General features: G+C 41.5%; 1 protein-coding gene across 2 annotated transcripts; it reads right to left on the reverse strand.

Annotated features, from left to right (window-relative positions):
- Positions 1–43,752: 43,752 nt before the first annotated feature.
- Positions 43,753–119,694, reverse strand: LOC128659709 (gastrula zinc finger protein XlCGF8.2DB). 2 transcript variants are annotated; one of them, XM_053713280.1, is made up of 3 exons: positions 119,600–119,694; positions 62,920–63,011; positions 43,753–45,795 (listed from the first exon to the last, which is right to left on the reverse strand). In XM_053713280.1, exons 2-3 carry the CDS (start codon positions 62,936–62,938, stop codon positions 44,786–44,788), a joined length of 1,029 nt encoding a protein of 342 aa, XP_053569255.1. In that variant the 5' UTR covers positions 62,939–63,011; positions 119,600–119,694; the 3' UTR covers positions 43,753–44,785. The 2 variants fall into 2 exon arrangements, with proteins under 2 accessions (XP_053569255.1, XP_053569254.1); XM_053713279.1 differs by lacking the exon at positions 119,600–119,694 and adding an exon at positions 71,521–71,697.
- Between the last annotated feature and the right edge of the window lie 16,353 nt (positions 119,695–136,047).

The following is a 136,047-nucleotide window of genomic DNA, read 5'->3' on the forward strand; positions in this document are numbered from 1 at the left end:
ATAAGCTAAGCAGCAGTGCCAGTAAAGCATTATTTAATACATATAATATTAAATAATATAAATAAAAAATAAAATTAAAATTTTTCATAATTTTTTTTTTCTCATTTTTTTTTTTTTAAATGCTCATTTTTTTTCCCCCTCCTCTGCCCCCTGGGGGTTCACGTGCGACAGTGCACATATGGAGGAGCCTCCACTGGTATTATGGGTTCACTGTCATGTAGAGATAGATTTAATGTATCTATATATTCATTTGACAATTCTTCTATGGCTGAGTTTGAGCTGATTTCAGTTGTAAACTCAACATTTTCAAGATCCTTAAGGATCTTAAGTGTACCTAAATCACCTGACTCCAGATAATGTTTATTCAAACTACCTCTATTTTCTGGATTTTTTAGGAAATATCTCTTTAACTTGAGCTTCCTGACATATTTATGTACGTCTACAAACATTTCGAATTTGCTCTGTTTAGATTTAGGCGCAAAATTCAGGCCTTTTTGGAGAAGATTAATATCATTGTGGTCTAGATCAATTTCTGCTAGATTAAAAACATCATTTTTGACTTAATTTATTCTTTCCTTGTTCTTCCTGTTTGCCTGTATACGTTTTCCTGTTCTATTTCCTCTACTTCTCTTTCTAGGGATCTTTTTCCTTGCCTTGTTCTGTCTTGTTGTAAAGGATTGTGATTTCTTATGTGTTCCACCCCTAAAAAATGCTGTATCTCGTGTGTTTCTTTTGGTCTTGCCCCATTTTTTTCCCAATTAGGAGTGTTGTGATGATTAATATTATGTGATAACGTTTCAGATTTGTTATAATTTTGAAATTGTTGGGGATCATGGTGTTTTAAAATCTCGTTCTCTCTATAACTATTCCTATATGTCCATTGTAATGGTTGACTTGTATGATTTTGTTTATATGTATTGTGGTCACCGTTATATTTAATGGTTGTATTTTGATTCTTGTATGTATGATAGTTGTTATTACTAGAATTATAGTTTTTGTATTTGTACTTTTCAAAATTTCCTGTTTGTTTATTTTGATTCCTATTGTAATTTGGATTGTAATGGTTTTGATGAAGATTTGTTGGATTTACTCTATATTGATACATATGTTCTCTTCTATAGGGGGCTATAGGCATAGAAGGTCTATGATTTACTTTCTGAGCATTACTAGTGGCTGTTACATTTTCTGTATTAATAGAGGAGAGCTCTGTGGCTAGTAAGGGAGCTGAGATTGAGAAGTTTGAGCTCCCTTTACGTTCTGTCACTTCCTGCACCTGCCACCTCTGAGATGTCACCACAAATCATCATGTAGCCTTGGGAGTGCAGTCCACTATACTACCTTAGATCATGGCTTGCAGTGAGGGGGGTCATCAACAATAGCTCTGTGATCCCCTTCATAACAAGAACAGGTTGTTATGCACTTACAGGTCTAAATGACGACCTGTTGTCATTTTGCTCATGGAAGTGGTTAAAAGCAAACCACTTCCCACACTTGGGGCATCAGTACGGTTTCTCATCTGTGTGGATCTTGTCATGAAATGTGAGATCCAAACAAAAAATGCAAAAAACCAGGCGAGTCTCCAGGCACTATAGAATAAAAGTTCAATGTTTATTGGAAACCAGATTAAAAAGTTTAAGACATAATAAACATAAAATAAGAAAGCTGAGCTGTCTTACGCGTTTCGGCTACAATTAGCCTTACTCATAGACACACTTTGTGAGCACAGACACCAGGCTTAAATAGCCTAGTGGCCGGGAAAACAAAGCCCCAGCTGAACGTAATTAGCATAAGGTGCATTCATATGTTACACTAAGAAACTATTACAAAAGTGACAGGTATGGAAAGGGAAATAAACTGGATTGAAATAATACAATGTCAAAAAAAGGGGGCACCAATGCAAGCATATAGATAGTGGAGTTTAACCAAAGGTAATCGCTTACTAAAATCAGTATTATGAATGTAAATATATATAGAAATAGAGCAGGCAAGGTGATCTACAATTTAAAGGAACATACCCATATATTAAAGTGTGGAAAACAATGGCTAAAGTTAAAAAAGACAAAACCAGGGAATCTCACATAAGTATAAATAAATATATACACTCATATAGGCTAGCCAGTCCCTCATTACAAAGAAGATATTAAACCAAAATATTTTGTTTGTTTTTTGAACTTTTGAAATATTTAAAGGGACATACGCTTAAGTAGAGGTACTTGAATCCATACCAAGCATGAATTATGCCCAAATGTAAAAGTAGTTTAACAGGACATATAGTAACGTTTGGAAAGTGGCTGTAGGTTTGGGAGTGTACTCCTCATTATTTGACAAATCGATGTAAGATTCATATTCTAATGATAAAACCCTTAATTGCTGGGACTTAAATGTTTGGTATAATAGAAAGGAGACTGTGATTATAAGATGACAGATATCAGGCACATGATTAGAATGTTAAATTCTCTATACGCTTATTGTTATAAATACAAAAGTGGCATGTACTCATTGAATTTATAAATGCTTGACCATTAGAATCAAGTAAGTTCCAATAATCAGCTTCGTTTCCAGAGGTTAATAACATCTCCTTCTATATTGAAACCTTCCGGTCTCCTAGTTCTAAGTTGGAATATCCAGTATGCCTCTTGGTATAGTAATCTAGTATTCATGTCACCTCCTCTATCTGGTGTCCTGATTTGCTCTATGACCTGCCATTGAAAGCTTTTAACATTTTTACCGTGTTTGTGGATAAAATGTCGTGCTAGATCTGAACACTCAATACCATTATCAATATTGTTGAGATGTTCACGGATTCTAGTACGTGCTTCTCTAGTCGAGCAACCTACATACTGTTTTCTGCAAGATGTGCAATCTACCAAATAAATGACATTGTGTGTCCTGCAATTGGTGCAATTCTTAAGGGAATAGACCCTTTGGGTAGCCATAGATTGAAAATTTTTTGTAATACGTGTGTAGCTACAGGCTATACATTTGTTAAAATGGCATTTATAATGCCCCTTAACATGTAACCAACTGCTAGTACCAGATTTTTTCTTTAACATACTCGGTGAAAGCATGTTCCCTATGGTGCAGCCTCTTTTGGCTACAAAGTTACACCCAGATTGAACATAGTCTTTTAGACTATCTTCTGCCGTGAGTATAGGGAGATGTTTGGTGATGATTGCACAGATGTCCCTATATTGGGAGCTATAAGTGGTTGTGAAAAGGGGTTTAGACTTATCAAACTTATCACCCCTAGAAGAATTGTAATTGGTTGACAACATGGTTGACCTGTCAATGCGTTTTACCTCCAATAAAGCCCTATTGACAACCTTCTTTGAATACCCTCTTTCTAAGAGTTGAGTGGCTAGTATCTCACTATTTGTTTCAAAGTCAGTATCTGTTGTACAGTTGCGCTTCAAGCGTGTAAATTGTCCCTTTGCTATCCCAAAACCCGTGTGTCTGGGATGATTGCTTTTTGCATGCAGAATATTATTGCATGAAATGGGTTTGCGGTACAAGTTCGTGATCACCTGGCCCTTTTCAACATCACCTGTTAGGGTGAGATCTAGATATGTTGTCGTATGGGTATCAGATTGGTAGGTGAATTCTAATCCTGCTTCGTTCTGGTTAATAAAGGACACAAAATCAGATTTCTGATCTTCTGTGCCAGTCCAGATGATCAAAAGATCATCAATATATCTTTTATAGGTGTTGATGCAGTCTCGATATGGGTTTCCCTCACCATAGACGTGGGACCGCTCCCACCATGCCATGTAAATGTTCGCGTAAGATGGTGCAAATTTAGCACCCATGGCGGTCCCACGTCTCTGGAGGAAATACTCATTCTCAAACTTAAAGTAGTTATGGTGCAGGAGAAAGTCTAAAGATTTGACTATAAATTCCTTAAGTGTGTCATCATAATTACTTAATTGATCTAAAAGACATCTAACTGCTATCAGCCCTTGATCGTGCGGAATGGCAGAGTACAGACCAACCACGTCAATTGTCAACCAAGAACAATCTTTATTCCAAACCACTTGTTTCAGACAGTTAAGAAGGTGCTTAGTGTCACGTAGGTATGATGGAATCTGCAGGACAATGGGCTGCAGCAGGGAGTCAATCCAGCTAGATAGCTGCTCAAATAGTGATCCAATACCCGAGACAATAGGTCTCCCTTTCACCACCTCCAAGGATTTATGTACCTTAGGGAGGTGGTGAAATATTGGTACAACAGGGTTAGAAACATATAAAAAATCCAAAGTATCCTGATCTATGACTCCATCCTCCAGGCCATCGTCCAGCAGACTCCATAACTTTGTCTTAAATAATTCTGTCGGATCAGAATTCAAAATTCGATAGACATCTCTGTCATATAATTGTCTGTGAGCCTCCTCTATGTATTTGGATCTATCCAAGACCACAATACTACCTCCCTTGTCTGAATCTTTTATGGTGATGTCTTGTCTAGATTTTAATTTATCCAAAGATTCTTTTTGTAATGCTGTTAAGTTAGGGTAGGTGTGTCTACTTAAGCGTATGTCCCTTTAAATATTTCAAAAGTTCAAAAAACAAACAAAATATTTTGGTTTAATATCTTCTTTGTAATGAGGGACTGGCTAGCCTATATGAGTGTATATATTTATTTATACTTATGTGAGATTCCCTGGTTTTGTCTTTTTTAACTTTAGCCATTGTTTTCCACACTTTAATATATGGGTATGTTCCTTTAAATTGTAGATCACCTTGCCTGCTCTATTTCTATATATATTTACATTCATAATACTGATTTTAGTAAGCGATTACCTTTGGTTAAACTCCACTATCTATATGCTTGCATTGGTGCCCCCTTTTTTTGACATTGTATTATTTCAATCCAGTTTATTTCCCTTTCCATACCTGTCACTTTTGTAATAGTTTCTTAGTGTAACATATGAATGCACCTTATGCTAATTACGTTCAGCTGGGGCTTTGTTTTCCCGGCCACTAGGCTATTTAAGCCTGGTGTCTGTGCTCACAAAGTGTGTCTATGAGTAAGGCTAATTGTAGCCGAAACGCGTAAGACAGCTCAGCTTTCTTATTTTATGTTTATTATGTCTTAAACTTTTTAATCTGGTTTCCAATAAACATTGAACTTTTATTCTATAGTGCCTGGAGACTCGCCTGGTTTTTTGCATTTTTTGTTTGGATATACACTGTTACCAGGCTCGAATCTCGGCACTCAGGTGGATAGTTGGTGTATGGGGCTACGATCGTGTAGCAGGGAATCCCATTGGCGTATGCAGACTATTACGTCATGAACCAGGAAATGCCGGATCACGCTCAGCCATAGCGTGCTTACAACAAAACACTACGGATGCTGTGAAGCGGTATGCCCTTTTGGACGGATATCGGAGCACAGGCTACAAGATCTCCAGGAGTGAGGAGCAAGTGAAAGCCAGCGGGGCAGGATATTATAAAGGCTCGCGGAGTAAGGCTAAAGCAGCAAGTTTGGTGAGTTATACACCACTCCGGTGTTTAGCCTTATTTAAACCTGCCACACCGCAGACAGAGCTCTTTTCATATTTCCACATACTGCATGATTTGCACGCATCAACAGCGTCTTGACAAGATTCATTTATTTCCCTCCCCATACACCAAACACCTTGAGCAACACTGGGAAGAGTTTCTTGCTTATATGAAATGTGAGATGTAAAGCTCTCCCACCCACAGTGCATGTGAATGGCTTTTTACCTATGTGGATCGTTTCATAATATAATCTGCTTATACCTTAAATGTAAAAAAACTTACCCACCCACTTTGCGGGTGAGTAGATTATCCTCTGTATAAAGAGTTTGGTGCTGTACAAGAGATAACTTATCTGTAAAGGTTTTATCACATCCATTATATGTAAAAGGCTTTTCGTCTGCTTCAGTTATTTGCTTGGATTGAAGAGTTTCCTGTTCTATAAAACATTTTGGACTCAGAGAACACGGAAGGTTTATTTGTGGGAACTATTTGGTGAGATATGGGGAGATCTATTTCTTCCTGTTTGATCTCGTGTGTTGCCCACAGTCCTTCAGTTGATCATTATATTGTATTGTCTGCTGGGACGTATCTACAGTGGTGCTCAGACAAAAGGTAGATGGACATTTGTACGTCAGACATATGTCCAAGATACTGTGTTCCGACTTAGGCCGAGGGCAGATACGCTCTAGAGTGCTCTGTTCTAATCAGAGCCTCGGGCGCTGCAACCGCCTCTGGGAACCTAGCCATGGTTCCCATCTCCCAGTGACGTGCTTTTAACTATCAGTCTGTTTATTTTTCGATCTTTATTTATCTGTCTATCTTTCAATCTGTATCTATCTCTACATCTCTTGGCCAGACTGTTATCCGACGGCCATTTGTCTGTCGGAATATTATCCGTCACACAAATGTCCGTCGGATAACATTCCGGCCATGATCTAGTTTGGTGATCACCATTAACTCTCAGTGTATCTGGTATTAAGCTAATGTTTACTGTTGCCTGGGGTGGATGTGCTGTATCAAAGACATTATCTAAAAATGCATAAAAAAGAAAAAACAAATGAAATTAGGAAAATATAAAGTATTCTTGATGTGTTTTTTTCACTGCTGTATATGTTTAGATGAAGGAGTTGAACAATAAAAAATAATAAATACACATTATTTCTACATTGAAAAAAGCTTATAGACCAATGCCTTGAAAAATCAGTTAGTTAAATATATTTCATTGGAATTACAATTCTTGGGAGTTTTTCCTTAGTTGTAGCTAAAATGATAAAATAAAACAATATCACAATCATTTTCTTTCCAAGTACTTTAAAAATAATTATCATCATTAAAAGGGAAAGTGTAGTGTTTAAAAATTTTGAGCTGCTCCTCTCTGCAGGATCTTTTTCCAAAAATCCTTGATATTTGGAATTATTATCTGTCCAAACCTTCACATCCTAGTTTGGGAAGGAATTCTGCATAAATTGAGATATATATTACACTACTCTGCAGCCCTAATATTCCGGAGACTATCTTGAGGCTACGGCCTCCATATCAACCCCCCAGCCGGTATGAAGGAGTTTTTCATTTCTCTTAAGCTACTACTGGAGGAGTAATGAAGAGAAAAACAGAATTTATGCTTACCTGATAAATTACTTTCTCTTACAGGTGTATTCAGTCCACGGATTCATCCTTACTTGTGGGATATTCTCAATCCCTACAGGAAGTGGCAAAGAGAGCACACAGCAAAGCTGTCCATATAGCTCCCCTCAGGCTCCGCCCCCCCCAGTCATTCGACCGACGGTTAGGAGAAAAAGGAGAACCATAGGGTGCAGTGGTGACTGTAGTTATTGAAAATTAAATTTGAACCTGACTTAAATATCAGGGCGGGCCGTGGACTGAATACACCTGTAAGAGAAAGTAATTTATCAGGTAAGTATAAATTCTGTTTTCTCTTACTTGGTGTATTCAGTCCACGGATTCATCCTTACTTGTGGGATACCAATACCAAAGCAATAGGACACGGGTGAAGGGAGGGAACAAGTCAGGTAACCTAAACGGAAGGCACCACTGCTTGCAAAACCTTTCTCCCAAAAATAGCCTCAGAAGAAGCAAAATTATCGAATTTTTAAAATTTGGCGAATGTATGCAGTGAAGACCAAGTCGCTGCCTTACAAATCTGTTCAACAGAAGCCTCATTCTTGAAAGCCCATGTGGAAGCCACCGCTCTGGTGGAATGAGCTGTAAGTCGTTCAGGAGGCTGCTTACCAGCAGTCTCATAAGCCAATCGGATGATGCTTTTCAGCCAGAATGAAAGAGAGGTAGCAGTCGCTTTCTGACCTCTCCTCTTACCAGAATACACAACAAACAAGGATGATGTTTGTCTGAAATCTTTAGTTGCTTTTAAATAGAACTTTAAAGCACGAACCACATCACGATTGTGTAACAGTCGTTCCGTCTTAGAAACTGGATTAGGGCACAGAGAAGGAACAATGATTTCCTGGTTAATATTCTTATTAGAAACCACCTTTGGAAGGAAACCAGGTTTAGTACGCAAAACAACCTTATCTGCATGGAACACCAGATAGGGTGAATCACACTGTAAAGCAGATAATTCTGAAACTCTTCGAGCAGAAGAAATAGCTACGAAAAACAAAACTTTCCAAGATAATAACTTGATATCTATGGAATGCAAAGGTTCAAACGGAACCCCTTGAAGAACTGAAAGAACTAAATTTAGACTCCATGGAGGAGCCACAGGTCTGTAGACAGGCTTGATTCTAACTAAGGCCTGTGCAAACGCCTGAACGTCTGGTACAGCTGCCAGACGCTTGTGTAACAGAATAGACAGAGCAGATATCTGTCCCTTTAAGGAACTAACTGACAGACCTTTCTCCAAACCTTCTTGGAGAAAAGACAATATCCTTGGAATCCTAACTTTACTCCACGAGTAACCCTTGGATTCACACCAACAAAGATATTTCCGCCATATCTTATGGTAAATTTTCCTGGTGACAGGCTTTCTGGCCTGTATCAGAGTATCTATAACTGATTCAGAGAACCCCCGCTTAGCTAGGATTAAGCGTTCAATCTCCAAGCAGTCAGTTGCAGAGAAACTAGATTTGGATGCTTGAAAGGACCTTGGATTAGAAGATCCTGTCTCGATGGCAGTTTCCATGGTGGGACCGATGACATGCCCACTAGGTCAGCATACCAAGTCCTGCATGGCCACGCAGGCGCTATAAGAATTACTGAAGCCTTCTCCTGTTTGATTCTGGCTATTAGCCGGGGGAGAAGAGGAAACGGTGGAAAGACATAAGCTAGACTGAATGACCAAGGCACTATTAATGCATCTATCAATGCCGCCTTGGGATCCCTGGATCTGGATCCGTAAAGGGGAAGTTTGGTGTTCTGACGGGACGCCATCAGATGCAACTCTGGAATGCCCCAAAGCTGAGTTAGCTGAGCAAAAACCTCCGGGTGAAGTTCCCACTCCCCCGGATGGAAAGTCTGACGACTTAGAAAATCCGCCTCCCAGTTGTCTACTCCTGGGATGTGAATTGCAGATAGATGGCAGGAGTGATCCTCCGCCCATTTGATAATATTGGATACTTCCTTCATCGCTAGGGAACTCTTTGTTCCCCCCTGATGATTGATGTACGCTACAGTCGTGATGTTGTCCGACTGAAATCTGATGAATTTGGCCTCTGCTAGTTGAGGCCACGCCTGGAGTGTGTTGAATATCGCTCTCAGCTCCAAAATGTTTATCGGGAGAAGAGATTCTTCCCGAGACCATAGTCCCTGAGCCTTCAGGGAGTTCCAGACCGCACCCCAGCCTACCAGACTGGCATCGGTTGTGACAATAATCCACTCCGATCTGCGGAAACTCATTCCCTGAGACAGGTGATCTTGAGACAACCACCAGAGAAGAGAGTCTCTGTTTTTTTGGTCCATTTGAATTTGAGGAGATAAATCTGCGTAATCTCCATTCCACTGTTTGAGCATGCACAGTTGCAGTGGTCTGAGATGGATTCGGGCGAAAGGGACTACGTCCATTGCCGCAACCATTAAACCAATTACTTCCATGCACTGAGCCACGGAAGGCCGAGGAATGGAATGAAGAACTCGGCAAGTATTCAACAGTTTTGACTTTCTGACCTCTGTCAGAAAGATTTTCATTTCTACCGAGTCTATTAATGTTCCCAGAAAGGGAACCCTTGTGAGCGGGGACAGAGAACTCTTTTCTACGTTCACCTTCCACCCGTGAGACCTTAGAAAGGCCAGAACGATGTCCGTATGAGCCTTGGCTCTGTGAAAGGACGACGCCTGTATTAATATGTTGTCTAGGTAAGGTGCTACTGCAATGCCCCGCGGTCTTAGTACCGCCAGAAGGGACCCTAGCACCTTTGTGAAAATTCTGGGAGAGGTGGCCAACCCGAAAGGAAGGGCCACGAACTGGTAATGTTTGTCCAGAAAGGGGAACCTTAGGAACTGATCGTGATCTTTGTGGATAGGTATATGTAGGTACGCATCCTTTAGATCCACGGTAGTCATATATTGACCTTCCTGGATCATCGGCAAGATTGTCCGAATGGTTTCCATCCTGAAAGACGGAACTCTGAGGAATTTGTTTAGAATTTTTAGATCCAGGATTGGCCTGAAAGTTCCTTCCTTTTTGGGAACTACGAACAGGTTTGAGTAAAAGCCCAGTCCTTGTTCTGCAATTGGAACTGGGTGTATCACTCCCATTTTTAGTAGATCTTCTACACAGCGTAAGAACGCCTGTTTCTTTGTTTGGTCTGAAGACAAACGAGAAATGTGGAACCTTCCCCTTGGGGGAGAGTCCTTGAATTCTAGAAGATACCCCTGAGCAACTATTTCTAATGCCCAGGGATCCGGAACATCTCTTGCCCAAGCCTGAGCAAAGAGAGAAAGTCTGCCCCCTACCAGATCCGATCCCGGATCGGGGGCTACCTCTTCATGCTGTCTTGGTAGCATTAGCAGGCTTCTTGGCCTGTTTACCCTTATTCCAGCCCTGCAAGGGTTTCCAGGTTGCCTTGGGCTGGGAAGCGTTATCTTGCTTTCCGGCAGCAGAGGTTGCAGCAGGTCCGCTCCTGAAGTTGCGAAAGGATCGAAAATTAGCCTTGTTTTTGGCCTTAAACGGCCTATCTTGTGGAAGGGCATGGCCCTTGCCTCCAGTGATATCTGAAATAATTTATTTCAGTTCTGGGCCGAAAAGGGTTTTCCCCTTGAAGGGAATATTTAACAGTTTTGTTTTGGACGACACATCCGCCGACCACGATTTTAGCCAAAGCGCTCGTCGCGCCATGATGGCAAAACCTGAGTTTTTCGCCGCTAGTTTAGCTAATTGGAAAGCGGCATCAGTGATAAAAGAATTAGCCAGCTTTAAAGCGTGAATTCTATCCATGACCTCATCGTATGAAGTCTCCCTCTGGAGCGACTCCTCCAGGGCCTCGAACCAAAAAGCTGCTGCAGTAGTTACCGGGATAATGCAGGCAATTGGTTGAAGCAGAAAACCTTGCTGAACAAAAATTTTCTTCAGCAATCCTTCCAATTTTTTATCCATAGGATCTTTGAAAGCACAACTGTCCTCTATTGGTATAGTTGTACGCTTAGCCAGTGTTGAAACAGCCCCCTCTACCTTAGGGACCGTCTGCCATGCGTCCCGCCTAGGGTCATTTATGGGGAACATTTTCTTAAAGATAGGTGGGGGAACAAAGGGTACACCTGGTCTCTCCCACTCCCTAGTCACAATATCCGCCACCCTCTTTGGGATCGGAAATGCCTCAGTGTATACAGGGACCTCTAAATATCTGTCCATTTTACACAATTTTTCAGGGACCACCATGGGGTCACAATCATCCAGCGTAGCTAAAACCTCCTTAAGCAGGACGTGGAGGTGTTCCAGCTTAAATTTAAACGCTAAGGAATCTGAATCTGCCTGCTGAGAAACTTTTCCTGTGTCAGAAATTTCTCCCTCAGACAGCCCTTCCCTCACTGCTACCTCTGAGTTCTGTGAGGGTACTACAGATAAATTATCCAAAGCTTCAGATTGCTCATCCTCTGTATTTAAAAATGAGCTATCGCGCTTTCTTGGAAAAACTGGCAGTTTGGATAAAAATGCTGCAAGGGAATTATCCATTACTGCTGCTAATTGCTGTAAAGTAATAGGGGCCAATGCGCTAGAGGTACTAGGCATTGCTTGCGCGGGCGTAACTGGTGTAGACACATGGGGGGAGGAAGAAGGACTATCCTCATTACCCTCCGTTAAGGAATCATCTTGGGCAGCATTTTTAATTGTCACTGGATGATCTTTAAAATGCTTAGATGTTTTTGCACACTTTAAACATAAATGCAATGGGGGTACTGCCATGGCTTTTGAACATAAAGAACAAGGTCTATCTGAAGGCTCAGACATGTTTGACAAACTCAGACAACACTAAAATATTGAATAAAATACTTTTTGAAAAAACGTTACTGTCTCTTTAAATAATAAAAAGGCACACACTTTTTTACCAAATCATCAAAAAACATCCGATCTTAATGAAATTTTCACCACATGATCCTAATGCCTTGAAATGATTGCACACAAGTTTTCAAATCGTTTAACCCCTTAATGCCCAAACCGGAGCAAAATGAAGTAAATACCCTGTTTAACCCACTACAGTACTATGCCACAGTCTTTGCTGTGGCTTTACCTTCCTTTAGGGTTATTTGCAGGTGTAAATTAAGCCTCCCTGAAGTCCTCCTGTACTCTAAAGGCTCTGCACATGAAGCTGCATGGAGCTGTGTTGCAAATCAACTGCGCAATTGAGGCGCGAAAATGAGGCCCCCGCCTTCTTACTCCAGAGATATGGGGCCTATCTGAGTCAGATTAGCTGTCTTATAAAATGCCAGGCATAAAAAAGTCCCCAAAAAGTGTTTTCAACGTTTAAAAGCGCTTAATAAATATAAGATTACCTTAATAAAGTAATCGATTTAGCCCATCACAGTGTCTGTCAGTATTAAAGCCCTTAACTGAAGCCATCATTCTATACTGTGTCTCAGAAAGTGGCTTACCTTCCCTCATGGGATATCTGTCAGTCTTCTAGCACTACCAGGTCTTGTTAGAAAAAATGACTGAACATACCTTAAGCAGTATAAGCCTGCAAACTGTTCCCCCCAACTGAAGTTCTCCTGTACTCAACATTTCTGTGTGGGAACAGCAATGGATTTTAGTTACAACATGCTAAAATCTTTTTCCTCTCAGCAGAAATCTTCATCACTTTCTGCCTCAGAGTAAATAGTACAAACCGGCACTATTTTAAAATAACAAACTCTTGATTGAAGAAATAAAAACTACAAATCTAACACCACATACTCTTTACCCTCCTGTGGAGATGCTACTTGTTAGAGCGGCAAAGAGAATGACTGGGGGGGGCGGAGCCTGAGGGGAGCTATATGGACAGCTTTGCTGTATGCTCTCTTTGCCACTTCCTGTAGGGACTGAGAATATCCCACAAGTAAGGATGAATCCGTGAACTGAATACACCAAGTAAGAGAAAACATAATTTATGTAAGAACTTACCAGATAAATTCCTTTCTTTCATATTAGCAAGAGTCCATGAGCTAGTGACGTATGGGATATACATTCCTACCAGGAGGGGCAAAGTTTCCCAAACCTTAAAATGCCTATAAATACACCCCTCACCACACCAATAATTCAGTTTAACGAATAGCCAAGAAGTGGGGTGAAAAAAGGTGTGAAAGCATCAAAAAAATAAGGAATTGGAATAATTGTGCTTTATACAAAAAAATAATAACCACCACAAAAAAAGGGTGGGACTCATGGACTTTTGCTAATATGAAAGAAAGGAATTTATCAGGTAAGTTCTTACATAAATTATGTTTTCTTTCATGTAATTAGCAAGAGTCCATGAGCCAGTGACGTATGGGATAGCAGATACCCAAGATGTGGAACTTCCACGCAAGAGTCACTAGAGAGGGAGGGATAAAATAAAGACAGCCAATTCCGCTGAAAAAAATAATCCACAACCCAAATCAAAAAGTTTTAATCTTATAATGAAAAAAACTGAAATTATAAGCAGACGAATCAAACAGAGACAGCTGCCTGAAGTACTTTTCTACCAAAAACTGCTTCAGAAGAAGAAAACACATCAAAATGGTAGAATTTAGTAAAAGTATGCAAAGAAGACCAAGTTGCTGCTTTGCAAATCTGATCAACAGAAGCTTCATTCCTAAAAGCCCAGGAAGTAGAGACTGACCTAGTAGAATGAGCCGTAATCCTTTGAGGCGGGGACTTGCTCGACTCCACATAAGCATGATGAATCAAAGACTTTAACCAAGACGCCAAAGAAATGGCAGAAGCCTTCTGACCTTTCCTGGAACCAGAAAAGATAACAAATAGACTAGATGTCTTTCTAAAATCTTTAGCAGCTTCAACATAATATTTTAAAGCTCTAACTACATCCAATGAATGTAACGACCTTTCCTTAGAATTCTTAGGATTAGGACATAATGAAGGGACAACAATTTCTCTACTAATGTTGTTAGAATTCACAACCTTAGGCAAAAATTGAAATGAAGTCCGCAACACCGCCTTATCCTGATGAAAAATCAGAAAAGGAGATTCACAAGAAAGAGCAGATAATTCAGAAACTCTTCTAGCAGAAGAGATAGCTAAAAGAAACAATACTTTCCAGGAAAGTAATTTAATGTCCAGAGAATGCATAGGCTCAAACGGAGGAGCCTGTAAGGCTGACAAAACCAAATTAAGACTCCAAGGATGAGAGATTGGCTTAATGACAGGTTTGATACGTACCAAAGCCTGTACAAAACAATGAATATCAGGAAGATGAGCAATCTTTCTGTGAAAAAGAACAGAAAGAGCAGATATTTGTCCTTTCAAGAAATTTGCAGACAAACCTTTATCCAAACCATCCTGAAGAAATTGTAAAATTCTAGGAATTCTGAAAGAATGCCAGGAAAATTTATGAGGAGAACACCAAGAGATGTAAGTCTTCCAAACCCGATAATAAATCTTTCTAGAGACAGATTTTCGAGCTTGTAACATAGTATTAATCACTGAGTCAGAAAAACCTCTATGACTAAGAATTAAGCGTTCAATTTCTATACCTTCAAATTTAATGATTTGAGATCCTGATGGAAAAAAGGACCTTGAGATAGAAGGTCTGGCCTTAACGGAAGTGTCCAAGGTTGGCAACTGGCCATCCGAACGAGATCCGCAAACCAAAACCTGTGGGGCCATGCTGGAGCCACCAGCAGTACACATGAGCGCTCCATTAGAATTTTGGAGATTACTTTCGGAAGAAGAACTAGAGGCGGAAAGATATAAGCAGGATGATAATTCCAAGGAATTGACAACGCATCCATTGCTTCCGCCTGAGGATCCCGGGATCTGGATAGATACCTGGGAAGTTTCTTGTTCAGATGAGAGGCCATCAGATCTATTTCTGGGAGACCCCAGATTTGCACAATCTGTAGAAAAACCTCTGGATGAAGAGACCATTCGCCCAGATGTAACGTCTGGCGACTGAGATAATCCGCTTCCCAATTGTCTACACCTGGGATGTGAACCGCAGAAATTAGACAGGAGCTGGATTCCGCCCATACAAGTATCCGAGATACTTCTCTCATAGCTTGAGGACTGTGAGTCCCACCTTGATGATTGACATATGCCACGGTCGTGACATTGTCTGTTTGAAAACAAATAAACAATCCTCTCGTTAGAAGAGGCCAGAACTGAAGAGCTCTGAAAATCGCACGGAGTTCCAAAATGTTGATTGGTAATCTCGCCTCCTGAGATTCCCAAACCCCCTGCGCCGTCAGAGATCCCCATACAGCTCCCCAACCTGAAAGACTCGCATCTGTTGAGATCACAGTCCAGGTTGGACAAACAAAAGAGGCCCCTTGAATTAAACGATGGTGATCCATCCACCAAGTTAGAGATGATCGAACATTGGGATTTAAGGATATTATTTGTGATATCCTTGTATAATCCCTGCACCACTGGTTCAGCATACAAAGCTGAAGTGGTCTCGTGTGAAAACGAGCAAAAGGGATCGCGTCCGAAGCAGCAGTCATGAGACCTAAAATCTCCATGCATAATGCTACCGAAGGGAACAATTGAGACTGAAGGTTTTGACAGGCTGAAACCAATTTCAGACGTCTCTTTTCTGTTAGAGACAAAGTCATGGACACTGAATCTATTTGGAAACCTAAAAATGTTACTCTTGTCTGAGGAATCAAAGAACTTTTTGGTAAATTGATCCTCCAACCATGTCTTTGAAGAAACAACACAAATTGATTCGTGTGAGATTCTGCAGAATGTAAAGACTGAGCAAGTTCCAAGATATCGTCCAAATAAGGAAATACCGCAATACCCTGTTCTCTGATTACAGAGAGAAGGGCACCTAGAACCTTCGAAAAGATGCTTGGCGCAGTTGCTAGACCAAATGGAAGGGCAATAAACTGGTAATGCTTGTCTAGAAAAGAGAATCTCAGAAACTGGTAGTGATCTGAGTGAATATGAATATGCAGATATGCATCCTGTAAGTCTATTGTAGACATATAATGCCCTTGCTGAACAAAAGGCAGAATAGTTCTTATAGTCACCATTTTGAATGTTGGTAGCCTTACATATCGATTCAATATTTTTAAATCCAGAACTGGTCTGAAAGAATTCTCTTTCTTTGGCACAATGAATAGATTTGAATAAAACCCCAGACCCTGTTCCAGAACTGGAACTGGCATAATTACCCCAGCTAACTCTAGGTCTGAAACACATTTCAGAAACGCCTGAGCCTTCACTGGATTTACTGGAATGCGTGTGAGAAAAAATCTTCTCACACGTGGCCTTACCTTGAAACCTATTCTGTACCCTAGTGAAACAATGTTCTGAATCCAAAGATTGTGAATCGAATTGATCCAAACATCTTTGAAAAATCGTAACCTGCCCCCTACCAGCTGCGTTGGAATGAGGGCCGCACCTTCATGCGGATTTAGGAGCAGGTTTTGACTTTCTGGAAGGCTTGGATTTATTCCAGACTGGATTAGGTTTCCAACTGGAAACCGTTCCTTTAAGAGAAGGGTCAGGCTTTTGCTCTCTATTTTGACGAAAGGAACGAAAACGATTAGCAGCCCTAAAATTACCTTTAGATTTTTTGCCCTGGGGCAGAAAAGCTCCCTTCCCTCCAGTAACAGTTGAAATTATAGAATCCAACTGAGAACCAAACAACTTATTACCTTGGAAAGAGAGAGAAAGCAAAGTTGACTTAGAAGTCATATCTACATTCCAAGATTTAAGCCATAAAGCTCTTCTGGCTAAAATAGCTAAAGACATATACCTGACATCAACTCTAATGATATCAAAAATGGCATCACAGACAAAGTTATTAGCACGTTGAAGAAGTTTAACAATGCTATATGCATTATGATCTTTTACTTGTTGCGCTAAAGCCTCCAACCAAAAAGTTGAAGCTGCAGCAACATCAGCCAAAGATATAGCAGGTCTAAGTAAATTGCCTGAACATAAATAAGCTTTTCTTAAAAAAGATTCAATCTTCCTATCCAAAGAATCTTTAAACAAAGTGCTATCTGCCGTAGGAATAGCAGTACGTTTAGCAAGGGTAGAGATAGCTCCATCGACCTTAGATTGGAGTTTTGGGATAAGATCCCTATCAGATGGCACAGGGTAAAATTTCTTAAACCTTGGAGAAGGAGTAAATGAAGTACCCAAACTATCCCATTCCCTACCAATCACATCTGAGATAGCATCAGGAACTGGAAAAACTTCCGGGATTAATACATGAGGCTTATAAACCGAATTTAAACGTTTAGTAGTTTTAGTATCAGGAGGACTGGATTCCTCCATATCTAATGCAATCAAAACTTCTTTTAGTAATGAACGAATAAACTCCATTTTAAATAAATATGAGGATTTATCAGAATCAATATCTCTAGTAGAATCTTCTGAACCAGAAAAAAACTCATCAGAATCAGATAAGTCAGAATGATGACGGTCACCTACAAATTCATCTGAAATGTGAGAAGTTTTGAAAGACCTTTTACGTTTATTGGAAGGAGGAATAACAGACAGAGCCTTCTGTTACAAACTGCTATTTGTAACTGGCCCTTAAAATGGAAAATTGCCCTGCTTCCCTGGATTTTGGAGAAGCCTATTTGCCAGCCTCCTTCCACATGACTATGGCCCCTGGAAGATTGTACCCCTGAAAACATATTAACTTTTATTGGGTGTGTATGGCCCTTTAAGAACCGTCTGGGGACATATTGTGACTTTGGTGAACAATGCCCCTTTAAGACTATGTCCCCAGACCTGTGAAATGACTTGTCCCTGGCTTTCTCCCACTTGGTTCAGTTTCATTGTGTGCCATTAAGTGCTATGTGAAAGACCCTTCGGTCAGAACTACAGAGATAACTTTGTTCAGCTTCAAGAAGCATTCTAAATACAAGTTTGCTGGGATCAGCTCTAATTAAGTTTAGTGATAAAACATTCCCATTGTCTAATCAGACTTCTAGTAGTGATAAGGTGGACTGCATTGTTTTATTGTGTGTAAAATGTTATCTGCTAAAGTAATGTTGTGGCCTGTCAAAGGGAGTGTCTCTCTATCTAATATCAAATGTGTGATGGGGGATTTTATGCCTCCCCCTGAGAGTGTCCTGTTTGCATGTAACCTCAATAAAAAGCAGGCTGTGTGCTCCAGCACTTCAGACCTATGTTGACCCTCTAACTTGAAGCTTTGACTCATGTTTGTAGGATACAGCTTATAATCACTACAGGGATTGCTATGTTTTTCATACTCCCTTAGCTACAGGGATTGCTACAGAAGGAAGAGGTTCGCCTACTGGAGCCTAGTCGTAGGTCCAGGGCGCAGAGCAGACGGCGAGATACCAGCCCAGCAGCGGTGGTTCATATAGTCTGCATTACTGATGGTGGCTACGCAGTAGTTATAGAGTCTACGGTGCTGCTGCTCCTTTGGTGAGCGCTAGGAGCATCCTTTTCTACGGTCCAACTTCCAACCAGCCTGGAGGCAACCGTAACATTTGGCGGCAGCGGTGGGATTGGCGTCCTAGCGCAAGGAGCAGCACCACAACAGCACTGGTATCGTAGGAGAGTAATTGAGGGCAACGCTAGCCACTGCGCAGCGTCCCTACCTACAGCAGCATGGAGCTAACAAGATACTGGTCAGAACCATGTGAAGAGCACCTCAACCTGATCCGTCGCTATGAGGGCGCTGATTTCGTTCCAGAGGTAAAGAGGCGGCTAGTCCGATATGGTGCAGACCCTGCACAGGAGGTAGTCAGTCGCCTCATCCGGGAATTGGCTACTGAGAACGAAGCAGCACGAGCCTTTGAGCACCAACTGTGGAGTTTGAGGGTATGGACACCTGGTCTCTCTCCCCAGCCGCAGCATGTTCCACAGGGAGAGGAGAGCAGAGACCTCCCTCCCCAGCGGCAGTATACTGTGCAGAGGGAAGAGACAACCGGTCTCCTTCCCCAACCCCAACCAGAGATACCAGAGGCAGCAGGCCTCATAGACTGGTCCTGGGAGGACCCCCAGCAGGCAGGTGGAGATGGGACCGCAGTCTCTCTACCGGCCCAACAGGGATGCTGGGCAGGCGGCCCAGATCCCCAGCGACAGACCCAGCTACAGGGAGGGGAGAGCATCGACCTCCCTACCCAGCCGGAGTGTGCCTTCCAGGGAGAGGAGACAACCGGTCTCTCTCCCCAGCCGCAGCATGTTCCACAGGAAGCGGAGAGCATCGACCTCCCTTCCCAACGGCTGCCGGAGTATCAGGAGGAGGAGGTAAGCCAATCTCCCCCTCCCCAGCTAACTCCTAACTTGGGCCCAGGTTTAACAGTGGAGATGTTAAACCCCACTGACCCCCACGTTCCCTTTGCCACCGGGCAGGACTATGCCCCAATTCCCCCAGCAGAAGAGCTGGCATCAGGACAGAGCGCTGCTGGCCTCTGCCCTACAGACCTTGTCCTTGTTACAGGACTGGCCTGCAAACCCCTCACCCCAGCAGAAGCGCTGGCACCAGGGCAGAGTGCCGCTGGCCTCTGCCCCCCAAGTACCATCAGCTATTTGCCCAGCTGCGCCAGGAAGGCCGAGGATGCTACACTTTCATCCTACAACCTGGAACTTACAGGCCAGTACTACGTATTGTGGGGGGGCTACTTTGCTGCTAATGATTATTTGTGGGTGGGTTGCGAGACTAACTTAGGCACTGACCGGCAGAAGGTCAGGTGCCTGGTTAGTCTCCCTCCAAAAGGGGAGATATGTTACAAACTGCTATTTGTAACTGGCCCTTTAAATGGAAAATTGCCCTGCTTCCCTGGATTTTGGAGAAGCCTATTTGCCAGCCTCCTTCCACATGACTATGGCCCCTGGAAGATTGTGCCCCTGAAAACATATTAACTTTTATTGGGTGTGTATGGCCCTTTAAGAACCGTCTGGGGACATATTGTGACTTTGGTGAACAATGCCCCTTTAAGACTATGTCCCCAGACCTGTGAAATGACTTGTCCCTGGCTTTCTCCCACTTGGTTCAGTTTCATTGTGTGCCATTAAGTGCTATGTGACAGACCCTTCGGTCAGAACTACAGAGATAACTTTGTTCAGCTTCAAGAAGCATTCTAAATACAAGTTTGCTGGGATCAGCTCTAATTAAGTTTAGTGATAAAACATTCCCATTTTCTAATCAGACTTCTAGTAGTGATAAGGTGGACTGCATTGTTTTATTGTGTGTAAAATGTTATCTGCTGAAGTAATGTTGTGGCCTGTCAAAGGGAGTGTCTCTCTATCTAATATCAAATGTGTGATGGGGGATTTTATGCCTCCCCCTGAGAGTGTCCTGTTTGCATGTAACCTCAATAAAAAGCAGGCTGTGTGCTCCAGCACTTCAGACCTATGTTGACCCTCTAACTTGAAGCTTTGACTCATGTTTGTAGGATACAGCTTATAATCACTACAGGTATTGCTATGTTTTTCATACTCCCTTAGCTACAGGGATTGCTACAGAAGGAAGAGGTTCGCCTACTGGAGCCTAGTCGTAGGTCCAGGGCGCAGAGCAGACAGCGAGATACCAGCCCAGCAGCGGTGGTTCATATAGTCTGCATTACTGATGGTGGCTACGCAGTAGTTATAGAGTCTACGGTGCTGCTGCTCCTTTGGTGAGCGCTAGGAGCATCCTTTTCTACGGTCCAACTTCCAGCCAGCCTGGAGGCAACCGTAACACCTTCCTAATAGAATTAGAAACAAATTATTTTACATTAACAGGAACATCCTGAACGTTAGATGTTGAAGGAACAACAACAGGTAAAGGATTATTACTAATGGAGACACAATCAGCATTGGAAAGTTTATCATGGCAGCTTTCACAAACTACAGCTGGAGGAACAGTTACCACAAGTTTACAACATATGCACTTAACTTTGGTAGAACCAGCATCAGGCAACGTCTGTTCATTAGTGGATTTTGATCCAGGGTCTGGATGAGACATCTTGCAATATGTAATAGAAAAAAACATAATTTATGTAAGAACTTACCTGATAAATTCATTTCTTTCATATTAGCAAGAGTCCATGAGCTAGTGACGTATGGGATATACATTCCTACCAGGAGGGGCAAAGTTTCCCAAACCTCAAAATGCCTATAAATACACCCCTCACCACACCCACAATTCAGTTTAACGAATAGCCAAGAAGTGGGGTGATAAAAAAGTGCGAAAGCATATAAAATAAGGAATTGGAATAATTGTGCTTTATACAAAATCATAACCACCACAAAAAAGGGCGGGCCTCATGGACTCTTGCTAATATGAAAGAAATGAATTTATCAGGTAAGTTCTTACATAAATTATGTTTTCTTTCATGTAATTAGCAAGAGTCCATGAGCTAGTGACGTATGGGATAATGACTACCCAAGATGTGGATCTTTCCACACAAGAGTCACTAGAGAGGGAGGGATAAAATAAAGACAGCCAATTCCTGCTGAAAATAATCCACACCCAAAATAAAGTTTAACGAAAAACATAAGCAGAAGATTCAAACTGAAACCGCTGCCTGAAGTACTTTTCTACCAAAAACTGCTTCAGAAGAAGAAAATACATCAAAATGGTAGAATTTAGTAAAAGTATGCAAAGAGGACCAAGTGCTGCTTTGCAGATCTGGTCAACCGAAGCTTCATTCCTAAACGCCCAGGAAGTAGAAACTGACCTAGTAGAATGAGCTGTAATTCTCTGAGGCGGAGTGTTACCCGACTCAACATAGGCAAGATGAATTAAAGATTTCAACCAAGATGCCAAAGAAATGGCAGAAGCTTTCTGGCCTTTTCTAGAACCGGAAAAGATAACAAATAGACTAGAAGTCTTACGAAAAGATTTCGTAGCTTCAACATAATATTTCAAAGCTCTAACAACATCCAAAGAATGCAACGATTTCTCCTTAGAATTCTTAGGATTAGGACATAATGAAGGAACCACAATTTCTCTACTAATGTTGTTGGAATTCACAACTTTAGGTAAAAATTCAAAAGAAGTTCGCAACACCGCCTTATCCTGATGAAAAATCAGAAAAGGAGACTCACAAGAAAGAGCAGATAATTCAGAAACTCTTCTGGCAGAAGAGATGGCCAAAAGGAACAAAACTTTCCAAGAAAGTAATTTAATGTCCAATGAATGCATAGGTTCAAACGGAGGAGCTTGAAGAGCTCCCAGAACCAAATTCAAACTCCAAGGAGGAGAAATTGACTTAATGACAGGTTTTATACGAACCAAAGCTTGTACAAAACAATGAATATCAGGAAGAATAGCAATCTTTCTGTGAAAAAGAACAGAAAGAGCAGAGATTTGTCCTTTCAAAGAACTTGCAGACAAACCCTTATCTAAACCATCCTGTAGAAACTGTAAAATTCTCGGTATTCGAAAAGAATGCCAGGAAAAATGATGAGAAAGACACCAAGAAATATAAGTCTTCCAGACTCTATAATATATCTCTCGAGATACAGATTTACGAGCCTGTAACATAGTATTAATCACAGAGTCAGAGAAACCTCTTTGACCAAGAATCAAGCGTTCAATCTCCATACCTTTAAATTTAAGGATTTCAGATCCTGATGGAAAAAAGGACCTTGTGACAGAAGGTCTGGTCTTAACGGAAGAGTCCACGGTTGGCAAGAGGCCATCCGGACAAGATCCGCATACCAAAACCTGTGAGGCCATGCCGGAGCTACCAGCAGAACAAACGAGCATTCCTTCAGAATCTTGGAGATTACTCTTGGAAGAAGAACTAGAGGCGGAAAGATATAGGCAGGATGATACTTCCAAGGAAGTGATAATGCATCCACTGCCTCCGCCTGAGGATCCCGGGATCTGGACAGATACCTGGGAAGTTTCTTGTTTAGATGGGACGCCATCAGATCTATTTCTGGAAGTTCCCACATTTGAACAATCTGAAGAAATACCTCTGGGTGAAGAGACCATTCGCCCGGATGCAACGTTTGGCGACTGAGATAATCCGCTTCCCAATTGTCTACACCTGGGATATGAACCGCAGAGATTAGACAGGAGCTGGATTCCGCCCAAACCAAAATTCGAGATACTTCTTTCATAGCCAGAGGACTGTGAGTCCCTCCTTGATGATTGATGTATGCCACAGTTGTGACATTGTCTGTCTGAAAACAAATAAACGATTCTCTCTTCAGAAGAGGCCAAAACTGAAGAGCTCTGAAAATTGCACGGAGTTCCAAAATATTGATCGGTAATCTCACCTCCTGAGATTCCCAAACTCCTTGTGCCGTCAGAGATCCCCACACAGCTCCCCAACCTGTGAGACTTGCATCTGTTGAAATTACAGTCCAAGTCGGAAGCACAAAAGAAGCCCCCTGAATTAAACGATGGTGATCTGTCCACCATGTTAGAGAGTGTCGAACAATCGGTTTTAAAGATATTAATTGAGATATCTTCGTGTAATCCTTGCACCATTGCTTCAGCATACAGAGCTGAAGAGGTCGCATGTGAAAACGAGCAAAGGGGATCGCGTCCGATGCAGCAGTCATAAGACCTAGAATTTCCATGCATAAGGCTACCGAAGGGAATGATTGTGACTGAAGGTTTCGACAAGCTGCAATCAACTTTAGACGTCTCTTGTCTGTTAAAGACAGAGTCATGGACACTGAATCCATCTGGAAACCCAGAAAGGTTACCCTTGTCTGAGGAATCAAAGAACTTTTTGGTAAATTGATCCTCCAACCATGATCTTGAAGAAACAACACAAGTCGATTCGTATGAGATTCTGCTAAATGTAAAAGACTGAGCAAGTACCAAGATATCGTCCAAATAAGGAAATACCACAATACCCTGTTCTCTGATTACAGACAGCAGGGCACCGAGAACCTTTGTAAAAATTCTTGGAGCTGTAGCTAGGCCAAACGGCAGAGCCACAAACTGGTAATGCTTGTCCAGAAACGAGAATCTCAGGAACTGATAATGATCTGGATGAATCGGAATATGCAGATATGCATCCTGTAAATCTATTGTGGACATATAATTCCCTTGCTGAACAAAAGGTAAGATAGTCCTTACAGTTACCATCTTGAATGTTGGTATCCTTACATAATGATTCAATATTTTTAGATCCAGAACTGGTCTGAAAGAATTCTCCTTCTTTGGTACAATGAAGAGATTTGAATAAAACCCCATCCCCTGTTCCGGAACTGGAACTGGCATAATTACTCCAGTCAACTCTAGATCTGAAACACATTTCAGAAATGCTTGAGCTTTTACTGGATTTACTGGGACACGGGAAAGAAAAAAATCTCTTTGCAGGAGGTCTCAACTTGAAACCAATTCTGTACCCTTCTGAAACAATGCTCTGAATCCAAAGATTGTGAACAGAATTGATCCAAATTTCCTTGAAAAAACGTAACCTGCCCCCTACCAGCTGAGCTGGAATGAGGGCCGCACCTTCATGTGGACTTAGAAGCAGGCTTTGCCTTTCTAGCTGGCTTGGATTTATTCCAGACTGGAGATGGTCTCCAAACTGAAACTGCTCCTGAGGATGAAGGATCAGGCTTTTGTTCTTTGTTGAAACGAAAGGAACGAAAACGATTATTAGCCCTGTTTTTACCTTTAGATTTTTTATCCTGTGGTAAAAAAGTTCCTTTCCCACCAGTAACAGTTGAAATAATGGAATCCAACTGAGAACCAAATAATTTGTTACCCTGGAAAGAAATGGAAAGTAAAGTTGATTTAGAAGCCATATCAGCATTCCAAGTTTTAAGCCATAAAGCTCTTCTAGCTAAAATAGCTAGAGACATAAACCTGACATCAGCTCTGATAATATCAAAAATGGCATCACAGATAAAATTATTAGCATGCTGAAGAAGAATAATAATATCATGAGAATCACGATGTGTTACTTGTTGCACTAAAGTTTCCAACCAAAAAGTTGAAGCTGCAGCAACATCAGCCAAAGATATAGCAGGTCTAAGAAGATTACCTGAACACAGATAAGCTTTTCTTAGAAAGGATTCAATTTTCCTATCTAGAGGATCCTTAAACGAAGTACCATCTGACGTAGGAATAGTAGTACGTTTAGCAAGGGTAGAAAACAGAATTTATGTTTACCTGATAAATTACTTTCTCCAACGGTGTGTCCGGTCCACGGCGTCATCCTTACTTGTGGGATATTCTCTTCCCCAACAGGAAATGGCAAAGAGCCCAGCAAAGCTGGTCACATGATCCCTCCTAGGCTCCGCCTTCCCCAGTCATTCGACCGACGTAAAGGAGGAATATTTGCATAGGAGAAATCATATGATACCGTGGTGACTGTAGTTAAAGAAAATAAATTATCAGACCTGATTAAAAAACCAGGGCGGGCCGTGGACCGGACACACCGTTGGAGAAAGTAATTTATCAGGTAAACATAAATTCTGTTTTCTCCAACATAGGTGTGTCCGGTCCACGGCGTCATCCTTACTTGTGGGAACCAATACCAAAGCTTTAGGACACGGATGAAGGGAGGGAGCAAATCAGGTCACCTAAATGGAAGGCACCACGGCTTGCAAAACCTTTCTCCCAAAAATAGCCTCAGAAGAAGCAAAAGTATCAAAATTGTAAAATTTGGTAAAAGTGTGCAGTGAAGACCAAGTCGCTGCCTTACATATCTGATCAACAGAAGCCTCGTTCTTGAAGGCCCATGTGGAAGCCACAGCCCTAGTGGAATGAGCTGTGATTCTTTCAGGAGGCTGCCGTCCGGCAGTCTCATAAGCCAATCTGATGATGCTTTTAATCCAAAAAGAGAGAGAGGTAGAAGTTGCTTTTTGACCTCTCCTTTTACCAGAATAAACAACAAACAAGGAAGATGTTTGTCTAAAATCCTTTGTAGCATCTAAATAGAATTTTAGAGCGCGAACAACATCCAAATTGTGCAACAAACGTTCCTTCTTTGAAACTGGATTCGGACACAAAGAAGGCACGACTATCTCCTGGTTAATGTTTTTGTTAGAAACAACTTTCGGAAGAAAACCAGGTTTAGTACGTAAAACCACCTTATCTGCATGGAACACCAGATAAGGAGGAGAACACTGCAGAGCAGATAATTCTGAAACTCTTCTAGCAGAAGAAATTGCAACCAAAAACAAAACTTTCCAAGATAATAACTTAATATCAACGGAATGTAAGGGTTCAAACGGAACCCCCTGAAGAACTGAAAGAACTAAATTGAGACTCCAAGGAGGAGTCAAAGGTTTGTAAACAGGCTTGATTCTAACCAGAGCCTGAACAAAGGCTTGAACATCTGGCACAGCTGCCAGCTTTTTGTGAAGTAACACAGACAAGGCAGAAATCTGTCCCTTCAAGGAACTTGCAGATAATCCTTTCTCCAATCCTTCTTGAAGAAAAGATAGAATCTTAGGAATTTTTACCTTGTCCCAAGGGAATCCTTTAGATTCACACCAACAGATATATTTTTTCCATATTTTGTGGTAAATTTTTCTAGTTACAGGCTTCCTGGCCTGAACAAGAGTATCAATAACAGAATCTGAGAACCCTCGCTTTGATAAGATCAAGCGTTCAATCTCCAAGCAGTCAGTTGGAGTGAGACCAGATTCGGATGTTCGAACGGACCTTGAACAAGAAGGTCTCGTCTCAAAGGTAGCTTCCATGGTGGAGCCGATGACATATTCACCAGGTCTGCATACCAAGTCCTGCGTGGCCACGCAGGAGCTATCAAGATCACCGATGCCCTCTCCTGATTGATCCTGGCTACCAGCCTGGGGATGAGAGGAAACGGCGGGAATACATAAGCTAGTTTGAAGGTCCAAGGTGCTACTAGTGCATCTACTAGAGTCGCCTTGGGATCCCTGGATCTGGACCCGTAGCAAGGAACCTTGAAGTTCTGACGAGAGGCCATCAGATCCATGTCTGGAATGCCCCACAGTTGAGTAATGTGGGCAAAGATTTCCGGATGGAGTTCCCACTCCCCCGGATGTAATGTCTGATTGAAACCGTATGAACTTGGCCTTTGCTAGCTGAGGCCAAGCCTTGAGAGCATTGAGTATCGCTCTCAGTTCCAGAATATTTATCGGTAGAAGAGATTCTTCCCGAGACCAAAGACCCTGAGCTTTCAGGGGTCCCCAGACCGCGCCCCAGCCCATCAGACTGGCGTCGGTCGTGACAATGACCCACTCTGGTCTGCGGAAGCTCATGCCCTGTGACAGGTTGTCCAGGGACAGCCACCAACGGAGTGAATCTCTGGTCTTCTGATTTACTTGTATCGTCGGAGACAAGTCTGTATAGTCCCCATTCCACTGACTGAGCATGCACAGTTGTAATGGTCTTAGATGAATGCGCGCAAAAGGAACTATGTCCATTGCCGCTACCATCAAACCTATTACTTCCATGCACTGCGCTATGGAAGGAAGAGGAACGGAATCAAGTATTTGACAAGAGTTTAGAAGTTTTGTTTTTCTGGCCTCTGTCAGAAAAATCCTCATTTCTAAGGAGTCTATTATTGTTCCCAAGAAGGGAACCCTCGTTGACGGAGATAGAGAACTCTTTTCTACGTTCACTTTCCATCCGTGAGATCTGAGAAAGGCCAGGACAATGTCCGTGTGAGCCTTTGCTAGAGGAAGGGACGACGCTTGAATCAGAATGTCGTCCAAGTAAGGTACTACTGCAATGCCCCTTGGTCGTAGCACCGCTAGAAGGGACCCTAGTACCTTTGTGAAAATCCTTGGAGCAGTGGCTAATCCGAACGGAAGTGCCACGAACTGGTAATGCTTGTCCAGGAATGCGAACCTTAGGAACCGATGATGTTCCTTGTGGATAGGAATATGTAGATACGCATCCTTTAAATACACCGTGGTCATGAATTGACCTTCCTGGATGGAAGGAAGAATTGTTCGAATGGTTTCCATTTTGAACGATGGAACCTTGAGAAACTTGTTTAGGATCTTGAGATCTAAGATTGGTCTGAACGTTCCCTCTTTTTTGGGAACTACGAACAGATTGGAGTAGAACCCCATCCCTTGTTCTCCTAATGGAACAGGATGAATCACTCCCATTTTTAACAGGTCTTCTACACAATGTAAGAATGCCTGTTTTTTTATGTGGTCTGAAGACAATTGAGACCTGTGGAACCTCCCCCTTGGGGGAAGCCCTTTGAATTCCAGAAGATAACCTTGGGAGACTATTTCTAGCGCCCAAGGATCCAGAACATCTCTTGCCCAAGCCTGAGCGAAGAGAGAGAGTCTGCCCCCCACCAGATCCGGTCCCGGATCGGGGGCCAACATCTCATGCTGTCTTGGTAGCAGTGGCAGGTTTCTTGGCCTGCTTTCCCTTGTTCCAGCCTTGCATTGGTCTCCAGGCTGGCTTGGCTTGAGAAGTATTACCCTCTTGCTTAGAGGACGTAGCACTTGGGGCTGGTCCGTTTCTACGAAAGGGACGAAAATTAGGTTTATTTTTGGCCTTGAAAGACCTATCCTGAGGAAGGGCGTGGCCCTTGCCCCCAGTGATATCAGAGATAATCTCTTTCAAGTCAGGGCCAAACAGCGTTTTCCCCTTGAAAGGAATGTTAAGCAATTTGTTCTTGGAAGACGCATCCGCTGACCAAGATTTTAACCAAAGCGCTCTGCGCGCCACAATAGCAAACCCAGAATTTTTCGCCGCTAACCTAGCCAATTGCAAAGTGGCGTCTAGGGTGAAAGAATTAGCCAATTTGAGAGCACGGATTCTGTCCATAATCTCCTCATAAGAAGGAGAATTACTAGTGATCGCCTTTTCTAGCTCATCGAACCAGAAACACGCGGCTGTAGTGACAGGGACAATGCATGAAATTGGTTGTAGAAGGTAACCTTGCTGAACAAACATCTTTTTAAGCAAACCTTCTAATTTTTTATCCATAGGATCTTTGAAAGCACAACTATCTTCTATGGGTATAGTGGTGCGTTTGTTTAGAGTAGAAACCGCCCCCTCGACCTTGGGGACTGTCTGCCATAAGTCCTTTCTGGGGTCGACCATAGGAAACAATTTTTTAAATATGGGGGGAGGGACGAAAGGTATACCGGGCCTTTCCCATTCTTTATTTACAATGTCCGCCACCCGCTTGGGTATAGGAAAAGCTTCGGGGGGCCCCGGGACCTCTAGGAACTTGTCCATTTTACATAGTTTCTCTGGGATGACCAAATTCTCACAATCATCCAGAGTGGATAACACCTCCTTAAGCAGAGCGCGGAGATGTTCCAACTTAAATTTAAATGTAATCACATCAGGTTCAGCTTGTTGAGAAATTTTCCCTGAATCTGAAATTTCTCCCTCAGACAAAACCTCCCTGGCCCCCTCAGACTGGTGTAGGGGCCCTTCAGAAACAATATCATCAGCGTCCTCATGCTCTTCAGTATTTTCTAAAACAGAGCAGTCGCGCTTTCGCTGATAAGTGGGCATTTTGGCTAAAATGTTTTTGATAGAATTATCCATTACAGCCGTTAATTGTTGCATAGTAAGGAGTATTGGCGCGCTAGATGTACTAGGGGCCTCTTGTGTGGGCAAGACTGGTGTAGACGAAGGAGGGGATGATGCAGTACCATGCTTACTCCCCTCACTTGAGGAATCATCTTGGGCATCATTTTCTCTAAATTTTGTGTCACATAAATCACATCTATTTAAATGAGAAGGGACCTTGGCTTCCCCACATTCAGAACACAGTCTATCTGGCAGTTCAGACATGTTAAACAGGCATAAACTTGATAACAAAGTACAAAAAACGTTTTAAAATAAAACCGTTACTGTCACTTTAAATTTTAAACTGAACACACTTTATTACTGCAATTGCGAAAAAGTATGAAGGAATTGTTCAAAATTCACCAAAATTTCACCACAGTGTCTTAAAGCCTTAAAAGTATTGCACACCAAATTTGGAAGCTTTAACCCTTAAAATAACGGAACCGGAGCCGTTTTTATATTTAACCCCTTTACAGTCCCTGGTATCTGCTTTGCTGAGACCCAACCAAGCCCAAAGGGGAATACGATACCAAATGACGCCTTCAGAAAGTCTTTTCTATGTATCAGAGCTCCTCACACATGCATCTGCATGTCATGCTTCTCAAAAACAAGTGCGCAATACAGGCGCGAAAATGAGACTCTGCCTATGATTAGGGAAAGCCCCTAGAGAATAAGGTGTCCAATACAGTGCCTGCCGGTTATTTTACAAAATTCCCAAGATTAAAATAATTCCTCAAGGCTATATAAAATATGTTTATATATAAATCGATTTAGCCCAGAAAATGTCTACAGTCTTAAAAAGCCCTTGTGAAGCCCTTATTTACTGTCTGTAATAAAATGGCTTACCGGATCCCATAGGGAAAATGACAGCTTCCAGCATTACATCGTCTTGTTAGAATGTGTCATACCTCAAGCAGCAAAAGTCTGCTCACTGTTCCCCCAACTGAAGTTAATTCCTCTCAACAGTCCTGTGTGGAACAGCCATCGATTTTAGTAACGGTTGCTAAAATCATTTTCCTCTTACAAACAGAAATCTTCATCTCTTTTCTGTTTCAGAGTAAATAGTACATACCAGCACTATTTTAAAATAACAAACTCTTGATTGAATAATAAAAACTACAGTTAAACACTAAAAAACTCTAAGCCATCTCCGTGGAGATGTTGCCTGTACAACGGCAAAGAGAATGACTGGGGAAGGCGGAGCCTAGGAGGGATCATGTGACCAGCTTTGCTGGGCTCTTTGCCATTTCCTGTTGGGGAAGAGAATATCCCACAAGTAAGGATGACGCCGTGGACCGGACACACCTATGTTGGAGAAATAGCCCCATCAACTTTAGGGATCTTGTCCCAAAATTCTAATCTGTCAGACGGCACAGGATATAATTGCTTAAAACGTTTAGAAGGAGTAAATGAATTACCCAAATTATCCCATTCTTTGGAAATTACTGCAGAAATAGCATTAGGAACAGGAAAAACTTCTGGAATAACCACAGGAGCTTTAAATACCTTATCTAAACGTTTAGAATTAGTATCAAGAGGACCAGAATCCTCTATTTCTAAAGCAATTAGTACTTCTTTAAGTAAAGAACGAATAAATTCCATTTTAAATAAATATGAAAATTTATCAGCATCAACCTCTGAGACAGAATCCTCTGAACCAGAGGAATCATCAGAATCAGAATGATGATGTTCATTTAAAAATTCATCTGTAGGGAGAGAAGTTTTAAAAGATTTTTTACGTTTACTAGAAGGAGAAATAACAGACATAGCCTTCTTTATGGATTCAGAAACAAAATCTCTTATATTATCAGGAACATTCTGCACCTTAGAAGTTGAAGGAACTGCAACAGGCAATGGTACTTTACTAAAGGAAATAATATCTGCTTTAACAAGTTTGTCATGACAATCAATACAAACAACAGCTGGAGGAATAGCTACCAAAAGTTTACAGCAGATACACTTAGCTTTGGTAGATTCAGCACTTGACAGCGATTTTCCTGTAGTATCTTCTGACTCAGATGCAACGTGAGACATCTTGCAATATGTAAGAGAAAAAACAACATATATATAAAGCAAAATTGATCAAATTCCTTAAATGACAGTTTCAGGAATGGGAAAAAAAATGCCAAAGAACAAGCTTCTAGCAACCAGAAGCAATAAAAAATGAGACTTAAATAATGTGGAGACAAAAGCGACGCCCACATCCGGAACGCCGACATTTTTGGCGCAAAATAACGTCAAAAAATGACGCAACTTCCGGCGACACGTATGACGCCGGAAACGGAAATAGAATTTTTGCGCCAAAAAAGTCCGCGCCAAGAATGACGCAATAAAATGAAGCATTTTCAGCCCCCGCGAGCCTAACAGCCCACAGGGAAAAAGTCAAATTTTAAGGTAAGAAAAAATGTTAAATTAAAATGCATTATCCCAAATATGAAACTGACTGTCTGAAAATAAGGAAAGTTGAACATTCTGAGTCAAGGCAAATAAATGTTTAAACACATATATTTAGAACTTATAAAAAAGTGCCCAACCATAGCTAGGAGTGTCACAGAAAATAAGACTTACTTACCCCAGGACACTCATCTACATGTAGCAGATAGCCACACCAGTACTGAAACGAGAATCAGTAGAGGTAATGGTATATATAAGAGTATATCGTCGATCTGAAAAGGGAGGTAAGAGATGAATCTCTACGACCGATAACAGAGAACCTATGAAATAGACCCCGTAGAAGGAGATCACTGCATTCAAATAGGCAATACTCTCCTCACATCCCTCTGACATTCACTGCACGCTGAGAGGAAAACCGGGCTCCAACCTGCTGCGGAGCGCATATCAACGTAGAATCTAGCACAAACTTACTTCACCACCTCCATCGGAGGCAAAGTTTGTAAAACTGAATTGTGGGTGTGGTGAGGGGTGTATTTATAGGCATTTTGAGGTTTGGGAAACTTTGCCCCTCCTGGTAGGAATGTATATCCCATACGTCACTAGCTCATGGACTCTTGCTAATTACATGAAAGAAACAACATATAAAGCAAAATTATCAAATTCCTTAAATGACAGTTTCAGGAATGGGAAAGAATGCAAAAAATAAGCTTCTAGCAACCAGAAGCAATGAAGAGAAATGTTTAAATAATTTGAGTAAAAGAGACGCCCCATTTTTTTGGCGCAAAAAAATGTCTGAATACGCATGCGTAATAGAATACAACTTCCGGTGCCGGAAGTGACGAAAATTTTTAGCGCCAAAAAAAGAACGCGCCAAAAATAACGAAATAAAAAGAAACATTTCCCGCCCCCGCGAGCTTAACAGCACGCAGGAAAAATGGCCAAATTAAAAATTTTCCAAGGTAAGAAAAAAATAATTAAATGCATTATCCCAATAATGAAACTGACAGTCTGAAAATAAGGAATACCGTTTATCCTGAATCAAGGCAAATATAAGTTTATAGACATATATTTAGAACTTTACATATAAAGTGCCCAACCATAGCTTAGAGTGTCACAGAAAATAAGACTTACTTACCCCAGGACACTCATCTACATGTAGTAGAAAGCCAAACCAGTACTGAAACGAGAATCAATAGAGGTAATGGTATATATAAGAGTATATCGTCGATCTGAAAAGGGAGGTAAGAGATGAATCTCTACGACCGATAACAGAGAACCTATGAAATAGACCCCGTAGAAGGAGATCACTGCATTCAAAATAGGCAATACTCTCCTCACATCCCTCTGACATTCACTGCACGCTGAGAGGAAAACCGGGCTCCAACTTGCTGCGGAGCGCATATCAACGTAGAATCTAGCACAAACTTACTTCACCACCTCCATCGGAGGCAAAGTTTGTAAAAAACTGAATTGTGGGTGTGGTGAGGGGTGTATTTATAGGCATTTTAAGGTTTGGGAAACTTTGCCCCTCCTGGTAAGAATGTATATCCCATACGTCACTAGCTCATGGACTCTTGCTAATTACATGAAAGAAATATGTCTTAGATTTGACCAAGCCCTCTCCACACGGACTGCGCCTAATTCACTGGGAAGCACAGCCACACAGCAAGAACCAGCACAGGAAAATCTGTGGCCCCCTAATCTCTCACAGAGACCGGATTGCACAGATTGCCTGACTGATGAAGAGGAGGGAAACCCGACGCAAGTCCTGCTTCAATCTGACCTCCCCTCCCTGGCTTTGTGGTGCTGGGACCCAGAAACCTCTGCTTTTACACAGAGAGAGCACAGTGTCACCAGGCAACGTCACCCGTATGGGATATACTAAACCCACTCCCAGATGGTCATCTGCTGTGGCATGTCCAATATCTGGCCCTGACTACCTCTAGGAACATGGTGGGAGAGGAGCGTAGCTCCAGCTATGACAACCTGAGAAGCATGAAAACGGGAGGGGGTTGAGACCTGAACGTTTAGATGGACACTTTTGTTCCAGACCTGCGAGCAGCAGGTCATGATTGCATAGAGCGTCAGACTGTACAACAATATGTGATAGTTGGAGTTGTACCGAGAGAGATGAACGGCCCACTCTGCGCGACATACGGCAACTCTGCATCACTACACAGCCTTTTTCCACTCCTGGAGGGTGCCCCACGACATGTGAGACACGGTGTGGGCTAGGTGAGATGAGGAGATGAGGACTGATACTCTGGGTACTTAGGGTTGCTCTGTTTGAAAAGAACTGTGGTGAAGTGTGGTGGCATGGACTTTGTATTAGGTAATGTTCCCCTACTTTTATAAGACTTTTGAGCCCAAGACTTTTCTAACAGGTGTTTTACCAACAGGACTTATGGTAGTGTTATGTTTTCTGTCAGGTCTTTTGCAATTTATGAATAAAGTTCAGACAATGATATGAACTAAATGTTGTATTTGTAGCTATTTAAATAATCCAAAACTCTTATTGTCAGAAGAGCAAGGAAAGGGATTAAATAGCGTATTTAATCCAAATTAACAGGCAAAATAATAAAAGCACAACTCACAGTTAACTTTCACTGTAGTTGTAAAATAGCTCTTCTTAAATAAATACAAGCTTTAAATGGTGCTGCAGAGAAGGCAGTAAGTGGTTAAATTGTAGTTAGTATGCAAAGTTAATAAATCTCAAATTTAAGCAGAGATGAAGTCTGATTATGCGAACAGAGTTGTTCCGGTATTTGTATAAGCAAAGTCTTTATGTGGAGTTAAGCAAACATGCAATAGAGTATTAATCAAGGCTTTTGATACTTGCGGTTTGTAGATAACTCCTCCGGTTCTTAGTTTTAGAGAGGTGATAAATCCTTTAAGTTTCTCCGTTGAAACCAACTGTTTGCTGTTAGTATTCCTTGAAGCTGTGTAGGAAGCAGGGTTAAAGGCTGTAGATGCAGTAGCTTGTGTAAACAGGTTGGCGTCTGAACGCTGTCTGCATATGCTGAGCTGGTGTCGGCTTGAATGACGTCACAGAGTTGCTATTCAGGAGCGGAGAGCAGTTTGTAAGCTGAGAGTTCAGAATACAGATCTTCTTGATATGTTAAAGTCCTTAGAATATGCGAAGCAATGTTAATTGAAACAAAGTCTCAATGAGGATAAATGTTGAGACAGTTGAAGTGACTTATTTAATCACTAAAGGCTGGATAACAGGATAACAGTGGAGAGTCCTAACAACTAACTTTCCCTGTTACACTAAAATAATCAAGCAAGCAAATAGGGATCAGATGGTCCTTTTAAGGGTTGTGGAAAGGGAGGTGTCAGAAGGATTTAAAGAGAAAGGAGATCATAACAGATCCCCCCGTTCAAGATCGCATCACAGGGAGTCCTGGACCAGGCTTCAGGGGATGTCGAGAATGAAACGCAGCCAATAGACGTGGAGCATTCACATCAGACACAGGAACCCACGAATCCTCAGATGAAGCGTAACCCTTCCAGTGTACCAGATATTCAAGGATTCGATTACGAACTCTAGAATCCAGAATACGACCAATTTCATACTCATCCTCTGCTTCTATTAATGAAGTACTGTCAGGAACATCAGCGTCCAGAGAACCTGCATCCCCCTTAAATGGTTTCAAAAGAGAGACGTGGAAAGATGGGTGGATGGCTAGAGAGGTAGGTAACTTCAAAACAACAGCATTCTCATTTATGACCCTTGTGATAGGGAAGGGACCAAGGAACTGGGATGCTAGTTTCTTGCAGGGGACCTTCAATTTGATATTTTTGGTTGACAACCAAACCAAATCCCCCACTTTATACGAGGGTGGCAAAGCATGCTTCCTGTTATAGTAGATCTTTTGGGTCTCCTTTGCATTCTGTAGATGTTTTTGTATGGTAACAAAGTTGTCTCTCAATTTAATTGAGTAGTCCAGAGCTGAAGGAGAATTCGAACTGAAACCCATCTTCGGGAAACTAGATGGATGATACCCATAGGTGGCATAAAAGGGGGAGAAACCAGTTGAACTGTTGACTGAGTTATTGTAGGCAAATTCTGCCATCGAAAGCCAATCTGCCCAATCATCTTGTTGTGTAGAGATGTAACACCGGAGATATTGTTCGAGAGTTTGATTAAGTCTCTCAGTCAACCCATTTGTCTGGGGATGAAATGCCGTGGAATATTTAGGAGAGATCTTTAATTGAATGCATAAATTTCTCCAGAATTTTGAAGTAAATTGTGATCCTCGATCACTTACTATGGAAGTAGGTAGTCCATGAAGTTTTACGATATGAGAGAGGAATAACTTAGCAGTAGTTGGAGCAGATGGTGTTTGTTTTAGGGGTATAAAGTGAGCCAATTTGGTCAAGTGGTCTACGACCACCAAAATGGCTGTGTAACCATTTGATGGAGGAAGTTCCACTATGAAATCCATACCGACGATTGACCATGGCCTATCGGGTATGGGTAGTGGGCTAAGTAACCCGAATGGTTTATAGTGAACCTTCTTTTTCATGGAACAAATCCGACAATGAGATATGTATAATAGAAGATCTTCTTTTAATCTAGGCCACCAAAAGTATCGTTTTATTAGATCATAAGTTTTATTTATTCCTGGGTGCCCAGAAAGGGGTGAATCATGATACTGCTGCATAATCTGTTTTCTTAAATCAGTTGGTATATATATTAAATTATTAAAAGTGAAGAGTCCAGTTTCAGGATCTTTATGACATACTTCAGGAATAGAAAGATCCTTTTGTTGACTTGATAAAATTTCACTCTGAAGAGTAGATATTATTCCGAGGATTTTATGTGGAGGAATAATACTAAGTTTCTCTTCATCTTCTGTTGGAGCTTGAAGAGATCTGGAGAGAGCATCTGCTTTTGTATTGTTTTTTCCGGGTCTGTATTGTAAGAGAAAATTAAAACGGTCCAAAAAGAGAGCCCATCGTACTTGACGAGATGATAATGTCTTATTTCTTTTTAGATATTGAAGATTACGATGGTCTGTGTAAATTGTAAATGGAGTTGAGGTGCCTTCTAAAAGATGACGCCAATGCTCCAATGATGATTTAATTGCCAATAGCTCCTTATCGCCTATTGAGTAATTCTTTTCAGCTGAATTTAATAGCCTGGAATGGAATGCCACAGGATGTAACTCTTTTGATTCTTCATCTTGTTGAGATAGTATAGCCCCTATTGCTACATTAGAAGCATCCACCTCCAATGTAAAAGACCGAGTAGGGTCAGGTAATCTTAAAATAGGAGCATTGATGAACTTCTCCTTTAGGAGTTGAAGAGCATTTTCTGCGTCTTCATCCCATTTGAACTTTTGTTTACCTGTTAGTCTAGTTAGAGGTTGTACTATAGCTGAGTAATCTGATATAAATTTCCTATAAAAGTTAGAGAATCCTAAAAATCTCTGTAGAGATTTAGTAGTATGAGGAGTTGGCCAATGAAGGATTGCATTGACTTTTTCCGGATCCATTGATATCCCAGATGGTGTGATTATATAGCCAAGAAATTTTATGGTGTGTTTATGGAATTCACATTTTTCCATTTTTGCATATAGGTGATGTTCACGTAAGGTTGAAAGGACCCATCGAACATGCCTCACATGTTCCTTGATATCCCGTGAATAGATGAGAATATCATCGAGATACACTACCACACAGACGTCCATGAGGTCTTTGAATATTTCGTTAATGAAATATTGAAACGTTGCGGGTGCGTTAGTTAAACCAAATGGCATAACATTATATTGGTATAAGCCATACCTTGTCTTGAAAGCAGTTTTCCATTCATGACCTGATTTTATGCGGATGAGATTATAAGCACCCTTAAGGTCGAGTTTGGTAAAGATATTGGCACCATTCAATCTTTCAAGTAATTCTGGTATCAGTGGTAATGGGTAACGATTTTTGATAGTGACTGCATTTAATGCTCGATAATCAATAATAGGACGTAAAGTCCCGTCCTTATTTGTTACAAAAAATATGGCTGAAGCTGTTGGAGATGATGAGGGTGATATAAAACCTTTGCGTAAATTTTCATCGAGGTATTCTCGAAGGTGTTGTAATTCCTTTTGTGAAAGTGGAAAAATACGGTTTGTAGGTAATACCGCCCCGGGTTTCGTGTCAATCGGACAATCAAACTCTCTGTGTGGAGGTAATACTTCAGCTTTTTTGAGGTTAAAAACGTCTGAGAAATCCTTATACTCATTTGGAAGAAGGAGGTCTAAATGATTAATGGTTATATATGGGTGACAAGTATCAGTACAGAATTTAGAATTAAAAATGATCTGATTGGTAGACCAGTTTATGGTGGGATTATGTTTTTTAAGCCAGGGATACCCGAGTATAACTGGGTGAACTGAACTAGGGATGATGTCATATGTAATGTATTCCTTGTGTCCAGTGTTGGTGATAGTGAGTAAGGGTATGGTCTGGTGTGTAATTGGACCTTTGAGGAAATGTGACCCATCAACAACACGCACAAACAACGTAGTGGTTTTTTGCACACAAGGAATTTTATTAAGTGACACCAATGCTTGATCAATAAATGTTCCATAAGCCCCGGAATCAATTATGGCCACTTCCTGGAACTGATGTTGATCCCACTGTAACGACAAATTTAATGAGAGATGAGTATACTCTTTGATGGGAGGTTTAATAGTCATAAGTAATATCTTACCCTTCTTTGGACGATTAAGTTGAGGACAGGTTGATACATCGTGGTCTTTATTTGCACAGTACATGCATAATCTTCCTATACGTCTTCTCAGTTTTTCTTCACTGGTCAGAGGTCCCCTAATAACTCCTATCTCCATAGGAACAGATGAACTGGTAGACCTTTCAGGGGTTGAGGGATAATGTTTTCTCAAACTTGAATCACTATGTACTCTCTCTTGTTTTCTCTCTCTGTAACGGCGATCCATTGTTATGCATAATTTAAATAAACCTTCTAAAGTATCATGGAAATCCACCTTTGAGAGATCATCCTTTAGATGCTCAGAGAGTCCCAAACGGAACTGATTTTTTAGACTGACTGAATTCCATTCAGAATCCGTTGCCCAAAGTTGAAATTCAGCAATGTAATCTTCTACATCCCGTTTACCTTGTTTTAGGGATCGTAAAGTGTTCTCGGCTGTCTGTTGTTTGTGTATGTCTTCATACAATACTGCCATGTTTTGGAAAAAAGTATCCAGGGAGTTTAACATAGGATCGTCAGATTCAAAAAATCTATCCGCCCAAGCTCTAGGCTCTCCAGATAGAAATGAGATAGCGGTACATACCTTAACTTTATCATTTCGGTATGTACGTGGCTTCAAAGAAAACATTAGCATACAAGCATTTTTAAATTCTCTGAATTTAGAGCGGTCACCAGAGAAAGTGGCTGGGGGGTTAACTTGTGGTTCAGGAAACTCCGTTGTCTTTTGAGTGAGAAAGTCATTAATAATCCTCCCGAGAGTGTTGTTCTCATTTTGCAGTGCAGTCATTCCCTGAGCTAATAAGTCAACCTTTTGATTTAGAGAGGTTATTTGATTACTCATCTCAACTGGATCCATATTTAGTTACAGTTGAGACTATTTTACAGGCTTGATTATTCTGTTATGTTTTCTGTCAGGTCTTTTGCAATTTATGAATAAAGTTCAGACAATGATATGAACTAAATGTTGTATTTGTAGCTATTTAAATAATCCAAAACTCTTATTGTCAGAAGAGCAAGGAAAGGGATTAAATAGCGTATTTAATCCAAATTAACAGGCAAAATAATAAAAGCACAACTCACAGTTAACTTTCACTGTAGTTGTAAAATAGCTCTTCTTAAATAAATACAAGCTTTAAATGGTGCTGCAGAGAAGGCAGTAAGTGGTTAAATTGTAGTTAGTATGCAAAGTTAATAAATCTCAAATTTAAGCAGAGATGAAGTCTGATTATGCGAACAGAGTTGTTCCGGTATTTGTATAAGCAAAGTCTTTATGTGGAGTTAAGCAAACATGCAATAGAGTATTAATCAAGGCTTTTGATACTTGCGGTTTGTAGATAACTCCTCCGGTTCTTAGTTTTAGAGAGGTGATAAATCCTTTAAGTTTCTCCGTTGAAACCAACTGTTTGCTGTTAGTATTCCTTGAAGCTGTGTAGGAAGCAGGGTTAAAGGCTGTAGATGCAGTAGCTTGTGTAAACAGGTTGGCGTCTGAACGCTGTCTGCATATGCTGAGCTGGTGTCGGCTTGAATGACGTCACAGAGTTGCTATTCAGGAGCGGAGAGCAGTTTGTAAGCTGAGAGGTGAGAGTTCAGAATACAGATCTTCTTGATATGTTAAAGTCCTTAGAATATGCGAAGCAATGTTAATTGAAACAAAGTCTCAATGAGGATAAATGTTGAGACAGTTGAAGTGACTTATTTAATCACTAAAGGCTGGATAACAGGATAACAGTGGAGAGTCCTAACAACTAACTTTCCCTGTTACACTAAAATAATCAAGCAAGCAAATAGGGATCAGATGGTCCTTTTAAGGGTTGTGGAAAGGGAGGTGTCAGAAGGATTTAAAGAGAAAGGAGATCATAACAAGTAGCTATATGTTTATATTGCTAAGTAATATCTCTGGTCTGCCCAAAGTTAGTTTGTTCTCACAAGGTCCTGATGGGAAACACAGATTCCTAACAAATTAGCGGTCTTGAGATCTTTATGCTATCTACTTGTTAACTGTTATTACTAGTCGGCTCTTCAGCCATATTTGGTGCCTTTGCTTTCCACAGCTAGGTCTGTCTTAAAAAGAAAGATCCACTCAGCCATAGTTGTATAATATTATTATTATTATTATTATTATTTTAGGTTCTTCTCTGTACCTTCATATTTGTTCAAATCTGCCCTTGAACTGTAAAACTGTGCTGATTATTTGACAAGGTTTTTATATGTATAAAACTCTTTTCATTCATGATTTCTAGGTAGATGCTATTGCAAGTAAGATATCTTTTATAGATACCAAGTTTCACCACTAGATGGAAGTAAGGTTCCATATATTGGATACACACTTAGCTTTACTGTCATAGGCCCAAACAGACCCGCTTGTATATCCCCACATTGCCTCATGGGAAATATAATGTAAATCCGTGACTCTAGCTTCATCAATAGCTGTGTTAACACTATGTATTAGGCTGAGCACCTAATATTACAGCTGCACTACATTAAATCATAGACGATAGACCATTTGAAAGTTCTCCCTCCCCGCATTACTAACAGACTATACTGCAAATTATTTTATGTTCATTCAAATCTACATTTCAAGCAACTTGTCTACATTTGTGAGTATCACTAACCTTCTTGGGGTCTAAAAGTGGCCAATTTTGTTATTTAACCCCTTTCCCCTAATATCCCCTATACTGTCTTAAATTTCGCTTCCACCTCTATGTTTCTTTAAGGGGAATTACGGTTCCTGAACTTATATTATGTTGTAAGGGGACTTTTTTCTTTATCTGTTATTTGAAAATTTAGAGGTTAATTCCTATTTGCTGGACTAGGCGATTACCTGTTTACTTAATGACACTCAATTTGTACGTTATAATGATTTTCCTATGTCATTGAAACTGTGATGTGTTCATTTTTGCAACCTCAAATAAAAATATAAAATTTAAAAAAAAAATCTGACTCTGCATGTTAATAATAATCTATTTTACCTGCTGAAAACTTCCTTTCAACTACTGGGAATTAATAGAACTACTAGAGTCTCATAGGGTTTAGTCAATGCCAGGGTGCCCTGTGTGATCAATATCACTATACACATATCAGGGCTCAAAATTTCAAGCACTAAGATACTAGCCAACCCAAAATGTTACTCGCCACTTTTGATCCCACCCACTACCTGCCCATACCTCACCTGCTAACCCAACCCCTCTTTGCATATGTTTAGTCAATGTGAAACACCTTATTGTGCAGTCATTTTTAATAGTTTTTTTTTGTACCATAAATATAATAATGCTACAAACAGTAATACATTATCAATTTGTCCATAGCAGTTAGCAACATAAACTAGGGTTCTGGGGAAGACAACAGCTGGACAGAAAAATTAAGTTGTTGAACTGAGAGAATGCAGAGAGTTTTAACATTAATGACATTTATTTTTTATATTTATCTTTTATCTATCTTTCTCCACTGCCTCATCTCTTCAATCTCTCTTTTTACCTTCAGGCCCTATCTTCTCTTTACACTCTCTCTCATATCTGTAAAACAGGAGACAGAGGGCGCCACATAGTGCAAATCAGAGCGACCAGAAGAATGGAAATGCAGGTAAACAGTGAACCTACTCAAGTGGTAAAAAGCACCAATGTGCAGTGACAGCAGGCCGGGTCCAAAGAGTCGCCCGCAGACTCAAAAAACGATTGGAACTGGTAAACTTGTCCTAGCAAGGGGATCCGAAATGTGATGCAGTTCCCACAGTGTTCACCAATTGTAGGCAAGACGAGCAGGATAACAGATGGTCTTCAGGGCATAGTAGGTGATAAATTGCGGCCACAGGGAGCGCCAAAAGGATACAGACAGTGCAGGGTTCCTTAAGAGTAGGCAGTTCAATCTTTCTGATTATCCAAAAGGGTTAAGCAAATTAATTAATTAATTAATTAATCACTCGTCACTGTTATATTTCCAGTTGCCAATGGCTAGTGGAAATTCTGAGCCCTGTACACACACATATATATATAGTAGTTCTAATTCTGTTCATAAGGTGTATATGCAAATATTGTGTTTTATTATTTACACTGTATGTCCACTGCCTGTGTATACTATTGTAGCACCGACCCCTCTTTTCCACATGTACTACTGTAGCACCGCCCCCCGCTTTTCCACATGTACTATTGTAGCACCGCCCCCTGCTTTTCCACATGTACTACTGTAGCACCGCCCCCGCTCTCCCGCATGTACTACTGTAGCACCGCCACCCGCATGTACTAATGTAGCACCGCCCCCTGCCCTCCCGCATGCAATACTGAAGCACCGCCCCTGCTCTCCCGCATGTACTACTGTAGCACCGCCCCCTGCCCTCCCACATGTACTACTGTAGCACCGCCCCCTGCCCTCCCGCATGCAATACTGAAGCACCGCCCATGCTCTCCCGCATGTACTACTGTAGCACCGCCCCCTGCCCTCGAGGAAGTACTACTGTAGCACTGTCCCCTGCCCTCCGGCATGTACTAATGTAGCACCACCCCCACTCTCCCGCATGTACTAATGTAGCACCGCCCCCTGCTCTCCCGCATGCACTACTGTAGCACCGCCCCCTGCTCTACCGCATGTACTACTGTAGCACTGCCGCCACTCTCCCACATATACTACTGTAGCACCGCCCCCCTGCTCTATCGCATGCACTAATGTAGCACCGCCCCTGCTCTCCCGCATGCACTACTGTAGCACCTCCCCCTGCTCTCCCGCATGTACTACTGTAGCTCCATCCCCTGATCCCCCGCATGTACTACTGTAGCTCCATCCCCTGATCCCCCGCATGTACTACTGTAGCACCGCCCCCTGCCCTCCCACATGTACTACTGTAGCCCCTCCCCCTGCTGTCCTGTATGTACTACTGTAGCCCGCCCCCTGCTCTGCCGCATGTACTATTGTAGTACTGTCCCTTGCTCTCCCAGGGCCTGTCAATCTCCCTATACGTATGACTGATGCTTCTTACATTTCAATAACCAGTCTCACACAAGCGAGTACATAGAGCCTTCTGTGTCTCTGTTTCCTTTTCCTTCAATGCCCAAAACATATAGGAGCAAGGTGTGGATTGTACATGTATATACAAAAGGCAAACAAAATAACTTTCTTTTTTATTAATGAAACTTTACAGCATTGTCACATGACATCTAATTAATTAAACTTGTACACTACTGAAGATAATCTGATGCTTAACAATAAAAAAAAACATATACATTAATATATGTAAATTATAATATCAAAAGAAAATTAGTTAAAATATGTTGCCAAAACATAAATGTGTCCCATACTTGGAATGAAAACTTGCCCGGCCCTTTGGTATACAAAGTATTAGTCCAATAAGATCAAATAACCAAAAGTTCATATAATCCAATTATGGTAAATCTTTTAAGTTTTGCTTCATTCTCTGTGTTATTATCAGATGACATAACCTCCTTCTCCTAAAATAAAGCATCGTTTAGACACATTAGGACAATCAATATCTTTATGTATGAAATTCAGTAAGTTTATCTCGAATTTAGACCGAATGATCTATTTAGACTAAATGGTGTCAACAACTTGATCAAGTCTGTACATGATTCTATCCTTTCTGTGTCATGTTCTAAAGCATCAATTTTCACCTAATTTCAATGATTTGTAACTATTTATCTGGTGCTAGCTGTGCACACAACAGATGTCTCATCCCATATTCCCTAAATAAATAGATCAATAACCTGCCAAATGACTTCCCTATTCTGTAAATATATGTTGTCTCTCTTGTGTGAGTGCAATGCCTATTATACCCCATGACAATGCAGAAGAGATTTTACATACTATGTTTATATAAGTTGTTACTCCCCTGTAGAATTTAGTAAAAGCATATTTTATTTTCCATATTAATTGCATGCAAATGACTTCAGCTCTGTATAACTCCTTTGATGGGTCAGAAGAACCAGATTCATACAAATTTATTATAAACTTTATACTTCTGTACAGGTTTTCTCAGACTTAATAGACAAATGCAATTTAAGATTGGTCTTTCGGGTAAAGCTTTTTTCAAACTTTGTATATGTTAAACTTTTTATCCCTGTGTAAGTCCTCTGATATAATATGGAACCAACTCCATATCAGTAAATTATTTTCTTACTCAGTGTGAACCCTTCATGTGAGTACTGAGATTACTCTTTTGTGAAAAGCTTTTCCCACACTGTGTACATGTGTAAGGTTTCTCCCCTGTGTGACTCCTCTCATGATAAACAAGACCAATCTCTTGCGTAAAGCTTTTCCCACACTGTGTACAACTGAATGGCTTTTCTCCCGTGTGAATTCGTATATGAGAATCCAAATTATTCTTTTTTGAAAAACTTTTCCCACACACATCACAACTAAATGGTTTTACAACTTTGTGACTCCGCAAATGGCACTGTAGTTGATTTTTTTTGGGAAATGTATCGCCACATTCTACACATATGAAGGTCATTTTATAAAACTCAACTTTACTAAGATCCACATAATGAACTCTTTGGTGACTTAGAAGACCTGGCTTTCGTGCAAACCGCTTCCCACACTCTGGGCACCAATATGGTTTCTCACCGGTGTGAATACGTTCATGAATTGTGAGAGTGCGTTTTAGCGTAAATGCTTTCCCACACTCTTTGCATGTGAAAGGCTTCTCACCTTTGTGGATCCTTTCATGATATTTCAAACTATAATTTTGTGTAAAAACTTTCCCACACTCTTTGCAGGTGGGTAGATCCTCTCCTGTATGAAGCTTTTGGTGTTGTACAAGAGATGATTTACGTGCAAAGGTTTTTTTACATTCGGTACACATAAAAGGCTTTTCCTCTTCTTCAGTCATTTGCTTGAGTTGAGGGGTTCCATTTATTAGAACATTTTCTGAACTCTCAATAAACGTAGAAGGTTTACCCTCTGTGACAACTATTTGGTCAGATATTGGGTGATCCATTTCTTCTCGTTTGATCTCTACGTATGTTGTGTGTTGCCCAAGTTCCATCAGTTGATCCTTATCTTGAATTGTCTGCTGGGAGATATCCATAGTTTGATATTCAGCTCTAGATCTTCTTGTATTTGAGCCATTTGTTATTAATCTAAAGTTTGCTGTTCCCTGGTGTTGATGTGTAGTATCCAAGACATTATCTAAAATTAAAGTAGAAAAAAAAAAAAAAAAAAAAAAAAAAAAAAACTTATGCTCAACTGATAAATTAATTTCTTTCATAAGATAGTGTGAGTCCACAAAATCTAAACATACACAGCATAGAAAAAGCAAAAAAACAAACAATTTTAACATTTGAAGTGAGCACAACTGACTAAGATTTATTCAAGAGTTAAGATACAATTTATATTAAACACACTGAAACTTTATATTTCTTTATAGGAATAGTCTAGTCAAAATTAAAAAAAACTGTCATGATTCAGATAGAACAGCAATTTTAAGCAACTTTCTAATTTTCTCCTATTATCAATCCTTCTTCGTTCTCTTGCTATCTTTATTTGAAAAATCAAGACTGTAAGCATTGGAGCCGGCCCATTTTTGGTTCAGCCCCTGGGTAGCACTTTCTGATTGGTGTCTAAATGTAGCCACCAATCAGCAAGTGCTACCCAGGTTTTGAACCAAAAATGGGCAATCTACTAAGCATCAATTCAAATAAAGATAGCAAGAGAACAAAGAAAAATTGATAATAGGAGTAAATTAGAAAGTTGCTTAAATTTACATGCTCTATCTCAATCATGAAAGTTTAATTTTGACTAGAATATTCCTTTCATAAGATGGTGAGAGTTCACAAGGTCAGCACTTGGGATTATATTCCCTGTTTACAAGGGGAAGACAAAAAAAAAACTACATTCTAGAATTTTGCTCCACCTATACTGCAAGTAATCTCCTACTCGGCTTAGTTACAAATATGGTCAAGTGGAGAAGAAAATGTAGGAAAACAAGAAAGGACCAAATCCTGCCCTCAGCTTTATCTACAATAACAGCAGGACTTGTGGCGTCTCACCATCACAAAATAAATGAATTTATCATGTAAAATAAATTGTGTTTTTCTATTTATTTTTTAGATAAAGTCTTGGATACTACACATCCACACCATAAAACTGCAAGTTAGATTAACACCAGACAGCTCAAATACACAGAGATTGAATCTATGTCCCAGCACACAATTCAAGATAACAATCAACTGATAAAACTTGGCCAACACATCACATGCTCAGAGATCAAACAAGAAGAAATAGATCACCCAAAATCTCTTTCAAAAGATGAGAGTCCGCAAGATAATCACATGTACCATCCAATACCCAAGCAGTGAAGTCCAAAAGATACCATGATAGGGCAGGACAAATACAGGGTGGAAGGCATGTCACTAGCACAATGGCCACAGCCCTTTCCTGCCAAAATCCACCTTAGCAAGGCTTAATCCTCAAAATAATAGTATTTGAAGACCAAGACCTTGCAAATCTGGCCAAATGAAACCCAATATATAGTGAAATGGAATTATCAGTAACACATTCCGGGGGAGACTTTCCCACAAGATCCACCTTTTTGATTAAAGCCTAAGCCGAGCTCCTAAAATAGTACAATGTACTTCAAGTCATGGGACACTCCTCAAACAAACACTACCGCTCCTCTACAGGATCTCTTCAGCACAGCACCAATTGTCCGTAATGGGTGTGTACACTAGTGCCGGGGGGTGGTATCTCTACCAATCACCAGCAAAGATAAACAAACAATCAAATACATTTAATAACCCTCTCAAATAAGCACAATAGTGTCACTTAAGAAAAGTTGAGATTCACAAAGTAAAATTATATACAAAGGTTTATTCAAATCTTCTCAAAAATATATCTTCACACAAGGCCATAAGTGGTAAAACCATCAAAAAAGTTAAACAGAGGGACCATAACTCTGAACGCAAACGCATTTTGTGCACATGCGCTCCCCATTAATTATATATATTAACCTCTGTTACCACCTAAGACTTCAATCCACATATATTTATAAAGTTACCAAAGTATTTATATGTGCAATAAATATAAACGTTTAAGAAATATTGATATGCTGCCAGAGACAATTCCCATTTTACTCTAAGATAACCACAGACTCACAAATAATAAATATGCAAAACAAATATTAAACAAAATGGTTAACATCTGTTCTAGTTTTGAATTGTTTTTGGATATTTCACTTGTGTACTCTTCTTCCAAAAGGTTTAATGTTGACTTGATTACCGCTCCATTGGGTTTATCTGGGATGAATAAGTTGCAGCTTGCGGAATAAATAGTTCCTTTAATTTGCGCTTCTGGTACGGAGGATTAGACTTCTGAATATGCTGTGTTAGACGTTCATACCCTTTATTCTTAGGTTATGTATTTGACAACCTATTGAGGTATTTTATTAAAGGGATATGAACACAACATAATTCTCTCATGATTCAGACAGAATATACCACATGCGCTTTGAGCTCATGATGTTCTGTGTTATAGAGATACCTAGGTAGCATCTGGAGCAGTACATGGCAGGAAATAGAGCTGCCCTCTAGCACTGCTGCCATATAGTGCTCCATACATGTGCATGCGCCTGAGCTTACGTCCATGCTTTGCAACAAAAGATACCAAGAGAATGAAGAACATTTGAAAATTAGAAGTAAATTAGAAAGTTGTTTAAAATTACAGCTCTATCTTTTCTTGTCCCGATAATTGAAGAAACCGTTTATGATATTTTACCAAGGGAAAATGGGCCGGCTCCTAAGCATACATACCTGCATTTCAACAAAAAGTACCAAGAAAACGAAGAAAATGTGAAATGTAGAGTAAGATAGAAGTAAATAAATAATTCTATCTGAATCATGAAAGGAACGTTTATATCTTTACGTAGAAATGTAACGAGAGAACAAACTCTGAAGCTGTTAAGTTATTTACAACAACAAAAAAGAGAAATAAACTCATTGGTAGTCTAGAGATTTAGAGGCTGCCCAGTGTGTAGGCAGTGTTCCCTGTTATAGAAAGAAATAGTTTTTCTTGAAGATAAAAACATAAATTATGCTTACCAGATAATTTAATTTCCTTCTGTACAAGGAGAGTCCACGGCTTCATTCAGGAGGAGGCAAAGACACCCCAGCCAAAGGCTTAAATACCTCTCCCACTTCCCCCATCCCTCAGTCATTCTGCCGAGGGAATAAGGAACAGTAGGAGAAATATCAGGGTATAAAAGGTGCCAGAAGAAAAACACAAAATTTAGAGGTCTGTCCATCGTAGAAAACACAAGCAGGAGCCGTGGACTCTCCTTGTACAGAAGGAAATTAAATGATCTGGTAAGCATAATTTATGTTTTCCTTCTTAATACAAAGAGAGTCCACGGTTTTATTCCTTACTGTTGGGAAACTTATACCCAAACTCTAGAGGACACTGAATGATAATGGGAGGGACAAAAAAAGGAGGCGGACCCTAATCTGAAGGCACCACAGCCTGCAAAACCTTTCTCCCGAAGGCTGCTTCGAGCAGAAGCAAAAACATAAAAATTTGTAGAATTTAGAAAAAGTGTGTAAGGAAGACTAGGTAGCCGCCTTAAAAATCTGCTCCATAGAGGCTTTGTTCTTAAAAGCCCAAGAGGAAACCACTGCTCTAGTAGAATGAGACATAATTCTCTGAGGAGGTCTACGTCCCGCTGTTTCATAGGCTAAGCGGATAAGACTCCTCAACCAAAAAGATAAGGAAGTCGAAGAGACCCTTTGACCCTTACGCTTCCCAGAATATGCCACAAACAAAGAAGAAGTTTGTCTAAAATCCTTAGTAGCTTGAAGATAAAACTTCAAAGCACAAACCACGTCCAAATTATGAAGTAAAAGTTCTTTCGAAGAAGGATTAGGACACAAAGAAGGGACCACAATCTCTTGATTGATGTTACTATCTGACACAACTTTAGGGAGAAACCCAAATCGAATGGAACACCAGATAAGGAGGCTCACATTGCAATGTGGCAATCTCAGATACTCTGTACGCCGAGGCAATAGCCAGTAGAAAGAACTTTCCAGGACAACAACTTAATATTGATTTCATGCATAGACTCAAACAAAGCCTTTTGCAAAACATTAAGAACCAAATTCAGACTCCAAGGTGGAGCTGAAGATCTGAGCACAGGTCTGATCCTAATCAGAGCCCTAACAAAAGACTGAACATCTGGAAGCTCAGAGAGCCTCTTGTGCAGTAAAACAGACAAGGCCCAAAACTGTCCCCTCAAGAAACTGGCCAAAAGACCCTTCTCCAGACCATCGAAACAGAAGAATCCTGGCAACCTTAACTTTATGCCAAGGAAAACCACGCTCTTCACACCAGATTAGGTAGGTTCTCTACACCTTATGATAGATGCGACAAGTAACTGGTTTATGAGCTTGGATAAGAGTATCAATAACTCTCTCTGAAAAACCTCTCTTGGCTAGGACTAAGCGTTCAATCTCTATGCAGTCAGCCTCAGACAATCTAGATTTTGATGAACAAAAGGACCTTGCTTCAGCAGATCCCTGCGACAAGGTAACTTCCATGGAAGAGAAGATGACATCCTCACTATGTCCTGCAAACAACTTCCTTTGCGGCCCCAATGGAGCAATCAGTATTACTGACGCCTGCTCCTGCTTGATGCAGGCCACAACTCGAGGAAGGAGTGGTAATAGCGGAAAAGGGTGGATTAAATTGAACCTCCAAGACACCACTAATGCATCTATTAGCTCCGCCTGAGAATCACTGGACCTTGACCCATAGCTGGGTAGTTTGGTATTGAGACGAGACGCCATGAGATCTATCTCCAGTGTCCCCCACCTGAAGCATATCTCCGCAAACACTTTGGGATGGAGAGACCATTCCCCCGGATGAAAGGATTGTCTGCTGAGAATGTCCGCTTACCAGTTGTCCACACTTGGAATGTGGATCACTGACAGCGAACGACTGTGGGACTCCACCCACTCCAGAATCCGAGATACTTCCCTCATTGCTAGGGAGCTTCTCGTTCCCCCTGATGGTTGATGTATGTGATGAAAGGCAAAGAATAACTGGGGGATAGGGGAAGTGGGAGAGGTATTTAAGCCTTTGGCTGGGGTGTCTTTGCCTCCTCCTTGTGGCCAGGTTCAGTATTTCCCAACAGTAAGGAATGAAGCAGTGGACTCTCCTTGTATTAAGAAGGAAATAAATATTATATGTCTGTTTACTCCAAACAGCCCCCTAAAAAAGAAATGCCTCTACCCTAGAGACCAATTAAAAAGAGATTGACAACTGCGGGCTCAGGAAGGGAAAGAATAGTAGAAAATAAAATCATACTAATAATCCTCTGTCTTTGAAAAACTCCTATTCTAAGCACAGCTGCTAGTACTTCTGAAAGGGTAACATGGAGGTCAGAGAGAGCACAGCTGCTAGTATTTATGATAGGCTAACGGGGAGGTTTGAGACAGCACAACTGCTAGTACATCTGACAAGGTAACACAGAGGTCTGAGAGAGCACAGCTGCTAGTACATCTGACAGGGTAACAGGGAGGTCTGAGAGAGCACAGCTGCTAGTACATCTGACAGGGAGGTCTGAGAGAGCACAGCTGCTAGTACTTCTGAAAGTGTAACAGGGAGGTCTGAGAGAGCATAGCAGCTAGTACTTCTGTGTAACAGGGAGGTCTGAGAGAGCACAGCTCCTAGTAATTCTGACAAGTTAACACAGAGGTCTGAGAGAGCGCAACTACTAGTAATTCTGACAAGGTAACACAGAGGCCTGAGAGAGCGCAACTACTAGTAATTCTGACAAGGTAACACAGAGGCCTGAGAGAGCACAGTTGCTAGTACTTCTGACAAGGTAACAGGGAGGTCTGAAAGCACAGCTGCTAGTACTTCTGACAGTGTAACAGGGAGGTCTGAGAGAGCACAGCTGCTAGTACTTCTGACAGTGTAACAGGGAGGTCTGAGAGAGCACAGCTGCTAGTACTTCTGACAGGGTAACAGGGAGGTCTGAGATAGCACAGCTGCTAGTACTTCTGACTGTGTAACAGAGAGGTATGAGAGGGCACAGCTGTTAGTACTTCTGACTGTGTAACAGGGAGGTCTGAGAGAGCACAGCTGCTAGTACTTCTGACTGTGTAACAGGGAGGTCAGAGAGCACAGCTGCTAGTACTTCTGACAGGGTAACAGGGAGGTCTGAGATAACACAGCTGCTAGTACTTCTAACTGTGTAACAGAGAGGTATGAGAGGGCACAGCTGCTAGTACTTCTGACTGTGTAACAGGGAGGTCTGAGAGAGCACAGCTGCTAGTACTTCTGACAGTGTAACAGGGAGGTCTGAGAGAGCACAACTGCTAGTACTTCTGTGTAACAGGGAGGTCTGAGAGAGCACAGCTGCTAGTACTTCTGACAGTGTAACAGGGATGTCCGAGAGAGCACAGCTGCTAGTACTTCTGACTGTGTAACAGGGATGTCTGAGAGAGCACAGCTGCTAGTACTTCTGACAGTGTAGCAAGGAGGTCTGAGAGAGCACAGCTGCTAGTACTTCTGACTGTGTAACAGGGAGGTCTGAGAGAGCACAGCTGCTAGTACTTCTGACTGTGTAACAGGGAGGTCTGAGAGAGCACAACTGCTAGTACTTCTGACTGTGTAACAGGGAGGTCTGAGAGAGCACAACTGCTAGTACTTCTGACAGGGTAACAGGGAGGTCTGAGAGAGCACAGCTGCTAGTACTTCTGACAGGGTAACAGGAAGGTCACAGAGCACAGCTGCTAGTACTTCTGACAGGGTATAGGGAGGGCTGAGAGAGCACAGCTGCTAGTACTTCTGACAGGGTAACAGGGAGGTCTGAGAGAGCACAGCTGCTAGTACTTCTGACAGGGTAACAGGAAGGTCACAGAGCACAGCTGCTAGTACTTCTGACAGGGTATAGGGAGGGCTGAGAGAGCACAGCTGCTAGTACTTGTGACAGTGTAACAGGGAGGTCTGAGAGAGCACAGCAGCAAGTACTTCTGACAGTGTAACAGGGAGGTCTGAGAGAGCACAGCTGCTAGTACTTCTGACTGTGTAACAGGGAGGTCTGAGAGAGCACAGCTGCTAGTACTTCTGACGGTGTAACAGGGAGGTCTGAGAGAGCACAGCTGCTAGTACTTCTGACAGTGTAACAGGGAGGTCACACAAGCATAGCTCTGTTCATCAGCTATTGTGGTGGTATATATATTAATGTACTTCTCTGTATAAGCTATATTTGGCATGATGTAGCATAACCTATGTCATAGAGATAAGGGCCTAATACATTCACTTTATAATATGTAAACAATAATTTAATGCTTTACGTATTGAACCGTTTGAGCAATCATTGTGAACAATTCTAATATTGAGCCAATGTTACTCTTCATAATCAGTAAATAATAGGCACACTGTGTATATAAAATTTGTATACCGCAATGCTGAAAAATGTTTATAAGATATAACCAGCTCATGGAACAATATATTGGGTGCACATAGAATTGGATGATCAATGAGTGATCTCATCTAAAGTTATCCAAATACCCAGTTCACACAACGATCGTAGTAACATCTGCTAAATACAACCAGTTATCAGTGATTGGATATGCAGTTAGTTACTTGTAGCCAATCAGAAACCAAGTCTTATCCACCAGCATGCTTATACTAAATCTCAAGTGATTCGTTGGGAGGTGGGCGTGTATTAAACGCACGCTGCGATTGGGTAAATTACACATGAGATAGGTATTTAAGGCACTGTTAATGAGACACTCGTCTTGTCAATTCTAATCTGCACATTGAGAAAGGCCGCTACTCGGCCGAAACGCGTTTGTGCACAGCACAGCAGTATGCTAATCTAAATGTAGTTGTTTTTAATTATTTCAAACCTTTGTTACCCACGTAACAGTGAATCCTCTGCAAGGGACTTGTACACAGTATAGAAGCCATCCCTGTCACCTGAAGCCAGCATATCCTGTTACTGGCCAGGAATACAGGGGGGTGGTAGAATCTGTGTTCAGTGTCTGGGTATATTGCAGCTGGTATTCACAAGTGTGTGTGTGGAGCACAATGGTTATGTCTTAGGGTGTTATCCCTGCTGTAATTTCAAACATTTTTTAATAGTGGTTTAATAAATAATAGTTTTAACTTAATCATTGCTTCAGCTATTAGTTGAATTGTATCAACATACTCACTTTCAATTATAGGAATTGAGTGCTAATTAACCCCTTCTTTTCCAGTTTCCCACTTATCCTGTTCAGAGTGTAACAGGAAGGTCTGAGAGAGCACAGCTGCTAGTACTTCTGGCTGTGTAACAGGGAGGTCTGAGAGAGCACAACTGCTAGTACTTCTGACAGTGTAACAGGGAGGTCTGAGAGAGCACAGCTGCTAGTACTTCTGACAGTGTAACAGGGAGGTCTGAGAGAGCACAGCTGCTAGTACTTCTGACAGTGTAACAGGGAGGTCTGAGAGCGCACAGCTGCTAGTACTTCTGACAGTGTAACAGGGAGGTCTGAGAGAGCACAGCTGCTAGTACTTCTGACAGTGTAACAGGGAGGTCTGAGAGAGCGCAAATGCTAGTACTTCTGACAGTGTAACAGGGATTTCTGAGAGAGCACAACTGCTAGCACTTCTGACTGTGTAACAGGGAGGTCTGAGAGAGCACAGCTGCTAGTACTTCTGACTGTGTAACAGGGAGGTCTGAGAGAGCACAGCTGCTAGTACTTCTGACTGTGTAACAGGGAGGTCTGAGAAAGCACAGCTGCTAGTACTTCTGGCTGTGTAACAGGGAGGTCTGTGAGAGCACAACAGCTAGTACTTCTGACTGTATAACAGGGAGGTCTGAGAGAGCACAACTGCTAGGACTTCTGACAATGTAACAGGGAGGTCTGAGAGAGCACAGCTGCTAGTACTTCTGACTGTGTAACAGGGAGGTCTGAGAGAGCACAGCTGCTAGTACTTCTGACAGTGTAACAGGGAGGTCTGAGAGAGCACAGCTGCTAGTACTTCTGACAGTGTAACAGGGAGGTCTGAGAGAGCACAGCTGCTAGTACTTCTGACTGTGTAACAGGGAGGTCTGAGAGAGCACAACTGCTAGTACTTCTGACAAGGTAACAGGGAGGTCTGAGAGAGCACAGCTGCTAGTACTTCTGACAGTGTAACAGGGAGGTCTGAGAGAGCACAGCTGCTAGTACTTCTGACAGTGTAACAGGGAGGTCTGAGAGAGCACAGCTGCTAGTACTTCTGACAGTGTAACAGGGAGGTCTGAGAGAGCACAGCTGCTAGTACTTCTGACTGTGTAACAGGGAGGTCTGAGAGAGCACAGCTGCTAGTACTTCTGACAGTGTAACAGGGAGGTCAGAGAGCACAGCTGCTAGTACTTCTGACAATGCTACAGGGAGGTCTGAGAGAGCACAGCTGCTAGTACTTCTGACAATGCAACAGGGAGGTCTGAGAGAGCACAGCTGCTAGTACTTCTGACAATGCAACAGGGAGGTCTGAGAGAGCACAGCTGCTAGTACTTCTGACTGTGTAACAGGGAGGTCTGAGAGAGCACAGCTGCTAGTACTTCTGACTGTGTAACAGGGAGGTCTGAGAGAGCACAGCTGCTAGTACTTCTGACAGTGTAACAGGGAGGTCTGAGAGAGCACAGCTGCTAGTACTTCTGATAGGGTAACAGGGAGGTCTGAGAGAGCACAGCTGCTAGTACTTCTGACAATGCAACAGGGAGGTCTGAGAGAGCACAGCTGCTAGTACTTCTGACTGTGTAACAGGGAGGTCTGAGAGAGCACAGCTGCTAGTACTTCTGACTGTGTAACAGGGAGGTCTGAGAGAGCACAGCTGCTAGTACTTCTGACAGTGTAACAGGGAGGTCTGAGAGAGCACAGCTGCTAGTACTTCTGACAGTGTAACAGGGAGGTCTAAGAGAGCGCAAATGCTAGTACTTCTGACAGTGTAACAGGGATTTCTGAGAGAGCACAACTGCTAGCACTTCTGACTGTGTAACAGGGAGGTCTGAGAGAGCGCAAATGCTAGTACTTCTGACAGTGTAACAGGGAGGTCTGAGAGAGCACAGCTGCTAGTACTTCTGACTGTGTAACAGGGAGGTCTGAGAGAGCACAGCTGCTAGTACTTCTGACTGTGTAACAGGGAGGTCTGAGAAAGCACAGCTCCTAGTACTTCTGGCTGTGTAACAGGGAGGTCTGTGAGAGCACAACAGCTAGTACTTCTGACAGTGTAACAGGGAGGTCTGAGAGAGCACAGCTGCTAGTACTTCTGACTGTGTAACAGGGAGGTCTGAGAGAGCACAACTGCTAGTACTTCTGACAGGGTAACAGGGAGGTCTGAGAGAGCACAGCTGCTAGTACTTCTGACAGTGTAACAGGGAGGTCTGAGAGAGCACAGCTGCTAGTACTTCTGACAGTGTAACAGGGAGGTCTGAGAGAGCACAGCTGCTAGTACTTCTGACTGTGTAACAGGGAGGTCTGAGAGAGCACAGCTGCTAGTACTTCTGACAGTGTAACAGGGAGGTCAGAGAGCACAGCTGCTAGTACTTCTGACAATGCAACAGGGAGGTCTGAGAGAGCACAGCTGCTAGTACTTCTGACAATGCAACAGGGAGGTCTGAGAGAGCACAGCTGCTAGTACTTCTGACAGTGTAACAGGGAGGTCAGAGAGCATAGCTGCTAGTACTTCTGACAATGCAACAGGGAGGTCTGAGAGCGCACAGCTGCTAGTACTTCTGACAGTGTAACAGGGAGGTCTGAGAGAGCACAGCTGCTAGTACTTCTGACAATGCAACAGGGAGGTCTGAGAGAGCACAGCTGCTAGTACTTCTGACTGTGTAACAGGGAGGTCTGAGAGAGCACAGCTGCTAGTACTTCTGACTGTGTAACAGGGAGGTCTGAGAGAGCACAGCTGCTAGTACTTCTGACTGTGTAACAGGGAGGTCTGAGAGAGCACAGCTGCTAGTACTTCTGACTGTGTAACAGGGAGGTCTGAGAGAGCACAGCTGCTAGTACTTCTGACAGGGTAACAGGGAGGTCTGAGAGAGCACAGCTGCTAGTACTTCTGACAATGCAACAGGGAGGTCTGAGAGAGCACAGCTGCTAGTACTTCTGACTGTGTAACAGGGAGGTCTGAGAGAGCACAGTTGCTAGTACTTGCATTCAAGAAAGCCAAGGTAAGAGCTGCAAGTGTACATTTCTGTAAGACATTGTTAATAGGTGACATCATTTTTAGAAATGTATAGATAGGTGATGATAAAAATAGCTCAGAGATTTAACTCGTATATCAAGAAGTGTTAGGGCAGCTGGAAAAGAGGGTGAGTTAGATGTAATTGTTAACCTGGGTACAAATGATCTGGCTAGCAATAATGTTTTTGCGGTGCAAAAGGAGTTTTTAAAGCTGGGAAATTGTTTAGATCGTATGGCTGCATCTGTCTTTTTCTGTGTATGTACAGGAAGTATGCAGCGTAGAACAGAATTTTACTCTTTGTTATACGAGTGACATTTTCTGCTGGTTTACCTGTGTACATACAGGAAGTAGGAAGAGTGCAGCGTACAGGTATACCCTGCTCATGCAGCGGGTTAGGGACCAGAACCCTGCTCTAAAGTGAAAACCGCCTTAAATTAAACAAGGCAGTTTTAGCTTTCTTTTCACTTGCCAGTGTGTTTAAAAACTTGAAAACATGTTTGAACTAACATATATTAGGGGTACAATAGTGCTATGTTTATTTTAACACTATTCACAGCACAGTATTAAATAAAAACTGTTCCTGTAAAATAGTGACAATTACTGTAGTAAAATTTGCCAGACTATAGCACTGAGACACAGATTGCACTGTAATGCTGTAAACAGAGTGAACTGTGCATAACAAAATGGTGCCAGTCACTTTTCTCACAATCTCACGAAGATTACAGCACTGTTTCAAAATCATTGGAGGTTTAACTTCAGCTCCAAAAAGCGTGTGTACAGTTCTGGAGGCCATACCTTCAGAAGGATATTAACAAACTTGAATCTGTGCAAAGGAGGGCTACCAAAATGGTACATGGTCTAAAAAATAAAACTTACCAGGATAGGCTCAATGACCTAAATATGTATAGCTTAGAGGAGAGAAGGGAAAGAGGCGATATGATAGCAACTTTCAAGTACATTAAAGGGTTTAGTAAAACTGAGGCTGTGGGTATTTTACATAAAATGGAAAATTCAAGAACAAGGGGTCATGAGCTCAAGCTAAAGGGTAGTAGATTCAGGAGTAATTTGAGGAAGCTTCTTTACAGAAAGAGTGATTGATTTATGGAATAAACTTCCTCAAGAGGTAGTAGCAACAAACACTGTGGGGGACTTTAAAAATGCATGGGACAAGCATAGAGCTATCCTACGAACTAGATAAGTTTATACTGTTAGGTAAGGTCGGGCAGACTTGCTGGGCCTATGGCTCTTATCTGCCGTCAATATCTATGTTTCTATGTATTAGAGAAGCGCTGTAAAGTGAGGCATACCTGCATAACAGAATTTAACTCTTTGTTATATTAGTGACATTTTCTGTTGGTTTACCTGTGTACGTACAGAAAATAGGAAGAATACAGCGTGTAACAGAATTTAACTCTTGGTTACATTAGAGACATTTTCTGCTGGTTTACCTGTGTACAACAGGAAGTAGGAAGAATGCAGCGTGTAACAGAATTTAACTCTTGGTTATATTAGTGACATTTGCTGCTGGTTTACCTGTGTACGTACAGGAAGTAGGAAGAATACAGCGTATAACAGAATTTAACTCTTGGTTACATTAGTGACATTTTCTGTTGGTTTACCCGTGTACGTACAGGAAGTAGGAAGAATACAGTGTGTAACAGAATTTAACTCTTGGTTACATTAGTGACACTTTCTGTTGGTTTACCTGTGTACAACAGGAAGTAGGAAGAATGCAGCGTGTAACAGAATTTAACTCTTGGTTACATTAGTGACACTTTCTGTTGGTTTACCTGTGTACAACAGGAAGTAGGAAGAATGCAGCGTGTAACAGAATTTAACTCTTGGTTACTTTAGTGACACTTTCTGCTGGTTTACCCGTGTACGTACAGGAAGTAGGAAGATTACAGCGTGTAACAGAATTTAACTCTTGGTTACATTAGTGACATTTTCTGTTGATTTACCCGTGTACGTACAGGAAGTAGGAAGATTACAGCGTGTAACAGAATTTAACTCTTGGTTACATTAGTCCCATTCTCTGCTGGTTTACCCGTGTACGTACAGGAAGTAGGAAGAATACAGCGTATAACAGAATTTAACTCTTGGTTACATTAGTGACATTTTCTGTTGATTTACCCGTGTACGTACAGGAAGTAGGAAGATTACAGCGTGTAACAGAATTTAACTCTTGGTTACATTAGTCCCATTCTCTGCTGGTTTACCCGTGTACGTACAGGAAGTAGGAAGAATACAGCGTATAACAGAATTTAACTCTTGGTTACATTAGTGACATTTTCTGTTGGTTTACCCGTGTACGTACAGGAAGTAGGAAGAATACAGTGTGTAACAGAATTTAACTCTTGGTTACATTAGTGACACTTTCTGTTGGTTTACCTGTGTACAACAGGAAGTAGGAAGAATGCAGCGTGTAACAGAATTTAACTCTTGGTTACATTAGTGACACTTTCTGTTGGTTTACCTGTGTACAACAGGAAGTAGGAAGAATGCAGCGTGTAACAGAATTTAACTCTTGGTTACTTTAGTGACACTTTCTGCTGGTTTACCCGTGTACGTACAGGAAGTAGGAAGATTACAGCGTGTAACAGAATTTAACTCTTGGTTACATTAGTGACATTTTCTGTTGATTTACCCGTGTACGTACAGGAAGTAGGAAGATTACAGCGTGTAACAGAATTTAACTCTTGGTTACATTAGTCCCATTCTCTGCTGGTTTACCCGTGTACGTACAGGAAGTAGGAAGAATACAGCGTATAACAGAATTTAACTCTTGGTTACATTAGTGACATTTTCTGTTGATTTACCCGTGTACGTACAGGAAGTAGGAAGATTACAGCGTGTAACAGAATTTAACTCTTGGTTACATTAGTCCCATTCTCTGCTGGTTTACCCGTGTACGTACAGGAAGTAGGAAGATTACAGCGTGTAACAGAATTTAACTCTTGGTTACATTAGTGACATTTTCTGTTGATTTACCCGTGTACGTACAGGAAGTAGGAAGATTACAGCGTGTAACAGAATTTAACTCTTGGTTATATTAGTGACATTTTCTGCTGGTTTACCCGTGTACGTACAGGAAGTAGGAAGAATGCAGCGTGTAACAGAATTTAACTCTTGGTTATATTAGTGACACTTTCTGTTGGTTTACCCGTGTACGTACAGGAAGTAGGAAGATTACAGCGTGTAACAGAATTTAACTCTTGGTTACATTAGTGACATTTTCTGCTGGTTTACCTGTGTACGTACAGGAAGTAGGAAGATTACAGCGTATAACAGAATTTAACTCTTGGTTAGGGAAGTGGTGCAGGGAGAGAGGATATGGTTTTGTGTTTGGCATGATAATAGATTGTATAAGAGGGATGGTTTGCATTTGAGTTTTAAATGGACAAGAGTTTTGGAGCAATTTAAACTAGAGAAGGAGGACAGTGTTAAAATACTCACCTGTACCCGAGAGCTAGACAGAACTGCCAGCCAAACCTACATTCTCGTTTATTTAATGATAAAAACACTAAATTTATGAGTAAGGCTTTGAATAATATAAGAAGGGGATGTATTGACCATACAAAAGGTCTAGTAATGTTCTTCGTGCAATGTGCACAAATGCTTGCAGTTTAGTAAATAAAATACCTAAACTTACTACAATAATGGTTCAAGATAAGTTGGATTTAGTAGCTATAACAGAGACATGGTACAATGACAAAGGAGTGGGAAACAGTCATACCTGGTTAAATTAAATATAATTGTAGAAACCAATGACAATGTAGAAAGTGTTTGGGCAACTATAGAAACTGAAAGAAACAGGTGTAGTATATAGACCTCCATTACAGGATGAACTATTAACTGATTAAATTGTCAAAACTACAATGAAAGGTAATGTTATAGTAGTGGGGGGACTTTAATATGTCTGATGTAGACTGGGAAGTACCTTTTGCCAAATTAACTAGAAGTAAATATATTCTGGAATCTTTACAAGGAGAATCTCTTGAGCAACTAGTAAAAGAACTTACATGTAAAGGAACAATATTAGATTTAGTACTTACTAACAGTGATATAGTAATTGAAGTGTCTGTGGGTGAGAACTTAGGCTCTAGTGATAACCAGTCTCTATGGTCTAATACAGTGGTGGGATTCAGAAATTTTAGTAACAGGTTCTCTAACTTCTGTATAAATCAGAAACTATACACTAAATTTTAGGAACAGGTTCTTAAGAACTGATGAGAACAGGCTGAATCCCACCACTGGCCTAATATACATGCTATGGTACTGTGCAGCCATAGTAAAACATAGGCTTCAGGAAGGATGATTTTTCTTACATGGGAAAATACCTAAACGATTCTCTAAAATGGATGGCGCAGATTACAGGAGCGCAAAAGAACAGTGGGATCATTTTATGAATGCTATTCCAGATACCACTAAACACTGTATTAGGATTGTTTGTAAAAGTATAAGAAAACCAATATGGTTTTCTAGAGAAGTAGCACATGCAGCTAAGACAAAACAGACAAACTCACTGGCTCAGAAGAGGATAAGGAAAATTGGAGAACCAAACAAAAGATGACAAAGCAGTTAATCAGAAAGGCTAAAGCTGATACAGAAGATATAATACTGCACAAACAGTATAAAACGGTGACAAAACCTTTTTTAGATATTTCAGTGAAAAGAGAAAAACTAACTAAGACTCAACATTGATGATAGAGTAGTGGAAGGAGATAAACTAATAGCAAACTGTCTAAATGATTACTTTTGTTCAGTCTTTACAAAGAGTTGTAGATGTAGCGTATCGAGACTTTAGCAAAGCATTCGACACCGTCCCACAGAACAAACTTATTCACAAAATCTATTGCCTTGGAGTAGATGTGAAGATTGTTGGGGCAGAATATTGGTTTAAAGGGACACTAAACCCAAATTTCTTTCTTTCATTGTTCAAACAGAGCATGCAATTTTAAGCAACTTTCTAAATTTACCCCAATTATCAATTTTTCTTTGTTCTCTTGGTATCTTTATTTGAAAAAGCAGGAATGTAAGGTTAGGAGCCGGCCCATTTTTGGTCCAGCACCTGGGTAGCGCTTGCTGATTGGTGGCAATTGCAGACAGGTTCTGTACTTGAGAACTTGTGAGCCTGTAATCTTGATACATTTTCCTCTACTGTGTAGATGTTTAGGGAATGGCCAGTGGGTCATGGAAGATAATTGTGTAGAACCTTCCTTTACCATCCACCACAACTGCTGCAGTTCAGTAGAAGGGCCCATCTGAGGAAGTGCCAGCAGAGTTGTAAGGATTCCAATGATGCAGCAGAGCAGATAAATCTGCATTTCTACTGGGGAGACTGACATTTCGGGGAACTTCTTCCATCCCCTCTGTCCAGGGGGCTAAAGGGTCTCAGATCAGAGCCCTAATCAAATGACATGAAGATCAGAGCACTTTATAGGTGCTACCTTTTCTATTGGAGGCAAAAAGTAAATGAATCCAGTAGGAGATTACTAGGAGTATGGAGTGGAGTAAAACACCAGTGGAGGGGTGTTTTGTCTCCCCCTGGTGGACAGGGAAAGTAATACCACGTGTGCTGATCATGTGCACTCACTAATTTTTATTTATGAAATGAATAGTTTCAATTTACCCTTTAACACGTCTTACTCAATTGTGCTCAGTTCAAATGTTACATTGTTTATAGTTCTAGTTTTTTTTCTAAGCTGTGTGTTTAGATCATGGCTTTTAAAAACAAATATATCATTATACTGTAAAATAGTCTCCATTTAATGTGTTCTCAAAAAACATTTTACCTGCTGGAGTGTATTAAATGGTTAAAAAGTGACATTTATCTTTATTTTGTTATTTGAAATAGCTGCTCGACTGTTTTTAAAGCACCACCTATACTGTACATACAAACACTGCAGTATCCTCAATAGAAAAGCCTTGTAAACAAGGATTCAGCTGCAGAAAATCAATCTCCCCTGCCAGGTCTGAGCAAGAGAGAGACCAGTACATGACAGGCTGTTACTAACACAGATCTGAATACAATGACGTCTTATCATCTACCTGCCTGAGTACATTATCCGTATATTAATAAAACTATTTACTCACCTGACACGTGCGACTCCATGTTGGCAGCAGGTCTCAGAGGTAACTGCTCTCTGGGTATCAGTAGCTGATAGATATCAGTGGTCTTGTGGTGCCTAGAAAGTAAATGACACTAATAAAGATATAAACATTATGACCCAGCAGTGATACAGATACAGTGATACAGATAATAAATCCTCAGCACATATATTGTCTGGGTCCTTTACAATAGGACATTAAAAGTTTCATGGTTCAAATAAAGTAATTTAAAAAAAACAAAAAAAAACGTACTAATACTTTTATGAAAACGTGCACATTATTTTTATGTGCACACTTTCTGAAGCTCCTAATCTCTTTTTATTGTGTATTTGTCATTTATTTAATATTTAGTGGGGTTTTTAAAGTGATACAACAGTCAAACCTGTGTTGTGCATGAGTGTATTTCAGTTTTAAATAGTAACATTGTTACAATATATTTATATTAGCAATATTGCTTCCAGTGACGTGCGGTGACATCAGAGGCTGGTGAGGCAGTGGCTAGGATACGCCTTCATTCTTTAGATATCCTTTGTTGAAGAAATAGCAATGCACATGGGTGAGCCAATCACATATGGTATCTATGTGCAGCCACCAATTAGCAGCTACTGAGCATATTTAGATATGATTTTCAACAAAGGATATCAAAAGAATGAAGAAAATTAGATATTAGATGTAAATTGGAAAGTTATTTAAAATTGCATGCTCTTTCTAAATCATGAAAGAAAACATATGGGTTTCATGTCCCTTTAAATGGTGTCTTGGAAAACTGGTCAACTTAGTAAACAGAACCTCTTGCCAGATAACAAAATGCTTGCTCCGATTATGAGATCTAGAAATCCAGGCCCATTAAAATATGTTTGAAACATACTTTTTACTTTAATGCTGCAAATTATGCTTAGAGATTCCTTCATTATTCAGTAAATATAAAAATGTCTTGATCCAGTGGCGGCTGGTGAAATTTAAAGATGGTGGGGCGCTTGATCCCACCCCTTTAAATAAAGCCACATCCTCAGATGGCTCCATCAATTCATTATTTAAATAAATAAAAGGTAGACAGAAACATAGAAAAGCACTCGGGGGGAGACAGGGAGAGAGAGAGAGAGGGATAGAGAAAGAGAGAGAGAGACAGAGGGAGTGGAAGAGACAGGGAGAGAGAGAGAGAGAGAGAGGGATAGAGAAAGAGAGAGAGAGACAGAGGGAGTGGAAGAGACAGGGAGAGAGAGAGAGAGGGATAGAGAAAGAGAGAGAGAGACAGACAGAGGGAGTGGAAGAGACAGGGAGAGAGAGAGAGGGATAGAGAAAGAGAGAGAGAGAGACAGAGGGAGTGGAAGAGACAGGGAGAGAGAGAGAGGGATAGAGAAAGAGAGAGAGAGAGAGACAGAGGGAGTGGAAGAGACAGGGAGAGAGAGAGAGGGATAGAGAAAGAGAGAGAGACAGAGGGAGTGGAAGAGACAGGGAGAGAGAGAGAGAGAGAGGGATAGAGAAAGAGAGAGAGACAGAGGGAGTGGAAGAGACAGGGAGAGAGAGAGAGGGATAGAGAAAGAGAGAGAGACAGAGGGAGTGGAAGAGACAGGGAGAGAGAGAGAGGGATAGAGAAAGAGAGAGAGACAGAGGGAGTGGAAGAGACAGGGAGAGAGAGGGAGGGATAGAGAAAGAGAGAGAGAGAGAGAGAGAGAGAGACAGAGGGAGTGGAAGAGACAGGGAGAGAGAGAGAGAGGGATAGAGAAAGAGAGAGAGACAGAGGGAGTGGAAGAGACAGGGAGAGAGAGAGAGGGATAGAGAAAGAGAGAGAGACAGAGGGAGTGGAAGAGACAGGGAGAGAGAGAGAGGGATAGAGAAAGAGAGAGAGACAGAGGGAGTGGAAGAGACAGGGAGAGAGAGAGAGAGACAGAGATAGAGAGAGACAGAGATAGAGAGAGACAGAGACAGAGAGAGACAGAGACAGAGAGAGACAGAGACAGAGAGAGACAGAGACAGAGAGAGACAGAGACAGAGAGAGACAGAGACAGAGACAGAGAGAGACAGAGACAGAGAGAGACAGAGACAGAGAGAGACAGAGACAGAGAGAGACAGAGACAGAGAGAGACAGAGACAGAGAGAGACAGAGACAGAGACAGAGAGAGACAGAGAGAGACAGAGAGAGAGAGAGACAGAGATAGAGAGAGACAGAGAGAGACAGAGACAGAGACAGAGAAAGACAGAGACAGAGAGAGACAGAGATAGAGAGAGACAGAGATAGAGAGAGACAGAGATAGAGAGAGACAGAGATAGAGAGAGACAGAGATAGAGAGAGACAGAGATAGAGAGAGACAGAGATAGAGAGAGACAGAGACAGAGAGAGACAGAGACAGAGAGAGACAGAGACAGAGAAAGACAGAGATAGAGAAAGACAGAGATAGAGAAAGACAGAGATAGAGAAAGACAGAGATAGAGAAAGACAGAGATAGAGAAAGACAGAGATAGAGAAAGACAGAGATAGAGAAAGACAGAGATAGAGAAAGACAGAGATAGAGAGAGACAGAGAGACAGAGAGACAGAGATAGATAGAGAGATAGATAGATAGATAGAGAGAGAGATAGATAGAGAGAGATAGATAGATAGAGAGAAAAAGAGTGAGATTAAAATTGATGTATACTGTCTAGGGTGACCTCCTCAGCCCTGTTTTCCTGGACACTTGTGAGTTATACATGCTGCAGGGTGTGCAGGTAGGAATATGAATTCCAACACTAAACAGCACACAAATAGTGACACTGAACAGCACTATTCATGTTGCTCCCTGCACACCCTGCAGCATGTATAACTCATAAGTGTCCAGGAGAACATGGCCGAGGTGGCAACCCTAATACTGTCCCTTTAAGTTGAGCCCCTACTATTCACTATTGGCTTACAATAAAATGGAAAATGACACAAAATTCTAGTGAGATACTAGTAGTAGATCATGATTTCCCTTTAGTACACACTTGGTCTAGGGTAAAATAAAAGCTAAATGTGTTCCTGAGGGTGCAGTGATCCCAAGGATGTAGTGACCTTGTTTAATCTACTGAATGAATTAGTGATGCATTCAATCAAACCATACAAAAAGTATAGAGATTCTTTTTGGAATTCCTTAAAACTCCCTTATTTAAAAAATGAAGGGGGGGGAATCAGATCCCTATGATAATACTTTTATAAATGAGGGTGTAATATGTATGTCTTTGCAATAATTATTATTATTTACTTGTCTGAATCACCTTTTTTTAATTGAGACCCCTATAAGAAAGAAATAAAAGCACCCATAATAACCAGGTAAAACTACACCAAAACAAATGTAATATTCAGTGACAGGAGCTATAGGTGAGTGCAATAATAGTCACCACTCCCTGCAGCATTTTTATTAGATAATAAAATAGGCTTCAACTTTATTTGCTAAGTAAAAATCAAAACCCTGTAAAGCACTTTATGCTCTCATGAAATTATAGCAAACAGACATGGGGTTTTGGGCCTCCCAACCGTAGCAAGGTTAGAGCATACAATTATATATAATTATATATAATTTGCCAACAACATATCCTCCCCTCCAAACCTGCAATAAAGCTCAGTTGAATCATTTTTCCACCTCCAACACCACCTTCCTTTTCAAATTCTTTAAACTAAAAAAAGTCTGGTTAACCAGAGATTCTCACATTAACTCTGTCTTATTTGTGCATTATTTACTACTTAGACATAAGATTACAAAAGTGACATTACTGTAATACTGTGATTTTCTTTTTAATCTTATGTCTAAGTAGTAAATAATGTACAAATAAGACAGAGTTAATGTGAGAATCTCGGTTTAGCCAGACTTTCTTTAGTTTAAAGAATTTGAAAAAGAAGGGGGCGTACAGCTACAGCAGGTTGCACAAATGCACACAGCTGCATATTAATTGCAATACATATTCAATACAGAGACACAGGACACTACTGTCCAATGGAATTCTGAAAATCACAGCTTTGCTCGTGTATTCACCTGAAGTGTTTCACCACTTGCAAGAGAAAATGTTAGACGCACACTGCAAGAGGAGAGGGGGGGGGGGGGGGGGGGGTTAGTTTGCGGTGACATTTACTAAGAAAATATATATATATATAAAGACACACACATATATATATATATGTTTGTGTGTTTTCAAACTAAAGAAGAAGCTAGAAACTGCACTATTTCTAATTATTTATGCACATGTAGCATGCGGTCAGATTTACACACAGTCATATCATACACAATCTTAAAGCTTCACAGTGAAGGCTGCTTATATATAGTCTCTCACACCTAAGTACACACACATGCTGTCACTCAGCCTAAGAAAGCACACTCAAAAATGCACATATATACATACACACATTCACAGGATTAAAAACAAAACAATTGAGAAGTATTTTGTTTTGTTCTTTCATGTGGTAAAACATTTTAGTCTGATTTTCCTTAATAGCGAGTAAGGTAAACAGCTTTCTATCATTTTTAAACACATTATGTCACAGACATTCAATCAGACATACACAGACTGCCTCACACATGCACAGTCACACACACTCTCACAAATACAGTTAGTAATGTTTGTTAACTAAGTCTTACATTCCCTGGCTGCAGCTGCTTCAATAGATTATGGAATTTGTGGCACTATTCAATCACACACCGACAGTCTATTTCCTTGGCTGGGCACTATTCTAGATTGTTGCTGGCTCAGCACAGCGACTGACTGAGTGAGAGAGCGGGTCTTCTTGCTATCGTGACGTCACGTCACCCGTGTGATCACGTGACGACATCCGAGTCCAACAGAAGACACACACAGCAGGTGGCAGGCAGCAAGGAGAGTGGAGGACAGAGGGTCCGACCGCAACTTTACTCCACACACCACTGTCAGGATCAGATAGATGATCCGATCAGCAGAGCCTGAGTCTGAGTGGGCACGAGCTGCAGCCTGCAGGCGGCTGCCAAGGAGCTGGGCTTGAGTAAAGCGGCACCAATCATAGTGAAAAAATATAAAGAAATCTACCTAAGGCTATGTCCGGTTTTGTAAAAATAAAATTACCGGGCAGTAGCCTGAAATACCGGACAGTCCAGTCTAATAACGGACACCTGGCAACCCTAGACGTGAAACACTTCAGGTGAATACACAAGCAAAGCTGTGATTTTCAGAATCCACTGCAGCACATGGTAATATTACTAATTATACTGACATAAATAAGTAGACTAACCTGCAGGGCTGGACTGGGAATAAAAAGCAGCCCTGGAAAAATATGAAGACCAGCCATTTTCCGTTAAGTCGATAGAATGCACATGCCCCATTTTTCTCAAAGGGGATTACTGGGACACTCCTTTCCCAGTATTGTTTCAGAATTAAATTATATTTCTTTGTATTAAATACAAATATCAGATTGATGTTATATAGCAGCCCTACAACCCAATTGTATCCATTAATCACCCCTTTAAATTGTAGCTTTCCAGCCCACCGGGAAATCTCCTGGTATCCTGGTAGGCCAATCCGGCCCTGCTAACCTGCCCTGTAATCAGATAGATACACAAGCAAAGCTGTGATTTTCAGAATCCACTGTGCAGCACATGGTAATATTACTAACATAAATAAGTAGACTAACCTGCCCTGTAATCAGATAGATACACAAGCAAAGCTGCGATTTTCAGAATCCACTGCAGCACATGGTAATATTACTAATTATACTGACATAAATAAGTAGACTAACCTGCCCTGTAATCAGATAGATAGCAGCCATCTCTTCTGGGACCATTCTGCCCCTGTTCTCCAAAGCACATAGCATAAAGGAAAAGCTGATGTAACCCTTTGGTAAAAGCCACTTAGCAAACACTACATTCATGGCTGCTGTCCTAGTGTCCTACATTCTTTCTGCCCCTGATTAAAGCACTGTGTAAATGTGGCTAGATCAGCTTTCACTTTTCTGCATTGCACTATTCGTATATACTGTTATTAAATATACATAGTCATTCATTAAATAATCTATGCAATATCAGGTCAATATATGGCAATTAAAGCTATAATTATTTATAAACATACACCCCCATTTTCCATGTGTGTTTACCATTTTAATTAATGTTACCTATAATATAATATATGTGTATCTAAATAAATAAAAAAGGAAAATATAATTTATATACGTGTTAAATGGTACATATCTAGAATATCAAATACATTGTTCCTATAACTGCACCTTACTAGGGCATTATCATCCATTGTGCTCTATATGCAAATTCTTAAAAAGCTCAGGGTACCAATGACAGATAATGTATTTGTACAATTGGCACCCATAGATGTTCTTTGTGCTAATTATTTATTTGCCCACATGCACATAAGGGCAGTATCCTTGTTATCAACATTAAATGAATGTATTAGTTTATCACACCATGAAGCAGGGCATAGTTTTCATTTTATTTGTATGAACAGCAGCACATGGTAAAATAACAAGAGATAGTCAAACTATCCAGACAACTATATTCCTACTTAGATACTACTAGTACTATGATTGGCATTATTAGTACTACTACTAAAATATTACTGTCAGTGTAAGGAGCCCAGGCCAGGCAGCAGGAACCTGCAGTGAGTGACCCAGCCCTTCGCACACAATGGGTTCTGGGAGTGCTGTGCAGAGGTAGCCCGCTGTCAGGAACCGGCAGGATGTGTGCGCAGCCTGCAGCAGCAGCCCAGATAACGCCCGTTCACCCTCACTCACTGCCTTCCTGGGATGTTTTGCTAAGCAGGTATATAAAACAAGGAAGCCGGAGCTCGTGTGTATGGATCTGACCCCAGGGCCTCGGCTTCAATGTTCTCCCTATCAGCCTTCCGCACTGACAAACCCCCCACCCACCCACATCTTCCAGGCCGGGAAACAAATGGTGCCCGATAACCTGCACAGCAATCAACAATATTGGTGTCTATTTTTATCTTCAAATCTTTCTGGCAAAAATTGCGCAATTAGAGATAAGCAAGAAAGCGAGTACGAACTACTACAAATAAATGATGCAAATATAAAACATTTATAGATTTGCACATTTGTAGGCCTGGCTGAGTCTGACCCCAGTCACCGACCGTGACACTCACCCCACCAGCAGCAGCCTGAGTCTCACTCGTCTCGACTCTCTGAGAGCCGCAGCCCGCCGCCTGAGTGACTGTCCACCAGCCCGCCCCACCGTGAGTGACAAACAACTCACCGCTCCTGCTCCACCTGAGGACTTCCTTCTTCCTGACAGGCTGACACTCACAGACTACTCGATCTGAGTCTGAAGAGTGAGTGCAGTCCCTCAGTCGACAACGGACAGAGTCCTCAGAGTCCAGAGTCCGACTCCACACAGTGCTGACAGCTGACTCCAGACAGTGAGTCACCGACCGGTCTTCTTTCTTCAACTTCTCTCCGAGTCCCAAGCAGGCCAGGCAGCAGTGACGCACGTGAGACGACGCATCCGCGCCTCTCAAATTCCCGCCCGACAGTAATGCTCATGTCTGATTGGCTGAGGAGGGGCGGACAGGGCTCCCGAGGCTTGAAGAGACAAGCCTCCGGTGGGAGCAGTATGGGCCGCACAAGAGACTGCAATAGATCTTAGTCACCACTGGGTTGCAGTCTCTAGCGGCCTATACAACCAAATACATTCATATTGCGCAATGGAAGGGTAGCTGGCTGGCCTCTTCTTGCGCAATATGAATGTAATTGAATTATAAGTTTATTACGTTTTTTTTTCCACTGCACTACTGAATTTGGTGGAGGGTGTAGGGGGGGGTCACCTTTTTAATAAAAAAAAAAAATTGAATTTTTTTTTTTTTTTTTTTTTAATTAAAAAGACTGTAATACACCACATTGGCCAGGGGAGGCGTTGCCTCACCTGCCTCCTATCAGTGCACGACACTGATTGCGTCCTATAAAGTTATTGTGTCAGCAGCATACGCACGTACACTGTGCATGTGCACTTCACACATCACTCTTGCACAGCGGTGGTGTGTATGACATAATAATACTGAATGAGGATGCACAGGGCACGAGCAGCATATGTGTGTATGCCACTTAATACAAGTATATTTTTTTCCCCAAAATAAAATGCTCTCATGTACAATTCAATAAACACCTTATAATAACAACACTTTTCAGCAGTGTTCCAATAGATTCACATATTAAGTGAGTCTGAACTATATTGGAACACATTAACACCCTGTTTGATGCAATTGTTTTCAATGGTGAATCTCCTCCCACCATCAGATAACCACCCCTTATTTGCAGGAGCCAATCCAGGCATAAATCTGGAGATGTCAGGGATTGCCACTATCATTGTATTAACAAAATATCCATTGTTTAGCTTCAGCTAAATGATAAGATAACGAACTGTAAATTAATAACAGATGTGTGATAGGGTTAGGCTTGTAAAACTGACATAAGCTCTTTCAGTATTCAGGACTGGAAAATCCATAATTGTCAAACTGAAAGAGATATGAAAGTAAAAAAATGTGTTAAATTAAAGTACACATAAAAAGAAACAGATTGTTTTACACAACAACAAACAATTTTATTTTTTTCTTGTAAAATGAGCACTTAGTAATTCTCAGTGCAGCAACTTACTGTAGGGAGATAAAGAAGCTTAAGTTCTGCTGTCGCTTCCTGTCACATTATTTGTGTAGCAAAAGTCCCCTACTGACTGCAGCTAGTGCATGTGTCTCCTAGCAACCACTAAGCAAGGTTTTACTCCTCCTTTGCCTTCCTCTAGAGACTACAGCTCCCTTGTGGGCTGTGACAGGAAGTAAGGGACCCTGAAAAAATGAAATAAAAAACAAATAAAAAGGTGTAATCCTTTTAAAATTATTAAAATAATGCATATTGCAATGATTTCTATTAAATATTAACCATAGCCTAATGCTTTCTTTTACATCAATAAAGCAGACTTTTATATCCCTTAAAAATACAGGTGGGGTCAAAATAAAAAATGAAAGTATATTGTAAACTTATTTTATTATGTATAATTTTATATAATTACAGTTTGTGTTTACTTTCCCATTAGGGCTCTACAACTGATTTGCCATGTCGGATTATGCACAGAGGAACGTCACGTGGAAGGGTGAAATGTATGTCGGATTATGCACAGAGGAACGTCACGTGGAGGGGTGAAATGTAAGTCGGATTATGCACAGAGGAACGTCACGTGGAGGGGTGAAATGTATGTCGGATTATGCACAGAGGAACGTCACGTGGAGGGGTGAAATGTATGTCGGATTATGCACAGAGGAACGTCACATGGAGGGGTGAAATGTATGTCGGATTATGCACAGAGGAACGTCACGTGGTGGGGTGAAATTTATGTCGGATTATGCACAGAGGAACGTCACATGGAGGGGTGAAATGTATGTCGGAGTATGCACAGAGGAACATCACATGGAGGGGTGAAATGTATGTCGGATTATGCACAGAGGAACGTCACGTGGAGGGGTGCATACCAGTAAAGCACTGCAGGAATTCTAAAAAAATTATTGTAACTTGTATACACGGTTCTAAGGAAGTACACTATATGTGATCAGAGCTTTTTGGTTAAAGAGCTACCAGGTAAAGGGACAGTCTAGTCAACATTAAATTTGCATGATTCAGATAGGGCATGAAATTTTAAACAACCTTCCAATTTACTTTTATGATCAAATTTGCTTTGTTCTCTTGGTATACTTTGTTGAAAGCTAAACCTAAGTAGGCACATTTCCTATTTTCTAAAACCATTCACAGTGTTAGTTCATGTGGGCCATATAGATAACATTGTGGAGTTACTTATAGGAGGGCACTGATTGGCTAAAATGCAAGTCTGTCAAAAGAACTGAAAAAACAGAATTTATGCTTACCTGATAAATTACTTTCTCTTGTGGTGTATCCAGTCCACGGATTCATCCTTTACTTGTGGGAAATTCTCCTTCCCTACAGGAAGTGGCAAAGAGAGCACACAGCAGAGCTGTCCATATAGCTCCCCCTCTAGCTCCACCCCCAGTAATTCGACCGAAGGTTAGGAAGAAAAAGGAGAAACCATAGGGTGCAGTGGTGACTGTAGTTTAAACAAAAAATTATTACCTGACTTAATCGCCAGGGCGGGCCGTGGACTGGATACACCACAAGAGAAAGTAATTTATCAGGTAAGCATAAATTCTGTTTTCTCTTGTAAGGTGTATCCAGTCCACGGATTCATCCTTTACTTGTGGGATACCAGTACCAAAGCTTTAGGACACGGATGAAGGGAGGGAACAAGACAGGTACCTCAAACGGAAGGCACCACTGCTTTCTCCCAAAAATAGCCTCCGAAGAAGCAAAAGTATCGAATTTGGAAAATTTGGAAAAACATAATTTATGCTTACCTGATAAATTCCTTTCTCCTGTAGTGTAGTCAGTCCACGGGTCATCCATTACTTATGGGATATTAACTCCTCCCCAACAGGAAGTGCAAAAGGATCACCCAAGCAGAGCTGCCATATAGCTCCTCCCCTCTACGTCACACCCAGTCATTCGACCGAAAACCAAACGAGAAAGGAGAAACTATAGGGTGCAGTGGTGACTGGAGTATAATTTAAAATTTAGACCTGCCATAAAAAACAGGGCGGGCCGTGGACTGACTACACTACAGGAGAAAGGAATTTATCAGGTAAGCATAAATTATGTTTTCTCCTGTTAAGTGTAGTCAGTCCACGGGTCATCCATTACTTATGGGATACCAATACCAAAGCTAAAGTACACGGATGACGGGAGGGACAGGCAGGATCTTTATACGGAAGGAACCACTGCCTGAAGAACCTTTCTCCCAAAAACAGCCTCCGAAGAAGCAAAAGTGTCAAATTTGTAAAATTTGGAAAAAGTATGAAGAGAAGACCAAGTTGCAGCCTTGCAAATCTGTTCAACAGAGGCCTCATTCTTAAAGGCCCAAGTGGAAGCCACAGCTCTAGTAGAATGAGCTGTAATCCTTTCAGGAGGCTGCTGTCCAGCAGTCTCATAGGCTAAACGTATTATGCTACGAAGCCAAAAGGATAGAGAGGTAGCAGATGCTTTTTGACCTCTCCTCTGTCCAGAATAAACGACAAACAGGGAAGAAGTTTGGCGAAAATCTTTAGTTGCCTGTAAATAAAATTTCAGGGCACGGACTAAGTCTAGATTGTGCAGAAGTCGTTCCTTCTTTGAAGAAGGGTTAGGGCACAATGATGGAACAACAATCTCTTGATTGATATTCTTGTTAGTGACTACCTTAGGTAAGAACCCAGGTTTAGTACGCAGAACTACCTTATCTGAATGAAAAATCAGATAAGGAGAATCACAATGTAAGGCTGATAACTCAGAGACTCTACGAGCCGAGGAAATAGCCATTAAAAACAGAACTTTCCAAGATAACAGCTTGATATCAATGGAATGAAGGGGTTCAAACGGAACACCCTGTAAAACGTTAAGAACTAAGTTTAAGCTCCACGGTGGAGCTACAGTCTTAAACACAGGCTTAATCCTAGCCAAAGCCTGACAAAAAGCCTGAACGTCTGGAACTTCTGACAGACGTTTGTGTAAAAGGATGGACAGAGCTGAGATCTGTCCCTTTAAAGAACTTGCAGATAAACCCTTTTCTAAACCTCCTTGTAGAAAAGACAATATCCTAGGAATCCTAACCTTACTCCATGAGTAACTCTTGGATTCGCACCAGTGTAAGTATTTACTCCATATCTTATGGTAAATCTTCCTGGTAACAGGTTTCCTAGCCTGTATTAAGGTATCGATTACTGACTCCGAAAATCCACGCTTTGATAAAATCAAGCGTTCAATTTCCATGCAGTCAGCTTGAGAGAAATTAGATTTTGATGTTTGAAAGGACCCTGAATTAGAAGGTCCTGTCTCAGAGGCAGAGACCAAGGTGGACAGGATGACATGTCCACTAGATCTGCATACCAGGTCCTGCGTGGCCACGCAGGCGCTATTAGAATCACCGATGCTTTCTCCTGTTTGATCCTGGCAATCAAACGAGGAAGCATCGGGAAGGGTGGAAACACATAAGCCATCCTGAAGGTCCAAGGTGCTGTCAAAGCATCTACCAGGACCGCTCCCGGGTCCCTGGACCTGGACCCGTAACAAGGAAGCTTGGCGTTCTGGCGAGACGCCATGAGATCCATATCTGGTTTGCCCCAACGTCGAAGTATTTGGGCAAAGACATCCGGATGAAGTTCCCACTCCCCCGGATGAAAAGTCTGGCGACTTAGGAAATCCGCCTCCCAGTTCTCCACTCCTGGGATGTGGATCACTGACAGGTGGCAAGAGTGAGACTCTGCCCAGCGAATTATCTTTGATACTTCCATCATCGCTAGGGAACTCCTTGTCCCTCCTTGATGGTTGATGTAAGCCACAGTCGTGATGTTGTCCGACTGAAACCTGATGAACCTCCGAGTTGCTAACTGAGGCCAAGCCAGAAGGGCATTGAGAACTGCTCTCAATTCCAGAATGTTTATTGGAAGGAGACTCTCCTCCTGAGTCCATGATCCCTGAGCCTTCAGGGAATTCCAGACAGCGCCCCAACCTAGTAGGCTGGCGTCTGTTGTTACAATTGTCCAGTCTGGCCTGCTGAAGGGCATCCCCCTGGACAGATGTGGCCGAGAAAGCCACCATAGAAGAGAATCTCTGGTCTCTTGATCCAGATTCAGCGTAGGGGACAAATCTGAGTAATCCCCATTCCACTGACTTAGCATGCACAATTGCAGCGGTCTGAGATGCAGGCGTGCAAAAGGAACTATGTCCATTGCCGCTACCATTAAGCCGATTACCTCCATGCATTGAGCCACTGACGGGTGTTGAATGGAATGAAGGACACGGCAAGCATTTAGAAGCTTTGTTAACCTGTCCTCTGTCAGGTAAATTTTCATTTCTACAGAATCTATAAGAGTCCCCAAGAAGGGAACTCTTGTGAGTGGTAAGAGAGAACTCTTCTCCTCGTTCACTTTCCACCCATGCGACCTTAGAAATGCCAGTACTAACTCTGTATGAGACTTGGCAGTTTGAAAGCTTGACGCTTGTATCAGAATGTCGTCTAGGTACGGAGCCACCGAAATTCCTCGCGGTCTTAGTACCGCCAGAAGAGAGCCCAGAACCTTTGTAAAGATTCTTGGAGCCGTAGCCAACCCGAATGGAAGAGCTACAAACTGGTAATGCCTGTCTAGGAAGGCAAACCTTAGATACCGGTAATGTTCTTTGTGAATCGGTATGTGAAGGTAAGCATCCTTTAAATCCACTGTGGTCATGTACTGACCTCTTTGGATCATGGGTAAGATTGTACGAATAGTTTCCATTTTGAACAATGGAACTCTTAGGAATTTGTTTAGGATCTTTAAATCCAAAATTGGTCTGAAGGTTCCCTCTTTTTTGGGAACCACAAACAGATTTGAGTAAAACCCTTGTCCGTGTTCCGACCGCGGAACTGAGTGGATCACTCCCATTAGTAAAAGGTCTTGTACACAGCGTAGAAACGCCTCTTTCTTTATCTGGTTTGTTGACAACCTTGAAAGGTGAAATCTCCCTTGTGGAGGAGAAGCTTTGAAGTCCAGAAGATATCCCTGAGATATGATCTCCAACGCCCAGGGATCCTGGAAATCTCTTGCCCAAGCCTGGGCGAAGAGAGAGAGTCTGCCCCCCACTAGATCCGTTCCCGGATCGGGGGCCCTCACTTCATGCTGTCTTAGGGGCAGCAGCAGGTTTTCTGGCCTGCTTGCCCTTGTTCCAGGTCTGGTTAGGTTTCCAGCCTTGTCTGTAGCGAGCAACAGCTCCTTCCTGTTTTGGAGCAGAGGAAGTTGATGCTGCTCCTGCCTTGAAGTTACGAAAGGCACGAAAATTAGACTGTCTAGCCCTAGATTTGGCTCTGTCTTGAGGCAGGGCATGGCCTTTACCTCCCGTAATATCAGCGATAATTTCTTTCAAACCGGGCCCGAATAAAGTCTGCCCCTTGAAAGGTATGTTAAGTAATTTAGATTTAGAAGTAACATCAGCTGACCAGGATTTTAGCCACAGCGCTCTGCGTGCCTGAATGGCGAATCCGGAATTCTTAGCCGTAAGTTTAGTTAAATGTACTACGGCATCAGAAATAAATGAATTAGCTAGCTTAAGGGTTTTAAGCTTGTGTGTAATCTCATCTAATGGCGCTGAGTCAAGGGTCTCTTCCAGAGACTCAAACCAAAATGCTGCCGCAGCCGTGACAGGCGCAATGCATGCAAGGGGTTGCAATATAAAACCTTGTTGAACAAACATTTTCTTAAGGTAACCCTCTAACTTTTTATCCATTGGATCTGAAAAGACACAGCTATCCTCCACCAGGATAGTGGTACGCTTAGCTAAAGTAGAAACTGCTCCCTCCACCTTAGGGGCCGTTTGCCATAAGTCCCGTGTGGTGGCGTCTATTGGAAACATTTTTCTGAATATAGGAGGGGGTGAGAAAGGCACACCGGGTCTATCCCACTCCTTAGTAACAATTTCAGTAAGTCTCTTAGGTATAGGAAAAACGTCAGTACTCGTCGGTACCACAAAATATTTATCCAACCTACACATTTTCTCTGGGATTGCAACTGTGTTACAATCATTCAGAGCCGCTAACACCTCCCCTAGCAATACACGGAGGTTTTCCAGCTTAAACTTAAAATTTTAAATGTCTGAATCCAGTTTATTTGGATCAGATCCGTCACCCGCAGAATGAAGCTCTCCGTCCTCATGTTCTGCAAATTGTGACGCAGTATCAGACATGGCCCTAGCATTATCAGCGCACTCTGTTCTCACCCCAGAGTGATCTCGTTTACCCCTAAGTTCTGGCAATTTAGACAAAACTTCAGTCATAACATTAGCCATGTCTTGTAGAGTGATTTGTAATGGCCGCCCTGATGTACTTGGCGTTACAATATCACGCACCTCCTGAGCGGGAGATGCAGGTACTGACACGTGAGGCAAGTTAGTCGGCATAACTTCCCCCTCGTTGTCTGGTGAATGTTGTTTAACATGTACAGATTGACTTTTATTTAAAGTAGCATCAATGCAATTAGTACATAAATTTCTATTGGGCTCCACCTTGGCTTTTGAACATATTGCACAAAGAGATTCCTCTGTGTCAGACATGTTTAACAAACTAGCAATTAGACTAGCAAGCTTGGAAATACTTTTCAATATGGAAAACGTTACTGTGCCTTTAAGAAGCACAGAAAAACTATGACAGTTGAATAACAATGAACCGGATTAGTTATATAAACCAAATTTTCCCAGTAAAAGCATAAATTTAGCAAAGGATTGCACTCATTAGCAATGGATGATTAACCCTTAATATCAGAAAAAACGTATAACAATTGAAAATATAAGCGTTTTTATCACAGTCAAAGCACAGTCTCACAGGTCTGCTGTGAGTGATTACCTCCCTCAAAACAAGTTTTAAAGACCCCTGAGCTCTGTGGAGACGTCCTGGATCATGCAGGGAGAAAAGGCAGACTGTGACTGAATTTCTGATGCGTAGTAAAAGCGCCAAAATAGGCCCCTCCCACTCACAATACAACAGTGAGGGAAGCTCAGTAAACTGTTTTAATTTAAAACAAACGACAGCCATGTGGAAAATAACGCCCAAAACAATTTTTCACCAAGTACCTCAGATAATTAAACGATTTAACATGCCAGCAAACGTTTAAAATCTAACTTATGAAATGTCATTAAAAGCCTGCTGCTAGTCATTCACACTGCAAGTTAGGCTAAAAGTTATTTGCATACAGTATTTTCCCAGTGAAGTGCCATTCCCCAGAATACTGAAGTGTAAACATACATACATATCAGCCTGATACCAGTTGCTACTACTGCATTTAAGGCTGTACTTACATTATATCGGTATTGGCAGTATTTTCTCAGTCAATTCCATTCCTTAGAAAATAATATACTGCAACATACCTCTTTGCAGGTGAACCTGCCCGCTGTCCCCTGATCTGAAGTTACCTCACTCCTCAGAATGGCCGAGAACAGCAAATGGATCTTAGTTACGTCCGCTAAGATCATACAAAAAAACTCAGGTAGATTCTTCTTCAAATTCTGCCTGAGAAGAAAACAACACACTCCGGTGCCGTTTAAAATAACAAACTTTTGATTGAAGATATAAAAACTAAGTTTAATCACCACAGTCATCTCACACATCCTATCTATTAGTTGGGTGCAAGAGAATGACTGGGTGTGACGTAGAGGGGAGGAGCTATATGGCAGCTCTGCTTGGGTGATCCTCTTGCACTTCCTGTTGGGGAGGAGTTAATATCCCATAAGTAATGGATGACCCGTGGACTGACTACACTTAACAGGAGAAAAGTATGCAGCGAAGACTAATTCGCTGCCTTACAAATCTATTCAACAGAAGCCTCGTTTTTAAAAGCCCATGTGGAAGCCACTGCTCTGGTAGAATGAGCAGTAATAGTCTCAGGAGGCTGCTGGCCAGCAGTCTCATAGGCCACACGGATGATGCTTTTCAGCCAAAAGGAAAGAGAGGTAGCAGTCGCTTTCTGACCTCTCCTCTTATCAGAATAGATAACAAACAAGGAAGATGTTTGTCTGAAATCCTTAGTTGCTTGTAAATAGAACTTTAAAGTACGAACCACATCAAGATTGTGTAACAGACGTTCCTTCTTCGAAGAAGGGTTAGGACACAGAGAAGGAACAACAATTTCCTGGTTAATATTCTTGTTAGAAACAACTTTAGGAATAAAACCAGGTTTGGTACGCAAAACTACCTTATCTGCGTGGAACACCAGGTAAGGTGAATCACACTGTAAGGCAGATAACTCTGAGACTCTTCGAGCAGAAGAGATAGCTAACAAAAACAAAACTTTCCAAGATAACAACTTAATATCTAGAGAATGTAAAGGTTCAAATGGAACCCCTTGAAGAACTGAAAGAACTTGATTTAGACTCCATGGCGGAGTCGTTTATAGACAGGCTTGATTCTGACTAAAGCCTGAGTAAACGCTTGAACGTCTGGTACCTCTGCCAGACGCTTGTGTAAAAGAATAGACAGAGCAGATACCTGTCCTTTTAAGGAACTAGCTGACAATCCTTTATCCAATCCTTCTTGGAGGAAAGACAGTATCCTGGGAATCCCAATCTTACTCCATGAGTAACCCTTGGATTCACACCAACAAAGATATTTCTGCCATATCTTATGGTATATTTTCCTGGTGACAGGCTTTCTAGCCTGAATCAAGGTATCTATAACTGACTCAGAGAAACCACGCTTTGATAGAATTAAGCGTTCAATCTCCAAGCAGTCAGACGCAGAGAAAGTAGATTTGGATGCTTGAACGGACCCTTATTAGAAGATCCTGCCTCATTGGCAGTGTCCATGGTGGGACAGATGACATGTCCACTAGGTCTGCATACCAAGTCCTGCGTGGCCACGCAGGCGCTATCAGAATCACTGAAGCCTTCTCCTGCTTGATTCTGGCGACCAGACGAGGGAGAAGGGGAAATGGTGGAAAAACATAATCCAGATTGAAGGACCAAGGCGCTGCTAGAGCATCTATCAATACCGCCTTGGGATCCCGGGACCTGGACCCGTAGAGAGGAAGTTTGGTGTTCTGACGGGACGCCATCAGATCCAACTCTGGAATGCCCCATAGCTGAGTCAGCTGGGCAAACACCTCCGGATGGAGTTCCCACTCCCCCGGGTGAAAAGTCTGACGACTTAGAAAATCCGCCTCCCAGTTGTCTACTCCTGGGATGTGAATTGCTGAGAGATGGCAGGAGTGATCCTCCACCCACCTGATTATCTTGGTTACTTCCGTCATCGCTAGGGAACTCTTTGTTCCCCCCTGATGATTGACGTAAGCTACAGTCGTGATGTTGTCCGACTGAAATCTGATTAATTTGGCCGCAGCTAGTTGGGGCCATGCCTGAAGAGCGTTGAATATCGCCCTCAGTTCCAGAATGTTTATCGGGAGAAGAGTTTCTTCCCGAGACCATAAGCCCTGAGCTTTCAGGGAGTCCCAGACCGCACCCCAGCCTACCAGACTGGCGTCAGTTGTTACAATGATCCACTCTGGCCTGCGTTAACATATTCCCTGAGACAGGTGATCCTGAGACAACCACCAGAGAAGAGAATCTCTGGTCTCCTGGTCCAACTGAATTTGAGGAGACAAATCTGCATAATCCCCATTCCACTGATTGAGCATGCATAGTTGCAGTGGTCTGAGGTGTATCCGAGCAAAAGGGACTATGTCCATTGCTGCTACCATTAATCCGATTGTCTCCATGCACTGAGCTACAGATGGCCGGGGAATGGAATGAAGAACTCGGCAAGTAGTTAAGAGTTTTAACTTTCTGACCTCCGTCAGAAATATTTTCATTTCTACCGAGTCTATTAGAGTCCCTAGGAAGGGAACCCTTGTGAGAGGGGAAAGAGAACTCTTTTTGATGTTAACCTTCCACCCATGAGACCTCAGAAAGACCAATACAATCTCTGTGTGAGACTTGGCTCTTTGGAAAGACGGCGCCTGAATTAAGATGTCGTCTAGGTAAGGCGCCACTGCTATGCCCCGCGGTCTTAGAACCGCCAGGAGGGACCCTAGCACCTTTGTGAAAATTCTGGGAGCAGTGGCTAAGCCGAAGGGAAGAGCCACAAACTGGTAATGCTTGTCCAGAAAAGCGAACCTGAGAAACTGGTGATGATCTTTGTGGATAGGAATGTGTAGGTATGCATCCTTTAGATCCACAGTAGTCATATATTGACCTTCCTGGATCATTGGTAAGATTGTCCAAATGGTCTCCATTTTGAATGATGGGACTCTGAGGAATCTGTTTAGAATTTTTAGATCCAGGATGGGTCTGAAAGTACCCTCTTTTTTTGGGAACCACAAACAGGTTTGAGTAAAAACCCAACCCTTGTTCCGCAATTGGAACTGGGTGGATCACTCCCATGGAATGTAGATCTTCTACACAGCGTAAAAACGCCTCTTTCTTTGTCTGATCTGTAGACAGACAAGAAATGTGGAAACTTCCCCTTAGAGATTGTATCCCAAGGATATCTTCTAGAATTCAAGGACTCTCCTCTAATGCCCAAGGATCGTGTACATCTCTTGCCCAGGCCTGAGCGAAGAAAGAGAGTCTGCCCCCTACTGGATCCGGTCCCAGATCGGGGGCTACCCCTTCATGCTGTCTTGGTGGCAGCTGCAGGCTTTTTGGCCTGTTTACCCTTATTCCAGCCCTGGTAAGGTTTCCAGGTTGCCTTGGGCTGTGAAGCAGTACCCACTTGCTTTGCAGCCGGAGAGGATGAAGCGGGGCTGTTCCTGAAATTACAAAAGGAACGAAAATTAGCTTTGTTCTTTGTCTTAAAGGACTTGTCCTGAGGGAGAGCATGGCCTTTTCCCCCAGTGATTTCTGAAATAATCTCTTTCAATTCAGGCCCGAAGAGTGTCTTTCCTTTGAAAGGGATGTTCAAAAGCTTGGATTTTGACGACACATCGGCCGACCAGGACTTTAGCCATAGCGCCCTGCGCGCCAAAATGGCGAAACCTGAATTTTTTGCCGCTAACTTAGCTATTTGAAAAGTGGCGCCTGTGATAAAAGAATTAGCTAGCTTTAGAGCCTTAATTCTATCCATAATTTCCTCATATGAGGTCTCCGTCTGGAGCGAGTCTTCCAGCGCCTCAAACCAGAAAGCAGCTGCAGTAGTTACAGGAATAATGCAGGCAATAGGTTGGAGAAGAAAACCTTGTTGAACAAAAATTTTCTTAAGTAAACCCTCTAATTTTTATCCATAGGGTCTTTAAAAGCACAGCTGTCCTCAATTGGTATGGTTGTGCGCTTAGCCAGTGAAGAAACAGCCCCCTCCACATTAGGGACCTTCTGCCACGAGTCCCGCATGGGGTCAGATATGGGGAACATTTTCTTAAAAACAGGAGGGGGGGCAAAGGGGACGCCTGGTCTATCACACTCCCTAGTAACGATATCCGCAATCCTCTTAGGGACCGGAAACGCATCAGTGTAAACAGGGACCTCTAGGTACTTGTCCATTTTACACAATTTCTCTGGGACCACCAAAGGGTCGCAGTCATCCAGAGTAGCCAATACCTCCCTGAGCAAAACGCGGAGGTGTTCTAGTTTAAATTTAAAAGCCAATGTATCTGAATCTGTCTGAGGAGGAACCCTTCCTGAATCAGAGACTTCTCCCTCAGACATCAAATCCCTCGCTCCCTCTTCAGAGCGTTGTGAGGGTATATCGGATACGGCTACCAAAGCGTCAGAATGCTCATAATCTGTTCTTAAAACAGAGCTATCACGCTTTGCAGGTAACACGGGCAGTTTAGATAAGAAAGCTGCAAGAGAATTATCCATGACTGCCGCTAAGTCTTGTAATGTAAAAGGGTTAGACGCACTAGAAGTACTAGGCATCGCTTGAGCGGGCGTAACTGGTTGTGACACTTGGGGAGAGGTAGACGGGCTACCCTCGTTACCTTCAGTCTGAGAATCATCTTGGGCCACATTCTTAAGTGATACAATATGATCTTTAAAGTGTATAGACATATCAGTACAAGTGGGACACATTCTGAGAGGGGGTTCCACCATGGCTTCTAAACACATTGAACAAGGATTTTCCTTGGTGTCGGACATGTTTAACAGACTAGTAGTATACACAAATAGGCTTGGAAATCACTTTAATCAATTAAAAAACACAATTTGAAAAAACGTTACTGTGCCTATAAGAGATAAAAAAGGCACACAATTTTGCAAAACAGTGAAAAATGCATTAATCTTTTTGAAATTTTCACAGTATGTACCTAAAGCCTTAGAAAGATTGCACCCCTAGCAAGCAAAACGATTAACCCCCTTAATGCCCAAACCGGAGCAGCCTAAAGCCAACAACTGGTTAAAATTACTACAGCACCTTGCCACAGCACTGCTGTGGCCCTACCTGCCCTTAGGGACCAGATTTGGGGGAATATAGCTTCCTTTAGGCCCTCAAACAGCAGCAGGACCTTCCATGTGAAGCAGCATGAACTTCTATGCAATTCTAACTGCGCATCTGAGGCGCGAAATTAGGCCCCTCCCACTCTACTACGGAGCTGTGAGGCCCAAGAAACCACTTCTAAGGGAATAAAAAAATAGCCATGTGGGTAACAACCCCATAAAGAACCCAAAAGGACTTTCAAAGTGTCTTACAAACGATATTTTCCTAAAAAAAACAATCGATTGCCCTTAATTAGTGTCAACCAGCATAATTAGCCCTGTTATGTAAGCATTCAATTCCTTTTTAAGTCTCTGAACATAGCTTACCCTCCCCTCATGGGGATATTGTCAGTTTCTTCTAGCATTATCTCAGTCTTGTCTAGAAATAAATGACTGAACATACCTTATTGCAGTCTACCCTGCAAATTGTTCCCCCCAACTGAAGTTTTCTGGTACTCCTCAGTCCTGTGTGGGAACAGCAGTGGATTTTAGTTACAACATGCTAAAATCATCTTCCTCTCAGCAGAAATCTTCATCACTTTTCTGCTAGAGAGTAAATAGTACAAACCGGTACCATTTAAAATAACAAACTTTTGATTGAAGATAATAAAAACTACAATTCTAACACCACATTCACTTTACCCTCCCGAGAGAGACCCTAGTGCTTAGAGCCAGCAAAGAGAATGACTGGGGGATGGAGCTAGAGGGGGAGCTATATGGACAGCTCTGCTGTGTGCTCTTTGCCACTTCCTGTAGGGAAGGAGAATATCACACAAGTAAAGGATGAATCCGTGGACTGGATACACCTTACAAGAGAAAAGGGGGCAGTCTACCGTGACTTAGATAGAAGGTAATCACAGGGGTACAAAATGTATTAATATAACCATGTTGGCTGCGCAAAACTGGGGAATGGGTAATAAAAGGGATTATCTATCTTTCTAAACAATAAAGCACCAGTGACGCTCTAATAGAAATAAACACAGGGATAAAGTATAAACCACCAGTAACGCTCTAATAGAAATAAACACAGGGATAAAGTATAAAGCACCAGTAACGCTCTAATAGAAATAAACACAGGGATAAAGTATAAAGCACCAGCAACGCTCTAATAGAAATAAACACAGGGATAAAGTATAAAGCACCAGCAACGCTCTAATAGAAATAAACACAGGGATAAAGTATAAAGCATCAGTAACGCTCTAATAGAAATAAACACAGGGATAAAGTATAAACCACCAGTAACGCTCTGACAGAAATAAACACAGGGATAAAGTATAAACCACCAGTAACGCTCTAATAGAAATAAACACCGGGATAAAGTATAAAGCACCAGTAACGCTCTAATAGAAATAAACACAGGGATAAAGTATAAAGCACCAGTGACGCTCTAATAGAAATAAACACAGGGATAAAGTATAAAGCACCAGTAACGCTCTAATAGAAATAAACACAGGGATAAACTATAAAGCACCAGTGACGCTCTAATAGAAATAAACACAGGGATAAAGTACAGGGAGTGCAGAATTATTAGGCAAGTTGTATTTTTGAGGATTAATTTTATTATTGAACAACAACCATGTTCTCAATGAACCCAAAAAACTCATTAATATCAAAGCTGAATAGTTTTGGAAGTAGTTTTTAGTTTGTTTTTAGTTATAGCTATTTTAGGGGGATATCTGTGTGTGCAGGTGACTATTACTGTGCATAATTATTAGGCAACTTAACAAAAAACAAATATATACCCATTTCAATTATTTATTTTTACCAGTGAAACCAATATAACATCTCAACATTCACAAATATACATTTCTGACATTCAAAAACAAAACAAAAACAAATCAGTGACCAATATAGCCACCTTTCTTTGCAAGGACACTCAAAAGCCTGCCATCCATGGATTCTGTCAGTGTTTTGATCTGTTCACCATCAACATTGCGTGCAGCAGCAACCACAGCCTCCCAGACACTGTTCAGAGAGGTGTACTGTTTTCCCTCCTTGTAAATCTCACATTTGATGATGGACCACAGGTTCTCAATGGGGTTCAGATCAGGTGAACAAGGAGGCCATGTCATTACATTTTCTTCTTTTATACCCTTTCTTGCCAGCCACGCTGTGGAGTACTTGGACGCGTGTGATGGAGCATTGTCCTGCATGAAAATCATGTTTTTCTTGAAGGATGCAGACTTCTTCCTGTACCACTGCTTGAAGAAGGTGTCTTCCAGAAACTGGCAGTAGGACTGGGAGTTGAGCTTGACTCCATCCTCAACCCGAAAAGGCCCCACAAGCTCATCTTTGATGATACCAGCCCAAACCAGTACTCCACCTCGCTGGCGTCTGAGTCGGACTGGAGCTCTCTGCCCTTTACCAATCCAGCCACGGGCCCATCCATCTGGCCCATCAAGACTCACTCTCATTTCATCAGTCCATGAAACCTTAGAAAAATCAGTCTTGAGATATTTCTTGGCCCAGTCTTGACGTTTCAGCTTGTGTGTCTTGTTCAGTGGTGGTCGTCTTTCAGCCTTTCTTACCTTGGCCATGTCTCTGAGTATTGCACACCTTGTGCTTTTGGGCACTCCAGTGATGTTGCAGCTCTGAAATATGGCCAAACTGGTGGCAAGTGGCATCTTGGCAGCTGCACGCTTGACTTTTCTCAGTTCATGGGCAGTTATTTTGCGCCTTGGTTTTTCCACACGCTTCTTGCGACCCTGTTGACTATTTTGAATGAAACGCTTGATTGTTCGATGATCACGCTTCAGAAGCTTTGCAATTTTAAGAGTGCTGCATCCCTCTGCAAGATATCTCACTATTTTTTACTTTTCTGAGCCTGTCAAGTCCTTCTTTTGACCCATTTTGCCAAAGGAAAGGAAGTTGCCTAATAATTATGCACACCTGATATAGGGTGTTGATGTCATTAGACCACACCCCTTCTCATTACAGAGATGCACATCACCTAATATGCTTAATTGGTAGTAGGCCTTCGAGCCTATACAGCTTGGAGTAAGACAACATGCATAAAGAGGATGATGTGGCCAAAATACTAATTTGCCTAATAATTCTGCACTCCCTGTATAAACCCCCAGTAACGCTCTAATAGAAATAAACACAGGGATGAAGTATAAAGCACCAGTAACGCTCTAATAGAAATAAACACAGGGATAAAGTATAAACCACTAGTAACGCTCTAATAGAAATAAACACAGGGATAAAGTATAAACCACTAGTAACGCTCTAATAGAAATAAACACAGGGATAAAGTATAAACCCCCAGTAACGCTCTAATAGAAATAAACACAGGGATAAAGTATAAACCCCCAGTAACGCTCTAATAGAAATAAACACAGGGATAAAGTATAAAGCACCAGTAACGCTCTAATAGAAATAAACACAGGGATAAAGTATAAACCACCAGTAACGCTCTAATAGAAATAAACACAGGGATAAAGTATAAACCACCAGTCATAACCCCTTGCTGTCCCCGAGTGCAATCACAACATGGCAGTTAGACAGGGACCCCCTCGTACACACCCAATAGAACTGATCTCTATAAATGTAAAAGGCCTCAATAGTCCCAACAAACGCTCCATAGCACAAAGAGATTTGCAAAGGATGGGTGGGGACATAGTCTACCTACAAGAGACTCATTTTGCAGCAGCGCACGAGCCTAAGTGGATCAGCCGCCACTACCCAACTGCATTTTTTGCGTCAGGTCCAAAAAAGAAAAATGGGGTAGGAATCATCCTACACGCAAAGCTACCATTCCAATTAGCACAAACACATAAAGACACAGAAGGCAGATTTATAATTGTGACCGGCTCTCTTTACGGCAGGCCTGTCACACTGGCCAATGTATACTGCCCACATCACTCACAACACATTTTTCTCATGAATGTCATTCGAAAAATCCTAGAAATGAGAATTGGTATGCTTTACCTAGGGGGGGACTTCAATACTCCAATAGATCCTGCCCTAGACACTTCAGACAGTATCTCCAGCACCCCTAACAGGATACTTAAACGTATAGTGACAATGTTGACAGATCTGACAGTTCATGATATATGGCGAGTACATCATCCGAGGGGCAAAAACTATACATTTTACTCACACAGGAAGTACTCCAGGATAGACTATCTATTCACGGACACTACCGGGCTCACAATCACTCAAAGCAGTAACATCAACACGATCACCTGGTCCGATCACGCCCCGGTCAGCTGTTCAATCCTCTGGCCAAATGTCCCAGTCACACCATGTGTGGGGAGACTGGATGACACCCTACTGGAAGATCCGATATTCAAGACCGAAATTCATAAAGAAATAACAACCTTCTTTCAAGCGAATATTAACAGACACATAGAGAACACCACGGTATGGGAGGCACACAAATGTACCATTAGAGGGCTGTTGATTAAAAGAAAAGCCAACCTTAATAAAATTAAAAGAGAGCGTTACAGAAACTTACTAACACAGGTAGCGCAAGCGGAACAGCAACACAAATTACAGCCCAGGGATGCCGCCAAAACTGAGACTTTGGAGACAGCCAGGGGAAACCTCCTGCAGTACTTGCAGGAGGATTACCAAAAAAAAAGCACTGATGATGAGACAATTGTTCTTTGAGCATGGCGATAAAGCAGGTAAACTGCTGGCCAGAGCAATTGCAAGGAAGAAAATTAAGGCACATGTACACCACATAAGAGATAGAGAGGGAGAGATGAAGGTAGACGCTGATTCTATTGCGGACACCTTCAGGGCATACTATGAAACCTTGTATAACATAGCACGCACGGAACAAGAAATAGGGGGTAACGCACCTCCGATACATAATGATACAGCGGTTATAGAATATCTAGAGGGAACTGACCTTCCAAAGATTGCAGACAAAGAAAGGGAAGACTTGGATGCCCCAATCTCAATCATGGAAATTCAAAAGGCGATCAAAGATCTCCCCTCGGGGAAAAGTCCCGGGCCTGATGGCTACGGACTCAAATACTATAAAACTTATACTGACTCATTAGCTCCACATCTGGCAAATCTATTCAATGCCCTACCCCAAGCCCCTAATCTCCCGAGCTCTATGCTAGAGGCCTACATTACGGTGATCCCCAAGCCCGGAAAACAACACGACACGCCGGGAAACTTTAGACCAATATCCCTCTTGAACTCAGACATCAAGATTCTCGCAAAGGTCTTGGCCAACAGGATTAATAGACTGCTGCCGGATCTGGTGTCCATGGACCAGGTGGGATTTGTTCCTGCTCGTGAGGCACGGGACAATACTCTGAAAGTATTGCAGATGGTCACACACTCTCAGATACACGGGACACCACTCTCCCTGGTCACTACAGATGCAGAGAAAGCATTTGACTGGGTGAGGTGGTCGTTCATGAAACTTGTGTTGCGTCGGTTTGGCTTCGGTGACAAAATCACTAATATGATAATGTCCCTCTACTCCTCACCAAATGCAAGGGTTAGAATAAATGGTACGCTCTCCAACCCATTCAAAATCAACAACGGCACTAGACAAGGCTGCCCTCTGTCACTGATACTATTCGCGCTTACGATTGAGGTGTTGGCGAGCAAGATCAGGAATAACCCCCTCATCAGAGGGTTCTTGATAGGTGGCAAAGAACAAAAACTGTCAATGTATGCCGACGACGTCTTGCTGTCTATCTCAGACTCACCAGACTCATTAAAGGAAGCCTTGACAGAGTTCGACATTCGGGAGCATGTCAAATTTTTTACTAAATCCACAAAAATCAGAAATATTGATAGTCAATGAACGACCAGAGCTTACCAGCGCTCTACAGGCCAGCTGCCCAATTAAGCTAGCACGACATTCCATAAAATATTTAGGGATAAGAATCACTACTGATATTAAGGAAACAATAGAAATCAATTATAAAAACATTAGGGACGAGATAATATCAGACTTAACTAATTGGAAAAATAAGACCATCTCATGGTTGGGACGCGTCGGGGTAACCAAGATGAATATCCTACCACGGGTGTTGTACATAATGCAGACTATCCCGGTACCCTCAGCTACACCTTACATTCAGCAGATTCAGAAAGCTATAGAAACCTATATATGGAATGGCATTAAACCAAGAATCAGGAAACGCACTATATACTTACCTAGAAATGATGGCGGTCAAGGTGTGCCCCTGTTAAAAGAATATCAGAGAGCCATCACACTGCAGAGACTGGTTGAATGGAGCAAGAATATGCGTAACAAAGCCTGGGTTCAAATTGACAATGACCTATTGAAGCGTGGAAATGTGGGAGCATTGGCCTGGGTCTCTTCTGGGAACAGACCAGCTAACATCACACAATACCCCCTGATTCGGGGGGTGTTTGAGGAATGGGACAAGATAATAGCTAAGGAACCTCCTATCTCCACACTATACTCACCAAACACCCCAGTCCGAGAAAACCCGGACATGGGCATGGAATATAAACCACATACACTGGGCAAATTCTACACACTAGTGGACACTTCTATAACCAACATCCTACAACAGGGTAAACTTAAAACACAAGCCTAACTGTCAGATTGGGCACCTGAGATTTTTAAATCTTGGTACAGAGTAACACAAATGCAGCACTACATAAAGAAGCACAAGGACCAAACAGCTCTATCTAGACAAAGAACTTTTTATGAGACACTATGCATCATGACTCAGGCCCCGACACATCTTATATCACTTTTATACAAAACACTACTTACAAAAGGGGGACGTACACTACCGTCTTATGCAACTGCATGGCAGAATGACCTAGGTCAAGAAATAGGTGCAAAAGACTGGACAAAGATCTTTGAGAAGGCAAAAAAAGGCCTCAGTATCAATGAAACTACAAGAAACACACTACAAACTGTTAAGCAGATGGTACATGACACCCCAACGCTTACATAGAATTTATCCACAAGTGAGCGGGGAGTGTTGGAGGGGGTGCGGGGGGGAGGGAACATTGCTACACATCTGGTGGGAATGCCCTGGCATACGACTATACTGGCAAGAAATACTAGGGGCAATGAGCAATAAACTAGGAGTGATGATTCCACCCAAACCCACGTATTTAATCTACCATGGTCTACCCAAAATAGTCGGGGAAGACAAATACTTACGCCTCTTGCTCATGCTAAATGGAGCAAAGGGTCTAATACCTACTTACTGGAAGAAAACACAAGTCCCGACCATCCAAGAATGGAGGCACAGAGTGGGGGACCTACTCAAATTAGAGAGATATCACTATCTCAAAACAGGCAAAATAGGCACGCATGAAATGATGACACTGAGATGGGAGGGTAGAGGAATATAACATTAAGCGTCAAATGGAATAGCCACAAATATAGGACAGAACCCCGGAAAGGTTACAGCCTAAAAATAATAACTAGCGGTGTCCCCTCTGCCTCCTTCCTCTCCACCCTTCCTCACCCCCCCCCCCCCCTTACCCCTCCCTTTTTTTTTTTTTCCCCACTACCCCTTCTCTTCTTTCTATTCTTCTTACTTCATGTACTTTCACTCCTCTTCTCTGCCTTGCAGAAGAGGAGCAAGGCCATAATCTCGGGAACCAATATATACTCGGTGATATGTATCAGGAATCCGAGAACCAAACTGACTGAAACCAGTGGTAATCCCGAGATTAAGTTCCAAAGTTTAAGACTAACTGTTGATAGCAATGTTAATATTTAATAAGCAAATTATATGGTTAAAACAAGCTACAGAATAAGGACCCACATCCATACAAGATAAACAGACAAGAGAAACAGACTATGCAACAAAAGCTACATAATCCTGGAACTACCTAAAGGATTATAGGCACTTTGTAGTAGACATTTCGCTATGATTGTTCATAATGATGTATCTGTAAAACTAGAATTGTATGTAATGATCAAAGTTGTTCCAAACCCTTCTCCAATAAAGCTTGTTTTTGAAAACTAAAGTATAAACCACCAGTAACGCTCTAATAGAAATAAACACAGGGATAAAGTATAAAGCACCAGTAACGCTCTAATAGAAATAAACACAGGGATAAAGTATAAAGCATCAGTAACGCTCTAATAGAAATAAACACAGGGATAAAGTATAAACCACCAGTAACACTCTAATAGAAATAAACACAGGGATAAAGTATAAACCACCAGTAACGCTCTAATAGAAATAAACACAGGGATAAAGTATAAACCACCAGTAACGCTCTAATAGAAATAAACACAGGGATAAAGTATAAACCACTAGTACACAATACTAATAACAAGACACAGCACAAGATACAGGTAAGTCAGCAGCACATTTAGCCTCTCCCCAGAAGCCCTGTACATACGGCTTGTTCTGCGCCTTTCATAAGGTTATAACAGAGCTATTCAGGATTATTCTGCTATAGATCTACTTACTATATAATTAATTGAACCTTTTGTCATACAGATGTGTATGCCTCAGTGTCACATGACTACACAGACGTCTATTGCTCAGTGTCACATGACTACACAGATGTCTATTGCTCAGTGTCACATGACTACACAGACGTCTATTGCTCAGTGTCACATGACTACACAGACGTCTATGGCTCAGTGTCACATGACTACACAGATGTCTATGGCTCAGTGTCACATGACTACACAGACGTCTATGGCTCAGTGTCACATGACTACACAGACGTCTATTGCTCAGTGTCACATGACTACACAGACGTCTATTGCTCAGTGTCACATGACTACACAGACGTCTATTGCTCAGTGTCACATGACTACACAGACGTCTATTGCTCAGTGTCACATGACTACACAGGTGTGTATTGCTCAGTGTCACATGACTACACAGGTGTGTATTGCTCAGTGTCACATGACTACACAGATGTGTATTGCCCAGTGTCACATGACTACACAGGTGTGTATTGCCCAGTGTCACATGACTACACAGGTGTGTATTGCTCAGTGTCACATGACTACACAGGTGTGTATTGCTCAGTGTCACATGACTACACAGGTGTGTATTGCCCAGTGTCACATGACTACACAGACGTGTATTGCCCAGTGTCACATGACTACACAGACGTGTATTGCCCAGTGTCACATGACTACACAGGTGTGTATTGCTCAGTGTCACATGACTACACAGGTGTGTATTGCCCAGTGTCACATGACTACACAGGTGTGTATTGCCCAGTGTCACATGACTACACAGGTGTGTATTGCCCAGTGTCACATGACTACACAGGTGTGTATTGCTCAGTGTCACATGACTACACAGGTGTGTATTGCTCAGTGTCACATGACTACACAGGTGATTATTGCTCAGTGTCACATGACTACACAGGTGATTATTGCTCAGTGTCACATGACTACATAGATGTGTATTGCTCAGTGTCACATGACTTCATAGATGTGTATTGCTCAGTGTCACATGACTTCATAGATGTGTATTGCTCAGTGTCACATGACTACAGAGTCCTGTCTACCCTACAGGCATAGGTTTATTTTACCTATGTAAACCCCAGAGTGTTTCTTTGTCCTTGTAATATTTGTTTCTTACATTAGCAACAATAGAGCTGTTTATTATAACATGTTCAAGACATAAAATATTTCTTAGTGTATTAAAATCAAAACCACTTCTGGACAGCTGATACTTTGTCTTCTTATATTGCTAATTTTATGTATCTTGACAAACACAATAAATTATTATTATTCTTTATTTATAAAGCACCAACAAATTCAACAGTGCTGTGCATGGGTACAGAAGATAAAAGTACAACAATGATACACCTAGGTAGCGCTTGCTGATTGGTGGCTACCTGTAGCCACCAATCAGCAAGCGCTATCTAGTGTGCTGAACCTAAAATAGGCCGGCCTCTAAGCTTTACATTCCTGCTTTTCAAATAAAAATAGCAAGAAAACGAAGAAAAATTTATAATAGGAGTAAATTAGAAAGTTGCTTAAATCGTTGCTCTATCTGAACCATGAAAAAGAAAATTTGGGTTTAGTGTCCCTTTAATTTAAAATCATATCACAGACATAACAGTTTACATAGAACAAAATATATCTATAATTCTATATAACGTAACACAATGTTGCACATTTAACCTTAAACAACGTAATTACAAGACACTTATGTTGCGCTGCTACAGAATTAAACATGAAAATAAACTTCTTCTATAGCCAAACACCACCCCTGATTTGCCTTATTTGGAGTCTGCGCTTTAGCCAACAGACGACAAGGCTAGTCACAGTCATTAGGTCAGTATAAAGTGCAAAGTCAGCAAGTGCATTTCAACTTCGGTGGGGGGGCACAAATTTCTGAGCTTAATTACAAAAGGGGCAAAATAAAGAAAGGAAATATATTTTGTTTTACTGCATGTAACTAAATATTGTAGATCAGGGTATTTACTGTCCCTTTAACGTTGACAAATACAATATATAGTTTATTACTTTACAATCCTTACACAATACCTTTTACTAGAAGTATTTTTGTAAAGTAACAAGAGATATAAAGCAAACACAATAGTATCTGAGAATACACAGATAAGGGAGAATGTGACAATCAGCACACTGTGTTGTGTAACTGGAAGGAATAGGTGCTGGGGGAGGTAAGAGATAGGGAAGGATAATGTATAGGGGAGTACAGAGGCAGTAAATGACATTAGACTGCAGACCAGCTACAAACACACTGTACACAATGGGCTCACTTTATCAAGGCTACCAGATAGGGAACCTGTCCACATGCATTAGTGCTGATCAGGCAGCAGTTAAAGGGACATGAAACACACAAAAAAAAGGTTCATGATTCTGATAGAGAATACAATTTTAAATAACTTTCCAATTTTCTTCTATTATTTAATTTGCTTCCTTCTCTTGTTATCCTTTGCTGAAAGGTTTATCTATGAAAGATCAGGAGCAACAAAGAACCTAGGTTCTAGTTGCTTATTGGGGGTCGGTAGCTGCTTAGATGCCTAAGATACAGGCTTCTAAGCAGCATGCTCTCATTTCCCTATATTGTCCATTGTTAATGTAATAAAAAGTTAATAAAAATGTGCGTGACGTCACTGGGCGAACCGTGAACCCCCCGATGCCTCTAACTATTCAGGCCAGATCGCCGGGGTGGGAGTCGGTGGGAGCCCCCAGATTGCCTGTGAACTGCACCTTCTGAGCAGGAGTGGTGCTTGTATCCTGATTCTCTAGTCACATGTAGCATACGTGCATATGCCGCTAAAGCACGAATACCTTTTACTAATGGAAATATATTGCCAAAATGTTTCTATTTAAAACTGAAAACGCACATTTCAATTTCGACCTTTCTATTCCTAGAACTCCGTGGAATTGCGAAGTCTGCAGTTTTCCGTCTCTGTAAAGTAACAGCTGCTGCATAGTTGGAACCGAAAAAATTAAAATCTCCTCTAAACGTAGGTGTGAAACTCAGACCTATGCTAATTGGTTCAGATATGGATTCACTTGCCATTGGCCGTATGAAACATCAATCAAAAGAAATGTTGACGTAAATATATTATTTATTTGTATCCCAAACATAAGGTGAGCAGGACGGCCGAAACGCGTAGATTACTTCACCAAGCTGTGGGTTATTAGAAGCATTTTTGCTAATAGATGTATATTAAAAAAGTGCTTTTATTAAAAACAAATGCATCTATGTGGATTCCAATTTTGGCTGGAATGTCCCTTTAAATACTGAAGCTATAGGGGGCGTGGCTAACAGTCAGAGGAGCAGGACGTGCATTTAATGAGCTCCAGTGTTTTTACAGATAATTACTGGTTATAAAGCATTATTGCTTCTGAAACTTATACATCAGAGAGACTGAACACTTGAGGACACAAAGCTTGTGTTTGGATGACCAGCACGGAGTGAAGATTGGTGCCGCAGCACTTGCTGTTTCAAAGCATGCATGCTGTTTTCAATTAACCAATCAGCCAATCAGATTGAACTTGAATCTGATTGGCTGATTCAATCAGCCAATCAGATTTTTCTACCTTAATTCATCTTGGATGACGTCATTTAAAGGAACCTCATTCGTCGGGAAGTCGTCGTGCCGGAAGGATGCTCCGCGGCGGAGGAGCGAAGTAAGAAGATTGAAGATGCCGATTTGCTTGAAGACTTCGCCGATGGAAGAAGACTTCACTGCCGCTTGCTGGAACACATCGATCGGATGAGGAGTTCTGCCCGGCGGGGTGAATACAAGGTAGGGAGATCTTCAGTGGGGGTAGTGTTAGTTTTATTTAAGGGGGGTTTGGGTTAGATTAGGGGTATGTGGGTGGTGGGTTGTAATGTTGGGGGGTGGTATTGTGGGTTTTTATGCAGGCAAAAGAGCTGATTTCTTTGGGGCATGCCCCCACAAAAGGCCCTTTTAAGGGCTGGTAAGGTAAAAGAGCTTTGAACTTGTTTTAATTTAGAATAGGGTAGGGGATTTTTTTATTTTGGGGGTTTATTATTTTATTAGGGGGCTTAGAATAGGTGTAATTAGCTTAAAAATCTTGTAATCTTTTTTTTATTTTTTGTAATTTAGTGTTTGTTTTTTTTTGTAATTTAGTTTAGTTAATTTAATTGTATTTTTAGATAGATGTTTGTAGTTTATTTAATTTATTGATAGTGTAGGTGTATTTGTAACTTAGGTTAGGATTTATTTTACAGGTAATTGGGTAATTATTTTAACTAGGTAGCTATTAAATAGTTCATAACTATTTAATAGCTATTATACCTAGTTAAAATAATTAACAATTTACCTGTAAAATAAATATAAACCCTAACATAGCTATAATGTAATTATTAATTACATTGTAGCTATCTTAGGGTTTATTTTATAGGTAAGTATTTAGATTTAAATAGGAATATTTTAGTTTATAATATGAATTAGATTTATTTAATAAGAATTTAGTTAGGGGTGTTAGGGTTAGATAGAGTTAATAGAGTTTATATAAATACTATAGTAACTATATTAACCCTAATATAATTAGGGTTAATATAGTTAATATATATATAATGTAATAACTATATTAACTATAATATACTTAGGGTTAATATAGATAATACAGCTGGCGGCGGGGTAGGTAGATTAAATTAGGGGTTAATAATTTTAATATAGATTGCGGCGGTGTAAGGGGTTCACATTAGGGGATAGATCAGTTAGATGGTGGCGGTTTTAGGGGTTCACATTAGGGGATAGATCAGTTAGATGGTGGCGGTTTTAGGGGCTCACAGTAGGGGGTTAGTTTATGTAGATGGCGGCGGTTTAGGGGTTAAATACTTTATTAGGGATTGCGGCGGGGGATCGCGGTTGACAGGGAGATAGACATTGCGCATGCGTTAGGTTTATTTTAGCAGCCAGTTTAGGGAGTTACGGGGCTCCAATAGTCAGCGTAAGGCTTCTTACGGCTGCTTTTTGTGGCGAGGTGAAAATGGAGTAAGATTTCTCCATTTTCGCCACGTAAGTCCTTACGCTGTATATTGGATACCAAATTGCGCGGGTTTGGTATACCTGCCTATGGCCCAAAAAACTACGGGCGACGGCAGAAATATACTCGCGTAACTTCTAGGTTACGCCGTATATAGGATACCAAACCCGCGCAAATATTGGCGTCGCCGACTTTTGCGGGCGACGATTTTTATCGGATCGACCCCATGAAAGGTAATCCCATTCCCAAGGAGATGCTGATGGCTAGAATTGGAGTTATACCAAAACCGGGAAAAAATAAACAACATTGCCAAAACTATAGACCAATTTCCCTAATAAACCAGGATATTAAGATTCTAACTAAAATTCTTGCCAATCGCCTAAACCCCATCCTCAAGCGATTAATACACGCCGATCAGGTAGGTTAATTTAATTAATGTGGCCACTGTTTCAGCAACGCCTTCTCTGTTCCTATCTTTAGATGCAGAGAAGGCATTCGATAGGGTGGGATGGGACTATATGTTTGCGGTCTTGAAAAAAATTGGAATCCAGGGCAACTTCTGTGAGGCCCTGTCTACCCTTTACTCCTCCCCTACTGCCTTTGTTAAACTTGCAGGCTACCAATCCAACCCGATATATATCAAGAAAGGTACAAGACAGGGATGTCCCCTCTCACCCCTCCTGTTTGCTTTATGCATAGAGCCCCTAACAGTCAAAATCAGAGAAGATATAAATATCTCGGGAATAAGTGCAGGACATAATGAATACAAAATATCGCTCTTTGTGGACGATATTTTGTCGTTAACTAAACCCCTCTTGTCATTACCTCCCCTGTACGCCATTATACATGATTTTGGAAACTTGTCAGGGTACAAGGTAAATCAAGATAAGTGCGAGGCTCTAGGTATTAAATTGCCCCTTCATACAAAAAAAACTCATGGAACTAAATTTTTCATTTAAATGGGTATCTAAAACACTTAAATATCTAGGGATCAATCTCCCAGTGGATATTTACACATTATACCAGTCTAACTATATCCCTATGTTTAAACATGTTAGAAGCCTTATTGCAAAATGGTCTAAATGTAAGATCTCCTTATTTGGGAGAATGGTCTCCCCAAAAATGACTTTATTGCCGAAGCTGCTTTATTTGTTCCGATCACTACCTGTCTCGATACCGTTATCAGAATTAAATGCTTTGCAGGGAGACATGCTGTGATTCATTTGGCAAGGCAAAAAAGCTAGAATAAATAAAAAGAACTTATGCGCTCATAGAGGATGCGGGGGTGTGGGAGTGCCAGATTTGGTTGCCTACTATCAAGCAGCTAGACTAGCTCAAACATCGAAGTGGTTCAGAGATGATCAGGGCACCATGGGTAACTATTGAGGCAGATGTTTTAGAAACTGCACACATACCAAGCCTACTAAGGGCTCCCAAAAGCTTTAAACACCCGTTGCAAAGTAAATTAATAACAATTTCCCATACCCTGTATATTTGGAAAAAGCTGAACGCAAAATATAAGCTTATTCAGAATAAATCCAGGGCTACCCCGCTAGTTATTCCACTGTCCTCTATCAGTTCAATAGTACAGCAGAAATGGGCCAATAAGGGCCTATATAGAATAGCGGATGTTTTGATAGACACTAAAGTAATGTCCTACCTCCAATACAAGGAGTTAGACCCTGATGATAGGAATATATGGTTCCATTACCTGCAATTGACGTCAAGAGTCCAAGAAATTTCTGGTAACCTTAGGTTCCCGCTCACTAATTCCTTTGAGTCACTGTGCTTAAATAGAGAACGTACCTCAGGCTTGATTGCGGCTTATATAGATTCCTTAAAGATAAACATTCACTGACTAAATCCTCACTTATGATGAAATGGGAACGTGATCTAGGCGAAACCTGGAGCCGTGAAACCTGGTTTGATAACTTAAATAGAGGCCTTTCATTCTCACAGAATGCTATGCTCAAAGAAAATTATATAAAGGTGGCGTTCAGGTGGTACCTCCATCCAACCAAATTTGCTGAAGGGGAAAACCAATCCCAACATTTATGCTATAGAAACTGTGGGGAGAGGGGATCATTTATCCATATGTGGTGGCATTGCCCTAGAGTAAGCAAAGTCTGGTCTCTAACTTGTTAAGCTCAATCTTCCAAACACAGATTATACTCAAACCTGAACACGCTTTATTGCACTTCAAGATACCACAAATATCGAATAGATTCCATAAGCTGGTGATGATCATTTGCACAATAGTAAGAATCTGTCTAGCTCAACATTGGAAAACCATCCCGCCAGACTTCCCAGTTATTTATAAAAAAATAACCCATCCTTATAATATGGTTGCTGAATCCCTGGATACTAGAGACAGCTTTATCGCACAGTGGGAACCATTTATTATGTATCATGAGAGCAGAAATAGAAGTGGAAACTAGTTTATATTGTTCATCAACTCTTGGGTTTGCGGGGGAGGGACCTTTAGAAAAATCTCAGTTAACCTGTATATATAAATTGTGAGATTCGCAATGTATAAATGATGTATGAATAGAGACTTCAAGCTTGACTTGACGCTAGGACTTGATATACCTGATGTGACCAACTCGGACAACTTTTGATTTAGTTTATACTGGTAACTTATATGCTGTAATTTTACTTACTGGAAAACTTCAATAAAATTATTTTCAATTAAATACTGAAGCTATAAGTGTAAAGGTGCAGTTTCTATAAAGTAGTTACAAGGAAGTAACTGGCATCGTTGCACTGGCCCCTCAGTTCCATCCTATCTCTTCTGCTGAGGACAAATAGGAACAGTTATAAGACAGGCAATAAAAGAGAATGTGCAAACAAGCCTGTGTGGAAACTCTGTTAAATAATTACTATAAATCCTATATTGCACATAACACGGTTTGCAAAATCTCTTGTAATTTGTGTTTCTGTCCCTAATTGGCTAGTCCTAAGTGTCCTCAGCAGGAAAGATAAAGGGGAACACAAGTTTAAACATGGAGGTGCTATTTTAAAAAAATTCAGTTAAATTACAGGGAAAGGGGCAAAATAAATGACACTATATTGCAAAGTTTTTTAAGCTACACATGAAACATTTTATATTAACATCTCATTCTGTTTAAAAGGGACAGTCTAGTCAAAATAAAACTTCCATGATTCAGATAGGGCATGCAATTGTTATCAACTTTCAAATTTACTTTTATCATCAAATTTGCTTTGTTCCCTTGGTGGTATTTTTGAAAAGCTAAACCTAGCTAGGCTCAAACGGATTTCTAAACCGTTGAAAACCGCCTCTTAGCTCAGAGCATTTTGAAAAATGTTCAGTTAGACAGCGCTAGTTCATGTGTGTCATACAGATAACATTGTGCTCACTCCCGTGGAGTTTAGGAGTCTGCACTGATTGGCTAAACTGCAAGTCTATCAAAAGCACAGAGATATTGGGGCAGTCTGCAGAGGCGTAGATACAAGGTAATCCCAGAGATAAAAAGTATATTAATATAACTGAGATAAGGAGCAGTCTGCAGAGGCTTAGATACAAGGTAATCACAGAGGTAAAATGTATATTAATATAACTGAGGTAAGGAGCAGTCTGCAGAGGCTTAGATACAAGGTAATCACAGAAGTAAAAAGTATATTAATATAACTGAGATAAGGAGCAGTCTGCAGAAGATTAGATACAAGGTAATCACAGAGGTAAAAAAGTATATTAATATAACTGAGATAAGGGGCAGTATGCAGAGGCTTAGATACAAGGTAATCACAGAGGTAAAATGTATATTAATATAACTGAGGTAAGGAGCAGTCTGCAGAGGCTTAGATACAAGGTAATCACAGAGGTAAAATGTATATTAATATAACTGAGGTAAGGAGCAGTCTGCAGAGGCTTAGATACAAGGTAATCACAGAGGTAAAAAGTATATTAATATAACTGAGATAAGGAGCAGTCTGCAGAAGATTAGATACAAGGTAATCACAGAGGTAAAAAGTATATTAATATAACTGAGATAAGGGGCAGTCTGCAGAGGCTTAGATACAAGGTAATCACAGAGGTTAAAAGTATATTAATATAACAGATAAGGAGCAGTCTGCAGAGGCTTAGATACAAGGTAATCACAGAGGTAAAAAGTATATTAATATAACTGAGATAAGGGGCAGTCTGCAGAGGCTTAGATACAAGGTAATCACAGAGGTAAAATGTATATTAATATAACTGAGATAAGGGGCAGTCTGCAGAGGCTTAGATACAAGGTAATCACAGAGGTAAAAAGTATATTATATAACTGAGATAAGGGGCAGTCTGCAGAGGCTTAGATACAAGGTAATCACAGAGGTAAAATGCATATTAATATAACTGTGCTGGTTATGTAAAACTGGGGAATGGGTAATAAAGAGATTATCTATCTTTTTAAACAATACAAATTCTGGTGTAGATTGTCCCTTTAATATCCCTTTCAGTGTGTGGCCGCTATATTAGCTGTTTATATCTTCCCCTAATTCTCCTCAGCAAATGAGATAAACTGAGGTTCTAATATAGCGGTGCTCATCACTATATAGAAACTAAAAACAAACATACCTAGAATATTCAAGCAATTAAAAGGACACTAAACAATCATGCACGTCCCACATGAGAGCTGCCATATTGTAACCTAAGTCACACTGCAGGTATGTGACATGTGCAAACACGTCAGCACTAAAATGTAGAGACACCCAGAGAACAACACGGTGCCACCCATGGGAATAACCTCAGCACTATGTTTATAAAAATTATTTAGTGTTTAAAGGGATAGAAAGGACACAATTGAAAAGTGCAAGGAGGCCTTGTTGCAATATATTTCCATTAATAAAAAGGCTTCTAGTGTTTTTCTGTGGCATACGCACATATCCGTGAGGGCTCGTGCCCCAGTATTCAAGCTCAGAGAGCTGCAGATTGTGTGCATCATTTGTGTCATAGAAGCCACCACTGACTCTTTGAGAAGGAGTTTGTTTACTGGTGCACGAGCCCTCAGGGGATACGCACGTATGCCACAGGAAAGCAAGAATACGGACAGAATACACCATATTCATCTTAAAGTCTTACCTTAGATTAGGCTGCAAATAGCCCCCTGCCCCCTGTCTATATCATGCAGTAGGAACAGTAAAACAGTTATTTTATGACGACTATTGTTTCTGGCCAGTTTGGAATGGCTGCCAAGCTCCTCCCACTGATGACATCACAATCTGGGCTGCAGCTATGCACTCTGCTGAATAGCATTGACAGTCTGTTGAACACAACTAGTGAGCCTTTTGTGATTGAATGCCTTATGCAGCCCAGATTGTGATGTCATCAGTGGGCGGAGCTCGGCAGCCATTTCAGACTCGCCAGAAACAATATTCATAATAAAATAACTTTTTTACCGTTCCTGCTGCCTTATATAGAAAAGGTGCATGAGGCTATTTGCAGCTTAATCTAAGGTGACCAAGGTGTAGCCTGTCCCTATAATTTCTCTTTAACAACACATTATTCCCCGGCTAATCTTTGCTTTAACACATCATTAGATTTAACATTGGGTTTTTTACAATTTCATGTCTCATTAAAGGGACAGTAAAGACAAAATTAAAAACTTACATTTTAAACAACTTTCATATTTACTTTTATTATCAAGTTCTCTGGGTATCCTTTGTTAAACAATAATCCTAGGTGAGCTCACGAGCGTGCACATGTCTTTAGTAATCAACCAGTAGTATTTGCCACATTCTTCATAGCCATGTCATACATAGTTACAAACACTGCTGCCATAGACTGCAAGACACGTGCACACTCCTCCTGAGCTCCTATCAGTCTACCTAGGTTTAAAAAGGGACGACATTAAACACTTTGAGATGGCGATAATATAAAATTATAAAATTGTGTAAATAAAAAAATCTCTGCAATATACTTTATTTATTTTGTCCCCTTTTCCTGTAATTCCATTCTGAAGTTGTGAGCTTTTCAGTATCTGTTAGAAATGGAAGTGCAGAACACTTTTATATTCCTCACAGCCATTGGCTGCACACTCTAGTGACCTATTTATAACTGTCTCTAATTGGTCACAGCAGAGAAGGTAACCTAAGTTACAACATGTCAGCTCCCACTAAAACGTTACACTTATTTTGTCACTATTTAAACAACTAATGAAACTACCTTATTCTCAGACTAATCTTTTATTTAGCAGCACCACTCTATCTAGCATCTGTTTAGTGCTTAATGTCCCTTTAATCTTCAACAAAAAGGTACCAAGAGAGCAAAGCAAATTAGATATTAGAAGTAAAATGCAAATCTGCTGCCCTGTCTGACTCACAATAGTTTAGGCGTCACATCCTGAGGCCATAGGCAGCGGCTGAATGGGCGCGGTGACCACACACATGCGCTGCCTGCAATACCAGTAAAGCTGGTTTCAAATGTACATTTGAGAGATGTGGGGGATGAGACAGAGAGAACAAGAGAAAGCGACATATTTTATTGCTCAATGGGCTTTAAAGTGAATGTACATTTTGATGCTAAAGTGCCCAGTGTTTTAAAAAAATTCTATTAAAGGGACACTGAACCCAATTTTTTTCTTTCATGATTCAGATAGAGTATGCAATTTTAAGCAACTTTCTAATTTACTCCTATTATCAATTTTTCTTCCTTCTCTTGCTATCTTTATTTGAAAAAGAAGGCATCTAAACTTTTTTTGAGTTCAGAACTCTGGATAGCACTTTTTTTTATTGGTGGATGAATTTATCCACCAATCAGAAAGGACAACCCAGGTTGTTCACCAAAAATGAGCCGGCATCTAAACTTCCATTCTTGCATTTCAAATAAAGATACCAAGAGAATTAAGAAAATTTGATAATAGAAGTAAATTAGAAAATTGCTTAAAATGTCATGCTCTATCTGAATCACAAAAGAAAAAAATTGTGTTCAGTGTCCCTTAAAAAAACAGGGGCACTTTGGGGGCGGAGCTAACCGCCATACTGAACGGTCGCAAGAGCAGAGAGCTCTGTAGCATATTAGTTATAAATAGTCTTTATTGTCCTGGGATTTTATATATAAAAGTTCACATAAGGCATACTTTTTATCCCTGGGTGTTAAGGAGCTGCTTACTCAGATCACGACTGAGCTTGCCATCTGGAGGAACGAACGAGCAGAGCCCTGATTGCCGACTGAGACCCGCTGATCCGCCTCAACTCATCGGCCCCCGCAGTAAGCCTAACATCTGCATCCACACTCCGGAGGGTCGGGGCTCCGCTCCGGAGTGTGCAGGAGGCTCCGGCTAAGTTTACCTGGCTGTTCGCCAGACACCATTACATAACTGCCCGGGCTTTGAGGAGTAAGAGGGGAGAGAAAGAACTTAGACATATCGGCCCAAACAGACTTAAAGCAGTGAAGGGCTTACCAGCTGACACGGCTCTAACCCTTTGAACAGTAAGCCGACACAGAGCTAAACACGGCGGCGCTGAGAGGACACATATAGATCCCTGGAGACAGGTACTTTGTTAGTGGTGCGAAAATCTGCCATCTTAGCCTCACAGTGTAAACTGCAGCGTGACGCATAACTCTCACCCCATCTCTCCACGCAAGTGTTTCAGATAGCCAGCTAATCTCAGTATACAAAAACCCCAGGATACTGAAACGATACTTGCACTGGTTACCTTTACTATACTAATATTCACTCATAGGCCAGGCCACGCAGGCCTCACTTGAGACAATTGTCTCCAACTATAACATCAGTGGCTGGAGTTGTTCTTTAGCCCCAGGATTGAACCATACTTGGGGTGCTGGGTGGCGCTTTCTCCCCTCCATTTCCCGCCTGTGTTCTATAGGCGGGTCATATCCACTAACCCTTTATCCGACTTGGTCAATAGTAGACACATTCCCCAGGGGAGAGAGGCTCACCCAGTAGCTGAAGAGATCTGCTTACAACCCAGATTATTCCTATACTACAGCCATACGGTTCCACACACAGGGGTAGAGAGACTATATAAAATCAGCACCTTCTCATCCCCACCTACTACACTAGTGTTAAGAAGACCTGCATTTTGATGATGTAGTGCTTATGTGGCAGTAGAGGGTCTGCCCAAATGGATGGATACTGGGTCAGCACCCTAAGGATATGACTCAGTAAAAGTGTGACTATGTGAAAAGCCAGTGTACACCCACTCTGCGACCAATGTGATTGACACCTAACAGATGGACTCCCTATAATAACCCCTGAACAACGTGTGGGGCACCATTGCTGCAGCGATCCTTCCGCATCAAAATAGTACATATAGAAGGAGCCTGGGGTTCGCCCTTATAATACAATGCCAATGGCACACAGTCAGAGAAAGAAATCAAAATTACCACTTACTCAAAAAAAAAACCGGTCATGGACCACTTCCATATTACTCCAGCTACGCAGCCAGATGGCTCAGAAGATGAGCTCTCGGATTCTAGTGTCCCCCTGGAGGCCAACTTTAGGGCCTCTTTATCCTCTTCTCGCAACACCAAAGAAATGACATCTGGAGACTCATCACCCATGATGGACGCTATTAAAAAGCTCCTAGCGAAGCACCACGACTCATTATCCAGAAAATTTGATAAATCAACGGCAGAAATAAAACTAGATATCACCACCATAGGGGACAGAACTGACAACCTGGAACAAAAACAAGAGGACCTCATCGTTGACCATACAAACCTCCTCGCTTATTCTGAGAACCTGGCCCTACAAATAACCTCCCTCGAAGGGAAACTTGCTGACCTTGAAGATAGGTCGCGAAGAAACAACCTGCGAATGCGGGGGATACCCGAAACCGTTTCTTCAGCTGATTTGGAATGCTACTTGAAAGATCTATTCAGAGAGATGATTCCTGAGGCTACCGATTCTGAGTTGTTGATTGACAGAGCACACAGAGTGGCTAAACCACGGAGCAGTCTCTGCAGATAAACCACGTGATGTGGTCCTCAGGCTACATTATTTCACCTTTAAAAATAGACTCATGAATATCAACATGAAGAACAAACCCCTTCCTGAAAGGTTTGAACAGGTGCAGTTATTCCCTGATCTATCCTCCCACACGCTTTTTTTGAGAAGGACATTTGCTGACTATACCAGAATCCTCAGAATAAATGACATTAGATACCGCTGGGGTTTCCCAGTTAAACTTATTATTACTAAGGACAGTTAATTTGTAACCACTACTCCACAACAAGCTAAACAGCTGCTGCAAAGATGGAAGCTACTCCCGGAAGAACCAGATCCACCCACAACCTCTTCCTCCTTGACGCCGGCCTTAAGGGCTAATGCACCAGAATGGCAAGCCCTTCCACGCAGGCCATCACACCCTGCTAAGAGACAGGCAGGGATACAGCGGCAACCGCCATAGGGACTGCCCTTGATTAGACCTATAGAACTTATTTGTTTACCTCCGTTTCTCGTTGAGGTAGCCAGAAGTGTACATCTATACGTATCCTTTACAGTTGAACTGTTACCAGAAATGAGTGGGGTGCATCCTGTTAACTACCCCCTGTGAGTGCTTATTGTTAAAATGTTTGCTGTGACGCTGCTAGTCGATGTGTAGTTCTAATAGTTATGTATTAAAAATCACTTTGACTAGAAATGAGCGGGGCCTGTCCTGTTGACTACCCCTTGTAAGTGCTTACTGTTGAAATGTTTGCTGTGACGCTGTTAATTGATGTGTAGTCCTCATAGGTACGTATTAAGGATCAATAGGACTAAGGGAGATTAAAATGTCCAAATGTTTATATCTTTATCTATGTATGTTTAGCTTATAGTTAAGTGGAAAAATGGCAAATAGATGGCGCTGGTCTGTACAGTGATGTTTCTCTATATGGCGAAGAGAAAAAGGGCTTGAGGTGTGTGTAGGATCCAATTAATATAAGTGCAGTGTACTCACTCCATAAGTAGTGGGAGTTCAGCTGCGATGTAATGTGTCTCCAGAGTGATGTAGTTCCCCAGAATAGTTTCAGAATCTCTCAAGAACCTGTTAATAGGTCTGCAAGCAAATGAAGACTCAAAATGACCAAAGGTGTCCAGTAAATCAAGAAAAAGCAAAATAGTAACCACATACACAGCTACTTGCTTTTATTGATTTTATATTGCTCTTGAGAAAGACTTGCTAAAAGTTGAAACGCGTTGAGCTTAAATAAATATCTTTTTATCAAAGTTGGAAGACTGTTGATATTCTTCTTTGCTGAGACAAGCCGGATTCTCCTATTTATGGAGTAAGTTACTATTTTGTTTTTTCTTGATTTACTGGACACCTTTGGTCATTTTGAGTCTTCATTTGCTTGCAGACCTATTAACAGGTTCTTGAGAGATTCTGAAACTATTCTGGGGAACTACATCACTCTGGAGACACATTACATCGCAGCTGAACTCCCACTACTTATGGAGTGAGTACACTGCACTTACATTAATTGGATCCTACACACACCTCAAGCCCTTTTTCTCTTCACCATACAGAGAAACATCACTGTACAGACCAGCGCCATCTATTTGCCATTTTTCCACTTGTATAAAACAGTCACAGAGGAGAGACTGTAAGAAGGCTGCGGTCTTATCTAAAAGGAGAGTATCAGTTCTTTTTGTTACATTTAAGTGTTATTTTCCATCTAGCACTGTATATTGTATCTTTTTGTTAGCTTATAGTTAGTCGCTGAATGGTTATCTTACCTTAAACCACTAAATTACCCTGGTTTTACGTGATACAGCATTTAGTTGGAGCTGCTGACTTAGACCCTCCACTCCCCCCCCATCCAAGTATATATACTTGTCCATGAGCTACCCTTTGGGTCTGTATTTTAGGCCCAGAGGAAAACCGCGGGCAGTGCGAATCTGCGCTGACCAATTTTGTAATTAATCCCAACAGACAATGTGTGACTTATTAATGAGGAATTCCTATCTGCTCTCTAAAACCTCTCTTTCCCTTTTCTTCTCTCTTGCTATCCTTTCCTTCCCCTTCCCTTGGACTAGCACCCACTATCTCCCGCTGATAACACGGTAAAGTAATGCAATCCCTTACACTATCTACCCTTAATTCTAAGGGTTTAAATGCCCCTACAAAAAGAAGTTTGCTGTTGAAATATCTTAGACACCACAACATAGAAGTTGCATTCCTGCAGGAAACCCACTGGGTGGATTCATCGCCTCACATTGTTAGGTCATCCCTGTATCCAGTTTGCGAAACTGCCTCATACTCAAAAAAGAAGAGAGGGGTATCCATACTTATAAATAGAAACGTATCCTACTCACCGATAGTTGTAGATAGAGACGCCGAGGGACGTTCTCATAATAGTGTGCAAATTGAATGATGTTCTCTATACTCTGGTCAACATTTACGCCCCAAATGACCAACAACAATTTCTAAATGAAGTCCTTGCCAAAGCTGCTCAGATTAGGAGAGGTTCACTCCTCATAGCCGGTGCCTACAATGTTACCTGGGACCCAGTGCTAGACAGAAGGACCTCAAAAGACAAGATCGTTGACCCTAGGACATTACTACTATCTAAGAAATGTAGGAACACTATGCTCAGACATAACTTATTTGATGTGTGGCGATGTCTCCACTCCACTGAACGTGACTATACCTTCTACTCGACAGTGCACCACACATATTCCCGAATAGATGCTATCTTTAGTGACTCCTGGACTTTAGCCAAGGTTAGAGATATGAAAATAGCTACTTGCCCTTGGTCAGACCATGATTTGTTTATAATGGCCTTAAATCCTGCTATTCCAAATACAGGTAACCCATCTTGGCGACTTCAAGACTCTCTAATAGCAGACCCGTGGGTGACACAAACTGATACTGACTTACATGACAATGGTACAGTCGCAGATGACACCCTTTGGGCGTCTATGAAAGCTTTTGTTAGAGGGACACTAATTAAAAGAGCTGCAAAAATTTGGAAGGACAGTGGGGCAACGTTAGCACAGCTCTTTGGAGAGCTCAGGAACCTAGAAAAAGAAAATAAAAAAGCTCCCAACCCCATTTTAGCATCTAAAATAGGAGCCATTGGGGCGGAGATTACCGCAAAAGAGGTCCTTAAAATTAAGAATAATCTCTTGAAACTGCGTAAACTATACTATTACTAGGGAAATAGGGCTGATAGGCTCCTGGCCAGTAAGCTCCGTGCTCGCACTTAGGCAAATAGAATCTCAAAAATAAAGACTAGTGATACTGTAGCCTATTCTCCTAAAGATATAGGGAAAGCGTTCAGGGATTATTACAGCAATTTGTATAACTTGAGTGCACAGTTGAAATCCACACAAGCAGATGCACATACAGTAACAGAATTCCTCAATAAACTTGCACTCCCTAAATTAGACAGACTAAAGGTTTAATTGGTATTAAATTTATGCAGATTTTGCACATATATTTTTTATCTTGTTTAATTTTTTCTTAGCCTTTAGGCTTCACCCAATTTATTATTTTTATTTTCATCTGAAGGGTCACATATATACACATTTCATTAGTTTCACTTATATAAAACAATTTTTTATGCACTATTGTCACCTATTTTAAGCTTTCACTAGCGCCTATGATCTAAGATTTTTTCTGGCTTTTTTATAACCAGAATTTTTCTTACACCCATTAATTAACCCCTTCACTAGCAGAGTGGCACAGCGTGCATTAACCCCTTCACTAGCAGAGTGGCACAGCGTGCATTAACCCCTTCACTAGCAAAGAGTTGTACAGTTTGCATTAACACCTTCACTAGCAGAGAGTGGCACAGTGTGCATTAACCCCTTTACTAGCAGAGAGTGGCACAGTGTGCATTAACCCATTTACTAGCAGAGAGTGGCACAGTGTGCATTAACCCATTTACTAGCAGAGTAGCACAGTGCGCATTAACCCCTTTACTAGCAGAGTAGCACAGTGTGCATTAACCTTTTTATTAGCAGAGTAGCACAGTGTGCATTAACCCCTTTACTAGTAGAGAGTGGCACAGTGTGCATTAACCCATTTACTAGCAGAGTAGCACAGTGCGCATTAACCCCTTTACTAGCAGAGAGTGGCACAGTGTGCATTAACCCATTTACTAGCAGAGTAGCACAGTGTGCATTAACCCAATTACTAGCAGAGTAGCACAGTGTGCATTAACCTTTTTATTAGCAGAGTAGCACAGTGTGCATTAACCCAATTACTAGCAGAGTAGCACAGTGTGCATTAACCTTTTTATTAGCAGAGTAGCACAGTGTGCATTAACCCCTTCACTAGCAGAGAGTGGCACAGTGTGCATTAACCCCTTCACTAGCAGAGAGTGGCACAGTGTGCATTAACCCCTTCACTAGCAGAGAGTGGCACAGTGTGCATTAACCCCTTCACTAGCAGAGAGTGGCACAGTGTGCATTAACCCCTTCACTAGCAGAGAGTGGCACAGTGTGCATTAACCCCTTCACTAGCAGAGAGTGGCACAGCGTGCATTAACCCCTTTACTAGTAGAGAATGGCACAGTGTGCATTAACCCCTTCACTAGCAGAGAGTGGCACAGTTTGCATTAACCCCTTCACTAGCAGAGTGGCACAGTGTGCATTAACCCCTTCACTAGCAGAGTAGCACAGTGTGCATTAACCCCTTCACTAGCAGAGTGGCACAGTTTACATTAACCCCTTCACTAACAGAGTTGTACAGTGTGCATTAACCCCTTCACTAGCAGAGAGTTGCACAGTGCTCACCATCTCATTACCTGGCAGCTGATCAGCATTTAGTATAAAGATAATTTCTCATCTGTGCAATGTGTATATCAGTAACTCAGCACCATACAGAGAAACAACTGCACACATTTATAAGTAGCCCAGAGAGTTACACAAACTTTATATCACACAACACACACAGCCTGACTTACCCGGCTGCAGCCTGCACAGGAAGTGACATCACACAAAGAGGGCAGGGAGAAAAGCCTGGCAAACACAAAACTACAACTCCCAGAAAACAACTGGAGAAGTCACATGTAAGCAGCAGCCAATCAGAGTTTTTAACAAGTGTAATTGCTACTCATTTACATAATTATAGGGAATAGGTTAATTGGTTAGTAGACAAACACTACATAGTTCATATTAACCCCTTCACTAGCACATAAAGCTGCACAGTGTGTGTATTATATTAACCCTTCACTAGCACACAGAACAGCACAATGTGTATTAACCCTTCACTAGCACACAGAGCAGCACAGTGTGTATTAACCCTTCACTAGCACAGAGAGCAGCACAGTGTGTATTAACCCTTCACTAGCACAGAGAGCAGCACAGTGTGCATTAACCCTTCACTAGCACAGAGAGCAACACAGTGTGTATTAACCCTTCACTAACACAGAGAGCAGCACAGTGTATATTAACCCTTCACTAGCACAGAGAACAGCACAGTGTGTATTAACCCTTCACTAGCACAGAGAGCAGCACAGTGTGTATTAACCCTTCACTAGCACAGAGAGCAGCACAGTGTGCATTAACCCTTCACTAGCACAGAGAGCAGCAGTGTGTATTAACCCTTCACTAGCACAGAGAGCAGCAGTGTGTATTAACCCTTCACTAGCACAGAGAGCAGCACAGTGTGTATTAACCCTTCACTAGCACAGACTGTATTAACCCTTCACTAGCACAGAGAGCTGCACAGTGTGTATTAACCCTTCACTAGCACAGAGAGTAGCACAGTGTGTATTAACCCTTCACTAGCACAGAGAGCAGCACAGTGTGTATTAACCCTTCACTAGCACAGAGAGCAGCACAGTGTGCATTAACCCTTCACTAGCGCAGAGAGCAGCACAATGTGTATTAACCCTTCACTAGCACAGAGAACAGCACAGTGTGTATTAACCCTTCACTAGCACAGAGAGCAGCACAGTGTGTATTAACCCTTCACTAGCACAGACTGTATTAACCCTTCACTAGCACAGAGAGCTGCACAGTGTGTATTAACCCTTCACTAGCACAGAGAGTAGCACAGTGTGTATTAACCCTTCACTAGCACAGAGAGCAGCACAGTGTGTATTAAACCTTCACTAGCACAGAGAGTAGCACAGTGTGTATTAACCCTTCACTAGCACAGAGAGCAGCACAGTGTGTATTAACCCTTCACTAGCACAGAGAGCAGCACAGTGTGTATTAACCCTTCACTAGCACAGAGTGCAGCACTGCACAGTGTGTATTAACCCTTCACTAGCACAGAGAGATGCACAGTCTGTATTAACCCTTCACTAGCACAGAGAGATGCACAGTGTGTATTAACCCTTCACTAGCACAGAGAGCAGCACAGTGTGTATTAACCCTTCACTAGCACAGAGAGCAGCACAGTGTGTATTAACCCTTCACTAGCACAGAGAGCAGCACAGTGTGTATTAACCCTTCATTAGCACAGAGAGCAGCACAGTGTATATTAACCCTTCACTAGCACAGAGAGCAGCACAGTGTGTATTAACCCTTCATTAGCACAGAGAGCAGCACAGTGTATATTAACCCTTCACTAGCACAGAGAGCAGCACAGTGTGTATTAACCCTTCATTAGCACAGAGAGCAGCACAGTGTGTATTAACCCTTCACTAGCACAGAGAGCAGCACAGTGTGTATTAACCCCTCACTAGCACAGAGAGCTGCACAGCGTGTATTAACCCTTCACTAGCACAGAGAGCAGCACAGTGTGTATTAACCCTTCACTAGCACAGAGAGCAGCACAGTGTGTATTAACCCCTCACTAGCACAGAGAGCAGCACAGTGTGTATTAACCCTTCACTAGCACAGAGAGCAGCACAGTGTGTATTAACCCCTCACTAGCACAGAGAGCAGCACAGTGTGTATTAACCCCTCACTAGCACAGAGAGCAGCAGTTTGTATTAACCCTTCACTAGCACAGAGCTGCACAGTGTGTATTAACCCCTCACTAGCACAGAGAGCTGCACAGCGTGTATTAACCCTTTACCAGCACAGTGTGTATTAACCCTTCATTAGCACAGAGAGCAGCATAGAGTGTATTAACACTTCACTAGAACAGAGAGTAGCACAGGGCAGGCTTACCATAATTTTATGAGGTGAAACTGGGACCACCTGGTGTGGTGGTGTGGCCAGGGGTGTAGTCAATGGGGTGTGGCGATTACCGGTCCTTTTAAAGTAGTAGCTTTTATGTGCGTAATGTTTAGTGGATACTCTACCCTTCCTCAGTTAAACAACAAATGAATCACACAGTTTAAATAGACCATAACACCACCCCCTAGTGAAAAAAAGCACCATTACGTTGTCATGGCAACCTATACACAACATGAGCAAATAAATCATTCATCTAAATCTCAGATTCTAAATAATGCAAAACATCAGGCATAATTACCAACTTCATAAATAGTGAAAAGCATATACATCACACACGCGTATACATCACACACGCGTATACATCACACACGCGTATACATCACACACGCGTATACATCACACACGCGTATACATCACACACGCGTATACATCACACAAGCGTATACATCACACATGCGTATACATCACACACGCGTATACATCACACAAGCGTATACATCACACAAGCGTATACATCACACGCGTATACATCACACACGCGTATACATCACACAAGCGTATACATCACACACGCGTATACATCACACACGCGTATACATCACACACGCGTATACATCACACACGCGTATACATCACACAAGCGTATACATCACACAAGCGTATACATCACACAAGCGTATACGAACAAGGATAAACACAGAAATATGGCGCTAATTGCTAAAGGAAAAACCTTGACCACTCTAGAACAGTCACCCCAGGACTGTGACAGTTAAAATCTAAAGCAAAGGAATATAGAGGGCGCTAAAAGCTAAGTTCTCCACCACATTTAGTCAATTTTAGAAATTATGGAAATAAACACAATGGATTTAGGGTAACAACTTTACTATCGAATAGAATTAAAATGCAATATTATTACAATTCAATACATAAGAGAAAATAAAGGGACGTCTCCCTGATTAAAAATAATAAAAAGGACTGGAGTACCACCTTAAAAAATGTTTAAAAAGGTATTAAGCATATGTTTGATTTGATACAATGTGAATAAAGGTATCAGTCAAACTCAAAAAATCAGTCTGTCCCAATTTCTGATATGTGGTTACAAAGTTTCTTGTAGTAGCTGATCACAAAATGTTGCAACTGTGACAGATAGGGTCAGCGTGAAATTTTTTTTTGAAAGTATAGCCCCCTTTGGGGAGAATTAGACGATAGAAGACACCTTAGTATCAGATCTTTTTTTCTTACTCACACTTTCTTTTCAAAGTAGCTTACTGACGATTTTATGGCTCACGGCTTTGGAGATTGGACACAGGCAAACAGCGTCTCCCAATGTTGATCACCTTTGCTGGTGTCGGCTGAACCCGGTCAGCGTGAATGAAGACTGCTCGTTACTCCAGCGTTAGGAGTGTGCCAAGTTGATCCCAGTCCAGAGGGGATAAAAGTGATTCACACACCCGCACTTAGCGTGATACACGCGCGGGCAAAGATATAGAAAGCTAGGTACCTAGATTTTCAAATTTGTAGTTAGAGTCCTTAGCAGGATACAACACAGATACAATCTACGCGTTTCACCCGTTAGATAGGGCTTTTTCAAGATACTCGTTGTTCCCGGGACGGAATTTAAATATCCGCTGAAGTGTGTTCATTGGTTGTGGCTCTTTTCTGTTTAAGGTGGAAGTTGATCAGAGTTGATTTTTCTTAAGGTGGATTTATTCTAATGTTCTCGTGTTCTCATCCAAAAAGGTCACAATGCCACATATTGTATAGTGGTTTTCCTAAACCAATTTTAAAATTTAAAAAGTTTTCCAGACCCAACTGCAAATTATATGGACAATTATATTGTTAAGGTGGTACAACCAGAGGTGGTATTCCATAGTAAAATACAAAAATATATATTTTCTCTATAAGCTATAAATATCAAAAAATATATTATTATTTAAAATAGAATTGTAGTACATATGCCAAAAAGGTTAATAGTCTATTAATTTATTAAAAAATTGTAAATTTATACAGTAGGTGGGTTTCTCTATTATTAAGTCAATGCCAATTCATATAAAACCAATTTTCAACTCAAAATTATAACCAATTAGTTTTAGGTCTAAGGATGCGAATGAAACATAGCTTAGATTATTTTACGGTAACCATTGTGTGCATTGAAATACTTCACAATCATTTTGTCAGATTAATCTACAATTTAAAATAATTATTAAAATTGGGGAATTATCATTATCTTAAAATTAACCTAAAAATATATTATTATATCAATTTGTCGTATTCCACTATTAAATATTATAGCAGTTTGATACTGTTATTTATATCTTAACTCCTAAAAAAGGGGATAGGTCTATCTCTGAGTTAAGGCCTTTTGGAAAAAGAGTATCAAATTTGTAAATTAATTCAGCTTCTTTCTTGAGGAGCTTACCCTCAAAGTCACCTCCTCTCCAGTCTCCTTTAACCTTACATATTCTCCAAAATTTAAAATGCTGTAGATTATTTTTATGAATTTCTCTAAAATGCTTGTATAAGTGGGTGTCTAGATTTCCTTTATCGATATTGCAGAGATGTTCTCTGATCCTATCCCGTAATAATCTAGTAGTCTCTCCAATATAAAATAAATCACATGAGCATTTCAAAAGATATATGACACCTTTGTGTGAACATCTTATGGTGTCTTTTATTTTAAAATCTACGCCTGTCCCAGTTATGTGGATGGAGCCAGTTTTACTACTGTACCTACAGGCCCTGCAGGAAAGACAGGGAAAGAAACCTTTTAGATAGTTGCCTCTAAGATCTTGATCTCTCATAGTAGTACTATCTTTCTTTAATTCACTTGGTGCAAGAATCTGCTTTAAATTTCTGGCTTTCCTAAAAATAATTTTTGGTTTGTATGCCAAAAGGTCCCCTATTAAGGGGTCTTTTTTGACTATATGCCAATGCCTCGTGATTATTTTACGAAGTACTTGATGGTCATCGTTATAGTTTGTTATTAATGCTACGTCGTATTCATTCTTATTATCTCCAATAGGTGGAGTACTTTTTTCTTTATATTGTAAAAGAGAACTTCTTTCAGTTGTTTTCGCACTGGTCACAGCTCCTACTAGTTCTTGTTCACTATAGCCTCTTTCATGAAATCTCTGTTGGAGAACATTAATTTGTGTCTCAAAGTCTATATACCTGGAACAGTTCTTTCTAACTCTAAGGAACTGACCTGTAGGTATATTGCCTTTCCATCTCTCATGGTGGCAACTTTTTTTATGTACATATCCATTACAGTCTACTTGCTTGAAATACGTTCTGGTAGCTAGACTGCCCTCATCTACAAATATTTCCAAATCCAGAAAGGAGATGGAGGTAGTACTATATTGATAGGTGAATTGGAGACCTCTATCATTATTATTCATAGCATGAAAGAAGAGTTTTAGGTTCTCCTCTGAGCCCCTCCATATAATTAATATATCGTCTATGTACCTTTTGAAGAGCACGAGGTCCGCGCCAAACTCGTGTGACCCGAGGAACTGATCCTCCCAGTCACCCATAAATAGGTTAGCATAGCTTGGCGCGAACCTCGTGCCCATCGCGGTACCCTCCAACTGAAGATAGTATTTCCCATTAAATTCAAAATAATTGTTCTCCAATATAAATTTTATTCCTTTTAAGATAAACTGTCTAAGATGTATATCCATATCCTTATCCGAACTGAGAGTATTTTCAATTGCCCTTAAGCCCTGCACATGATCTATGACTGTGTAAAGGGATGTGACATCACAGTCTTAGATCATGTGCAGGGCTTAAGGGCAATTGAAAATACTCTCAGTTCGGATAAGGATATGGATATACATCTTAGACAGTTTATCTTAAAAGGAATAAAATTTATATTGGAGAACAATTATTTTGAATTTAATGGGAAATACTATCTTCAGTTGGAGGGTACCGCGATGGGCACGAGGTTCGCGCCAAGCTATGCTAACCTATTTATGGGTGACTGGGAGGATCAGTTCCTCGGGTCACACGAGTTTGGCGCGGACCTCGTGCTCTTCAAAAGGTACATAGACAATATATTAATTATATGGAGGGGCTCAGAGGAGAACCTAAAACTCTTCTTTCATGCTATGAATAATAATGATAGAGGTCTCCAATTCACCTATCAATATAGTACTACCTCCATCTCCTTTCTGGATTTGGAAATATTTGTAGATGAGGGAAGTCTAGCTACCAGAACGTATTTCAAGCAAGTAGACTGTAATGGATATGTACATAAAAAAAGTTGCCACCATGAGAGATGGAAAGGCAATATACCTACAGGTCAGTTCCTTAGAGTTAGAAAGAACTGTTCCAGGTATATAGACTTTGAGACACAAATTAATGTTCTCCAACAGAGATTTAATGAAAGAGGCTATAGTGAACAAGAACTAGTAGGAGCTGTGACCAGAGCGAAAACAACTGAAAGAAGTTCTCTTTTACAATATAAAGAAAAAAGTACTCCACCTATTGGAGATAATAAGAATGAATACGATGTAGCATTAATAACAAACTATAACGATGACCATCAAGTACTTCGTAAAATAATCACGAGGCATTGGCATATAGTCAAAAAAGACCCCTTAATAGGGGACCTTTTGGCATACAAACCAAAAATTATTTTTAGGAAAGCCAGAAATTTAAAGCAGATTCTTGCACCAAGTGAATTAAAGAAAGATAGTACTACTATGAGAGATCAAGATCTTAGAGGCAACTATCTAAAAGGTTTCTTTCCCTGTCTTTCCTGCAGGGCCTGTAGGTACAGTAGTAAAACTGGCTCCATCCACATAACTGGGACAGGCGTAGATTTTAAAATAAAAGACACCATAAGATGTTCACACAAAGGTGTCATATATCTTTTGAAATGCTCATGTGATTTATTTTATATTGGAGAGACTACTAGATTATTACGGGATAGGATCAGAGAACATCTCTGCAATATCGATAAAGGAAATCTAGACACCCACTTATACAAGCATTTTAGAGAAATTCATAAAAATAATCTACAGCATTTTAAATTTTGGGGAATATGTAAGGTTAAAGGAGACTGGAGAGGAGGTGACTTTGAGGGTAAGCTCCTCAAGAAAGAAGCTGAATTAATTTACAAATTTGATACTCTTTTTCCAAAAGGTCTTAACTCAGAGATAGACCTATCCCCTTTTTTAGGAGTTAAGATATAAATAACAGTATCAAACTGCTATAATATTTAATAGTGGAATACGACAAATTGATATAATAATATATTTTTAGGTTAATTTTAAGATAATGATAATTCCCCAATTTTAATAATTATTTTAAATTGTAGATTAATCTGACAAAATGATTGTGAAGTATTTCAATGCACACAATGGTTACCGTAAAATAATCTAAGCTATGTTTCATTCGCATCCTTAGACCTAAAACTAATTGGTTATAATTTTGAGTTGAAAATTGGTTTTATATGAATAGGCATTGACTTAATAATAGAGAAACCCACCTACTGTATAAATTTACAATTTTTTAATAAATTTACAATTTTTTAATAAATTAATAGACTATTAACCTTTTTGGCATATGTACTACAATTCTATTTTAAATAATAATATATTTTTTGATATTTATAGCTTATAGAGAAAATATATATTTTTGTATTTTACTATGGAATACCACCTCTGGTTGTACCACCTTAACAATATAATTGTCCATATAATTTGCAGTTGGGTCTGGAAAACTTTTTAAATTTTAAAATTGGTTTAGGAAAACCACTATACAATATGTGGCATTGTGACCTTTTTGGATGAGAACACGAGAACATTAGAATAAATCCACCTTAAGAAAAATGTATTGAATTGTAATAATATTGCATTTTAATTCTATTCGATAGTAAAGTTGTTACCCTAAATCCATTGTGTTTATTTCCATAATTTCTAAAATTGACTAAATGTGGTGGAGAACTTAGCTTTTAGCGCCCTCTATATTCCTTTGCTTTACACAAGCGTATACATAACACACGCGTATACATCACACACGCGTATACATCACACACGTGTATACATCACACAAGCGTATACATCACACACGCGTATACATCACACAAGCGTATACATCACACACGCGTATACATCACACAAGCGTATACATCACACACGCGTATACATCACACAAGCGTATACATCACACAATTTAATATCTGCAGTGTAATATGTGTTTTATGTGTCTAATTAAGGAACAGAGCTAAATACTGATGAGGCATAAATACAACATTGAATGAAATAAGTAAAAAATAAACACGTACCTGCTAAAGCTGTTTAAGAGGCTATGCTATACCATAATGCAGGAAGATTACAGCCAAAATGCTTTTCTTAATGAAGTAAAGCAAGATCCATGTAAAAAATCCTACCTGTCTGTACTTCCTGGTCATACCCATATGATTCCCCTAAACGTGTATCACCGGTGATGTCACCAGGGGTCGGGGGTGTTAAATTCTTAGAAAAATAAACCAAGTAGTACTACAACATTAAAAAACCTACGCTGCTCACTCAGCCTGTAGGACTAAATGTAAACTTTGAGAGACACGAACGCAGGGCTGTATGTAACAAAGTACCAGCATCTAACTATGCTGGAGAGCCACAGTCCAGTCGTTTTGAATAATGTGTCCGGGTTTCAGGCGGTCTGAAGCCCTGAGGTGGCAACCGTACTGGGACAGAATGAACAACTGGGTGGGACACTGGGCAGCGCCTCCAAACAGGTACAATCCCAGTAAAAGTGAGACTTCTGGTAACTCTTCACTAGCACAGAAAGCAGCACAGTGTGTATTAACCCTTCACTAGCACAGAGAGCAGCACAGTGTGTATTAACCCTTCACTAGCACAGAGAGCAGCACAGTGTGTATTAACCCTTCACTAGCACAGAGAGCAGCACAGTGTGTATTAACCCTTCACTAGCACAGAGAGCTGCACAGTTTGTATTAACCCTTCACTAGCACAGAGAGCAGCACAGTGAGTATTAACCCTTCACTAGCACAGAGAGCAGCACAGTGTGTATTAACCCCTCACTAGCACAGAGAGCAGCCCAGTGTGTATTAACCCTTCACTAGCACAGAGAGCAGCCCAGTGTGTATTAACCCTTCACTAGCACAGAGAGCAGCCCAGTGTGTATTAACCCTTCACTAGCATAGAGAGCAGCCCAGTGTGTATTAACCCTTCACTAGCACAGAGAGCAGCCCAGTGTGTATTAACCCTTCACTAGCACAGAGAGCAGCCCAGTGTGTATTAACCCTTCACTAGCATAGAGAGCAGCACAGTGTGTATTAACCCCTCACTAGCACAGAGAGCAGCACAGTGTGTATTAACCCCTCACTAGCACAGAGAGCAGCACAGTGTGTATTAACCTCTTCACTAGCACAGAGAGCAGCACAGTGTGTATTAACCCTTCAGTAGCACAGAGAGCAGCACAGTGTGTATTAACCCTTCACTAGCACAGAGAGCAGCACAGTGTGTATTAACCCTTCACTAACACAGAGAGCAGCACAGTGTGTATTAACCCTTCACTAGCACAGAGAGCAGCACAGTGTGTATTAACCCTTCACTAGCACAGAGAGCAGCACAGTGTGTATTAACCCTTCACTAGCACAGAGAGCAGCACAGTGTGTATTAACCCTTCACTAGCACAGAGAGCTGCACAGTGTGTATTAAGCCTTCACTAGCACAGAAAGCTGCACAATGTGTATTAACCCTTCACTAGCACAGAGAGCAGCACAGTGTGTATTAACCCTTCACTAGCACAGAGAGCAGCATAGTGTATATTATCCCTTCACTAGCACAGAGAGCAGCATAGTGTGTATTAACCCTTCACTAGCACAGAGAGCAGCATAGTGTGTATTATCCCTTCACTAGCACAGAGAGCAGCATAGTGTGTATTAACCCTTCACTAGCACAGAGAGCAGCACAGTGTATATTAACCCTTCACTAGCACAGAGAGCAGCACAGTGTGTATTAACCCTTCACTAGCACAGAGAGCAGCACAGTGTGTATTAACCCTTCACTAGCACAGAGAGCAGCACAGTGTGTATTAACCCTTCACTAGCACAGAGAGCAGCACAGTGTGTATTAACCCTTCACTAGCACAGAGAGCTGCACAGTTTGTATTAACCCTTCACTAGCACAGAGAGCAGCACAGTGTGTATTAACCCTTCACTAGCACAGAGAGCAGCACAGTGAGTATTAACCCTTCACTAGCACAGAGAGCAGCACAGTGTGTATTAACCCCTCACTAGCACAGAGAGCAGCCCAGTGTGTATTAACCCTTCACTAGCACAGAGAGCAGCCCAGTGTGTATTAACCCTTCACTAGCACAGAGAGCAGCCCAGTGTGTATTAACCCTTCACTAGCATAGAGAGCAGCACAGTGTGTATTAACCCTTCACTAGCACAGAGAGCAGCCCAGTGTGTATTAACCCTTCACTAGCATAGAGAGCAGCACAGTGTGTATTAACCCTTCACTAGCATAGAGAGCAGCACAGTGTGTATTAACCCCTCACTAGCACAGAGAGCAGCACAGTGTGTATTAACCCCTCACTAGCACAGAGAGCAGCACAGTGTGTATTAACCTCTTCACTAGCACAGAGAGCAGCACAGTGTGTATTAACCCTTCAGTAGCACAGAGAGCAGCACAGTGTGTATTAACCCTTCACTAGCACAGAGAGCAGCACAGTGTGTATTAACCCTTCACTAACACAGAGAGCAGCACAGTGTGTATTAACCCTTCACTAGCACAGAGAGCAGCACAGTGTGTATTAACCCTTCACTAGCACAGAGAGCAGCACAGTGTGTATTAACCCTTCACTAGCACAGAGAGCAGCACAGTGTGTATTAACCCTTCACTAGCACAGAGAGCTGCACAGTGTGTATTAAGCCTTCATTAGCACAGAGAGCAGCACAGTGTGTATTAACCCTTCATTAGCAAAGAGAGCAGCACAGTGTGTATTAACTCTTCACTAGCACAGAGAGCTGCACAGTGTGTATTAACCCTTCACTAGCACAGAGAGCAGCACAGTGTATTAACCCTTCACTAGCACAGAGAGCAGCCCAGTGTGTATTAACCCCTCACTAGCACAGAGAGCAGCACAGTGTGTATTAACCCTTCACTAGCACAGAGAGCAGCACAGTGTGTATTAACCCTTCACTAGCACAGAGAGTAGTACAGTGTGTATTAACCCTTCACTAGCAGAGAGCTGCACAGTGTGTATTAACCCTTCACTAGCACAGAGAGCAGCACAGTGTGTATTAACCCTTCACTAGCACAGAGAGCAGCACAGTGTGTATTAACCCTTCACTAGCACAGAGAGTAGTACAGTGTGTATTAACCCTTCACTAGCAGAGAGCTGCACAGTGTGTATTAACCCTTCACTAGCACAGAGAGCTGCACAGTGTGTATTAACCCTTCACTAGCACAGAGAGCAGCACAGTGTGTATTAACCCTTCATTAGCACAGAGAGCTGCACAGTGTGTATTAACCCTTCACTAGCACAGAGAGCAGCACAGTGTATTAACCCTTCACTGACACAGAGAGCAGCCCAGTGTGTATTAACCCTTCACTAGCACAGAGAGCAGCACAGTGTGTATTAACCCTTCACTAGCACAGAGAGTAGTACAGTGTGTATTAACCCTTCACTATCACAGAGAGCAGCAGTTTGTATTAACCCTTCACTATCACAGAGAGCAGCAGTTTGTATTAACCCTTTACTAGCACAGGAAGCAGCACAGTGTGTATTAACCCTTCACTAGCACAGAGAGCAGCACAGTGTGTATTAACCCTTTCTGGCACAGAGAGCAGCACAGTGTGTATTAATCCTTCACTAGCACAGAGAGCAGCACAGTGTGTATTAACCCTTCACTAGCACAGAGAGCAGCACAGTGTGTATTAACCCCTTCACTAGCACAGAGAGCAGCACAGTGTGTATTAACCCCTTCACTAGCACAGAGAGCAGCACAGTGTGTATTAACCCTTCACTGACACAGAGAGCAGCACAATGTGTATTAACCCTTCACTAGCACAGAGAGCAGCACAGTGTGTATTAACCCTTCACTAGCACTGAGAGCAGCACAGTGTGTATTAACCCTTCACTAGCACAGAGAGCAGCACAGTGTGTATTAACCCTTCACTAGCAGAGAGAGCAGCACAGTGTGTATTAACCCTTCACTAGCACAGAGAGCAGCAGTTTGTATTAACCCTTCACTAGCACAGGAAGCAGCAGTTTGTATTAACCCTTCACTAGCACAGAGAGCAGCAGTTTGTATTAACCCTTCACTAGCACAGAGAGCAGCACAGTGTGTATTAACTCTTCACTGGCACAGGGAGCAGCACAGTGTGTATTAACCCTTCACTGGCACAGAGAGCAGCACAGTGTGTATTAACCCTTCACTAGCACAGAGAGCAGCACAGTGTGTATTAACCCTTCACTAGCACAGAGTGCAGCACAGTGTGTATTAACCCTTCACTAACACAGAGAGCTGTACAGTGTGTATTAACCCTTCACTAGCACAGAGAACAGCACAGTGTGTATTAACCCTTCACTAGCACAGAGTGAGAGCAGCACAGTGTGTATTAACCCTTCACTAGCACAGAGTGAGAGCAGCACAGTGTGTATTAACCCTTCACTAGCACAGAGTGAGAGCAGCACAGTGTGTATTAACCCTTCACTAGCACAGAGTGAGAGCAGCACAGTGTGTATTAACCCTTCACTAGCACAGAGTGAGAGCAGCACAGTGTGTATTAACCCTTCACTGGCACAGAGAGCAGCACAGTGTGTATTAACCCTTCACTAGCACAGAGAGCAGCAGTTTGTATTAACCCTTCACTAGCACAGAGAGCAGCACTGTGTGTATTAACTCTTCCCTGGCACAGGGAGCAGCACAGTGTGTATTAACCCTTCACTAGCACAGAGAGCTGCACAGTGTGTATTAACCCTTCACTAGCACAGAGAGCAGCAGTTTGTATTAACCCTTGACTAGCACAGAGAGCAGCACTGTGTGTATTAACTCTTCACTAGCACAGAGAGCAGCACAGTATGTATTAACCCTTCACTAGCACAGAGAGCAGCACAGTGTGTATTAACCCTTCACTAGCACAGAGAGCAGCACAGTATGTATTAACCCTTCACTAGCACAGGGAGCAGCACAGTGTGTATTAACCCTTCACTAGCACAGAGAGCAGCACAGTGTGTATTAACCCTTCACTAGCACAGAGAGCAGCACAGTGTGTATTAACCCTTCACTAGCACAGAGAGCAGCACAGTGTGTATTAACCCTTCACTAACACAGAGAGCAGCACAGTGTGTATTAACCCTTCACTAGCACAGAGAGCAGCACAGTGTGTATTAACCCTTCACTAGCAGAGAGAGCAGCACAGTGTGTATTAACCCTTCACTAGCACAGAGAGCAGCACAGTGTGTATTAACCCTTCACTAGCACAGAGAGCAGCACAGTGTGTATTAACCCTTCACTAACCCAGAGAGCAGCACATTGTGTATTAACCATTTACTAACCCAGAGAGCAGCACATTGTGTATTAACCCTTTATTAGCACAGAGAGTAGCACAGTGTGTATTAACCCTTCACTAACACAGAGAGCAGCACAGTGTGTATTAACCCTTCACTAGCACAGAGAGCAGCACAGTGTGTATTAACCCTTCACTAGCACAGAGAGCAGCACAGTGTGTATTAACCCTTCACTAGCACAGAGAGCAGCACAGTGTGTATTAACCCTTCACTAGCACAGAGAGTAGCACAGTGTGTATTAACCCTTCACTAGCACAGAGAGCAGCACAGTGTGTATTAACCCTTCACTAGCACAGAGAGCAGTATAGTGTGTATTAACCCTTCACTAGCACAGATAGCTGAACAGTATGTATTAACCCTTCACTAGCACAGAGAGCAGCTCAGTGTGTATTAACCCCTTCACTAGCACAGACAGCAGTACAGTGTGTATTAACCCTTCACTAGCACAGAGAGCAGTACAGTGTGTATTAACCCTTCACTAGCACAGAGAGCAGCTCAGTGTGTATTAACCCCTTCACTAGCACAGACAGCAGTACAGTGTGTATTAACCCTTCACTAGCACAGAGCAGCACAGTGTGTATTAACCCTTCACTAGCACAGAGAGCAGCACAGTGTGTATTAACCCTTCACTAGCACAGAGAGCAGCTCAGTGTGTATTAACACTTCAGTAGCACAGAGAACAGCACAGTGCATATTAACCTCTTCACTGAATTATGAAGGAATTTGTTGGGGTCTATGTCTTTTAAGCTCATATTTTCCTCATATACTTCTCACAGCAGTAGGTAGCAGCACAGTGTGTATTAACTCTTCACTAGCACAGAGAGCTGCACAATGTGTATTAACCCTTCACTAGCACAGAGAGCAGCACAGTGTGTATTAACCCTTCACTAGCACAGAGAGCAGCATAGTGTGCATTAACCCTTCACTAGGACAGAGCGCAGCACAGTGTATCTTAACCCTTCATTAGCACAGTGTGTATTAACCCTTCACTAGCACAGAGAGCAGCACAGTGTGTATTAAACCTTCACTAACACAGAGGGCAGCACAGTGTGTATTAACCCTTCACTAGCACAGAGAGCAGCACAGTGTATATTAACCCTTCACTAGCACAGTGAGCAGCACAGTATGTATTAACCCTTCACTAGCACAAAGAGCAGCACAGTGTTTATTGACCATTCACTGGCACTGAGAGCAGCACAGACTGTATTAACCTCTTTACTAGCACAGTGTTTATTAATCCTTCACTAGATCAGAGAGCAGCACAGTGTGTATTAACCCCTCACTAGCACAGAGAGCTGCACAGTGTGTATTAACTCTTCAGTAGCATAGAGCAGCACAGTGTGTATTAACCCTTCACTAGCACAGAGAGCAGCACAGTGTGTATTAACCCTTCACTAGCACAGAGAGCCGCACAGTGTGTATTAACCCCTTCACTAGCACAGAGAGCTGCACAGTGTGTATTAACTCTTCAGTAGCATAGAGCAGCACAGTGTGTATTAACCCTTCACTAGCACAGAGAGCAGCACAGTGTGTATTAACCCTTCACTAGCACAGAGAGCAGCACAGTGTGTATTAACCCTTCACTAGCACAGAGAGCAGCACAGTGTGTATTAACCCTTCACTAGCACAGAGAGCTGCACAGTGTGTATTAACCCTTCACTAGATAAATGCAAGCTTGAATTCGTATCGAAACCAGAAGGTGCAATATATTTCTAAAAAGGACTTAAAGATAATACTGTCTGTTCCTGATGAAAATTTTATGATAAAAGTTTGTGCACAGTATAATTTTTGGCAGGTCCGCTACAGCAAGGTAAAGTGCCAGGTCTTAGTCTCTTTAAAAACTGATTATCCCAAGTGACAACAGCCGTCTGTCTTTTTTCACCGGCGCTGTATTCGGTTTGCAAAAGCGTAGTCTGTAAGACTTCAATACTTTACGGAAATCTCCGTTACGATCCTGTATGTTTTAAGGCTATCCGCCTTCTTACCGTGACTCCACTTGTATTTCAGCCGCTCTGCTGCAAACACTCGACCGCACGCCGGCGGCTTCCAAGACTCCTACGTCACCTGGTTTCCGGAACCTCCAGGTGGGTCAGACTTGCGCAAGTCTATTACGAGGTGTAGGAAGACATCTAGTCCTGGTTCTGTTACCGCTCTTGATAAAGACCCACACGGGTTGAAACGCGTAGAGGATTCACCCTGTCACTACACAAAAAACTGCCTTTTTCTGCTATTAGTCTATTTGATAGACAAAGACTGGAGGATAATCTTTCACCGCGTACTGTGTAAGTACTGAAGAGCGGTAACAGAACCAGGACTAGAGGTCTTCCTACACCTCGTAATAGACTTGCGCAAGTCTGACCCACCTGGAAGTTCCGGAACCAGGTGACGTAGGAGTCTTGGAAGCCGCCGGCGTGCGTTCGAGTGTTTGCAGCAGAGCGGCTGAAATACAAGTGGAGTCACGGTAAGAAGGCGGATAGCCTTAAAACATACAGGATCGTAACGGAGATTTCCGTAAAGTATTGAAGTCTTACAGACTACGCTTTTGCAAACCGAATACAGCGCCGGTGAAAAAAGACCGATGGCTGTTGTCACTTGGGATAATCAGTTTTTAAAGAGACTAAGACCTGGCACTTTACCTTGCTGTAGCGGACCTGCCAAAAATTATACTGTGCACAAACTTTTATCATAAAATTTTCATCAGGAACAGACAGTATTATCTTTAAGTCCTTTTTAGAAATATATTGCACCTTCTGGTTTCGATACGAATTCAAGCTTGCATTTATTTATTGTTTTTATATAATCATTTAGACAGTGGCTCCTGGAGGCGGGGCGAAGCATAGATAGAGGGAGCTTTGACCTGGGGAGGAAGAGGCCCTGTATGGGGTAGGAGGTGCTATAGGAGGAGCTGTAGGCAAAGTGCTAAAGATGTGGGCTGAGCGGGAAAACCAGCAGATTGATATTTGTAGGAGTTGAGAAAACATCTTCTTCATGACAGCAAGAAGCTTTGTCTTGTCTGTCCTGCCCCTGCAGCTGGAGCCCTTAAGGTAATTGCTTATCCTTCATGGGTAGAGGGTTTAAGCACATTAGGGGTTAATCCCACTCCTTGAGCTCGGGGACAGTATCTGATTTGGAAGAGTTTAGATTAGTGTGACTGGCTTTTATTCCCCTCACAGGCACGGCTGTTAATGTATTTTCTGCCTTTATTGCCTGACTGATAAGGGGACATTTGACAGTTTGCTTCCATTCAACTGCTGAGTTGGTATGCGAGGGATTTATTGTCTCTAATGAGGAGGGGTTTTTCCCTGCACTGGGTCCGTGCTTGAATCTGCAGCGTCAGCCTCTTCAGCACTGGGGAGTCTGTCTTGTCTCTCACAGGATTAGTTTGGAGCAGCAGACTGAGAGCGGTAAGAGAATGTTAGTGGCGTGCATGGGGTTGTTAGTGCTGGGACATAGAACACCGGTATTTGCAGTCTGAGGATTTTTTGGGTGTTTGAATATGTGATAGAGGTACACCGGTATTTGCAGTAGTGACTCTGGGGGCATTAGGGCTGCACAGACCATATGCCTTTATGGGGATACAGAGCAGTTTAACTGAGGGGCCAGTGACTGCAACGGCTCCTAATTGATTTCATGCAGCTCTGTTTGTTGTTACAGTTAGAGTATGCTTGAACTCCCCTCTTTTCCCTTAGATTGCCTGGTACTCACTAGCTTACAGTTTGGTTACTGACACGTGGGATACATGCCCCCTTTTATTCTCAGGGTGACATAAAAAACACTCGCTGCCATTGTAGTGCTTTTATTAGTTTGGCTGCTATACTTGTGCATGTGGGTGCGTGTCGTAGGGGATTTTCTTTACATTGGGCATGGTGCTGCATGCTGTCTTAAATGTTATGGGACATATTTCAGGTTTATTGTGCTTGACTGTATGGGGAGCACTTGCTATGTGAGATCCAGGGGCGGGGGTTAACCTTCCCGCCGCTGGTCCTTTTTGGCGCGATATCGCTCTGTGCTGGATCAGTGGGGGGTATATATTGTTGCATTTAGTTAGTAAAATAAAAACAGTGGCTGATTAAGGGGAGGTGGATGATATTCCTTATGGGATATGCTACCCTATGCTACCAGGAGGTTTTCTCTTTCAGATGGGAAGTTTTTCGTTTTGTTGTTTTATCTCCATGTTGGTTTGGGCCAATAAGGGGATATACATATTATATACAGTGTCAGTTTAACTTTATTACTTATTGTCATGGTGTGCTGGTTTCACTCTCTGCTCTGCATTCAGGGCTTAGAACAGTTTTGCTTATTTTCTAAGATTTCATTTGTTTGTCTGCCATCTAGTGGTGGTTAACTGTATGTTGCTTATAATCTCATTAAGGGTCAGTTTTGCCAAAATAATTGCATTTTCTTGATTTGGATGTGGCTTGAAATTCTAAACAACTTTCTAGTGGAAGTTTATCATTGGATTTGCCTTTTTCCCTTGTTGGTAATGTTGAAAAGCTAAACCTAAGTAGGCTCAAACTAATTTTATAAACTATTGGAACCACCTCTTGGCTCAGAGCAATTTGAAAGTTTGACACAGTTAGACAGACCTACATACTGGGTTTCATTTAGATAACATTGCGCTTACTCCCGTGGAGGTATTTAGGAGTTGGCAATGAGTGGCCAACCTGCATGTCTGGCAAAGCACTGAGATAAGGGAGCTGCCTGCAGAGGTTTAGATATAAGATAATCACAAAGGTAACACATTTTATTCCAGTTGGCATTTTGCAAAACTTGGGAACAAGTAAGGGATTATCTAGTTTGTTTTAAAAAAAATGGAAATTATGATGTAGTCTGTGCCTTTAAAATAATTTTATGTTTTCTTTCCTTTGGTGGATATAATCATGTGTATGTGTTGTCATATAAATGTATTTCTATAATTTATAGGATTTAATATATACATTAGACAAATGGTCCATGCAATCATTTATCATTTGAGAATTATTCTCTAAGGTTTTGTTTTTTTTCCAATTTATTCCTCTGAAGGATGTGTGTCATGATATGGTGGGTATTCTTTCATTGTACGGAGTATGGGAGTTCATATGTTACAATCTCTTTCATTACAAAAGGGGTCACAGCACTGTCGGTGGCACCATTACTTATGTTAGGTAGTATAATGTGACACTAATAGGGTACAGTTTTAGCATAAGCCAAGAGGGTTGTTGATCATCTTCCTAAGGGTAGACTGCAGCAGTAAAACTTTGTGCAGACCCTCTAAAAGTTTTGATCTCTAAAAAATTACCTTGGGTTCAGACTAACTTTATAGCATTGCAAGCTCTGTTGGTGCTTTGCATATGCCTGATGATGTGGATACTATGATATATATATGTGTATGGCGATTGGATATCGCCCTCTTTCGGAGGATACTCGGATCTTGCATTGCAACTATGAATTTACTGTTTTGAGATCACTAATATGATTGTGGTATTTCCTCTGGTGAGGGGATTTCCGTGTCGGCGTCGGGTCCTATTGGTAGTATTTAACATACTTTTATCTTGAAGGGACATTTTACTCAGGGTGTTTTCCACCTGTGGTTTTCCCAGGGGTCCACTCTGCCTGGTGGGATGTATTGAATTGTCACAAGTATTTCAATTACCCTTATATAGGTTGATGTAAAAGGGTTATTCCACTATAGTATACCCAACCATCCTTAGATTTGGCTTTAAGGCCAAACTGTGTTGACATAGCTTGTGGTGGACATTGCACTCCCAGTGGGGTAAGGAGGAGATGGGGTAATAAAGTGTTAATTTCACATTGTTCTATACAAGTATTGGGATCAGTCTGTGGCCACTAGGTACACAATGTGATACAGTAAGGAGATCGGATTATACCTACAGATATAAGATACAGACACATGTATATGTACACAATGTGATACAGTAATGAGATCTGATTATACCTACAGATATGGGATACAGATGCAGGTATATGTACACAATGTGATACAGTAATGAGATCTGATTATACCTACAGATATACCATAAAGACACATGTATATGTACACAATGTGATACAGTAATGAGATCTGATTATACCTACAGATCTCATATAAAGCCACATGTATATGTACACTATGTGATACAGTAATGAGATCTGATTATACCTACAGATATAAGAAAAAGACACATGTATATGTACACAGTGTGATAACGTAATGAGGTCTGATTATACCTACAGATATAAGATACAGACACATGTATATGTACACAATGTGATACAGTAATGAGATCTGATTATACCTGCAGATAAGATAAAGACACCGGTATATGTCCACTTTAATACATGGAATCAGCTGGTTCATGTACGTGAATGAGCCATAAAGGAGCAAAGGTGATACTTGTTATCCTGTATGGGTTTCTATTTGCCTGGCCTGCCAATACCCTTGCCTGTCATGCATCAGGGATGATGTTATAGAATGGCTGAAGATTGTGGCTGGGGGGTGGTGTCAGCAGGGACATAGTATCTGCTCCCCCCCCACCCCTAATCACACGGTCATTGAATTGTTGAGGGCAGTTGGATTGCTATGGCTGTGTTTCCATGGGTTGATGGGAGCGATGCACATCCCTGGTTTTATAACTCACTGGCCATTGCATTTTCGAATTTCTGGTGGCATCGCTCCTTGGAGTTCTCGCCATGGGCGAACGGAGTAGGGAGAGTATTCCCGGTGTGGCTTCAGTAGCACGAAAACGGGGTTCACCTATGATAAAATTTTGAGCGGAATGGAATGGATTGATTTAAGTTAGGGGCATTGGAGATGGTGTCAATTCAGGTGTTGGGGTTTTTTGCTACAAGGGTTGTGGAGGATGGGACTCCTGCTGATTTGTCACCTGGGATATATGGCTGGGTTATGTGGCACGTGGCTACCACGGTTTCAAAGTGTTCATTTTCCTTGAGAATTTGGGCAGCCACTGAAGCTGCTGTAGGGAGTTTGGTGGCAAAAGGTGTGGGTAAGTGGAGGTTATTCTAGGCTCTTTTGTTGGAGGGTGTCTAGTATTTTGGGTGTTTCATTTGTTTATGGTTGTTCCGTTCAGATTGTCGTAGTTCTGGTAAACATGTGGGTAGTGGGCCGATTTATTATTATTTGTCCCTGGTGTGTGGCTCTGGTTGAGAAGGAGGGCCTCCAGCCTGGGTTTTTGATAAGCAGCAATACTATTGGAGGGTTTGGAGTACGGGGCCCCCATATTGGCTTGCATGTTGCCGCCGGTGGTGGTTTACGCTGAATTGTTCCAGTATAGGGGGGTACTAGTGGTCCAGGCCAGGGTAATGATTTTGGTTGACTCGGGGAAGCCTGGTGAGTAAGATTAAGGTGGTGTGGGGAAGTTTTTTGGGAGCTTTTCCAGGGTTTTAACCGTTGTATGGTCTACCATGGTTACGAGATTGGTTGGGGGATGGAATGGCTCCATTATGGCCTTACCAGGAGGCAGGAGCTGAACAAGCTGGTTGCAGCCTTATGCGTGGAGTGCAATGTGTGGTGGGTTAGCCTCCCCATGGGGTGGGCGAGCAGGTTAAGTAGCTTCTTGGACACGGGGTTCCTTGGAGCTTGGGGTTTGTAAAGAAATAACGGGCTTATTTAAGTCCAGGTGAATTTATATACGGCCCGGTCAACAAGTAAATGGAGGTTAGTGAATTAAGTTTGGGAGCTAGCATCTTCATAGTTGGCTGAGTTTACATGGTTAAGGAGTTATGTATTTGGTGTCTTTTAAACTTGTTATTTACTAAACGGGCTGTGGCCAGTATTTTTTTTTCAAACATAAGGTGTCTGTGTATTCTTTAAGTGTTGAATGCTTAAAAATTTGTCAAGGGGATGTTAATCGACGGCTCATGGGGTCTAGTAAATAGGATCATGGGGGCATTTGTGCAGAGACTTGGTGTGGTGGTGGACTACTCAGACTTAGCTGAGGTTGGATTGGGTGAGTTCTATCTGCCCGATGGGGTGCATTTGAATGACGGTGGTCTGCAGCTGTTTATCTTTAATTTTAAGGAGGCACTGTGTGCGGTTGGAGGGTTGGCGGGACTGGGCTGAGGCGTCAGGCCAGTCGGTGGCGGGGGTGCTAGCCCTTAAATTACAGAACAATTATGGCCAATGGTTAAGTGTGGTGGTATTTTGCATTCCCATGGGGGAATTCAAGATGGGGGTTTCTAAGGGCACGGGGTTCCTTAGAAACTTATATGGATGATCGCTGACGGGCCCAACCACTTGCACGGTTGGGTCCAGTAAAAGGAATTACGGCCATAGTTAAAAGATATGGAAATCAAGAAGGACTAGCACCGCTGTTGGTTGATGTGTAAAATGTTTACAGTTATTTGCACTTTTATTTATCGAGTTATTGAAGTTTTTACAAAGTTTTATTGAATAAAGGGCTGCGGCCAATTTGTACCAAAGCTAAGTCTGTTGTCTGTTATTTATGAGGGTGGTTGTTGGAAGGATGGTATGGGGGTGTTTCGTGGGGTTTAAGGGGCCGGAGCTTGACGACATAAAAGGTCAAGTGGCTCCTGGAGGCGGGGCGAAGCATAGATAGAGGGAGCTTTGACCTGGGGAGGAAGAGGCCCTGTATGGGGTAGGAGGTGCTATAGGAGGAGCTGTAGGCAAAGTGCTAAAGATGTGGGCTGAGCGGGAAAACCAGCAGATTGATATTTGTAGGAGTTGAGAAAACATCTCCCTCCCACCCGTCCCTGATATTTGTGTGAGAGGCGTGTTTTATATTTGTCATTTTAGGTTTTTGTCGCAGTTGGAAGGCGGGGGTGCTAGCCCTTAAATTACAGAACAATTATGGCCAATGGTTAAGTGTGGTGGTATTTTGCATTCCCATGGGGGAATTCAAGATGGGGGTTTCTAAGGGCACGGGGTTCCTTAGAAACTTATATGGATGATCGCTGACGGGCCCAACCACTTGCACGGTTGGGTCCAGTAAAAGGAATTACGGCCATAGTTAAAAGATATGGAAATCAAGAAGGACTAGCACCGCTGTTGGTTGATGTGTAAAATGTTTACAGTTATTTGCACTTTTATTTATCGAGTTATTGAAGTTTTTACAAAGTTTTATTGAATAAAGGGCTGCGGCCAATTTGTACCAAAGCTAAGTCTGTTGTCTGTTATTTATGAGGGTGGTTGTTGGAAGGATGGTATGGGGGTGTTTCGTGGGGTTTAAGGGGCCGGAGCTTGACGACATAAAAGGTCATGTATTTGTTTTAGGGAGTGTGTGAACGGCTGAAAGAGCAACTATAGTTGGGAATGAATGTGTATTGTTTTAGATATTGAATATTAATTATTGTTTTAAATCTTGAATATTAATTATCTTTTTGGAATTGTTCATCAAATAAAAAATTTTTAATATATCAGATCTGTTTATTAACGAAATATTTTAAATATTTTAATATATTTAAAACTGTAGTAGATTGGATATTATTCCCCAAAGTCTGATCTATTCTCTACAGAGGGAATTATAATTGTTTTGCATATCTACTGAATCTCCTGCTTTAAGCGCCCACTATTTATAAATTTGTTATTTAAATTGTTACTATCCAGGAAGGGGATAGTTTTACAGTGAGGCTTTGGAGATTAGATTCAGCGCTTCACCCACACTACTGTTTTAAATTAACCCTTCACTAGCACAGAGAGCCGCACAGTGTGTATTAACTCCTTCACTAGCACAGAGAGCAGCACATTGTGTATTAACCCTTCACTAGCACAGAGAGCAGCACAGTGTGTATTAACCCTTCACTAGCACAGTGAGCTGCACAGTGTGTATTAACCCTTCACTAGCACAGAGAGCAGCACAGTGTGTATTAACCCTTCACTAGCACAGAGAGCCGCACAGTGTGTATTAACTCCTTCACTAGCACACAGAGCAGCACAGTGTGTATTAACCCTTCACTAGCACAGAGAGCAGCACATTGTGTATTAACCCTTCATTAGCACAGAGAGCAGCGGACAATCAAGGCCCAAAAAAACTTTTATTTTTAAAATAGGGCATGTAATTTTAAACAACTTTCCAATTTACTTTTATCAACAATTTTGCTTTGTTCTCTTGGTATTCTAGTTGAGAGCAAACCTAAGAAGGCACATATGATAATTTCTAAGCCCTTGAAGGCCGCCTCTAATCACATGCTTTTGTATTTGCTTTTCACAGCAGGGGAGAGTAGTTCAGGTAAACCATATACATAGCATTGTGATCACGCCCGTGGGTTGTGGCAGACACTGCACTAATTGGCTAAACTGCAAGTCAATAGATAATAACTAAAAGTCATGTGATTAGGGGCGGTCAGAAGATGCTTAGATACAAGATAGTCACAGCAGTAAAAAGTGTATTAATATAACAGTGTTGGTTATGCAAAACTGGGGAATGGGTAAAAAAGGGATTATCTATCTTTTTAAACAACAAAAATTCTGGTGTTGACTGTCCCTTTAACTCTTCAGTAGCACAGAGAGCAGAACAGTGTGTATTATACCATTCACTAGCACAGAGAGCAGCATAGTGTGCATTAACCCTTCACTAGGACAGAGCGCAGCACAGTGTATCTTAACCCTTCATTAGCACAGAGAGCAGCACAGTGTGTATTAACCCTTCACTAGCACAGAGAGCAGCACAGTGTGTATTAACCCTTCACTAGCACAGAGAGCAGCACAGTGTGTATTAACCCTTCATTAGCACAGAGAGCAGCACAGTGTGTATTAACCTTTCATTAGCACAGAGAGCTGCACAGTGTGTATTAACCCTTCAGTAGCACAGAGAACAGCACAGTGCGTATTAACCTCTTCACTGAATTATGAAGGAATTTGTTGGGGTCTATGTCTTTTAAGCTCATATTTTCCTCATATACTTCTCACAGCAGTAGGCATTGACACCAAACTAAATAATCAGCGATCACTTATGTGTAATAAAGGGACAGTAAAGTCATATGTAACCTTTCATGATTCAGGTAGAACATGCAATATTAAGCATACCTAGGTAGGTTTAGAAGCAACAATGCACTACTGGGAGATAGCTGCTCATTGCTGGCTACACATATATTCCTCTTGTCATTGGCTCACTAGGTGTGTTCAGCTAGCTCCCTGTAGTTCATTGCTTCTTCTTTAACAAAGGATACCAAGAGAATGAAGCACTTTGATAAAACTGTATGCTGTATCTGAAGTATGAAAGACAAAAAAGT

Source organism: Bombina bombina, chromosome 5 (assembly GCF_027579735.1).
Source record: "Bombina bombina isolate aBomBom1 chromosome 5, aBomBom1.pri, whole genome shotgun sequence".
NCBI lineage: Eukaryota > Metazoa > Chordata > Amphibia > Anura > Bombinatoridae > Bombina > Bombina bombina.